This window comes from Ruditapes philippinarum, unplaced genomic scaffold (genome assembly GCF_026571515.1).
Source record: "Ruditapes philippinarum isolate M1 unplaced genomic scaffold, ASM2657151v2 ctg4893_1_1_1_1, whole genome shotgun sequence".
Classification (NCBI taxonomy): domain Eukaryota; kingdom Metazoa; phylum Mollusca; class Bivalvia; order Venerida; family Veneridae; genus Ruditapes; species Ruditapes philippinarum.
Window position 1 is genome coordinate 1 of NW_026857767.1, and position 110,158 is coordinate 110,158.

General features: G+C 32.3%; 6 protein-coding genes and 2 non-coding genes across 9 annotated transcripts; 3 read left to right on the forward strand and 5 right to left on the reverse strand.

Moving 5' to 3' along the window:
- Positions 1 to 1,694: 1,694 nt before the first annotated feature.
- On the reverse strand, positions 1,695 to 24,217 carry LOC132750872 (uncharacterized; the record flags this gene model as incomplete). Its single annotated transcript, XM_060740931.1, is given in 11 exon segments — positions 1,695 to 1,847; positions 2,602 to 2,659; positions 3,378 to 3,561; positions 4,355 to 4,417; positions 9,115 to 9,323; positions 12,368 to 12,501; positions 16,615 to 16,656; positions 19,727 to 19,811; positions 22,120 to 22,236; positions 22,540 to 22,704; positions 24,084 to 24,217. Coding segments are annotated over 10 exon segments (1,177 nt in total), but the record flags the coding sequence as incomplete, so codon positions are not given.
- On the reverse strand, positions 9,589 to 9,781 carry LOC132750873 (U2 spliceosomal RNA). Its single transcript, XR_009628609.1, has one exon. It is a non-coding gene; the product is annotated as a U2 spliceosomal RNA (small nuclear RNA).
- LOC132750874 (U2 spliceosomal RNA) lies at positions 11,202 to 11,394 on the reverse strand. Its single transcript, XR_009628610.1, has one exon. It is a non-coding gene; the product is annotated as a U2 spliceosomal RNA (small nuclear RNA).
- A 102-nt stretch (positions 24,218 to 24,319) lies between the features above and the next one.
- LOC132750866 (leucine dehydrogenase-like) lies at positions 24,320 to 42,925 on the forward strand. Of its 2 annotated transcripts, XM_060740925.1 has the most exons (11): positions 24,320 to 24,907; positions 26,059 to 26,165; positions 27,018 to 27,136; positions 28,112 to 28,237; positions 28,807 to 28,899; positions 29,882 to 29,988; positions 32,021 to 32,116; positions 35,711 to 35,749; positions 38,809 to 38,952; positions 41,262 to 41,351; positions 42,596 to 42,925. In XM_060740925.1, exons 1-11 carry the CDS (start codon positions 24,431 to 24,433, stop codon positions 42,815 to 42,817), a joined length of 1,620 nt encoding a protein of 539 aa, XP_060596908.1. In that variant the 5' UTR covers positions 24,320 to 24,430; the 3' UTR covers positions 42,818 to 42,925. The 2 variants fall into 2 exon arrangements, with proteins under 2 accessions (XP_060596908.1, XP_060596909.1); XM_060740926.1 differs by lacking the exon at positions 35,711 to 35,749 and having other exon boundaries at positions 24,321 to 24,907.
- A 9,435-nt stretch (positions 42,926 to 52,360) lies between these two features.
- Positions 52,361 to 72,786, reverse strand: LOC132750867 (ATP-binding cassette sub-family D member 2-like). The gene is made up of 10 exons (XM_060740927.1): positions 71,788 to 72,786; positions 71,246 to 71,426; positions 67,047 to 67,171; positions 65,485 to 65,647; positions 64,412 to 64,506; positions 63,420 to 63,565; positions 61,880 to 62,025; positions 60,842 to 60,926; positions 58,949 to 59,074; positions 52,361 to 58,601 (listed from the first exon to the last, which is right to left on the reverse strand). Exons 1-10 carry the CDS (start codon positions 72,685 to 72,687, stop codon positions 58,328 to 58,330), a joined length of 2,241 nt encoding a protein of 746 aa, XP_060596910.1. The 5' UTR covers positions 72,688 to 72,786; the 3' UTR covers positions 52,361 to 58,327.
- A 3,638-nt stretch (positions 72,787 to 76,424) lies between these two features.
- Positions 76,425 to 78,454, reverse strand: LOC132750868 (uncharacterized). Its single transcript, XM_060740928.1, has 3 exons — positions 78,300 to 78,454; positions 77,065 to 77,745; positions 76,425 to 76,718 (listed from the first exon to the last, which is right to left on the reverse strand). Exons 1-3 carry the CDS (start codon positions 78,388 to 78,390, stop codon positions 76,669 to 76,671), a joined length of 822 nt encoding a protein of 273 aa, XP_060596911.1. The 5' UTR covers positions 78,391 to 78,454; the 3' UTR covers positions 76,425 to 76,668.
- Positions 78,455 to 79,554: 1,100 nt separating this feature from the next.
- LOC132750870 (uncharacterized) lies at positions 79,555 to 90,126 on the forward strand. Its single transcript, XM_060740929.1, has 8 exons — positions 79,555 to 79,681; positions 82,535 to 82,670; positions 84,675 to 84,819; positions 85,499 to 85,616; positions 86,224 to 87,425; positions 88,010 to 88,076; positions 88,384 to 88,438; positions 90,028 to 90,126. Exons 1-8 carry the CDS (start codon positions 79,619 to 79,621, stop codon positions 90,063 to 90,065), a joined length of 1,824 nt encoding a protein of 607 aa, XP_060596912.1. The 5' UTR covers positions 79,555 to 79,618; the 3' UTR covers positions 90,066 to 90,126.
- Positions 90,127 to 90,943: 817 nt separating this feature from the next.
- Positions 90,944 to 97,581, forward strand: LOC132750871 (serine-aspartate repeat-containing protein C-like). The gene is made up of 4 exons (XM_060740930.1): positions 90,944 to 91,090; positions 93,750 to 93,828; positions 94,572 to 94,630; positions 94,910 to 97,581. Exons 1-4 carry the CDS (start codon positions 91,022 to 91,024, stop codon positions 95,963 to 95,965), a joined length of 1,263 nt encoding a protein of 420 aa, XP_060596913.1. The 5' UTR covers positions 90,944 to 91,021; the 3' UTR covers positions 95,966 to 97,581.
- The last annotated feature ends 12,577 nt before the right edge of the window (positions 97,582 to 110,158 follow it).

The following is a 110,158-nucleotide window of genomic DNA, read 5'->3' on the forward strand; positions in this document are numbered from 1 at the left end:
TAAATATTGGAAATTAAAACTATTTATGGATTTAATTTGTCACTGACCTGATTATAATATACATTCATACCACAAATATCGGCCGGAAAAGCGCCGAACGCATGTTGTGATATATGGAACAGAGACATGGTAAGAAGCGTTTGTTGGGATAAAATTTCGTCGGGTCTTAAATTCGTGGATTGACCTATCCACGAAAACCACGAAAATTCGTGCCCCACGAATAATGATGATTTCACAGTATGAATTTGATCCTTTAAGAATTAAGAAGTAACAGTAAAAAATAGTATTTTTTCAGGAAAATTCTAAGTTCAAGGGGAGATAAACCTGATGATATTGGTGTTAGAGTTATGAACCTTGTCACATAAGATGTGGTTGATGATAAGTAACATCTATTTGAAGTATGAAGTTTATCCCTTGAGAAGTGAAGAAGTTACCATAAAAAGTAGTATTTTTTAAGGAAGATTCTAAGTTCAAGGGGAGATAAATCTGAAAATATTGGCACTAGAGTTATGAACCTTGTCACATAAGATGTTGATGATGATAAGGAACATATATTTGAAGTTTGAAGTTGATACCTTAAGTTCAAGGGGAGATTAATCTGAAAATATTGGTGCTAGAGTTATGAACCTTGTCACATAAGATGTGGATGATGATAAGGTACATATATTTGAAGTATGAAGTTGATCCCTTAAGAAATAAGAAGTAACAGTAAAAAATAGTATTTTTTCAGGAAAATTCTAAGTTCAAGGGGAGATAAACCTGATAATATTGGTGTTAGAGTTATGAACCTTGTCACATAAGATGTGGTTGATGATAAGGAACATCTATTTGAAGTATGAAGTTTATCCCTTGAGAAATAAAGAAGTTACCGTAAAAAGTAGTATTTTTTAAGGAAGATTCTAAGTTCAAGGGGAGATAAATCTGAAAATATTGGCACTAGAGTTATGAACCTTGTCACATAAGATGTGGTTGATGATAAGGAACATATATTTGAAGTTTGAAGTTGATACCTTAAGTTCAAGGGGAGATTAATCTGAAAATATTGGTGCTAGAGTTATGAACCTTGTCACATAAGATGTGGATGATGATAAGGTACATATATTTGAAGTATGAAGTTGATCCCTTAAGAAATAAGAAGTAACAGTAAAAAATAGTATTTTTTCAGGAAAATTCTAAGTTCAAGGGGAGATAAACCTGATAATATTGGTGTTAGAGTTATGAACCTTGTCACATAAGATGTGGTTGATGATAAGGAACATCTATTTGAAGTATGAAGTTTATCCCTTGAGAAATAAAGAAGTTACCGTAAAAAGTAGTATTTTTTAAGGAAGATTCTAAGTTCAAGGGGAGATAAATCTGAAAATATTGGCACTAGAGTTATGAACCTTGTCACATAAGATGTGGTTGATGATAAGGAACACATATTTGAAGTTTGAAGTTGATACCTTAAGAAATGACAAAGTTATATTGAAAAATATTTTACTGCACCAAACTTTAATCTGAAATCTGGACGCGGACGCCACGGCCGACGCCGGGGCAAGTAGGACAGCTCTCCATATACTTCGTATAGTCCAGCTAAAAATTGGAATTTTATTTTAAAGAATGAAAATATGAAACTTAAATTATGTATAGATTTTTTGTGTGCAATTTTGGCATATACGTTCAGTTTTGTATCTGGTTACCGTTAATCTTACCTTGCATTCCTACTGTAAGCCCTCTACCTGCTGCCATTGGTGGATAATCTGCCTGATTTACATAAGCTCCACCTATTGGTGTTGCAACCCCTCCCATTCCTCTAGCTCCACCCCAAGCAGGAGCAGACGTCTGACTAGCTGTAAACTCTGGAACTGAATAGTATTCAAATTTAAATATAAAGGGATTATTCTACTGAAACCTCAGAGTGTCTTATCAAGCTAACAGAGCACAAAAACAATGATATTAACTTTAATGTACATATCAACAGATAATCATACTGATGTATCTTTTTTGTACATATTTTTTGTTTTTCTTGTTTTAAATCACACAGACAGGGTCAGAGCAATATCTCAGGAGTTTCAGGTACAAGGGGCCACTGTAGTAGAACCAATGAACTTCCAAAAACTAGAATTGATGGTTTTATCACAATTTAAACCCGTGACTGTGAAGGGTAAACATTTTACTGTCATAGACTTTTACCACTTGGCACAATACTGATGTCTACAATGCATAACCTTAGTGCAATAAGGAAATAAGTCTTTCTAAATTTAATAGGAGTTAATCACTAATTGCACTAAGGTGAAGAATGATACAGAAAAAACTACTAGTCACTAGTCAAGATATTTTATATTTACTTTAATGGTTTATCTACTTTAATCTACCCCAGTTTTGATTCCACTTTAAATGTTTCAATTATCATATTCTAACAACATGCCAAATTTAAACAAATACTATTGAAAAGTTTTAATTTCCCTATATATCTACATTTGTATGTAAAAACTCCCAAAAATATCCTTAACTAACACAAGCAATGATAATTCAAAGTAGCATATAACAATTTGTGACACAATTGTAAGAAACTGTGTTGAGACTTAAAAGAATATAAAGTATGAGTGACAAGTTTACCAGGAGGATTAGGTCTGCGTAGTTCTCTGTAATCTTCCTCGGGGGGAGCCGGTCTTGGCTGAAATAAATCATAACTTACATTGAGAATAATACCAACACTGCCAATGTGAAATAAACATTGTGCATTAATACATCATCACTTAATTTATCTTATTGAAGTGTTTCAGTCAAATCATTATAAATTGGTAGATAGACAGAATTTAGCAAGATATTTCTTTTATATTTACAATGTATACTTTTCAAGTTTAAAATATCGACATGAATAGATTTGTTACAATGAATTTTTTGCTTTCCTTTAGCTTATGTTAATTTCTTTAACATATTTATTACATTAATTTTATTTTGATGCATCTTTAGTCAGTAATAGTCAGTCACATTAGCTCTGTATAAGTCATATGGCGACTTCCCAGCTTTGATGTTGTAGGAAGACCTCAGGTGACTCTCTGTGCATTATTTCAGTTTAGAGGAGGCACCTGAGTAGAGTATGGATTTTTCATTAAACTCATACACACGTGTTTTTTTCTTCCTTTTGGAGTGTTTCTGATGTATATTTAAATAAATCTATTGATAAAAACATCTCTGTAATTCTGACATGACTAAACTTTAAATTTCCATTTGTAACATGTACTGCACACAAACCCGTCAGTGGGAAGCTAACTCACTACCGATAGTGGTTTATGCCCTTATATATGGGATACTTCCCTATATGTAAATTCACTACCTTTAGTTTTGGCATATTATGATGCTCATTATGAGTAGTATGTAATAACGTTTACCTTATGCTCCTTCACTTTAATTCTTGGGTCGGACGTGTTTGGCAGACGGGAGTCTTGCTTGTTACAGACGGGCATACTAGAAGGGGAGAGCACTTTGATGGCACCGGTATCATCTCTTGTTGGTAAATGGTTCTTTGTTGGCAGAACATCAAAGAATGGACACAAAGCATCAGATATGGCATAGCTGCAATGGAAATGAGCAATACACAAAATTCATATACATTCATCCCTGATATTCTTTTGATAAAATAAATGAAATAAGAATGATAACATGCTTTTACAATTCCAATATCAAAATAATAAAACTGAACAGTCTAGAGTACAGATCCTGGTCAGATAGGCAGTCTGTGACACACGTTATACACTGCCAATCTCCACACAGTGATCTCCCCTTAATTCTTCGGCGTAGATCTCTGCCACCAAGGTCCCAATATATCAGAATTTCTGATATACTATATTTTTTCAAAAATTGTTTTATTTACTGCTTTTATCTATCAGTTAAGTTTTTCCTCATTGATTAAACAATGTTTATGGATAAATAAATAAATAATATGAATATTTAGAAATAATTTTTAAAAATATGAGAATATTTTCTACCGAGACAATATTCTGATATTTTATATTTTTTAGCTTTTGAATTTATTTTTCGTTATTTTGTATACTTTTGATAATTTTTTGATAAACTAAATCGATCGTAGGCACTAAAAGTTAAAAATAAAACCTAAATCGATAGTAGGCACTAAAAGTTAAAAATAAAACAGAAAGAGAAAAATGACGTTATATTTTCTAACGGTCGATATTTACATTTGAATTTCGACGTTACGTCATGTGACTTTCATCATCATGTGACGTCTTTGAAGGCAGTGATTACAATTCTGCCAAGGGAGGTAATCACTGTGAGGAGTTTGATACACTGCAAGTGAGTATTCTACCTTCTAGCACATCAATGGTGTTAAATTCTATTGTAATTAACTTACGCATATCTATGTACAATCCCTAAGGCACAGTCTTTGACCTCAAGTTCTTCATGGTAATCACATCTGAAACAAATAAAATATGTATATATCTTATAATATGCTTGTTGTTTTGATGCGCATGCTTAGTATAACAGTATTTGAGTGATATCTTGCCAGTGTATGCATAGTATAACAGTATTTGAGTGATATCTTGCCAGTGTATGCATAGTATAACAATATTTGAGTGATATCTTGCCAGTGTATGCATAATATAACAGTATTTGAGTGATATCTTGCCAGTGTATGCATAATATAACAGTATTTGAGTGATATCTTGCCAGTGTATGCATAGTATAACAATATTTGAGTGATATCTTGCCAGTGTATGCATAGTATAACAGTATTTGAGTGATATCTTGCCAGTGTATGCATAATATAACAGTATTTGAGTGATATCTTGCCAGTGTATGCTTAGTATAACAGTATTTGAGTGATATCTTGCCAGTGTATGCATAGTATAACAATATTTGAGTGATATCTTGCCAGTGTATGCATAGTATAACAATATTTGAGTGATATCTTGCCAGTGTATGCATAGTATAACAATATTTGAGTGATATCTTGCCAGTGTATGCATAGTATAACAATATTTGAGTGATATCTTGCCAGTGTATGCATAGTATAACAATATTTGAGTGATATCTTGCCAGTGTATGCATAGTATAACAATATTTGAGTGATATCTTGCCAGTGTATGCATAGTATAACAATATTTGAGTGATATCTTGCCAGTGTATGCATAGCATAACAATATTTGAGTGATATTTTGCCAGTGTATGCATAATATAACAGTATTTGAGTGATATCTTGCCAGTGTATGCATAATATAACAGTATTTCAGTGATATCTTGCCAGTGAATTAGGGCTGGGGCGAGTATTCGAGTACTCTGATAATCACGAATCAAAATGAAAAATCGAGTACGAATATTCGTCAGTCCAGAGATCGTGGATTGCGATCTTATTTGTTTATTATACATTTGTTTTTTTCTTACACTTTAAATGTCAAAAAAAAAAATCAATTTGTGTATGAATTATGCGACGTTTACCTAAATACAATTTTCTCATTAAAGACAGGAACTAAACAAACATGTATACCATGATGCTGAGCTAGGAAGTCATTAGTTTCGAAAAAGGAATCACTTTATCTTTATTGAGCACTTGTTTTTAAATATTTTAGTCGCTATGTATAGATCTATAATGACGTGAAATCTATTGAAGACTGTTTTATTTTTAGGAATCCACAATTTGCTAAACGCAAGTTAATACGTCAGTGTGACATTACATGTATTGGCTGAAAAGGAGTCGCGCCAATATAAAAATCCCACCAGCAAAATTTACTTCCAATTTTTGGAAATACACAAATGTACAGTCAAACGTGTATTAAGCGAACGAGCAAGGGAATCACCCAAAACGGTCGCTTAATGAAACGGTCTCTTAAGACAGTCATATGATATAAAAGTCAAAATTTATAAATGACATCTTTCTTATGCCGTGGGAATGTTTTTCAACTTCGTTTTTATATACATGTTGAATAATAAGTACGCTCCGATAATCTAAATGGATGCAAATGTAAAAAATAACTTTCTGATATTTATTGACAAAACAGTTTTGATCCATTACGTACATGTTTGACATTTTTTCCAGAATTTTTTAACTTCTCCGTTGTTTTTCCTTGTCTCCAACACGAAAACCCTATTAGTGAAGATGTTTTCTGTTGTGCATTTTTTCATTTGAAATAAACAAACTACATCTATTTGTTACGATTAATTTAATGGCTGATCAAGTTCAAGGTCAATTCAATGCAGTCTAAATGTCAACAAGCGAAGCGTATACACCATCTCAGTATGGGCGGAGCGTTGCATTGTTTATCCGATATTATTGGATAATACACGTCACGCGTATACTTAACTTCATTTGCATACGCTAAAACGGTATGGGAAATAGAGTTTTTCACATGTTTATTGTTGTGTTTTGATTGTTGACACGTGTGACATAACGAGGTGGCGTTCTCTAAAAACACAATTACTTGACAGGTAAAAAAAGTGGTCGTTTAATGAAAAGATTGATGTAAATTAGGTGGCTAATTAGCGGTCGCTGGTCGCGTTGAGCAAAAGTCGCTTAATACATTAAAGATAAAGAGAGAAAATGATCGGGGGGAATTTAAAGTGGTCGTTTAAGACAAAAGTCGCTTAATACATGTGGTCGCATGGGCAAGTTAGACTGTACTGGTCTTTTCATGTGATTAGGCAAGTTTGTTGTACCCCCTCTATATAAGTCAATTTGCCATGGCATGTTTTACAAACTGCTTTTTCCTCATTTTCATTGAAAGTAAATTTTGCTGGTGGAATTTTATATTGGGGAGACTCGTTTTCAACCTAGTTTATATTTGCATTGCATATATGTTTAATGAATAATTAAATTAATGTTTAGTATTGTTTTAAGAAAAATTAACATGTTTTCAGAACTAATGTTCATGTTTTTTTTGGTGTCTTGATAACAAAAGATTTGTGGTTCGATTTGTGAATCGCATGTGCTGAATCGTGGATCAGATCAGATCGTCACTTACCGGACGATCCACACCCCTACAGTGAATGCATGGTATAACAGTATTTGAGTGATATCTTGCCAGTGAATGCATAGTGTAACAGTATTTGAGTGATATCTTGCCAGTGAATGCATAGTATAACAGTATTTGAGTGATATCTTGCCAGTGTATGCATAATATAACAGTATTTGAGTGATATCTTGCCAGTGAATGCATAGTATAAACAGTATTTGAGTGATATCTTGCCAGTGAATGCATGGTATAACAGTATTTGAGTGATATCTTGCCAGTGAATGCATAGTATAACAGTATTTGAGTGATATCTTGCCAGTGAATGCATAGTATAACAGTATTTGAGTGATATCTTGCCAGTGAATGCATGGTATAACAGTATTTGAGTGATATCTTGCCAGTGAATGCATAGTATAACAGTATTTGAGTGATATCTTGCCAGTGAATGCATAATATAACAGTATTTGAGTGATATCTTGCCAGTGAATGCATAGTATAACAGTATTTGAGTGATATCTTGCCAGTGTATGCATAGTATAACAGTATTTGAGTGATATCTTGCCAGTGTATGCATAGTATAACAGTATTTGAGTGATATCTTGCCAGTGTATGCATAGTAATAACAGTATTTGAGTGATATCTTGCCAGTGTATGCATAGTATAACAGTATTTGAGTGATATCTTGCCAGTGTATGCATAGTATAACAGTATTTGAGTGATATCTTGCCAGTGAATGCATAGTATAACAGTATTTGAGTGATATCTTGCCAGTGTATGCATAGTATAACAGTATTTGAGTGATATCTTGCCAGTGAATGCATAGTATAACAGTATTTGAGTGATATCTTGCCAGTGTATGCATAGTATAACAGTATTTGAGTGATATCTTGCCAGTGTATGCATAATATAACAGTATTTGAGTGATATCTTGCCAGTGTATGCATAATATAACAGTATTTGAGTGATATCTTGCCAGTGTATGCATAGTATAACAGTATTTGAGTGATATCTTGCCAGTGTATGCATAATATAACAGTATTTGAGATATATATAAGAGATTGTTTCAAGGAAAACTGACAGTTTTGACCAGTTCTGTTTACAAGTAAAATCTGAGCTTGTTATTTAAGTAACTGACTATGTCAGAACATTTCTAATGAGGTATTTTTCTACAAATTCACCTAGTACCACTTCTCTGCCATACTGACACATATATCATATACAATTTGCACAATACATTGATATAAAAGAGATAAATCTGTGATCTGCAAACTGGTGATTAAGGAATTTAAAATTTCCATCTTCCACCACCAATTATACAATGGAATATTATCAAAATTTCTTGATCTGGAACTTGTATTCTTCTATGTAAATGTTTCAAGAATATTATTTAAAGATTTCACAATATTCTGACAACATGCCTGAGTGTGAGTGGAACAACAAATGCCATCACAGCAAAACATATGTACCAGAAAATAAATCAATCTCTAAATAATCTTATTACTATAGTAAAATTAAATAGACTTACTCAAAAATTAAGAATATTTTGGTCTTTCTCAGCTAATCCGTAGGTACAAACAAACTTTTACAGCTACAGCTTCAAAATAAGCGCAACAGGTTGACTGATATATTGTGATAGACAGTGCAACTAAAGCTATAATGGAAAAAGTTTGTTTGTACCAACGGATAAGCTGGGAAAAACCCTAATTTCCTGAGTTCCCGATAACATCTATAATACGATAACATCTATAATACGATAACATCTATAATACGATAGCATCTATAATACCAGATTACACAGTATACATGTTCATGATATTTATTTTCATTATCTAATCAGAATGTTTATACTATAAATTTATTAAGAATTTTCTTCTTTATTTTTTATAAAGGCAATGTACTGAATTATAAATTGATTTTGAAGGCAGTATATTAACTGTTTTTACAAATAGCCTTCACCTAGGGACTTTGGTAATAAAAACTTACAACCAGTTTTGACTGGGTCATATAACCTGACAAAAAGTCTGTTTTATACATGTACTTATAAATAACATTTTCATTTCTGTCCAGATGTATTTGTTCATACCGCTGCAGAAAATATATAATAAAATGAAAGAAAGTGACTTCGAATGTCAACATATCATTGCTTTATAAGTAAAAGTCTTACTTTATATTAGGCTCATAGTCCCACTCGGAGGATGTTAGGCTGTCAATACAGGAACTTTTGGACACCTGATTACCGATGTGGGCCTGCATCTCGTGAAACAGACTCTCTATCTCATACACTTTCTTGATACGATTCGGTTCACCCAGACATGCTTTACCATGGATCCAATCCAGACAGTACTCTATAGCCTCATATCTGTGACCTGCACCCTGAAAGTCCAGAAACCATCCACATTACAAGCATTTGCTTACTCTTCAAAAAAAATAAATATAAATATAAATATAAAATAACAGTTGCATATAATATTGAATAAGAAAATCATGTATTTTGTAAAAATGTTTGGACTATGGCTAAAACTGTAGTGTTTTTTTTGTAATTCTTCATAATGGTTTGATTCCTAACAAAAATATATCACAAATTGTTCCTGGTTAAGGTAATTTTCTAAGATTGGTTTGTTATTTTCTTCCCCTGGTAGGGAAGTGGGCCGATCCTGGAGGTACTGCAATACCAGGCCAACCCGTGGCAAGAGCGGAGCAAGCCCCTGACATCTCACCTGTGTCCAAAAATCAGTTTAATATCGAAGTCCCCCAATGGGGGACGTATCAGATATTAAGCTGATAAGAACAGATACTACACTTTGATCTTAGCCAAAAGGCCGAGAAGCGATACCTACATAGTGTTTTCTGATGGTTTTATACGAAAGCAAATAGTAGATATAGCGACTGAAGAAATAGCATGTAAACCGGCCAGAAATAAACATAATTATTAATAAAAGAAAGAAAAATGTTTACATACCAGATATTTAATAATAATATAAACTATCATATATTCATTATTTCAAGTGAACAACAGTGCAAACCCCTATTTTAATCTATATATTCATATATTTAGAAGTATTTAGATCAAAAAATAATACAGAGATAGGTTTTTCTAAAAATAGACAACATTCAGGGGAGTTTACACTGATCATACTGGTAAGGGAGTTAACAGCATATAAATGTGACGCTTAAATGAACACAATGTGTTACTGATAATAGGCGTCCCAAATTACTATGTTAACATTCTCTACATTTAATCTTTGTAACATGAAGATGTATAGTCGAAGGCTTAACAAATGTTTTAGATTGTTTAACAGACCCAAGCTTAGTGGATATATACAGTAGTGAGAACATCAAACTTCTCTGTCAGTTTTTCTGACCTAAATGGTCAAGAATTAAATAATAAAATAAATGTACTAAATGACATAGAAAATACATATACATTGTCTCTGTGTTAATACATGCCAAATACATGTATATTGACAATCGGTTTGATCATATCACTAAGTTATGTAGCCTACATGAGAAAGTTGGAAAAAAAAAGTAAGAATTTTAAGAATTTCTTCCATATTTAAATTCATTTGAACTGACATTTAAAAGAATGACAGAAAGTATTAAATTATTTCACTCCTAAAAACAAATAAGTAAAAGGCACACATACTTTATTTTCAATACCATTTCAAAACGTGTTCAACAATCTTGAGCAGCTTTTATAGTTTTAACATCTATCAAATAATCAAGATGTTACCTGTGTTGAAAATCACACACCATATGGTTTATACAAATGATCACTATCAACAATCATTCATTTAATTATGGAAACAACATACTTTTACCTTTTTTTTCAATTTCATAAAAAATACTTAATTAGATTTTGCTAACCCTAAGAAAAAATAATGATTAAAATCTTCATGAAGTGAGACTGCATACTGTTCTATTGTGTAAGAAAATCACAGGTGACAATTACCTGTTGATACCTACTTTTAAACTATCACAACCATCATTAACAAATTACAGCTTATGATGGATGCAACATTTCTATATAGGAGACTCATAATTATAGTGAAAGTGTGGTCTTCTTACTTTAGATATCACAAATACATGATAATAATTATAATAATAAATATTGTTTACACCCTTTGTATTTATAAGGCAAAGGTCAAAACAACAGAGACACACATTGTGATAGCTTGCATGCTTTGATCTTTTCACAGACCCTTGGTGAAAGATTACTTTCTAAGATTGGTTTGTTATTTTCTTCCCCTGGTAGGGAAGTGGGCCGATCCTGGAGGTACTGCAATACCAGGCCAACCCGTGGCAAGAGCGGAGCAAGCCCCTGACATCTCACCTGTGTCCAAAAATCAGTTTAATATCGAAGTCCCCCAATGGGGGACGTATCAGATATTAAGCTGATAAGAACAGATACTACACTTTGATCTTAGCCAAAAGGCCGAGAAGCGATACCTATACAGTGTTTTCAAATGGTTTTATACGAAAGCAAATAGTAGGTATAACAGCTGTAGAAATAGCATGTAAACCGACGCAGAAATAAACATGAATAATAATAAAAGAAAGAAAATGATATAATTATTATTCTTCTCAAATTATCAATAACATAATTATCTTTAATAATCAAAAGTTGATTTATGTAAAAAAATCCTTATTACTCTTTAACTGTCAAAAGAAAGTAAATTTTAAGCAAACGTAAACGAAGAATCTACAACACTGAATAGTTAAACTTGGTTGTCTAAAAATAGACAAACCTTCAGGGGAGTTTATTATGACATAATTATTACACTGGCCAAGGGAGGTAAAAACAATTTTAGTGAAACATTGTCTTGTAAACCTAAAATGTTTTTTCTGTAACAGTATCAATGAAAATCAAAATAACTCATTTTTTAAATTGACAATAGCAAAATCAATTATGTATTTAACTTAAAATTGCAAAATATACATGTTGAAATCGCGCTTTTTGACCATGTTTTTTTCTAAACTAATGACTTAGTGTTTATTTTCACGTTAATTTTAAAAGAAATCTTTCTAGTGTTATATTTATAAAATTTGCTACATGTATGTGTTATAACAGATAAATTACTAATAAAATGTACCTAGTATATAAATCATGTTTAATTTCTATTGCCTTAAATCATTATTGGAGACATGTGTGAAGAAAAGTACACAAGATTTGACTTTGATAAGATGAAATTTGTCACTGTTGTGTTTATAATAATCATGTATCTCATATCTGCCGACAACATCTTCCCCATTCATTTTAATTTAACCATTAGGTTTTGATTACAGAAAGAAATTTAATCCTTTCCACACTGAATATCTTACATGGACTTTTCCATCTTTCAATCTGGACTAAACCAGGAAAAATTTCAAAGTATGTACTGAGTGATTATAATAGCCAACAATGCAGCGGTGTAACTTACCAAACAGTACAGGGGTGGGTTTTCATCTTTAGTTCTGTTATAATTAATGAAGTTTTCAAGTTGTATCCACAATCCCCTGTAATTATTGTCAGCTCTCTCAAAATTCTCTACTGGGATTTTGTGAGTATCTTCACCTGAAAAACAGATCGCAATCTTTACTGTTACCTGTTTTCCAGCAGAAATGATGTAACAAGACTTGTCCTTAGCAAAGAACAGTCAATTGTGAATGCAAGTGGCACTGGTATCAAAATAAAACAAGAGCCGGTTGAACCGGGTGATGCTCCCCGACTAGGATTTGGACACAGAAAAGTATATCTTTTGTAGTTTCAGGGTTATGTCCAAGACAAAGTTCAAAGTGTGATAATTCCAAAATAGTTCTAAAATCCGACTTCAAATAACGACTTTATGGGCCGGACACAATTTGCTTCAAGGTCATGCTGTGACCTTGACCTTCAAGGTAGCGACCCAAATGCTGCGCGCGACACATCGTCTCAATATGGTGATCATTTCTGTAAAATAGTTGTAAAATCCGACTTCAAATAACGAAGTTATGGGCCGGACACGATTTTGCTTCAAGGTCATGCTGTGACCTTGACCTTCAAGGTAGTGACCCAAATGTTGTGTGCGACACATCGTCTCAATATGGTGATCATTTCTGTAAAATAGTTGTAAAATCTGACGTCAAACTAGACCTATCACTGAAGGTGATTAATACCCCCACCAGCAACTCTGACTTTTTGAAAAAAAAGTAGTCTAAAGAAAAATTTGAACACAAACTATCAACTGTGTACAAAGAAATATTTCAATTAATTGTAATCGCAACTGGGGTTGCTATACACCAAGTTTGATTACAATATCTCATTCCTTACTCTATTGTCCGGAAACAATTTTTCTATTTTTAGTAACACTTTAACGGTGACCTTGACCCTAGGGGGTCCAAATGCAATACCAACCCAGGTCTTCATATAAGCTTCCTATACACCAAATTAGATTACAATATCTCATTCCTAACTCCAGTTATTGTCCAAAAACCATTTTTCTATTTTTTGTAACGGTGACCTTGACCTTGACCCCAGGGGGCCCAAATGCAATACCAACCAAGGTCTTCATATAAGCTTGTTATACGCCAAGTTTCATAACAATATCTTATTCCTAACTCTAGTTATTGTCCGGAAACCATATTTCTATTTTTAGTAACACTGTAACGGTGACCTTGACCCTAGGAGGTCCAAATGCAATACCAACCCAGGTCTTCATATAAGCTTCCTTTACACCAAATTAGATTACAGTATCTCATTACTAACTCTAGTTATAGTCAGAAAACCATTTTCCTATTTTTCCTTACGGTGACCTTGACCTTGACCCCAGTAGGCCCAAATGCAATACCAACCCAGGTCTTCATAAAAGCTTGCTATACGCCAAGTTTGATAACAATATCTCATTCCAAAGTAAAGTTATTGTTTGGAAACCATTTTTCTATTTTTCGTAACGGTGACCTTGACCTTCACCCCAGGGGGTCCAAATGCAATAACAACCCAGGTCTTCATATAAGCTTGCTATACACCAAGTTTGATAACAGTATCTCATTCCTAAGTCAAGTTATTGTCTGGAAACAATTTTTCTATTATTAGTAACGGTGACCTTAACCTTGACCCCAGGGGGTCCAAATTCAATACCAACCCAGGTCTTCATATAAGCTTGCTATTCACCAAGTTTGATTACAGTATCTCATTCCTAAGTCAAGTTATTGTCCGGAAACCATTTTTCTATTTTTAGTAACGGTGACCTTGACCTTGGCCCCAGGGGGCCCAAATGCAATACCAACCCAGGTCTTCATATAAGCTTGCTATAGGCCAAGTTTGATAACAATATCTCATTCCTAACTCTAGTTATTGTCCGGAAACCATTTTTCTATTTTTAGTAACGGTGACCTTGACCTTGACCCCAGGGGGTCCAAATGCAATACCAACCGGAGTTTCCACATAAGGTTGCTATATACCAAGTTTGATTACAATACCTCATTCCAAACTCTAGTTATCGTCCGGAAACCATGATGTGGACCGACCGACGGACGGACCGACCGACCGACCGACCAACCGACCGACCGACAAGCTGACTCCTATATACCCCCCCTAAACTTCGTTTGTGGGGGTATAATAATCAAGTTATGGGCCGGACACGATTTTTGTTCAAGGTCAGGCTGTGACCTTGACCTTCAAGGTAACGACCAAAATGATGTGCGTGACAGATCATCTCAATATGGTGATCATTTCTGTGAAATAGTTGTAATATCCAACTTTAAATAACCTAGTTATGGGCAGGACATGATTTTTGTTCAATGGAGTGACCTTGACCTTCAAGGTAGTGACCCAAATGTTGCGCGCGACAAGTCGCCTCAATATGGTGATCATTTCTGTGAAATAGTTTTAAAATCCAACTTCAAACAAGCATTTGATAGTATTGCGGGCAATACAGTAGTCCCCTACCGGTCCCTCAAAAAGTCCTGTGTATTGCCATTTATAATGAATTTGAGGATGAAGTCTGTATTTGAAAATATCGACCACAAAACATAATAAAATAAGTTTGTCTATATCACAGTAATGTGTTAAGTTTCCATGCTTAGTAAGGAAATTATGTTTATACAACCTTGTCATATTATTACGATGTGTGATTTTAAAGTAAATCCTATAAGGAATGAAGAAGTTGGAGTGAAAATACCAGTTTCTCGAAAAAAAATCTAAGTTCAAGGGGGACATAATTCTGGAAATAGTCTTGCTAGAGTATTTAACCTTCTCAAAAATGTCGAGTGATAATAAGAAACATATATATGAAGTTTGAAGTAGATACATTAGGAAATAAAGAAGTTATTTAAAAAAGACAACATTTTTTCCCCTAAAAAATCTAAGTTCAAGGGAGGTAATACTGATATTTTTTGTGCTAGAGTTATAAACCTTGTCACATATGATGTGGTTGATGACCAGAAACTTATATTTAAAGTTTAAAGTAAACACCTTAAGAAATAAAGAACATATAGTGAAAAATCTGAAAAATTTAAATCAGAAATCTTGAAATTCAGGCTATTTGTTGCCATAGCAACCAGAATTTTCAACATAAGAAGAAAAGAAAAAGATGTGCATAACCTCCAGACTGCCATCTACCCATATTTCAAGTTTCATAAAAATATTTTCAGTACTTTTTGAGTTATCACTGGATCCAGTTTATGTGTTAAATTTGCCATATTTTCAGACTATTTGTTGCCATAGCAACCAGAATTTTCAACATAGGAAGAAAAAAAAAAGACGTGCATAATCTCCATACTGCCATCTATCCATATATCAAGTTTCATAAAAATATTTTCAGTACTTTTTGCGTTATCGCGGGATCCAGTTTTGTGGACGGACGGACGGACGGACTGACGGACTGACAGACAGACAGACAGACGGACAGACAGACGGACGGAGGGTAAACCTAAAGTCCCCTCCGGTTAAACCGGTAGGGGACTAATAACAAAGTTATGGGCCGGACACAAATTCGGGATGTACGTACGTATGTACGGATGGACAGACGGACAACCCGACGACTATATGCTCCCCCGAAATTTTTCGGGGAGCATAAAAATTAAAAAGCCAACCGTATAAAACCTAACCTGACTGCAAAGATGTCCTTAAATAAGTCATTTCTATGTTAAATGTAGGAACTTTTTATGCCCTTTCTGGAAATGTTAATAATAAAGCTTAATGTACATGTATGTAGGGTTGTGAAGAATTTAAGTATTCCAGTACCATCAAGTATATTTTTATACTATAGCCCTACAATGTTTCACCTTACAATAGCCCTACAATGTTTCAACTCACGACCTAATTTTTCTTACTTAAATGACCTATTTCATAAGACATCTTGAGATTTTATGGATATGGTCATTTTGAGCAAGTATATAAAATGTGTCAACTTTGTCACCTCTTAACAAGGTCTTATTTTTGCTTGAACTTGATCAATGTGGTTTTTGAACCTACAATGTGTATGACCTTTATCAAATTGACCTTGACTTGTATTTCATATTATCAAGGGGAGTGTTCTGATGAAATATCAAACTGAATAAACAATGTTGCTTGTAATTTAGTGACCGGCATGTGAAGAGATCACAGAACACAAGTGTCAAATATGTTTCTTAATTTGTCCTTGAGCTGTATAATATTAAATATATCTGTCTATTTACATTCTCAAAGATAAGACACGAAAACACTTACTATTCTGTATACAGGTAAATCTGTAGCCAGTAGGTATCTTTCCTGAAAAATAAAAGACAAATTTCACCATCATGTAACCCACTCTTTAAACAAAACTTCCATACAAAACTTTGCATATTAATGGTCTGCACTTGATTGATTTGAATGCCTTACTGATAAGAAATGGTTATATTATAAAACTAAAATTCACAGTGTTTTTTTTAGACGACAAACATGTTTGCAAAATGACTTTTGGTGGATATTTTTTTGAAAAATAAAAAATTATCACTGCCAATATTTGACAGAACATTTTAGTTTAAAAACCCTTTTATTTTTTTTAAGTGAGATTTACCTTTTAAAAAAAAAATCCAATTTTTTAATGACATAACATTTTAAAACCAAATTATACTCGGTTCCCTGTTTTTTATTCAGTCTAAAATTTAAAAATGGCAACATTAAAAGTTCTTTTGAAGAGACAAACCCCATATATCTTTTACACAGCAAATAGGAAGAAAGAAAAGTAACAAAACCACCCCATAATAGTACCCCATATTTTACAGTCAGAAGAAAAAATGTGTGTCATACATGACACAACCTACTGTTGGAACAGGGGCAAAGAGAGGGAAGATAGAGTGGTGGTTTGTATTACATATTACATGTATATCAAGACATAATTAAGAAATTTAACAAATTATGGCCAAAATAACCTGATGAAGACTCGTGAGAATCGAAACGTCGGTTATCACCATTAAATAAAACCTTAAAACTTATCCTGTGTTGACTTTTTGTTCCATTTTAAAAATTTTTCTTATAAAATTTTAAAGAAAAAAAAAAAACAAAACAAAATAAACCACACATGCCCCTTTTCTGGAGGAGGGGTCAAAGACTAAAAAAGAAAGGGGGGATGTAAAAATTTTTTGAGGGGGAAAATACCTTTTCAATAATCTATGAAGGTCTCTCATAATTCTTTCTCTATATTTTAAACAGCGATCTCGAGTGTATTCCCTTTGGTTTTTAAAGGTTTTTGTATTTTGATAAAGTAAAATACCACTCTTCTGCGAAAAAAAAATTTAAAGGGGCAAATTACAAACATAATTTTATGAATAAAATCAATACTGGTCGGGGACCATCAACCGGACACTTTTTGAACATTTTTCCATACAGTTTTCATAATTTCAAGCCTAGAGACCTAAAAATTTGACACAGTACAGCTAGGTTCTTCTCCTAAATAACAAACTAGGTTGTTAATTTTTTATTGTATTGACTCCTTTATCTGAAGCTCATCAAGGCGGGTATCAAAATTACCTAAATTGTCTACACTACAGTACCATGTGTCCGGACAGATATGTACATGACATGATTTAATTCAGATAAAAGCTTGGGTGTTTTAATTTTTGATTTTTAACATGATATACAATATTTCAGCAACAAATGCTGAAGTTTTGGTTATTCTTTTGTTTACTCTGCAAATGATTATAGCTGGTATATGAGGTCAGGCATTGCTGTCTTGGCCCCCAAATTTCAACGTCAACATTCTTGAAATAGACATTAAAATATTACCATTTACGGTTGAAATAAATTTATTTAATTAATTATAGAAGAAACGTGAATTTATTGTTGATACAAAAGTGACTGACAACCACTTTACAAAGAAAATACTAAATTAAGCATTTTCCGGACCGTCCGGGTTTGGTGGTTGTCCGGTTTTGGTGGTCCCCAACCAGTATATATTTCTTTTGAATAACAATCACAAATCAAATTTACTGAATATAATCAATATATATTTCTTGCATATAAGATAAGTAACTACCCATCTACAGATGAAGATAAATATTCAGCATTAGTTTTTCCCCGTCTTGAAAGGGGAACCTATTTTTAATTTCTAAAAATTCATAATTTATACATGCATATTAAAAAATAAAAAATATTTAACATATAACAGTCAATTTTGTTCAGCAGCATCATCCATTATCTGAATTTCTTCCATTCAAACAGAAGGTTTAACTAGAACTATCGCTGTATGCGATTCATACCCCAACCAATGTCCTTGACAGAAGACGACTTGGAAAGGTGGTTAAGGGAATAACTTTAGTGGCACAAATACATATACATAAAAAGAAATTATCTCTGGTGAAAAAAAAACAAATTGTACAGGTAGTAGTATAAATATATATTGTCAAATCATGTTCGAAACAGTTACAAATAACCTTTCATTTTCCAAATGTACTAAAACAAACAAAAGCAGTGAAGTTAAGAAAATAGCATAATTATGTCCAAATGTAATTAAGAGTGGAAAAACTTTACATACTGAGCTTACTTGTGACCCTTCATATATTATATAGTTTCAAGTGAATATCTGTTCTAGTTTCAGAAACATTTAAGTATTAATGGTTATATCAGAACATTTTCTAAGCCTAAAAGGGGCATAACTTGTGTCATAATTCAATGGAATTGTAGAATTTTCGTCATCCTAGCTTGCTTGTAACCATTCATATAAGTTTTAAGTTTCAAGTAAATATCTGTTCTGGTTAAAGAAATATTATGGTAAATAAATTTAAAGACATAAAAATGAACTTAACTTTGTCAAAATACAATACAAAGTTATCCCCCCCCCCACTTTTTTTAGTTATGAAACTTGACCTGCATATCTTACTTGCGACACTTCGTATATATTTTAAGTTTCAAGCAAATACCTTTTCTAGTTTCAGAAATATTCAAATACATGTTAAAATTTAAGAACATTTTCTAATTCAATTTTTGACCTTCAAGTGTGACCTTGACCTTGAGCTGACACATGGGCAACATGGGTTCTGCACATCCCCTTGTTGAGGTGAACACTTGAGCCAAGATTGAAGAAAATCTTTCAATTAGTGTAGGACTTACAGAGCGGACGCGACATACTGTCTAATATTTGATTGTTTGATATTTGACCTTCAATTGTGACCTTGACCTTGAGCTGACACATGGGCAACATGGGTTCTGCACATCCTCTTGTTGAGGTGAACATTTGAGCCAAGTTTGAAGAAAATCCTTCGATTGGTATAGGATTTATAGAGCGGACACGATAATGGAGATGGACTACATTGAATGGTAAATATAACATAAGAAGCAGACAAAAACTATGGTAACCTACCTTTTCCAGCAGGCCAGTTTCTAATCATATTTTTCTTTTCTGCCATCCTTCTTTTCTCCAGCTCTGTGTATTTGTCAGTGCGATGCTGTAACCATAGTAACACAAAATAATAAATAAGTCCCAACTAGTATTTTTGGCTTATTCTGACACACTACTTGTAAATTTTGCCTGTAAATGCCTTTGATTTGTTTAAAAGAACAAAATAATATGTCTTATTAAAATTAACTTTCTACTCAGGTGCCTGAAATAATGCATTCAGGGGCAGCTGAGCTTTCCCTATACTATAAAAGCTGGGAAATTAATATACAACCTCTGCAGTATCAGTCAGGATTTTGGGAATACGACCCATACCCATGGAATTGGGAATTTCAGCATTGTTTTGTTAAAATTTGGGAAATGCACGACTGAAATTTTGCAGTGATTAAATAGATGCAAACAATTACCGTCTATGATGGCATCTTCAAAGATTTAAGCACTTTTACAGTGAAGAAGCCCTTATTTGCAAATATTTTACAATTTTTATTCAACATTTTTATTTTGTAACTTTCAGATGGGAATTTTTTCTTGTGGATTGGAAAAAAATATACTATTTTCAATTGGGAATATGACCCGATAATGGCTAAAAAAACTAGAACTATCACTAAATGTGATTAATACCCCCACAAGTCTGCTTGGAAATGAGGATGTTACTAGTAACAGAATACCTTGTAAAAGAATTGAAACATAGAGTTATGGTTGTGGGCAATTAAAGATAATTGTGGTTCATGTATGTTGCATTTCCTTTCAATGTGGTTGGCCATTGATGAAGTTTAATTGAATTACTCTGTAATAAGTCCAGAAAGACAAAGAAAAAGAACAAAGGGCAAACACTCTATAAATACTGAAGATAGAGTTATAGTTCTTGTGCACTGCACTTCCTCTTATTGTGCTTGACCATTGTATGAAGTTGTTTTGAATTCCAACCAGTAGTTTTCAAGTCATGCTCTGGTCAAGGAAAAGTAACAAAGGGCAGTAACTCTGTAATTAGTCAAGATGGAGTTATGGTTCTTATGCACTGCACTTCCTCTCAATGTGCTTGACCATTGTATGAAGTTATAATGAATTCCAACAATAAGTCTTCAAGTTATGGTCCGGACAAAAGAAAGCAATGGAAAAGTAACAAAGGGCAATAACTCTGTAATTAGTCAAGATGGAGTTATGGTTCTTGTGCACTGCACTTCCCCTTATTGTGCTTGACCATTGTATGAAGTTGTTTTGAATTCCAACCAGTAGTTTTAAAGTCATGCTCTGGACAAGGAAAAGAAACAAAGGGCAGTAACTCTGTAATAAGTCAAAATGGAGTTATGGTTCTTGTGCACTGCACTTCCTCTCAATGTGCTGGACCATTGTATGAAGTTATAATGAATTCCAACAATTAGTCTTCAAGTTATGGTCCAGACAAAAGAAAGCAATGGAAAAGTAATAAAGGGCAATAACTCTGTAATTACTTTAGATAGAGTTATGGTTCTTATGCACTGCACTTCCTCTCAATGTGCTTGTCAGACCATTGTATGTAGTTATATTGAATTCCAACCATTAGTCTTCAAGTTATGCTCCGGACAAAAAAAAGAAGGCAATTGAAAAGCAACAAAGGGCAATAACTCTGTAATTACTTTAGATAGAGTTATGGTTCTTGTGCACTGCACTTCCTCTTATTGTGTTTGACAATTGTATGAATTTGTTTTGAATTCCAACCAGTAGTTTTCAAGTTATGCCACGGACAAGGAAAAGTAACAAAGGGCAATAACTCTGTAATTAGTCAAGATAGAGTTATGTTTCTTACGCACTGCACTTCCTCTCAATGTGCTTGACCATTGTATGTAGTTATATTGAATTCCAACCATTAGTCTTCAAGTTATGCTCCGGACAAGGAAAATGCAACGGACAAAAAAAAAAGCAATGGAAAAGCAACAAAGGGCAATAACTCTGTAATTACTTTAGATAGAGTTATGGTTCTTGTGCACTGCACTTCCCCTTATTGTGTTTGACAATTGTATGAAGTTGTTTTGAATTCCAACCAGTAGTTTTCAAGTTATGCCCCGGTCAAGGAAAAGTAACAAAGGGCAGTAACTCTGTAATTAGTCAAGATAGAGTTATGGTTCTTGTGCACTGCACTTCCTCTCAATGTGCTTGACCATTGTATGCAGTTATATTGAATTCCAACCATTAGTTTTCAAGTTATGCTCCGGACAAGGAAAATGCAACGGACGTCTGGACCGACCGACCGACCGCCCGACCAACCACCGGGTGACTCCTATATACCCCCCCAAACTTTGTTTTTGGGGGTATAATAAGCTGAAAAAAAATCTCTGCAGTTTGACCTAAGAACAAATACTGGGAATATTTAAACATACCGCAAGTACATTGCCAACATTGTCCACTTTATATTGGTCACCAGCTCGCCCTCTTAACCTTGCTTTTTCTTGTTTCGCCATATTTTCAAATCTCTGCTTTTCTTTCTCAGGAAGTTGCTGAAATTATTACAAACAAAACTATCAATAGACAAATACTCTTTTTAATGATCATCGTAATTGTACAAAAATAAATCTTAAAAGTTTTCTTTTATGATTTAACATAGAACAGTCACAAAACAATGTAGGAAATATTCCATTAATTTTAGAAAAAGAATGAATTAAGGTATTAATTCCAGGCCAATGTTTCAAGAAAATATGCTACAATAAAATTATTTGTTTGTGTAAAACAATTGATTAACAAAACTGTTGTTTTGGTTGCTGGCAATAAACCTAGGAGGAATGAAGATGTTAGAATGTTACCTTCCATCGTGGATGAGCAATGGGCACTATATCAGCCATTCCATTAGGAAAGACACGTCCTTCCCTTTTAAGTGTTGGTTCTAAGTCCTTCATAAAGAAGTAAAAGGCATTTCTCTGTTGTTTCTTAGGCATTGCAACTTCTTCCCGGCAGTGACTACTGATTAACTGTAAAAATAAAACATGTGATTGTGACTTATTAAATGCAACATCACAGTGACTTAAGTAACAGAATAACACTTCTCCTTCTGAAGCTTTCTCTTGTTTGCTCAATTTCAGTATTTTGAAATATGTTCAACTTAAAATGGCCCTCTCTCCAAATTCTATGAAACACTGTGAAAGGAAAATTCAGTACAGTGTCACAGAGTGAGAAAAATGTGTAGCCTGACCGGGACTCGAACCCTGGACCCTCGTAATACCGTTCCGCGGCTCTACCGACTGAGCTATCCGGCCGCGTACACATCTTCTCCCCTAAATAGTGAACAGTTCTGAACCGTGACATACTCCCCTGCTATAATGAAATTCGTCCTCGAATTTCACAGAGTTACAGAGCAATGTAAATTAAACTCTGAGCTATATTAGCCACAGCCCCATTTTGGGCGCCAATTGTCGCAGCTCAAACGAAACAAAGGGCTCGTTGACTCTGCTGTGAGTTCTGGACCTGGGGTAGAGGGGTCTGTAAAAAGACAAGTATGCGCTACTCAAAATATTTATTCTTCCCTACAACAAAACCGTGGCCTGCGCCAACAATTTCTCAATTCAAGTGCAAAATATGAAAATTGCAAAATCGATGAATGGCAAAATATATATGAATAATAATAGCATCATCTGAAAAGTCTATTTACCTGTAAAAAGACAAGTATGCGCTACTCAAAATATTTATTCTTCCCTACAACAAAACCGTGGCCTGCGCCAACAATTTCTCAATTTAAGTGCACATGCGTTGTTGCAGATTAGCCGGAATTGAAAATATTAGCGAGAAAGTTAATCGACGATATTAAAAAGGTTTAAAAGTACTATCATGTATAGGTAACGGCTATTGGATATGAGATATGAGCTACGAGTATATGAATTAAAGAAATAACTACGGAAAACAATAAGGGACATGGACATTAACTTATAAATAAACAGAGACAGGCATGGTCACGAACAGACCAAAAATATACAGCACTTGGCAATACGGCCAATGTATACTTGACCCTGTGACACAGTATACAAATAACTACAATAATGAAAAATTTTCATATTGTGACACGTCCGTTAAACTGATCTGATATAATAATAGGAAGCAAGCGAGATAACAGTCTATTCTTCCTAAACTGATAACCAAACTTTGTTCATTTTAACATTGAAATTTTAGTCAAAGACAAACCAATATTATTTTTTGCTAAATCTAATAATAATATCCGGAAAATACACTGTCCGAAATCAAGACTCTCACAATATGCAATTTTTCATTTGAAACTGAATAATTTGAGTTATTAATAATAGTTAGAACAGCAGGGAGTTTTGAACTAAGTATCTAAATGTAAGAAAGTAAATGTCACCTAAGTCCTAAAGCAAAGCAATGCTGACTTTTTTGCGGGAACTGGGTTACTTTTAATTAACAATTTTTCCAAACGAAAAATTTGTTTCACTATTTCAAAATAAGTTTCAATTTCATTATGATGACAATATTAAACATGCATATAGAAAAGTTTAGGTCAAAATAAAATAAAATAGATTTTGATTCCACGGCTATTATTTTCTACGTGTTTTTGACATTTTTATTTTGATAAAATTTCGTTCAAAACGATGCGTGATTTCTAATCAATGTCAACAGAATTGAAGGGAATTCCAGATTTATTCATGAGTAATTTAACCCAAATCTATAGAACGATCTGCTGTTAAAAATATGAGATTTGTGTTGAAATCCATCAAACCACTTTGCAGGAATCATTCGCGACAACTGTCATTTATTTCTGTAGTAGAGAAACCATTGCAATTCACTTGTCAACATGAGCTTATTTCAAAACCATTTACCAAGTCTGAGAGCCTACAATTTAAATGTCTCAAAGATAACTTTAGATACAGGATGAATACAGATTTTAATCAAGTAAGATGTTGCAGTTCAGATACGTCATCCAATGATCTTCATAAAATGTTACCTGCTGAATTCCAGGAAAAGTTGAAAGACAAAAAGATATCCCGCTGTTACATAATAAGTGAGGAAGGCAATGTGAAATATTCACATGATGAGTTGAAAGAGCTGATTCCAGAGTCTGAATTAAAGTCTCTTGACTTTGAACATGAGGCAATATTCTTTTACTCTGGGACAAGGTCAGATTGTCTGATGTCTGTGTTTCTGTGGAGGACGGATAGGGGTCAAGGGGTAAGTATGGACCTTTCCGGTGTTTACAGTTTTATGTAAATTGGCTAACTTGTTATCCAATCGCTACTCTGAGATAATACATAGTCACTGGTTGACCTGGTTTGCACAAAAGAGCACGTGCTTATGTTTGTGATACTGTTTGTGAGCAGTTGACCTAGCAATGAATGGAAAAGGTGTGGCTAAAGGTTCCGCTACGAAAAACCGGAAAGGTCCATTGCTGACAGGTCAACCGGAGTTAATCATACATGCCATAATGTCTTGGACCTCCATTATTGCTCTTGAAATCAAGTAACTTTATGTACGTCATAATGCTTCCTATGTACATCATACCGCTTCAAAATCATTGCAGCAAGGTACTTTTATTGGAGGTGTCCCAGGGATAACTTATGTCTAGTCCAACTAATTGTACTATGCGGCAAGATATTGTGCTATAACACATCAATATATTTTGACTAAATTAATTTATGTCCTGATGAAAAAGGAAATCTGAAACAGTATCTCCTTTTCAAGATTTATTACAATTTTATGACATCTTTTTTTCAAGTTAATATGAAATTACCTTAATTGTAGATGTTGTGTTTTCAATTGTCCCAAGAGGTTATAGTAATAAACAGGAATTTATGACACTAATCCTTCTATTGGTAAATCTACATGTATGTTGCAAATCAGCAATAATTAAAATCAGTGAAGAGATTAATTATTTACATGAACCCCTGCGGCTTGAGATTAATTATTTACATGAACCCCTGTATCTTGCTGAGCAAAAAATATTAACAACAACTAGCCAGCAAAAATTGATCAGGCATCTATTGACGCCAATTATTGCCAGAACACTATGAAATTTACCACTGAACATGAGGTAATCAATAATCAGTAATTGGAAATGTTTTTAGCAAAAGAAAAGGCAGAATTGTCTATACTTAACATACATGTAGCCTTATCATATTCTGTGACTGATAGAATATATCAACATTAATTATTTCTAAAGTAGATATACAATGTAGATAAACTGTTGATATTTTTGAGATTTTGTGAAACCGTTTATGACCACTTATTCTATACCATCTGCTCATACATGTATGTTCAACACATAATGAAATATCTTCATTAATGATATTATATATTTGTTTATTTATTTCTGATTTCATTAGGTGGGTGGTGTTGATTACAGAGCAATTAGTTCCATGGCAGAATTAATCTTAGATGGAAATAAATTTTCTAAAGGACTTGGTATAAAGTCTGCCCTCGCAGGAATGTGGTAGGTATCAATGCTTCTCAAGCCCACTTTCAATTTTATGCTAGCTTGACATCATTACTTGGTATTTAAAGTGTTGTGTGTTAGCCAGCTAGTGTTAGTCCAAACAAACAGGGTTAGGGAGCCATCTTACTGTAAATAGAACAAAAGAGAACATAAGAGTTTATTCTGTTGAAAAAGAATAAGGGGCCATTGGCCCCCTATTAAACAAAAAAAAATAATAAAAGAAATGGCCCCTTATTGCATTTCGGCTGAACATCTGTGCATCTGTCCAATAATGTCTGAAGTGTAATTTTGCCATTTGCAAAAAATTTAATGTCAACTCCAAATAGAAGATTAGTCACATGAAAAAACCAGAATTTTAAAACATACGCCAATGTCACATTTAGAGACAGCATAGATATTTGTCTTCTAAAGACTGTGCTAGCTTTTATGATTTAGCTAGCTAAAGCCTGTCTTATTTACAGAATGGCCCTAATTTTAAATCGATTAATTAAAATCCAGTTTATTCACAGAATGTTCTTATTTTTAAGTTACTTAAAATTTGTCTTATTAATAAATGATAATTTTATGAGTGCATAAAATCAGTCTTATTGACAGAAAAGTCTGAATTTTATGCTACTTAGAATATAATTTACATTGTAGTCTTGATTTTAAGTTACTTAAACTCTGTCTTTTGACACAATAGTCATAATTTCGAGTTTAAATCTACATGTATCTAATTGAAAGAATGGTCTTAATTTTGAGTTGTTGAAAATTTTATCTTATTGACAGAAAAGTCTTAGTTCTAAGTGATTTAAAGTAACAATTCTACTGTATAGATACATGTATTTAACATAAACATTGTAATTTCAGGGCAGGTGGAGGTAAAGGATTTGTATTAGCTCCTGTAAGCAGACAGTTTGATCCAGAATTTAGGAGGAAAGTTTTCTTGGATTTTGGTGATTTTCTGACCTCACTCAATGGCTGCATGGGTAATCAAGTTCTAAAAGATAATTTTTATAACAATTTCCAGTAATTATTTTATGTTGTAGTGGGTTTTTTTGTAATGAAAGAAAACATACCTACCCTGCTTAATTTTATTTAGATGATATGGCATCCGATACTCTGCTGTGAATTTGGAGCAGTCTAAAAGACTTTCTCCGGAATGAAACTTATTTTGGGTTTACCCAGCTAATTTGGGTTTACCCAGCTAATTTGGGGGTTCAAACAAACTTTTACTAAATAAGCATTACACGTTGATAAATTCATTGTGAACAGTAGTGCACCTTTAAACTATAATGGTGAAAAGTTTGTTTGTACCGGGGGATTAGTTTGGAAAAACCCTGATTTGCTGAGTTCCAGAATTACAACTATTGAAAATTAAGCATTTTTCAACTGAGTCTGTTCAGGTAGCGACAAAGGCTCTTTAAGCTACTGCAGGTTTAGGTAACATTTCTTTGACTTAAAGAAGTTGTTGCAAAAGTTCTTTAAATGTACATAACTTCTAAATTGAACAAATAGAAAACAAATAGCAAAAATCTGGATGTTTTAATGACTATACATGTAAAGCTATATCTAGGGGCAGAATCAATGTTACATTTTAAGAAATGATATTTTCTGAAAACAATAGGAGTGCGTAGTTTTTTTTTGTTTTTTTTTTGTCCTTGTCCATCCATCATGCTGTCACACAGTTGCTCTGTTGACTGGCAAAAGAGTGGAATGTGGGGGCATCTATGTCATATGGACACATTTCCAATTGAAAGTTTTTACTGAATAATTTGCGAGTTATATATAGCTTAACACCACTGAAGGGGATACAAATATCATGGTCTTATGATTAACTGGAAAAGGAAAACAATCGGGATCCAGCTTTTTCCTAACTGATTTGTATAAATTTCAAACAGTCTGTTAAAAACATCAAACATGTGTACATTAAATATAAGGTGACAGTCTGCATTGTTTTTCAGTTGCTGGTGTTGGTATTGGAAGCTCAGTACCAGACATAGATACCATGTTCACACAGAGTAGATATGTTTCCAATGTTACACCATTTTATGGTGGCTCAGTCAACTCATCTGTTTACACTGGATTAGGTGAGTAAATTCCCCCTATCAATACACATACGTCCACACAAAATAGTGTTAGATATGCCTGCTTTATAAGGTCATCAATTTACACTATCTTAACTTCATATCCATTATGTCATTTTCCAAAGACTTAAAGAAAGGGCTGAACAGTTGTGATTACTGTGTTCATTTTGCTGTGTTTGTAAATTCAGTTGTTTTAATTGGATTTAGCATTTACAATTAATAAGTAACTTCCCCTTTTTAGCTTGTCTGTTTACACAAAAAATTGTTGAGTATCACCCTTTGTTCTCATCTTTTTAAAATGGATTTGGCCAGTTATTCCCCAGCATCTCCCCCCAACTCCTTATTTAAACTTGGCTTTTGGCATTGGATTAGGAGATATTTTTCCCGACACAGATAATGATTTACACTCATTTGTTTAAAATGGATTATGTGAGTTACCCAGTCTGTTATTTATTATTGAGACTAATCAGTTTGCTTTAAGTATTTTTGATGATTTACAGTATTCCCCTTGAGGAAAATCATTATTTATTGGTGAAACATTGTAGGTGAGAAATTGTGTATGTTATTTTCAGGTGTCGTGAAAGCAATGGAGGCAGCTATAGAGTTTTTGGAAATGGGATCTTTAGAGGGGAAAACTGTAGCAATACAGGGTGCAGGGAATGTTGGTAAATATTTACAATATTAATACTCTTGTTACTATATATAGTAACAAAATTGCCCATGACTTCAACTGATTATGAGTGTCATGTGACCGATTATGAGTTTTAACCAAACTTGACTGGATTGGAATATAGGTTCACCAATGCAGAGAAATAATCTCTGTACAAATACAGTATCAGTTCCACCCAAAGAAAGACTTCACAGCAGTAGATAACCTCTCTGTAGTAACACCCTCTCAACAACAATCAAACTTTGTTGTCTTCTAAAGGTAGTTACATTGTAGATGTAATTCTGTACATGTCAAAAGTACTTAACATACCCTTGCCTTAATTCAAGAGAAATTATCTTAACCATTTTGTGTATGGAATAATATTGGATATATGAAACAAATATTTAAAAATGTGTCATTTTTTGTATAGAATAATATTTAATAACATTTTAGATTCATGCATAGTATAAGGTATATCATTTTTACAGAACAGAAAATTTATCACTTGGTTTAAGCATAGCAAGCTCATCACTATATGAAATATACAAATACAACATATAATACATAAATGACATATGACATGAATGTATATAACTGAAAAATAATGGTTTATGCAATGTGAGAATGTTTAATGAGACAGGAAATAACTGAAAAAAACATTTGAATATACATATTTAACACTCAAGAATTTGTCTATCTTTACCTAACATTATCAAATTTAGCTACAATACATTTTGAGGCCTATCAGTAGAATCCACAAAAAGAAAACCACAGTTATAGTGTGACAAATGAAGGGGAATAACCTATGTAATTTTACATAACCAATATTTTAGCATTTACTTCCCTTCATTAATTCATGATTAAATATATTTCTGTATGATAAATGAAATATGGTAGAAAGGTTAGTTTATTGATTTCCTACATTTTAATTAACAAATTTGTCTTCTATATCATTCTTATAACATTAAGTGATCTTTCTTCCTTTATAATTTTTATAGGTCAAGTAATTATAGATGAGTTGTTAAGGAAGAATGTTAAACATATCTATGTGACAGAGTGTAACAGTATGACAATATCGGATGTCAAGGACATGTTTGCATCTAAGGTAAAATATATGTCAGTGTGGAATAATTAGTGAAATACTGAGTTTTATTAGTGAGATATAAATGATATCTGTCACTCAAATTAATCAATTTAGAAAAGTTTTTTGGTTTTTTTTGTCAGTGAATGTTACTGGTAGGAGAGATAACTTCGACACTAAATCACACATTTTTTGCAATATCTTAATTAATCATCCTGGTTATTTTATATATTGCACAACCTAAACAAAGTTCAGTTCAAAGACTTTACTGGGCAGGAACCAGTTTCCGGACAATACCAGTTTCCGGACAAGTATTATAACGGCTTAATTTTGGCTTTATCGATGACGATCGGTATTATATGTCATGAAGATGCTTGGTTTGATTGTTTGAGAAATAAACTTCCTTCCAAGTTGATACATCATTAAAATTTAGTGAGGATATCTTACCTGTGTTTTAAAAACAGCCTTATATCCCTTTGGGGCATGTAATTTGTTCTGCGCATGCGCAATATTTTGTTTATTTCGGGATATAATTTGGGGTAGCAATTAATGCACAATGTACTTCATTCGAAGTTTATTGGGTGTAATTCCCCAGAGCTAAATCTGTAACGTATCGGAAAATGGTGTTTAGCTAGGTTTACTCCTCTTTCGCACTTCGTTGCTGCCGTACACACAAAAATTTCCGTTTCACTTTTCAGTCATTCCGAGACCCATCACATGATCGTTATTTTTCCTATCATAAACATTTTTCAGTATATCAGCTTAATTATATAAGAAAGCTAATATGTGAGAAGAAATTTTTTGTTATATTAGAAAAATTATCAGTTAAAAACAGATATGAATAGCAGCTTAATATATGTCCGGAAACTGGTTCTGCAAGAGTGAACAATTTACACTTTTGATGACCTAATTAAACCCTTCAGTTTGTACATTGCTTACGTCACCACTCACCAGACAGTATTAATTGTGTTATTGGACGTAGTTAGAGCTCAGGTTTCTGGTATGTTAGTTTTATTAATGCATGTTTGTTATTAAAAAAAAGACAATTAAAAAAACTCGAATTCTGTCCGGAAACTGGTTCCTGCCCAGTACATTACACTACTAAAATTAAGTATGAAAATGGAATCAGGTACTTTAAGTTCCTGAATGAGGTATACAAAACATGGTCTATTTACACCACAACAGTAGATAAAGTCGACACATAAATTTTTAAGTAAAATATATTATACGTTTTATCTATTTTTTGTTAACATTTAAACAATTTTTCAAAAATCTTTCTTAAGTCAGTGGCCTGCGGTCCATACAATTCTAACTTCCTTATTGTAATTTAGTAAAAAGAACGTTTTGAAGCAGTTTTTGCCTACGAAAAGTTTAGGTTATTTGAAAAACATTAAAAAGTTTACCAAATTATAAAAAATCATCACAATGCTGTCCTATTCCTATACTACTAGGTGACCATGTGCTTGTTTGTTGAAAAACGAAGTTATAACAATTATATTTATTAAGTGTCAGGGTTATCTATGGGTCAGAGTTATCTCTCCGACCATTAAATTGAAAGACGTTTAATGATTTTGATCAATTCAGAAATCATTAAGAGTGATTAATCCATTAAAGTCGTTGGCTTCAACACACTTGCCCATAACCTCTGTAGGTTGGAATCCCACTAGCGACTTTTGATTCTGTCATGTGAGGATGCTATCTAATTACAATACGCTGATGTGGCTTAAAAAGCGCCATTTTTAAAAATACGTTATTTCGGAAATGACATCATGACGTTAAAATGTTACAAGTTGTAGGGCTGTTTTTACAAACTAATATAAAAACTTCATTGATTATCCTTTAAAATGGTGTATTGTTCACTTAAAATCTAAATAGTTGAAACAAAATTATTTAGATTTCAAGGTTGTTTTTTTTGGGGGGGGACACTCTGTAGCTTATGGAACGTCGGTGGGTCTACACATAACTATGTTCTTTTACAATTTGTAACATTCAAATGCAATATGTAGTTTTCAGACTCATTGTTTGAAGATAAACAGGTTTTTCTATGGAATTTCAGGCTGATGGAAGATTAACAATATCAAAAGTATCATTTGAAGATACAAGCATATTCCGTACAAAATGTGATATCTTCTCACCATGTGCTCGTGGAAAAGTAAGTTATAGTATTCTAGTGTTTTATTTTTATGACCTGAAAAACTTAAGAAAAAAACCAAACAAAAAAACAAATATTTTGCAAAAAGTCATAAATTTTTCATCTCAGTTATGGCGCAGCAATGGTTCTACTGTGTCACATAGTATGATAAACACACAGAAATAGTTGATGGGTCAAAGCTGCAGTAAGTGTTAAATGCAAAGGTTCATGAACAATAAAAACAGTGTATTTTTGCCCATGAGTCTATAACTTGAATGATGATTGCTTACTGACCTATGGGTGAAATGTGCTGTTTCACTTGCAGTTGTTCTCTGTATAGTTTGCAATGAAACATACTTTCAAACATACTAACATTTTTTCTTGGACATAAATTTTTAATCATGTGACTACTGGAAATGTTTTGTAATTATAATTGAAAACTTGTTAATATCTTATTGTACAATGTTTGTACACAAATGTAGACAAAATGTTGTTTGTTTTTGCATGAAAATTATACTTGGATAATTATGATTGTAATAATTTCTGTTTTCTATGGTGACTATGCCAAGTACACATTCGATGTAGCGGAATGAAAAGGTGACAAGTATAAAAGATTGTCAAGGTTACTGTAACCCAACGAATATTCGCGACCAATTAATATTCGCTTTATTCGCGGATGGCCGCGAAGCGCGAATATTTGTTTGCGCGAATAAGTCCGCACGATTTCGCGAATAAATTGGAGAGAAATTTTTATTTTAGACCTTGTTCATGCAAAGCTACTTGGCCGGATATATTCGAATTTTACGGGCACCTGTTAGGAAGTAATGAATTGTTATGAATATTGCCACGCATATTTGGCAATCTTTGCTCTCCGTTCACTATCATAATGTCCGTAACTTTCACGTTTACGCTTTACACCCCCCTTTGGTGATAAAATTTCAAATACAGCTTCGTTTGCCGCTTTAGTCATTTTTTTTCTTTTCTGGTGTGCTTTCCAGATCATGATCAGGCAAAAACGATGCCGAAACATCCCTGCAATCTGAGGGAACTACCCTTTTGACGACATGTTTAGAAATGAGGACGAACGATGCGTACATGTACATATATAGAGAAATTGTTTTGCTGAATTGTGATCACAATTCACTTACCAATACAATATAAGGCTAGCGTATTGTTAATCCCATTTAAGACACCAATAATGACCTCAATTATTGAAGATTAATAGTCGGCTAATTGATTTTACGGCCCCATCAGACTTTTCAATCCGCGAATATATTTTTTTCGGAAATCAAGAAAACGCGGAAATTAATATTCGCGAATATGTCCGACCTCGGCAAAACGCGAAAATTTGTATTCGCGAATATTAATTGGGTTACAGTATGCTTGGCTTGTTTAAGTAGTTTCGTAATTCTGCTCTTTTTGCATTACCATAAGAATTATCCAAAGTGACATGATAATTTTCACTTTGCCACATGAAAAATGTGTATAGGGCGCTAACAAGCCACCATAGAATCATAGTTTTCTATCTGTTAATGCAATAACTATTTAGTAGTTGAGCTTTCAATCTGTTGTTATTGTTCTTTGTTTTAAAATTTGCCTCATAGCTCTTTAGGAAAAGCTTAATATACCTCAGACTGTTATGAATGGTCCAGCATACCACATATAAAACAATATGCTGTGCACCATTTGTGTTGCATCTGTTGGTCAGTTAAAATATTTGGAGGAATTGGCTAATTCTTGCATTAAAAAAGATATACAGTCTTACAGAATCTAGATGCGTTCGAAAGTTAAATATTACTAACAAATCAGTGAATTGAGATACTAATAATATAGACTGACTAACAAACAAGTTGCGATATTATTTCTTGCATATCAGACAAGATCATATGAGCCGCCTCACGACAAAACCAACGTATTGGGTTTGCGACCAGCATGGATCCAGACCAGCCTGCGCAGTCTAATCAGGATCCATGCTGTTCGCTGTCAGTTTCTCCACTTGTAATAGAGTTGATAAGCAAACAGCATGGATCCTGATCAGACTGCGCGGATGCGCAGGCTGGTCTGGATCCATGCTTGTCGCAAACCCAATATGTTGGTTTTGTCGTGACACGGCTCATATTATTTTCACCGGTGCTAGAAAAACCTGTCTTACACCCCCAAGTTTTGTGCTTTAAATGACGTCATTCCCTCATGTTTTTATAAATGAATCGCATTCTTTAAATGACATCATTTTGCAGTAATGAAAGAAGTTCAAAAAATAATAAACAAGTAATATGCAAGAAAATGAATCAAACACCGGCTGTCATAACAGACTGGAATATCTATCTCTCTGGTAACTCTTTAAAACTTGGCAGATACCCTGAAGCTCCATATTCTGGTCTGTCCAAGCAGCCAGAGTTCGATCCTTATAAACTTGTTCTGCAAGTTCATTTATTAATGGGCATGTTTCATTGAACTGATAATATATCTGACAATGCTTATACACAGATTTAGTAAATACATGTAGATATTAAGGTAGACCATGGGTAATGGGAACCATAAGGAACTGTAAAATATACAACATAGGACAGCTATATGTCTTCAAGGTCACCTGTATGCAAAATTTAAATAAAATTTACCGTTCGGTTTATGAGTTATGGACATATTTCTGAACTAAGACTTTGCCATTAGAAGGGCTTATTTTCAGAAATAAGGAAACTCTAAATAACCTGTAATATCATCATTATATGTTTTTCTATTGCCCATTGTTAAGAAACAAATAATAACATTCAGGTAACAAGTTACACAAGCAAAATGTTTTTTCTAAACAAAATGTTCTTAATATGTATAAAAATGTTACACTACCCAACCCACTTTAAACACTTATTTTACCATTTCCCTATCTAAAATGCCTTATTCAAAATATTCCTAAAATTTACCATAATGAGGGGCTGCTTTCAAAGTTTGCCTAAATTTTCTTAAAGGTACATTGGTTGGTCATGAGAAATATAAAATACTTTTACCGTGTACTTTTTATTTTATTAAACTTTGAAAATATCTGGTATCATATTTGCTATAAATTTTGTCATTATTTAGCAAATAAATACCTACAATAATTATTTAATTTAAATCAAACCCTTTTTTCTTCCATAAGGGATCAGAGAGATATATAAATAATGTTAAAAAGAAAAAAAAGAAAGAAAAAAAAAGTTGCCCCTCCTTGGGTTTGAACCCACGCCCCACAATTTCAATGTAGTTTGCAAGCAATTGTAGCCTATTTGAATACTCTTCAAAGTGGAGGTAATGAATTACCCATGGTCTACCTTAAGTTATTAACATATATATATGATCCTTAAATAAGTTCAATTCTAATATGCTGATAGAAAAGATTTAATGAAATTGAAACCTACAGAGAATGAAGGTATAATTTTACGGGATATCATAAAATTTTAGATTGTTGATGTCATGGTAAAGAAACTTAATATATTTTTTTCTTTTAATTGATAAATTCCTTTTCAGCTAAAGATTTGTGTTGAAAATTTGTATTATAACCAATCATAAAAACAAAGTGAAATTATACTAGAAATAATTTATATGATTTACATGACTTTATAATTGACAAATTATCATTTTAAGGCATTTGCATGGGGCAAAGATGGTAGCAGTCTCAGAGAGGTTATTATTGTTATATGCTGTGTATGAGTGCTTGGAAACCTGCTTGTGTGTTTTTAAAGGCACATTATACCTCAGTAATGAATAAAAATGTCTTTGTATCTAAGGGGCAAGCTTGTTCTCTATAATGTTGTTATAATGGATTTAGAACATGTTGATCACCTGAAGAAAATGGTGTCAAATGTGAAATAATATGTGATAAAGGTGCTAGTAAAATTAAGCAAAATGATATTTTTTACTTCTATACAAATTACTTTCACTATCAATGTACTAAATGCCAAAACACAGAAGAGACAAGACTAAAGACAGCTGTATAGCCAATTTGTAACTTTTAGAAAGAAGACACCATTTAATAAGCTTATACAAAATAAAAATATTTGCATTTTTTGAGACTTAATAATGTGCCTTTAAAAAACTAGTTCACCAATCACTGCCTCATTACATAACACAGTCATATTACCATAATCTTAATTTGGCTTCCAAAGATAGCTCAGTTTGTAGAGCATTAGGTCTACATACCATAGACTCACGAGTTTGAGCCAAGTGCGCATATGTATATTTCTATGATGGTTTGGTTGATAATAGTTTGTCATATGATTGTCATTGTTATCTACCTTTACTATATGAAGAAGTTGCTTCCAGAAAACTGATTAATATTGGTGCAGAATCCAGGAATGCTCTATAGTGAATAGCTCTTGCTAAGTGTGACCTCCACAATGATCCAAATACTGTTAAACAAAATTTTTGTGCTATACCAAACAATAGATGTATTCGTCATAATAAGATGTTTTTTTACATTGGCAATATATAGCTAGCATGCTAGATTATAAATGTAGAAATACAAAAAATTCACAATGTATTATCACACAATGCTGGCACCAAAATGTCACAGGAGCCAATTGCACGGAAATATCTTACTAACTTTTTTCTTATCTTTGTGTACATGTATATGAAATATAAACAGAAAATTTTCAACCCTGTATTCTCTATTAACATTTCATCAAACATTTTAATGGGCTGACTGTCATTTACACACATTGTCTTCTTGATCCATTATTAACACTTTGGTGCCATTATATGGTGTCATTCTTTAAAACCTGGTGTCAAATTTGATGTCATAATTTGCAATGTTATGCTGTACATGTATTTGATGTCACACTTCACAATGTGGTGCCATTGTGGATGTTATACTCTTGACAGTGTGGTGCCATATTTAATATAATACAATTTGGTGCCATATTTGATATCAGGATTGATGTCATACTTCACAATTGTGTGCCATATTTTATATCATATTTTGAAAGTGTGCCTGACTTCAGAAAACACTGTTTACCACTTTAGGTTCAAAGAAATTACCTAGTTACTGTTTTCCGAAAAACTTCCATGGAAACAATTAATTTTCATTTTTTCATAACGATGGCGTTCTAATAGCGGAGATATATGTTTGCACAATCATAGAGACCACAAAATTCACAAATATAACATTGCTGGGGGTTAAGAGCATTATATATTACTTATGTCACGATTGGGTTTCTGTATTTGTTCACTCCATACTCTCAAGACAAGACAAAGCCATACGAGAAATATTTAAATTTTACCTATAAATAATCTATATATAAAATATAAAATACCATTGTAACATAATTATTTGATATCAGAAAAATGAAAATGCATTCATATGACTTATGCTTTGCAAATAATGATTTTTGCATTTAAAATCATAATGTCAAGTTAAATAATCACGTGATTTATGATTGACCTTACTCAAGGCTTACCGTCTGAGAACAAATTCATTTTTTAAATTATTTAAATTTTAACCGTTAAAAATAAGCAGAAAATGTTTATCCATATAGGTATTATTTGCTATTATACTTGTAACAAACAATAATGCCTTCCTTTTTAATTGGATTTTCATTAATGTTAATATGTCACTTGATATAGAATTTAAAGTTATCACACTAGCTTGGGTAAATGCATGCCCACTTGTGTCTTGAATTTTGCTTGGAGGGGCACCTGAGGTCTTCTTCCACAAGTAAAGCTGGAAAGTCTCTTTTGTAATATCTCTAACATAATAAGTGTCAGTGTGTCTTAAAAAAAACAACCAAACAAAACAGTTTCTTACAGCATGTACTAAATTTGATGTTATTTTTCTTTAGATATTAATAAAATTATAAATGTTTATTCTCTCTCACAGAAAACAGGTCTTGTACTCTTTTTACTTTTATATATCTTCTGTCATTATTGCTGTCCAGATACAAAACAACTACTAAATTGCTATGCTCAAATTTGATATTAGAAAATATTGATAATTGCTACACAGTCTCTTTGTAAATATAAAATAAACGTGTTTTGGCAGCACACAAAGTAGATTTGTTATGTTTATAGTTCTACACACTATACATGTAGGTGGTCACAATATGAATATATAGTGTCATTAAAAAAGCTGACAGTTTTTTTTTAAGTAAAGATCAACTTTAGTTCATATGTAATAGGGAACACAGCTTCCCATACATAGTTAATGATAATTTATTAAGTAACAGGTACAGAGTTGTATGTCAGAAATAAGCATGTCATTTTGTTAAGAATCATGCCCAAGTACCTAGATTTATATTAAGACAATGGTTTGTATATTTCCATAATATAAAAGAGTTGCAGGCCTGAAATCAGAGCTAAGTCCCGTTTGAAATAGCATTGGAATATATGCTTTTCTGTAAGGGATTATTTAAATAATATTCATATGCTTTATTTAACAGAAACACTTTATTACATTCCTTATTAATAAATAACTCAAAGGGTTTCAAGTACCCAGATAATACAATAGTTGAAATATTTTGTCAAATAGTTCACAAGTTGTAAGTTTTGCCTTTGGAAGCTACTTAATTCGAAAATTCTTTCTTGTTTATTTATTTGAATTTTATTTTTATTTATTTATGTTACATGTATTTATATTTTATATATTTATTTATTTATTTTATTGTTATTTATGTATTTACTTATTTATTCTTCATTTATTTATTGATTTCATTGATTAAGTGATTGATTGATTTGTTGTTCTTTTAAAGGTGTTGAATGATACAACAATACCAATGTTAGATACAAAGATAATTTGTGGAGCCAGTAATCTACCTGTTCATACAGATGAGGACCATATTGCAATAATGGAGAGAAAAATCACCTATGTTACTGATGTTGTGCCAAATAGAATGGTAATTTACTAATTTTGATTGTCAAGCTCAAATATGTAATTTACTGATTTTATGTTAAATGATAATGACCTTGACTGTCAAGGTCAAATATTAAATTTTAAATGTTAATGACCTTGACTGTCAAGGTCAAATATTAAATTTTAAATGTTAATGACCTTGACTGTCAAGGTCAAATATGAAATTTGAATTATAGTTTTGTACAGGAAAATGATGTTCTTTACTGCAATATTCGTCCAATGTGAAATAAGAAAAAGTCTAGAATGGTTATAAGAAAGTCTTGTGTGGTCCCAACTTGGCAGTGCTACTTGTATAAAATGATATGTAATGGATTGTATGCTTAATAGAACAGTACTTGATTGAAATTTATAAAACAGAATGATATGTTGCTGATTTTGTAGCAAAGAAATTTTCTTACGTCACCTCTATAGAGTTTGGATATTGTGTACATGACCGTAAATCTGTGCAGCCTCACCAAGTTTTGTTCTGTTGGCTATTCCATTTTGATTTTGAATCTTGAATCCTCTTTAAAAAGCAATTGACTCCTCTGAAGCTTGAAATGTAAGGCCCATGTCTGAAGCTGAAAGGTCAGGGTCATGGGAGCCCAGTTTTCACGTCCTTTTGCAACTTTGGCATTTTCTGACCAATTTTGAAATGATGTAGCACAAATTTTCGCCAGTATGACAGCATATATGTCAGGTATGACCCATTTGCATTGTACAAATGGTAAAGTTACACATAGAATTCATAAGTCATAAATGAAGTCTTCTCATTTTTATGCCCCCACAATGTGGGAGCATATAGCGTTGCACTTGTCCGTCCGTCCGTCCGTCCGTCAGTCCGTCCGTACGTCCAGAAATCTTGTGAACGCAACTCCTCTTAAACCGGATGGCAGATTTTTGCTTAAACTTACAGGGATGAACAACCTTAATGTGTAGATGGTAGTAAAGGAAGGAATTTTTTGCTGCGACCAAATTTAACAGAATTATGGCCCTTTGTTGATTTTTTCACTAGATACTATATAGAAATTTTTGTGAACGCAACTCCTCTTAAACCGGATGGCAGATTTTGCTTAAACTTACAGGGATGAACAACCTTAATGGTGTAGATGGTAGTAAAGGAAAGAATTTTCGCTGTGACTAAATTTTACAGAATTATGGCCCTTTGTTGATTTTTTTCACTATATACTATGGTAGAAATTTTGTGAATGCAACTCCTCTTAAACCGATGGCAGATTTTGCTTAAACTTCCAGGGATGAACAACCTTAATGTGTAGATGGCAGTAAAGGAAGGAATTTTTTGCTGTGACCAAAATTTAACAGAATTATGGCCCTTTGTTTGATTTTTTCACTCTATACTATGTAGAAATTTGTGAACGCAACTCCTCTTAAACCGGATGGCAGATTTTTTGCTTAAACTTACAGGGATGAACAACCTTAATGTGTAGATGCTAGTAAAAGGAAGGAATTTTTGCTGTGACCAAATTTAACAGAATTATGGCCCTTTGTTGATTTTTTCACTCTATACTATGTAGAAATTTTGTGAACGCAACTCCTCTTAAACCGAATGGCAGATTTTGCTTAAACTTACAGGGATGAAACCTTAAGGTGTAGATTGGCAGTAAAGGAAGGAATTTTGCTGCGACCAAAATTTTAACAGAATTATGGCCCTTTGTTGATTTTTTCACTTTATACAATGTAGAAATTTTGTGAACGCAACTCCTCTTAAACCGGATGGTAGATTTTGCTTAAACTTCCAGGGATTAACAACCTTAATGTGTAGATCGTAGTAAAGGAAGGATTTTTTGCTGCGACCAAATTTAACAGAATTATGGCCCTTTGTTGATTTTTTAGTTTTCAAACTTGTGGCACATGTAGTCCAAAAAATATTTGACCTAGAGTCATAAGATTGACAGAACAGTGGCGTGTGGGGGCATCAGTGTCCTATGGACACATTTCTAGTTCATGGTCTTTCTGTAACTTTGGTATTTGTTGATGGATTTAAAAATTATTTTGCACAAATATTCAACATCTAGAACGAACACAGATTCTAATGTCAAGCATTATCCTCACTACAAGGGCATGTGTCACGTTTTAGCTTTGTTGCATGATGAATACATGTATATCATTAAATGCTTTATGATTTGGACTATCAATGATTATAACACAATTTTAATTGGAAATTTTAGGGGCCTTTTTTAACTTTGTTTTAATCTTTGTATATATGTACATTTTGATAGGGAAGACTGGGCTTGTCTAATTATGTTGCCTCTTTAAATATAGTCTTTATTATTATTATTATTTATATTTAAGGGAATTGTGAGTAAGTTGTTGGAACCATATGGTAGAATGGGTGAAGATCCTGATCTAGACCGCCATCTTTCCACCGAGTGGCAGCATTCAGTAAGTATGAGAGTTAGGGCTCCTCTTTATGAGGGTAATAACTTTATTTATTAGAAACCTGTCAGTTTTATGATGAAAATTCACTCCTTTTGAACTGAAGAAATACAATGTAACTGGATCACCTCGCCTATATTCCACATTTATATTGCTTGAGCCTTGCTGTCATGCATAAGCAAATGGCATTATATTCATATTTTATATTCCTAGAAACTTGTGCAATAACAATGATTTGTATATTTCATAACGATGGTGATTTCTTGCTTATAAACACATTCGGAAATGTGCCCACCGCAAAAAAGCCCTAGTAAATTAAAAAGCGCAAATACATGTACTTTCTAGGATTACAAACCTAATTCTTCAAAAAAAAAAAAGTCCTGAAATTCTGTTAAGATTTTCTTTATGCATTTTACAGCAGGTATAATTGATCATTCTACTAAAATCTCCCAGGGTGCCTGTGGCCAAGTGGTTAAGGTCATTGACTTCAAACCACTTGCCCCTCACCATTGTGGGTTCGAATCCCAATATGGACTTTGGATTCTTTCATGTGAGGAAGCTATCCAGCTAGCTTACAGAACATTGATGGTTCTACTCAGGTGCCCGTTTGTGCCTGAAATAATGTACAGAAGGGCATCTGAGGTATTTCTCAACCAGTAAAGCTGGAATGTCGCCATATGACCTATACCAGGTTGATACAATGTAAAACCTAATCAAACAAACTAAAATCTCCCTGGAGGCTTGTGGGATTGTTTGTTACCAATTTTTGATAATTGTTTGGTCATATCTCCGAGGTCAGTTCACTTCTCCAGCTTTCCTGAATAACTTACCAGTAATTACCATCTCTCCACAAGTGACAGACAAGTAAGTAATCCTATATAATATCTGAATCAGAGTTAAGAGGCAAATGACTATTCGACTCCATATCAGAAATCAATTTTTTGGAAATTTTTCAAAACATCTGAGGATCAAATCAGGGACCCCTGTATTGCTCAGGAACATTAGGCTGGTTGGAATAAAATTTTGCACAGTCACAAGCCTTACAACCTATCAAAATAGAAAATTAATGTAAATATTTCCAATATCTGCAGCAGTAATACATGCATGCAAGGTACAAGAAATTTTCCATTAGTCTTAAAATCAGTTAACAAGGAGCAACAAACTATTTTGTTAAATCATTTCCAGTTTTAATTTCAGCAGATTTTCTTTATTATTTATCAGACATTTATTTATATTCCATTTTTTTCCAGATTTATCAAACAACATTAAGAATTCTAAATATGGCTGCAAAATTGAAAATTCATCCAGAAAAAGCTGCTTACATTCTTGGCGAGGAACTGAGTAGAGAGATTCACCCTCTATACCCGCACCGGACTCAAAGAATAATTCAAGGTCTGGTGAAATCCGGTTGGCACGAGGGGAAAGATTTTTGGAACACTCGTTGGGGGTTTAATGGGGACCAGTTGGTTTAGAATATTGCTCAATAAAGTGATCTGTGAGAGTTAATAGTTTACTGGTAGGAAGGAAGTAGTAAATATCTGTCAAGAATCTCAGTTGTATGGCGTCTATTTTTTTCCATTTTTCTTGCTCGAAAATAATTTTGTGTGACTTGGCGGATAGGTGAAAAAGATAAAACACAAATGTAGGCAAGAATTATGAAATATGGAAAGTAACAAAACACAACAGATGTTAATGGTTTCATCCCACCATACGGAATAAGCTCAAAATAAAGTAAACAAACAAGATATAACTTTTTTTTGTCTCGCCACAAGAAATCATGAAGGTTTGCTACACTGAACTGTTCATTGCAAAAATCAGCTGAAGTACAATAGATAGAGATATTTGTTAGAAAAGCTCATTATTTAAGGTAGAGAATACTCTTTTATGAAGCATGTTACAATCAAGTACATGTTGTTGTTGATTTTTTTGTCTTATTTGTAATGTATTTATACACATATCATCACATATGATAAATGCAATAACAGATAAAGTCCTAAATTTAATAGGAGTTAACCATTTATTGCACTAATGTGATAATATGAGAAGCTATAAATTCCTGTAAACATTAATGCCAGAAATATATGCCTTAACTTATGTTTCTTATCATTAATATTGTCTGACACATGTTAAAAATATCTTTATAATGTCCTTTAATTTATGGTGTGATAGCTTTTCTTGTTTGATAAACTTTTTCCTGCATAAAAAATAGCAAATTTAGGAAATTCTTTGTCCAAATACTGTGCTAAATAGCTATTAGTATTTGATCTGGTCAGCCTGACTTGTTGGATAGGGTTTTAATTATGAAAGTGTTTAACTGAAATAGATTAACATTTTTTTTCCAAATTAATTGAAAATAATGCTTTAAATTCATATGTATTTTCTTTGTATATTTACTATGCATTTAGTTACCTAAAACCTTTAGCTACTATATTGGTAAAAAAAAACAAATTTATGATATCAACATAATATGATTTTAACAGCAGGACTGTTTATTGTTTCAAAGCAAGGACAATAGGGTAATTATAGGAGTGTCCTGATCTGGAACTTGAATCGAGTGGACTTTATTAGGCTAAGAACCAGAAGTGCCGAGTTTGACCCATTTTAGCCACGAATGACAAAACCAACATAATGGGTTTGCGACCAGCATGGATCCAGACCAGCCTGCACATCCGTGCAGTCTGATCAGGATCCATGCTGTTCGCTATCAGTTTTTCTACTTGTTATAGAGTTGTAAGCGAACAGCATTGATCCTGATCAGACTGCACGGATGCGCAGACTGGTCTGGATCCATGCTGGTCGCGAACCCATTATGTTGGTGCGGCTCATTTTAGTATAATCTACACAAGACAAATACAAGTAACTGATCTTGGTTGCACTGGTCACATGGGTGATACAAGCTGCTGACAGTAGCTAAAGGTTAATGAATGATTATGAACAATAATTTTTTGATTTATGGACGTTTTATAGTTACATTAAATAAATATGCAAAAATATTTTGCCGTCAGCTTAAAAACCAAGCATTCTACAGTTTCATTAACCTTTTTAACAGCATTTTTGAAAATCGCATCAAATATTGTTCATAAATTAGGATTTTAAACGGAAAATCCCACGGTAACACTAAAGTTCGTATACGAATTTTAACATGCAAATCGAAAAAATTTTTTTTTCTTTTATTTTTTTTTTTTTTTTTTTTTTTTTTTTTTTTTTTTTTTTTTTTTTTTTTTTTTTTTTTTTTTTTTTTTTTTTTTTTTTTTTTTTTTTTTTTTTTTTTTTTTTTTTTTTTTTTTTTTTTTTTTTTTTTTTTTTTTTTTTTTTTTTTTTTTTTTTTTTTTTTTTTTTTTTTTTTTTTTTTTTTTTTTTTTTTTTTTTTTTTTTTTTTTTTTTTTTTTTTTTTTTTTTTTTTTTTTTTTTTTTTTTTTTTTTTTTTTTTTTTTTTTTTTTTTTTTTTTTTTTTTTTTTTTTTTTTTTTTTTTTTTTTTTTTTTTTTTTTTTTTTTTTTTTTTTTTTTTTTTTTTTTTTTTTTTTTTTTTTTTTTTTTTTTTTTTTTTTTTTTTTTTTTTTTTTTTTTTTTTTTTTTTTTTTTTTTTTTTTTTTTTTTTTTTTTTTTTTTTTTTTTTTTTTTTTTTTTTTTTTTTTTTTTTTTTTTTTTTTTTTTTCCCCCCCCCCCCCCCCCCCCCCCCCCCCCCCCCCCCCCCCCCCCCCCCCCCCCCCCCCCCCCCCCCCCCCCCCCCCCCCCCCCCCCCCCCCCCCCCCCCCCCCCCCCCCCCCCCCCCCCCCCCCCCCCCCCCCCCCCCCCCCCCCCCCCCCCCCCCCCCCCCCCCCCCCCCCCCCCCCCCCCCCCCCCCCCCCCCCCCCCCCCCCCCCCCCCCCCCCCCCCCCCCCCCCCCCCCCAAAAAATTATAATTTTGTCCGGTCAGGCCCCTTTAATAGGTTATGGGTCTTTGAAAAAGTTAAATTTTTTCCCAAATAAAAGAAAAAATCCTTTTCCAATTTTTTTCTTGCAAAATACTTGGATTTAACAAAACCTTTATGGGAATATAAACCCCAAATTAGTATCCATTATTTTCGGGCTTGTTCGGCAAAGGGCCCCTTTAATTATAGGATGGCCCTTTTTAATTAATTTAGGTTTCATATTGGAAGAAAAATCATTTGCCCTTACTTTCTCTGCAACCAACTTGGGTGCGAAATTCAACCGAAACTTTTATGGGGAACCTTTCCAATTTTTTTCCAAGAGGAATCGCGCATTATCCGTCAGCTTGCCGGGTCGGGCCACTTTAAACCAAGTTTGGGCCTTCATTAGTTATCAATCCAAAGAAAAAATAATTTTTGGGTTTTCCCGGTTTTATTTTCTCTTTCTCTACTATTTTTGGAATTTTAATGAAATTTTTAAAAAAGGGAATTTAGGAAAACATGTTTTCAATGTTGCCTTTTCCATCAATTTTAATTTAAATTTATTGGGCCCTTGATTGTTTTAATGTTAGTTTTGCTTTCTATTCATTGGCATTTCCAGATTTTTACCTTAATTTTTAAAAAAGTTTTATTGGTTTTAAATTGCCCAAAATTTTAATAAGCTTTTTTATTCTTTTAATGCCATATTTTTTAAATATATAAGTAAAAGCTTTTGTTTTTGTCTTAGTTTGGTTTTTGTTTTAAACACCATTTCGGGGGGTATTTAAATTCTTTAAACCCACTTGAATGTGGTAAAAAACTTGTCCTGTTTTTATTTTGGAATAGTCCATTACAAATTTAAGGGATATCAATGTGAAAGTGATCAAAATGAATGACTTTTTAATTTGGATTGACCTCTTTTCAGCAATTCACATGGATTGTAACTGTCATTTGCAATGTGTAGATTACTTTCCTTGTTCACTTCACAATATTTTTATTTTTAAAAACATTTTGAAAATTTTCATGAAGATTAGCATTAATCTGGAGGCATGTTGCTTTAAAGAATTGAACCTTTTGCATTGAACCTTTTGCATATATATTGTTATAAGCTAATTTCTTGTGATTATTTTCATTGTCAATTTAAAGATGATCTAAAGTTTAACCATATTCTATTTACTGTATAATTATGCAACTTATAAGGTTTAATTGTACTTGTGTTTTCACCTTTAATTCCATTGTTATTTGTACATGTATGATAAATTATAGATATATGTACTGTGAAAGTTTGTTTTGTTTAAACTCATAGGCAGCCTGTTATGCAAATACTTCAATTTATATTTTTTTGTTAAGTTTTATTGTGTACATTGTTTTGGTACATTTGTTTTATATTTTTGAATGCATTTTTTCGTGTAATCATGCTAATTACGTACATATTTTGTGTGTCATATGATTGTATATATATTACTCAGTTTTCATTTATCTATGTAGACTGTTTTATTCCACCAGACCTTGTCATACAAGAAGGTTCAGGATTTATGTTGCATGTCTGTATGACAAAAAAAACACTAAAAGTCTTCATTGAATATGATAATAGATAGAACAGATATTGACTAGTAATCACGAAGTATATATTGATCAGTTATCATGATGGATATATTGATCGGTTATCATGATGAATATATTGATCAGTTATCACAATGGATATATTAATCAGTTATCACTATGGAAATATTAATCGGTTATCATGATGGATATATTGATCGGTTATCACGATGGATATATTGATCGGTTATCATGATGAATATATTGATCAGTTATCACGATGGATATATTAATCAGTTATCACGATGAATATATTGATCAGTTATCACGATGGATATATTGATCGGTTATCACGATGGATATATTGATCAGTTATCATGATGGATATATTGATCAGTTATCACGATGGATATATTGATCAGTTATCATGATGGATATATTGATCAGTTATCACAATGGATATATTGATCGGTTATCACAATGGATATATTGATCAGTTATCATGATGGATATATTGATCTGTTAACATGATGGATATATTGATCAGTTATCACGATGGATATATTGATCAGTTATCACGATGGATATATTGATCAGTTATCATGATGGATATATTGATCAGTTATCACGATGGATATATTGATCAGTTATCACGATGGATATATTGATCAGTTATCACGATGGATATATTGATCAGTTATCACGATGGATATATTGATCAGTTATCACGATGGATATATTGATCAGTTATCACAATGGATATATTGATCAGTTATTACGATGGATATATTGATCAGTTATCACGGTGGATATATTGATCAGTTATTACGATGGAAATATGGATCAGTTATCACAATAGATATATTGATCAGTTATCACGATGAATAGAATGCACAGTTAATAAGACATTTTTTGTGTCAGATTAGGTCAAAACTTGTTGAAAATACCTAAGACTCCACGTAAATCACAAGTAATATGAAAGTAGACTGACTTTTCTTATTCAATATAACGATTAACATAAGGAGTTTAATTGATATAAGTATTTTAATATTTGTTTTCATATAAATTTCTAAAATGAACAAGAAACAAAAACGTGTTATTTGTGTATTTTGAAGATTTATATCCTCCTTACTGTTTCTAATGAGCATGCATATTATTTTGTGAAAAAAGTACTGTTTAAACTAAATCAGGACTTAAAATATATCTTTATCTTAAGTCCCAGAACTTAACAGATATATGCAAAAATATTTTGTAAATTGTATTAATTTTCATAATTGTACAAGCATAGTATATAGTAGGTAAACTGTATTTTTAAGGAGCAGAGATAGGGTAATTCTGAGTAACACCATGAGGAAAATAAAACACACGCTGATATGATAACTCTCCTAGTTCTACATCCATACATATTTTTTGATAAATCGTTTTGTGATAATGAATTCCATTCAACTGTTGTATTCCACCAGTTTATTGTAGATCCCAGTGTTTTTTTTTGTCAAATGTGTGTTTTACATAAATAATAGTTTAGTGGGTAGTTTATTTATTTACCAGAATTAGCATATTAGTTACTGTCCTCCAAATGTAGATGTACTTTTGTTTATTATGAATCAGGGATGGAACACAATAAGTGGTTAATATAGACTTATTGTACATGTATGATCTTTTATATGTTTGGGTACTGTTGATTAATTTGGCTGTTGTATGCAATCAGTATAGGATAAGGTCATGCTCAATCTGACTAAAGTTCAGATCTTGTAGTGTAGCGGTTATCTAGGAGCAGAATTTAATCAGATTGGGCCATACACCATATGAGCCGCGTCACAACAAAACCAACATAGTGCGTTTGCGACAAGCATGGATCCAGACCAGCCTGCGTATCTGCGCAGTCTGATCAGATTCCATGCTGTTCGCTGTCAGTTTCTCCACTTGTAATAGAGTTGGTAAGCGAACAGCATGGGTCCTGATCAGACTGCGCGGATGCGCAGGCTAATCTGGATCCATGCTGGTCGCAAACCAACTATGTTGCTTTTGTGTCATGACGCGGCTCATATCTGTACCGTTTGCCCTTGTAAAGTCACTCTGATGATTGATTTTAGTTTTCTGAATATGAACTCTTCTCATAAGAAAACATTTTGTACCCAGTGCATGAATCAATGATATTAGCCAGAAAAATTTATTAAAAAAGATTCAGAAAATATTTTAGGATCGTAAATGTTTATTTTTGTGGGAAAGTCATAAATTCTTGATTGAGAACAGCATTAGGCAAATATACTGAAATCTGTTACATTCTGCAGGTGAATTTGATTGCTTTCCAAAAAAAAAAAAAATAAAATACTAATTTACTGAAATTTTTTATAAATTTACCACCATAATTTCAGCATTTGTTTGTTGCTACAAGTAATATCAATAAAAGATGGTACATAAGTTGTGGTTTATGTTTTCTCCCACACACCTATTACCATTGTTTATATATAAAACCTGCCTTGTTCAGGGTGCAAGAATGTCAGACTTTACACTCCCACATTACACATATGCCACCTGCAATTAAGCAATTAACTAATTAAGCATGCTTCTAAAAGTTTCTATGTTGTATCAAAATTCATACAAAGTGAGTTTTGTAAACAACTTAAAGTTTTATTCAGGTATTCACTGTACTATTGTCTGAATGACCGATGGTCAGTTATCACCATAACACTAATTAAATAATCAGAAAAAAAATGTTTAAATGTGTGATTCAGTGATGTTGTTGTAAAAAGAATTATGAGCTAGGTTACTACTAGTATATTGTTATGTACAATGCTGAATTATATTGGACGCATTCACAGATGTAAAACTTATAATCACACTAATTTTTAAGGGAAAAAAGAAGAGAAAAAACAACAATAACAACCAAAACAAACAAAACTCAGCAATGTCTTTGTATTACTAATATATTAAAATGAGAATTACATTGAGTACATTATAAAGTGATCATGTTGGCCAAACTTCCACAACTGCAAATTTCCCAACTGCAAAGTCAACTTTTAAAATGTTGATCGTCTGCTACTGAATGATAAAGAATAGTCACTGCACCGGAATGAGGTTAGAGTCGTTACTGGCTCTTTTGACAATGTATCAGTGGACTTCCATCTGTTTTTGGCCTTGAAACATATTAGCATAGTTTTCAAGTCATTCCTAAAATCAGATCCAGTACAACAGTACAGGAAAAAGTTGACACTGTTGTTTATGTAAAAGCACGTGTAAGATAACATCCTGAAGGTGTAATAAGGAACGGTATTAAATTTGATGACGCTGATGATTTTGAACAGATTTAATGAATGAATTGTCAAAGGAAGTGTTGAAATACAATATAGAGTCCCAATACAAATACACAATTTGGTAAACGAGACAGCGATAATTTGACGCTTAATTGAAACGTGCCTCATTTTGCGCATCATGAAGATTTTGACTATCGTGATACTGTTGCAGACGGTGACTAAAACAAACGGTAGAATTCCTAGAAACCACATAAAAGACACCATATTAATTATCTTATAATTCTTCGTTATCGCAGTCACACAAAAAGTCTTAGTTTTTGTTTCCGTAACATTATTTACGTCAGTGTGATTGTACTTATATGTATACATTATGCGGTTTACCAATTCCATACAGTTCAAACCAATTGCAACAAGCACAATAATTACTGCACAAATATATGCCCGCCTTCTGGCCCCTTTTGTTCTAAATTTCAAAGGAAAGCATAGACTAAGCATTCTCTCAAATGTCAGACACACAACAAGCCACGCGGATATTTGTGATCCAAATAGTTCCGTAAATCCATAAAATTTACAAAATATGATGTGCACCTGTGAAAGTGGAATCTTACACAGATCCAGTAAAAACTTAAGTGCCGGAACGAGTAAAACAAACAAGTCCGCTATAGCGAGGAGTTTCAAATACGTGGAACAGGCGGATTTGCTACACTTCCGGCCGTTACTCCAGACAATCAATGACGTCACGTTTCCCGCCGTTCCAAAAATGATCTCTGCTGCTAGAATTATGATGCTTGTTAGAGATAGATAGTGTAGATCTTTAGTATCCATTATTATAAAGTCTTTACTGAATTACTTTGTTCTTACAGAAAATTTACGTGAGATCTGTAATTTCTTCCGTGTGGATGACTCAATATTCTTTTTGTTTTACTATAATATTCTTAAATCCAGAACAAACTTTGGTTATGCGCTCATACCTTATATAGTCATTTTTTCTTCTACATTTCTTCATTTCGTATTGAAATGTTCACAAAATATTACAATAACTGCACAACTAGTTTTAAGATAGTGCTACATATAATATTGAAGGTTTCACATAATACATATACTTTCCATAATATTCATCAAGTCACGTTACATCATTTTTTTAAAGCGTGCATCAAAATCAAAGATAGAATTAGTTGTCTTAATTTCTTCACATTATATAATTATAATTTTAACACAAATCACTTTATTTCTAAGTTTCGCCTACTTTAATACAAGAAGTCCCACTGTCTACATGCTTTCCTGGAGATTCACCACTGAATGAAGTGACAAGTTTTTATTAACATCATTCGTTATTTCTAAATGGAATTAAGCCAGGTGAAATTCAATCTGTCGCAATAGATAAACGACTTTACCCGTTGTTAAAAGCAGGAAAATATATTACTTAGGCCTAAAGGTAAATGAAAATGTTTCATAAATGATTGCCCTCATTTGATAAAATGTGGAAATAATAGAATTAAAGTCAGAAGAATAAGCCCCATGGCGTAGTAATAGCTGATCTGATGTTAACAGACTGATAAATGTGTGATTAAACTAAATATAGCCACTATTGAATAATAGTGAAATTGGGAAAAATTGAAAGAATGATAAATTGCCCAATTAGTAAATTACAAATATGGTAGATATTTTATGGTATGAGATTAATCTTGATAATTTATTTATTATCATTATATATTTCCATAATTTTATTCAGAAACAGAAAACATAGATTATTATCAAGAGACATATGACACTATGTACAATCTCTCAAAAACAGTTGCAGTTGTGTAAATTCCACAGTTTTGTAAGTTTAAGGATGGATGAGGTTGTCCAAAGTTGGGAAAATACACAGTAGTTTGGTTTGAACAATATTTATTTCTTCTTCAATATTTACAGACAAAATTACAATATAGATTTTGCAGTCAGGATTGAGAAGAAAGCTTAAAGCTTATATGAATTTCCCTCTACACAGTAGTTTGAAATGCATAGAGAAAAAAAACTTTGTAGATCTCAGTTTGCATAAACATTAGGTGTTTCAGTTCAGATGTGGAAGTGTAAATATTCTAGCAGAAATACTTTTGAACATACACGAAATACCATATTTTTCTTAATAAGGGGACATAACTCTGCAGGACTCTTCATTAAATTTGTGTCAAAAACACAGGTGGGTAATTTCACATGCTGAAAATTATCATGGCTCTAGCACTTAAAGAATTATACAGGACACAAGCCCGACAATGTGCGAACGGCATGATTGATGGACTGTCGAGAGCAAATCCATGTGATGGGGCATAAACAAAGAAAATAACATCGTTAGCAATTAATTTATTTGATCATCCTTATTAATTTTGTAGCACACAATTAAGACTAGAGTGAATAATTTAAAACACTGGCAAACTTATGTCAATATGAAGTAAAACTATAATCTAAACTTTCATCATTTCATTGCCGATTATTTCACCTACATCATTATATATGAAAAACAATTAAATAAAAAACATGAATATCTTGTTGTTATGTCATTAAAGTATCACACCTAAAGATTTATGCAATGTCAACTTTCTTTTTGATGGAACAAAATTGAGACATAAGCATATAACACAGCGATTACATTTCAGAAGTTGACATGTACAGAGAATTTACTCAGTAAAATGTGGGTAGAAATACAAGATAAAACGAGATAATCAGCCATATTTGCCATAATACATGCAAAACTTTCCTCTCTGTTCTGGATTTAATTCAAACCAACACTGTAATGGTCATATGGCGACTTTCAAGCTTGGTTGATGCCCCTCTGTGCATTAGTACCCTATGTAGAACCACAGACATTCTGTAAGGTAGCTGGATAACTAATACAAATGTAAGAACTGAATTTAAAGGGATTCAAACCAAGAGTGATGGGGGACCAATTATTATGTAGACTGCAAATATTTGTACATTTTTCAAACTCTAAATATATTTGTTAATGATTTGATCCTATGACAGTGTGTTTCTCATCTTTAAGCATGCCGCTTTAATGAACTCAATTTTATATTCATTACTGAGAAACATGATAGCTAGTCAAGCTCAGGGTAGTAATAGCAATGACAGAATTATATGAAACAAAAATCAAATTATTAATACTAGACAAATTTTTTTCACTGATAGCTCAAATAAGACTAAAATGGCTTCAAACCAAATGTTCACAAAGAAAAATCAGGACCACATGATCCTAACTGTGCTTTCATTGCTGTATGAAATATAACATAGATCAGGATTAATTAAGTATAGGTTAAAGTTTATTTGAACATATTTACAAAATCAAATTGGTCAGGGCAACCAATTTAATTTTGTAAATACCCCATGCGACCAATTTGATTTTGTAAATACGTACTAATAAACTTTAATCGGCTTAGTGTTTTAAATTTTTTTATAAACAGTTGATTTACTAGACTGATTAACTGTTTGCCGATTTACCAAGGTAAATGTGTTACGATTCATTTGAAAAACTGCAATCCTATTGGACAAAAAATAATTTCAAACACTAATACAGTTTGGTACATACATGTTATTTGGAACATAATCAAAGTGTGCAGTAAATGCTATACATGCAGACGTCAAATCGTTGTTTGCTTATACCCAAATCATAATAATTGTTAACAGATTTGTGTCATTTGCTTAATTTGTTTATACACATATATATTAGGGGTGTCACGGTTAGCAAAAATGCGTACTTTTCATACAGTGACTTAATAACCGTGTTAAACTTTTAAACGACCATATTAAAATAATTATTAGATTTAAAACATTAACTAAGATAACACATTTTGTTTGTATTTTGTTATACTCGACAACAATTACAAAACATATCTGATTATGGAGAATTGTTGTCTTTTAGGATCGGTACCATAAGATAGCATTCAGTCAGAAAAATACATTTGAAATACAGATAAAATGTCACATCTTGTCATAAAGAAACAAAGGTAATGTAAAAACCCAATCTAAAGTTTCTTCATCTGTTGGTCATGTACTAACCTTGGTTTCTGGTCATTTAATTCAGTAACAGATTTTTGTTTAAAAAAAAACGACCGAACCTGTTACACCCCTAATATATTGATATCAAACAGACAAAACCATTTAATATGTCAAGAACAAAATCAACATTAATGGCAACAATATGTAAAATAGAAAATACTTTCACAATACAAATAACAACACAATAGAAAAAAATGGATTTTGTACAGTACAAATTCTCCCCTTTAAAATATTTTCAAACAAGAGCTGTCGGTAGGACAGCACGCTCGACTATTCTAAGTGCTTGATAGTAAAAGAGCCTTGATAATGTTAAATTTTTTAAGATCACAAAAGGTATAATTTTTTTTTAATAAATTCATGTTATAGGCCTTAGAGAGAGTCTAATCATACAATATTGGCTTGACTATTCGGAAGGTAATGTCACAAGGTTGTTTTATTGAGTATAATAATACTAATTACCTATGAATACATAAATTTTGACAGAAAAGGTACATAGGCTTCTAATTAAGATGTTTTATCAAGTAAATCACTGCTTTATTATTATGAATGCATAAAATTGTCCAAAAAAAGGCACAAACCCTTCAGTAGTAATTGAGATAACAGCTTACAAGCAAAACTTTACCATGAATTTCTAAGTTGAAAAAGGGGAGAAAAATCAGCCTAAATGCAAGATAGAATTATGGATCTTTGTCAGTGACCTAAAATTATGACCCTTAATGCAAATGTGAAGATTTAAATAAATATCTTTAATAGTTATTGAGATATGTAAAACTTGCATGTAAACATTAACCAAGAGACTAAGTAGAAAAGGGGATATGAATCAACCTTAATGCAAGATAGAGTTATGGAACTTGGTCAGTGACATACAATTATGACCCTCCAATTATGACCCTAAGTGCATGTGTAAAGTCTCAAGTAAATATCTTTGAAGACCTTTAACCAAAATTTCTAAGTTTCAAAGGGGCAAATAATTCTTCAAATTTTGCAGGCAGAGTTATGCAATTTTGCAACTGATGTACATTGTTACTATAAAAAAGTATTTTAAAATTTCATTTGAATATCTCAAGCAATAATTGAGATATTTGACTTTACAAAAAAACTTTAACCAAAATTTCTAAGTTCCAAAGGGGCATAATTCTGTTAATATTGTAGGCAGAGTTATCCAACTTGTCAATCTGATGTACCTTGTTACTATAAATAAGTATTGTAAGTTTCAATTGAATATCTCAAGCAATAATTGACAAAAAACTTTAACCAAAATTTCTAAGTTAAAAGGGGCATAATTCTGTCAATATTGTAGGCAGAGTTATCTAACTTGTCAATATGATGTACCTTGTTACTATAAATAAGTATTGTAAGTTTCAATTGAATATCTCAAGTAATTATTGAGATATTTGACTTTACAAAAAACTTTAACCAAAATTTCTAAGTTAAAAAGGGGCATAATTCTGTCAATATTGTAGACAGAGTTATCCAACTTGTCAATATGATGTACCTTGTTACTATAAATAAGTATTGTAAGTTTCAATTGAATATCTCAAGTAATTATTGAGATATTTGACTTTACAAAAAACTTTAACCAAAATTTCTAAGTTAAAAAGGGGCATAATTCTGTCAATATTGTAGACAGAGTTATCCAACTTGTCAATATGATGTACCTTGTTACTATAAGTAAGTATTGTAAGTTTCAATTGAATATCTCAAGTAATTATTGAGATATTTGACTTTACAAAAAACTTTAACCAAAATTTCTAAGTTAAAAAGGGGCATAATTCTGTCAATATTGTAGACAGAGTTATCCAACTTGTCAATATGATGTACCTTGTTACTATAAATAAGTATTGTAAGTTTCAATTGAATATCTCAAGTAATGATTGAGATATTTGACTTTAAAAAAAACTTTAACCAACGCAGACGCCGACGCGGACGCAGACGCCGACGCGGACGCTGGGGCGACTACAATAGCTCTCATATTCTTCGAATAGTCGAGCTAAAAACTAACAAATACATTCTGATGTTTCCTGAATTAAAAAAAATGCCTGGATAATTTAACACTCAAATTTAATATCATTATAAAATTGGAGTATCTTGTGTACAAGTATACATATAAATTAAGATGTTATTGTTAAACACACAGACAGACTATACAAAAAATATTAAGCCACTACGAGTCACAAGTGGGCATAGCAATAATCAAAACAGAATAAATACATAATTTGCTAATCTTTTATTAAATTACAAATCAAGAAATAATCCCAATTATTATGTTAAATAATAATCCACTTGTAAATTAGCTTATTTACCCATAAAGTTGTCATATTATTCCAGCCCTGATAGGTTTGCCTGAAAATCATCTAATATTTGAAATATTTTAATCTAAATTTGAAATCATCTAATGTTCCTGATATCATATAGGCTATTTTACCCTACAAAAATATTTAAGTAACATGATCCTGACAGAAAATATGATTGTTACAGAAAAATCACAATCCTGATATAAAATAGGATCATTTTAGAAGTAACATGATCCTGATAATAAGATTATTACAGAAGTAACATGATACTGATATAAAATAGGTTTATTGAAGAAGTAACATGATCCTGATATAAAAAGGTTTATTACAGAAGTAACATAATCCTGATAACAGGATTATTACAGAAGTATCATGATCCTGATATAAAATAGGTTTATTACAGAAGTAACATGATCCTGATAATAGGATTATTACAGAAGTAACATGGTCCTGATATAAAAAAGGATTATTACAAGAGTATCAGTGTGGAGAGAAAAATCATTACAAAATGAGCATTATTTTTATAATGTAAAGGAAGGTAATAAACTGAAAGAAAATGTATGCACATAAAAACAGACTTTACCAATCAGTGTTATCTTCTGGAGTATTATAAAATGTGCTATAACTTAAACAAAACTGTAATTTCCTGGGTCCAACAGGAATGGTCAAACTTATACTCTATAACTCTAAAGTAATGTTGAATGAATCGCTAATGAATACTGCTAGTACCAATATTATTTCTTACATCATTCCTGTTCTAATATATCTTATTTTATGCAACCCTCCGTTACAGAATAAGTATTATATCTGCTAATTCTCTCTAGACTGAATTTTACAATAAAACGTAAATACAAACAAGAGGCCCTGAAATCACTCACCTGTATATAGGCCCCTGGAGAGGGCCAATTTTAACCCAAGGGCTTTTATTTGAACAAACTTCGTAGAAACCCGTTAAAAGATGTTTCATGTTTAATATCTAAGCTCTAGCTACTTGGGTTTTTTAAAAGATGATTTTTCAAGTTTTTACTATATACAAATAAGGAAAATCAATGACCCCAAGGGGAGGGGGCAATTTTGACCCCAGAGCTTTTATTTGAACAAACTTGGTAGACACTGACTAGCTGATGTTTCATGCCAAATATTTAATCTCTAGCTCTTTCTATTTTTAAAAGAAGTTTATTTTAAAGTTTTTTCTTCTTGTTGCCATGGCAACTAGAGTTCTGCTTGGAATAAAATTCTTTGAACAATTTTTAAAGTTGACTACCAAAGGAACATTCCTGTGAAGTTTGGATGAAATTGGCTTAGTGGTTTATGAGGATATGTTGTTTAAAGTAAAAGTTTACGAACGGACGCCTGACGAAAAGGGATCACAAAAGCTCACCATGTCACTTTGTGACAGGTGAGCTAAAAAGATATGTTAAAAAAGCATAGTTATACATAGCTATAACAATCATTCAATTGAAAAAAAGGACTAACAAAATTCAGAAACATCAATAAATTCTATGACATCACTGTTTCATAAACATTGCTTGCACTATAGGCTGAAATTATTTTTTTCCATTTCCATATAAAAATCATTTTAACATTGGAATGTACAAAATTCAAACCAGGGCAATACTTTTGTATAAATTTTCTAGGATGGAGGCAAACAGTAACAAGAAGGGGCAAACAATAGTATTTTTTGTCTATGCAAAAATAATTAAAAACCTTAAAAAGAGGCATTAAAATTTAAAAAGTTCTGGAGACAGAATCATGTCAAATTTAAAGCCCATTATAAATTTTGATTTTTAATTAATAAAGGGTTTTTGAGCACTTAAAATTACTTTATGTCTACAATTTGAAGAATATATAACTACACTACTATATAATCACATGGAAGGTTTGTGCAAAATACTATAAATAGGATAAGTAGTCTTCTAAATATAGCTAGACTTGTTACTATAAATAGCACAATCTAAATATAGAACCATCATCAACTTTTAGTCTCTTCCTCCAGCCTTTCTTGATCAAGTTCCTGTTGAAGTGTTTCAAGGTCATTGAAACTACCGTGTTTATTCAGGAGTACGGAATCTTCTCCAAGCATCGTGCAGAGCTCGGATAGACGCTGTTGCATCTTGGGAATGCCCGCTAACTGTGTCTCAAGTTTCTGTTTCTCCTCATTCAGGGAGAGGCGAGTTGTGTTGTCAAACTTTTCTAGCCTCCAACCACCTTCCCCATCAAACTGTAGCAGGTGGGAATGGAACTTCCTAGAAAATGAAATTGGAAATTGTTAATATATCAGAATTTTAAGATACAACTGAACAATGCTAATGTTAAGTCAGAATTTTTTTTCAACTCTTTCATTTCCTTTATAAAGATAATGGGAAAAAGTTAAAACTCAAAAGAACAGTATCACTATTTCAGTCATACAATAACTTTCACGAGATATATTCATTTTATTCAATTTTCAAATGATTCATTAGCTTGAATTTAATTCATAATACATCTCCATAAAGTTCCTAGAAGGATTCAGAACCAAAGTGATGATATGCAAGTGGTGAGAAATCTGTGACTAAAAAACTTTGTAACTGGTGATGTGAAGATAATAACTTACCAGAGTGATGGTCTGTGGGTAATTGTAAGTAAGGTAATTCCTCTGTCTTTAATGGTCTGATATATCTTACTCTCCACATCTATTGATACTGCACTCGTACACTCATCTAACAATGCAAACTGTGGCCTAGAAAACATATAACAAACATTACTCAAATAAAGTATTCATATTTATACAAAATTTGATGTAAAAATGTGTAACCAAGTATTATTTTAGAAATGACATATCAACATCATTTTATAAGTACTCTTAGATCTAAAGATACTGCACAAATGTAAAAAAAAACATTACTTTTGTGAAATACATTGACATCCCCCACCAATATAGTAATTATCTGTAAACAAACATTCCCAAAGCCAAAACATGTTCTTTTCCAAATAAAAAGCATAAATTTCTCAATCATTTGTCTGCATTTATATTGTGTTAATTTTCTTTAAAATAACAAAAGAAGCTATACGTTTATTCACATGTGTTCAGAGTTTCTTTAGTTACTCTCAAATTTTCAAGTTTGATTTCGGTAAACAAAACCAGAGTGATCAGCGATCACATGTGTCCCCTCATGACAGTCAACTGAACGTTGCAGCTACTGTGTAACAGGAGACACAACATGAGCTGTCACTCAAGTGACGAATTCCCCCGAAAAAGGTTTCTTAAAGAACCAGGTATTATGAAAAGAAAAGAGAATGAAAGTAACTAATTGCTGAATATTGTTCTTTGTATTATTGTACCTTCAAAATATAAGTGTGACCTTGACCTTTGAAGAAGGGACGTGGTTCCTGAATGAGACAAAATGTTGTTATGAGATAGACATTTGTGCCAAATTATTTCAAAATCCCTCAAAGCATGATAAAGTTACAGTCTGGACATGATTGTTGTGTAAGTGGGGACAAAAGGACAGACGGACATGAGCTTTAGCCGCGACACATTGTCTTTATGTGGTAGAAATTTGTGCCAAGTAATTTTAAAATCCTTCCATACATGACAAGGTTACAATCTGGACATGAATGTGTCTTCAAACTCTTTCAAGAAAATGAGTAGCTTCAAACTATAAGTAAGACCTTGACTTTGAAGGTAGGGACATAAGTCTTTGTCGCGACACATCTCCTTGATGTGGTTGACATTTATGCTTAGTTATTTTAAAATCCTTCGATGCATGACAAAGTTACAGCCCGGACACGAATGTGTGTATCTATAAACTCTAATTGTGATAAAGTCAACTTCAAAATGGTAGTGTGACCTTGACCTTTGAGGTAGGGACCAGATTATTGGATGTGACACATTGTCTTGATGTTGTAGACATTTATTTATGCCTAGTTATTTTAAAATCCTTCCATGCATGACAAAATTACAGCCCAGACACAGTTGTGTGTACCTATTAATTCTTATTGTGATAATGTGAAAATTCAAAATGTTAGTGTAACCTTGACCTTTGAGGTAGAGACATAATTCTTGATTGCGACACATCGTCTTGATGTGGTCGACATTTATGCTTGTTATTTCAAAATCCCTCAATGTATGACAGAGTTAGTCAAGACACGAATGTGTGTACCTATCTACTCTAATTGCAAAAATGTGAAACTTCAAAATGATAGTGTGACCTTGACCTTTGAGGTAGGAACGTGGTTCTTGGATGCGACACATCGTCTTGATGTGGTAGACATTTGTGCCAAGTTATTTTAAAATCCCTCAATGTATGACAAAGTTACAGTCCAGACAAGAATTAAGTGGGGACGGAGGGACAGATGGTGGGATTATATTATGCCACCCTTCAGGGGGCAAAAAATAATTAACAGGGCAAAATGCGCTTGTTATTCAAGGGTCACTACTCTATAGAGGTGACACAAAAATCTGGCAATTAAAAAATCTTCAATCATCTATGGATGTAATAGTTACCTATGGTAGAAAATCCTGGCCATGCCCATTCTTTGTTTCTCCCCACCGGACAATACATCCTTCCAGTCACTTTCAGCATCCCAACCTGATATTATACATGTAAATAATTCAACCTTAACCCTACCATACTTCTTTCCTTGAATTGTCTTATTCTAAACATGAAACTGTCCATTATCATGTGTAGACTACAATATCTATGAATGAGAGTTCCTTTTTTTACTTTGAATTTAGAAATTCTACAAATGCAAGTTCCTTAGTTTTCTTTGAATTTAGAGGGTTTTTTTTACAAGATTTTAATTTCAATATCAAAATACAAACAACATGTACTATCGGTAACTATCATGTATACAACAGTAAAAGAGTCTTGTCTGACAGTATGGCTCCCCTAGTTCTATAATAATTTTAGAATTTTAATATGGTGTAGAATTTGAATAAACTGCTATCGATGAAAATGCAAAATATTTGCACCTTCCCAAATTCATATTCAATATGTAATTTATATGTCTTTTTATGAATTGGGAATAATCCCTTGTAAATGTTAATATCAGAATACTAAATTTTTTATGTTTAATAGATCATAATGTGGTCACACTGCAAAGATCTGCAGAATATGATTGGCAAGTATCAACATGATCAAGAAGATTTAAATCACATTTAAATTTCAAATTAAGTACATTTCATTGATTCCATAAAAATGCATGAGCAGACAGACTTACTTCAAAATTAAGAATATTTGGGTTTTTCCCAGCTAATCCAGGGTAAGAAACAAACTTTTACAGTCACAGCTTCAAAATTAAGCACAACAGTTTGACTAATCTATTGTTCACCCTGAAGCTATAATGGTAAAAGTTTGTTTGTACTGGGGGATTAGCATGGAAATACCTACATTTGCCGAGTTACGGACAACATCTATTTAGTGCATCTCCTATTTCATACACAGCTGACAAATTTCATTAATTATAATTGAACACAATTATTTTCAGATTAACTGAAAAACATGACACAAATAGTTTATTATTTATTATTATATGAACTGACCTCCTTCCCTCTCTACAACATAATGTAGATTGACAACATTTAGAATGCCCTGTAGATCTTCCTCAGAGAATCCCTTACACTTCATATCCTCTACTGTGTCCGGGTATATCACTTGATCTCTTAATGTTCCTATTGACATGTATGGTCTGTAAATACAGGATATTGAAGGAGTGTAAGTTCAATACTGAATTTATTGAACGAGCTGTAAAGTCATATTATGTGAGCCTCCAGCGAGCATAATATTATTTAATTCATAGAGTTCAATAAATTCAGTATTGAACTTACACCAATATTATATTCTATTTATCACCTAACCCTAAATAACGATTGTTTAAAGTGAAAAGTTACATTTTTCAATGACACACCTATACATTTAGCGCGTCTTTACACTATTTTTTATAATGCAAATGATGTCATGTCAAAATATATGCACAAACGTATAATACCATTTTTACAGAGTCGCAAAATCGGCATGGGTATGTGATAAATAATAATATTAAACAATGATAACTGAATTGCTAAACAGACTGTGTTACGCTTAATATAAACAAAGTCTGCAATTTTCAAGTAACTTTGTAGTGATTAATGCTTCTGAGGGATCACTTTTCTTCCAGATTTTCTTATCTATATCATATCCAAAACATTTCTTACTGGTAAAATTTCATTGATGTATTAAAAGCAAGTATGAACAAGCCGAGGGCATTTTATTATTCATATACATGTAAAACAAACTTCATAATTATATTATACATGGCAGTGTATTCCACCAAATGTATGAGCAGAAGTCTACAAAGGAAAAAAAAATCTTCTTAACAGCTTGTTAATATGGAAATATTAAGATGTTACATAAAACCATCACAAATCTAGTACAAAAACACCTTTTAGGACTCTAACTACATTATAGGGGATGGGACTAGGGCACTTAGGTTGCAGAATATTGCAATGAATTTTGCTTGTCAATACTTACTATGTTTTTTATTACAAATATAATTTTGCAAATAGCATATCTGAATATGAAATTGCATTCCTTTATTTGCAGTCATGGAAATTGTTAAGGGTCTTTTATTTTGGCAGGTAAAATGAAAAAAAAAAATTTTTGTCAAAGGTAAATTTTTAAAAAATAAGGAGAAATAAATATAAACTTGGAAAGGGAAAAGGGCCAAATATCGAACCCTACATTCATGTATTAAGGGCCCTGCCATTTGAAACATATGTTCATGAATAGCCTTGGTTAGCTCAATATGTAGTGTTGGACTGGAATCGGGTGACCTGACTTTGTTTCCCGGATGATACAGGTCAGTTTCGTTTGTGATTGATCATGAAATCTTTTCTACAGCATGTGCACTATACGCTGCGGCATGTACAGAAGTTTCAGTTCCTTGCAGAAGTGAAGGCAATTAGTACTGGTAAACTGCTTGACAGCCTGCCCACGAACGATACGGTGTTGAACTGTGCTCTGGTAAATTCAATGTGGTTTACTGTCATGACCCGGAGTGAAAACTACCAACACCACCATCAAATATATAAATGACTCACATACCTTTGTGGGATATAGAACATAGAGGAAGTTGGTGGTCTATGAAGCTTGCCATCATATACTGGCCATAAGCCACTGAGTATTCTAAACAAGGAAGATTTTCCACAACCATTTGGTCCTGTGATCAACAAATGCATGCCGGGCTCCATCTGTATATAAATATAATGATATAATAAGCAAATCATAGAATTCTATTACCTGATGTGGCAATAGAACTTACCCTAAAACAATATGAGTGAGATTAAAAAAGGATTGGAGCACCAAACTAAATATGGTATTCCTGTATATACTGGACATGGCACTTGAATGATTAAATGCTTAAATCTCGCCTTTTTATCCAACAAATAAACTTTAAAATATCTAATTCATCTCTTCACACCAATTTATATAAGATAAGGAATGAAAAATGTAAGAATCTGCAGAAAAAAATATGCCTATTTTGTGATAATCATTATTGCAAGCGTCTGCTCCAATCCTGTATTGAGTTAAATCCAAAAATGTATATAGTCTGCAAATGTCTAAGTTTGCAAAGGGGGATAACACAGTAAAATAGTGCAACAGTGAATGGTTTAAGTTATGAACCTGTCCACATGTGTGAAATTTCAAGTTAATCCTTCTATGGAGAAAGAACTTGTATGCAAAAACTTGAAAATGATTCACTAATGGGCATAATACAGTAAACATCCATTCTTGATTCATGAATTTTATAATTATGATCCTGAAGACATAAATAAACTTTCAAGTAAATACCTGTAATAGGTGTTGAGAAATAATGTTTTTTTTTTCATGAGAAAGTTGCAAAACCAGAAAATGCCACATTATCTTTGTTAAAAGCATGGGTTTTATACCAAATTTTCAAGAAATCACTTTAAATACTTAATTTAAGAAACAATGTTTATTTCAGAAACATTTTATATAGGGCAAGTAAGCATATATTAAAGTATACACCTGGTTCAAAGTAAGTCAACAATGTAAAATTTGAGAATTTACTTTACCTGAATGGAAAGACTTTTAACAATGATGTCTCCATTAGGTGTAATAATTGGCATATTTTCCACCAGTATATTTCCCTCTGTTATAGTAACTTCTCCTAATTTAGAAATAAAGAGTAAAAAATAAATACATTATAATTCTTGTATCACACCAAACATCATAAATGAATATAAAAATACAATGTATTTCTATAGAAAAAAATATTTTTCATTTTCTAAGAAATACAACAAGAGGGTCACGTTGGAACTTATATTGCTCACCTTAGTGAGTGTTGCATCCAAAGACTAAGTATTACTCAATTTACCAAATGAAAAGATCAACAACTTTCCTGTAATCTTATACAGTTGCAGTTTATTTCTAGTAATATAGGTCTCTGGCCCAAAATACAAAGTATACAACAATACAAACAATAGTGTGATAAATTGCAAATACATTTGTAGCTAAATGTAATGTAATGGATTGAATTATTATATGATTATATAGTATTAAGCTCTTCCTTTCTTATACTCATTGCATGATATAAATATCTAGTGATTGATATTACTTTATCTGTTATTGTTGATGACATGAGGGAAAAGAAAATAATGATTGGAATAGTGATGTAACTATGAATCAATAAATCAATAAACAAAAGAATATAAATCAATAAAATTAAAGAATATAAATCAATAAACAAAAGAATATAAATCAATAAACTTAAGAGTATAAATGAATTAACGACAGAGTATAAATGAATTAACTAAAGAGTATAAATGAATTAACTAAAGAGTATAAATGAATTAACTACAGAGTATAAATGAATTAACTAAAGAGTATAAATGAATTAACTAAAGAGTATAAATGAATTAACTACAGAGTATAAATGAATTAACTACAGAGTATAAATGAATTAACTAAAGAGTATAAATGAATTAACTAAAGAGTATAAATGAATTAACTAAAGAGTATAAATGAATTAACTACAGAGTATAAATGAATTAACTAAAGAGTATAAATGAATTAACTAAAGAGTATAAATGAATTAACTAAAGAGTATAAATGAATTAACTAAAGAGTATAAATCAAACAAGATTACCATGAGCTTCAACAGGTCCTTCAATTTTCTCCAAGTTAGATTTTTCCAATTTAGGCTGATTATCTTTAACAACCACTGTGCGCCTATATTTGCCTTGCAATACATCATCAAATACTGTAAACATGTTATAAACCCTGGATGTGTAACCAGCCAGTTCTGTTATCTGTAAACATAAACCAGTTAACAACTATAATTTCATAAACCCTGGAGTTAACAACTATAATTTCATAAACCCTGGATGTACACAAAAATGTATAGCCAGCAAGTTCTGTTATATGTAAACATAAACCAGTTAACAACTATAATTTCATAAACCTGGAGTTAACAACTATAATTTCATAAACCCTGGATGTATAGCCAGCCAGTTCTGTTATATGTAAACATAAACCAGTTAACAACTATAATTTCATAAACCCTGGAGTTAACAACTATAATTTCATAAACTCTGGATGTATAGCCAGCCAGTTCTGTTATATGTAAACATAAACCAGTTTAACAACTATAATTTCATAAACCTGGAGTTAACAACTATAATTTCATAAAACCCTGGATGTGTAACCAGCCAGTTCTGTTATCTGTAAACATAAACCAGTTAACAACTATAATTTCATAAACCCTGGAGTTAACAACTATAATTTCATAAACTCTGGATGTATAGCCAGCAAGTTCTGTTATATGTAAACATAAACCAGTTAACAACTATAATTTCATAAACCCTGGAGTTAACAACTATAATTTCATAAACCCTGGATGTGTAACCAGCCAGTTCTGTTATATGTAAACATAAACCAGTTAACAACTATAATTTCATAAACCCTGGAGTTAACAACTATAATTTCATAAACCCTGGATGTGTAACCAGCCAGTTCTGTTATATGTAAACATAAACCAGTTAACAACTATAATTTCATAAACCCTGGAGTTAACAACTATAATTTCATAAACCCTGGATGTGTAGCTAGCAAGTTCTGTTATATGTAAACATAAACCAGTTAACAACTATAATTTAATAAACTCTGGAGTTAACAACTATAATTTCATAAACCCTGGATGTGTGGCTAGCAAGTTCTGTTATCTGTAAACATAACCAGTTAACAATTATAATTTCATAAACCCTGGATGTGTAGCTAGCAAGTTCTGTTATATGTAAACATAAACCAGTTAACAACTATAATTTCATAAACCCTGGACATGTAGACTGCAAGTTCTATTATTTGTAAACATAAACAAGTGAACAACAATAATTTCATAAACCCTGGTTATGTAGACAACAAGTTCTATTATGTGCAAACATAAACCAGTTAACAATTGTAAACTAAAAATTGCAAATACTCCATAAACTCTGGATACATGACCAACAAGTTTTGGTATCTGTAAACACAAACAAGTTTACAGCTGCAAAATTTTTTAAACCTGTATTTTTTATTTGCTGTTTAACCTTTCATAAAGAAAAACATGCAATATCTCAGCTTGCAAGAACAGAGTTTAATGTATCACAATATGCCATGAACTAGAAGTATATGTACATGTTAAAATTTCACAAAAAACGAACATAACATCACCTCTTTGTATGATGATATAAGTCTTTCTGTAGCATCAGCTGAATTGATCAACAGGTTTCTAGCTGTTGTAAAAGCTCGCGTTCTCTCACTCACACCGCCATCAGGATCATCATCCACCTTGCTACCTATAAAATGTACAGAGCAAAACTACTTGTCAAAACTACAAATAGACTGATCTCAATTCCTTTTTATTTGGATAAAATTTCATAAAAAAAAACCCCAACAGAATGTCATAAACAATATCTGTTTTTCTTTATCATATCATCACCTGAGTACAGTAATCAGTAACTGGTTAACTTCAAGTAAATCATTTAAGGAGTTAACCTGTTACTGCACTAAGGTGACGACGACATGAGGAATCTTATATTATGTTGGCAAAGATAATTCAAGGAAAACCTTCAGTACTGTTGCAATGCATCTATAACTGACAATCTTTATTGGCAACATTTTCAAATATGAAACTGAAAAACATTATATATGGGGTTTATGCCTGCTTGAAATTCCAAGACATATGCTACACCTTAAGACAATATGGTTCAATCACTTACTTGTGAATCTTCAAATGAAACATAGTGAGGTTATTTCCCAGTGTCCAACTTAACACAAATTTGTTCAAACCAAAATAAGTAAAACAAGAGGGCCATGATTGCCCTGAAATTGCTCACCTGTATATAGGGCCAAGGCCAATTTTAAACCAGGGGCTTTTATTTGAACAAACTTGGTAGACACCCATTAGAAGATGTTTCATGATAAATATCTAAGCTCTAGCTATTTGGGGTTTTTGTAAGAAGATTTTTAAGTTTCTACTATAAACATACATGTAAACGGACAGTGTTCCCACTTCTATTTTTCATTGGGGGTATTTTTACCCCTTACCTTTGAAAACTGGGGGTAAAATAAAAATTCAGGGGGTACATATATTTGTACAATAATTATATGAAATTAAAAGATGATTCCAAAACCATACATCAGACAATTATGCTGTTTTCTTCAAGATTCACTCCACCCCCCCCATAGGTAAAATTCATTGTGACCAACACATACTGGCATATATCTCCATCTCAATTAATATAACCATAATTTAAGTTCATAAACAGCATATAAATTGTTACTACACACCTTTGAACAAAACAAAGCTTCCTTTTTGTTGATGTTTTAATTAACAAAATCGGCATCGCGAAAATATGTGACAAATGAAAATGTGTCTGTTTTCTGCAGAAACATTCATAATTCCAGTTGTTGCCGATTACAATTATATTAGAATTAATATTTTTATAATATTTTAAGATTGTTTTTCATCAATGTCAATGCACTTTAAGTGATTTTTGTTTGAGAAATTGCTCTAAAGAATAATTTTTGAATTATACATGATTAAGTTTCCGACTTTCTGTGCGTATTTTTACCCTCTTGCCTAAATTTCTGTACGTGAATTTTGGCATTTATACGTAAAATACGCACATGTGTGCGTAAATGGGAACACTGAACGGAAAAACAATGACCCCCGGGGGTGGGCCAATTTTTTACCCCAGGGCTTTTATTTAAACAAACTTGGTAGACACCCACTAGAAGATGTTTCATGCTTTATATCTAAGCTGAAGCTATTTAGGTTTTTTAGAAGAAGATTTTTAAGTTTTTACTATACAAATAAGGAAAATCAATGACCCCCTGGGGCAGGGCCAATTTTTACCCCAGGGCTTTTATTTAAACAAACTTGGTAGACACCAACTAGAAGATGTGATATGCTTAATATCTAAGCTCTAGCTATTTGGGTTTTTTTAAAAGGAGATTTTTTAAGTTTTTGCTATATACAAATTAGAAAAATCAATGACTCCCTGGGGCGCGGCCAATTTTAACCCCAGGGCATTTATTTGAACAAACTTGGTAGACACTGACAGATGATGTTTCATGCCAAATATTTAAGCTCTAGCTCTTTTGGTTTTCTAAAAGAAGATGTTTTAAGTTTTTTCTTTCGGTTGCCATGGCAACCAGAGTTCTGCTTGGAATTAAATTCTTTGAACAATTTTTAAATAAAGTTGACTACCAAAGGAACATTCCTGTGAAGTTTGGATGAAATTGGCTTAGAGGTTTATGAGGAGATGCCGTTTAAAGTAAAAGTTAACGGACAGACGGATCCCGGACGGATAGACGCCGGACCAAAAGCGATCACAAAAGCTCACCATGTCACTTTGTAACAGGCGAGCTAAAAAGGGACTTTAAATGCGGACCAACACAGTAAAACAAAAAAATGTTGCAGTTTGAATGAGTCTGTTTATAGACAGAGGTGGTTTTCTACCAAAAAAATGGAAGAAGATATAATAAAAACACACTAATTACAATAATCTGTAATAGGTCTAGCTTTGCAAGGCCTACAACATGATTTTGTTGCAATGCAGATTTCAATGTACAAATTTATAAGAACTTTCAAGAAAGATTTTTTAATAATTCTGGTTAAACGAAAGAGATGTTTTGTGTTCATATTTTGCAGCATGATACAGGCTGTTTCCCTAGCCAAAAATTGCTATCATTGATGTATCCTTGATATTTTAAGTTAGTTTAGCTTTTCTCCTTTTTTTTTTTTGCTTGATTTACTGTGCTATATTTTCTACTTCAGAAAGCCATTTAAAAAAAAAAAGTCACTTAACGACTACAATTTAAAACATCAAACTCTTTAATGCAAATTCATAATCACGTTCAAATGTACCTTAAAACTATACATGTTCTTTTATGTAATAAATCTTTCTTCACACTGATATTGCCTATTAAAAATGTTTATCAATTTTTGCTAACAATTTGACTTTATCTTGTAATATCAATGTCAACTTATCTACATGATGTCACAATGAATATGATATATTAGTTAAACTGAATGACCCCAGTTCATACAAAAATATTGCTCAGTAAAAAATGGAAACATTAAATCAACCCTAATATATACATTTTATATTAACAGAGACCCTGATCTTTCTTGTAAATGTGACACAGTGTACTTATACTTTACACTTGAATGAAGTTATGAACTAATTTTACACAAATTTGTTTTAGTTTGATTGTGTTGGAAGCTATAAGCTTACTGAAACACACTCATAAGCTTAATGTACATGCCTGGAACCAACCTGTTCTAAGCAATGAGTGTAAAGTTTCTGTCTTATGGAAACAATGGCTTGTGCTTGACAAGGTTTGAAACCATGTGGCCAGTAATCCTTAGATTACTAGTTGTTTTAAACATATTTATTTAAGCTTGATTTCGAAACAAGTTCTTGCAACTTTCGAGTCGGCTTCCTGGAAGCACCCAGTACTAGTGTCATATGAAGAAACATGATCGTGACCCGATTAGGGCTCAAACCCATGATCCCTGGGTTGAGAGGCTGACACCTTAACCATTAGGCCACTGCTCCCCTTTTACTTAGATTACCTCTTACTTAGATTACTAGTTGAATGTGTTAACCACTGGGCTAGCGGCCAATCATTGTATTTACATCTACTTGTAAAATATTTTGTCCTTTCAAAACCCAACACATAGAATCTTTAATTTTATGCTACATGTACATGTAGCTCAGGGGCACTTATACACTAAAGGATGTACACCAATTAAAAAGTTTTGCATTAATAGAACAGCCTTCTACATTACTGTATACAATGTTTGTTTGCTTGGTTTTATGACGTACCAACACAGAACTGATCATATGATGCCGAAACAGTAAAAATTAATTTGGCTAACCTCGGGTGTTACAAACTTCAAAGCAACACCTGGCAGGGGTCAAAACAACCTCAATCTATATAATAAATTATTATTAAGAGTCATTTTAATGGTCAAACGGACACCCTGGCCTGTACATGTAGCAGTTCATTATATAAGTATCTGCATCATAAAGTATGGTATGTAGCATGATCATTACATACTATAAATATATGCCAAAATATATGTTATTATTATACAAAACATCTTGACAATAAATACAGTGGCTAGTTAATATAATCTGCCTCTCAATAATTAATTTCATTAAAGATTGAAGTTTATAAATCTTTTGACACCAGTAGATCTGGTACAGTAAAAGACTTCTAAGTTCCAATATGATAAGCATATGTTGAAAAATCAAACTTCTTGAATTGGAGCATTATTAAATATTGTTAAACTATATGAAGTTTATGTATGATGTTCAAAAACAACACAAAACAAAAACAATCAGTATAAAGCTTACCATCTGACCGTGTACCTCCAGTGCTTATGATGGGTATAGCTACCATGATGAGGCCACTTGCACTCCAAACATACTTCATCAAAAACTGTTCCAACATAACATACCAAAGACGTTGACAGAAAATAACTTCCATTTGACGCTTCAGTCTTAAATAACTTTTTTGAAGAAGGTTGAGCTCAACCTGAAATAAAATAAGAGACACACCTGGACTATACACACAATAAATGATATTACATTACATGTATAGTATGAGTTTTTATGAAAAGCAACTTTGCACGCCTAACTTAAGTCCATCAAAGGAAGAGCAAGGTAAATTATGTATATTATATAGATATGTTGTTTACAATTGCACAACATGCTGTCATGTACAATTCAGGTTTGCTTAATGAAATATTCACCTATTTAAATTTGAGTTTGAACAATAACATGAGGTAGATTTTGTATTTCATCTGGTAGTGCTTTTATCATTACATTTTCTTAAAGTGCATGCAACATCTTATCCTTAAAATCTTATTAATTCTGGTAATAAAATTTAAGCGTACCTTGTGTCCACCATAGAATGCAATTTCTTCTGCATTTGTAATGATTCTTGACTGCATGTATCTTAAGTAACCCCTTCTATTTGCCTCCTCGGCAACCAGTTTGCCAAATCTGGGTGAAACTGCTCGTAAAATCTCCGCTGTTACAAAGAGCACTGTTGAAGCAACAATAGTTGGGACTGATGAACTAGCACCTCTACTTGATGCTAGTGAGTATAAAGTGAAAGACATCAGGGCAACATCCAGCAACGGTTTTGTTATGTGCGAATATAAATGAGCCAATGATGATGTAAATAGGGTTATATCTTCAGTCAAACACTGGTCAACATTTTGCAATCTATTGTCTAGGTTACTAACCCGATAGTAAGTCTGATCTTCAAAATAAGCTTTATATGCATGGTCAACTAATCGAGTCCTGAACACAAGAGCTAACTGACTTTCCAAGAAACGTATTAAACTATTGACAAAAGTTGCTGGAATTGCAATTCCAATCCATTGCATTAAAAGAAGAAGGAATGCTTTAACATCACGCCTCACAATCGTCTTAACAATACGCCCATCTAACTTAGCAACATAGATCGAAAGAAAAGTACGAACAACTAAAGTGCACGTATGCAATGACAGAACGGCTAATTCTTTGCTCCAAATTTTTGGTATAATTATTTTCAACAAGTATTTTAATTGCTTGTAGAATCGTTTATCTACACCTGGAGAGTCTTTCTTTGGAGACGATTTGGCATTAGTTCTTTTGGCATAGCTCTTTAAAAGTCTTGGGTACAACCTCCTCGACGCATAAGTCGTAAAAATACACACTGCGGCTCCAAATATAAGCTTCTCTCTAGTGTATTTGTTAGAGATTGCTGCCCTAAGTAATTTCACAAGAGTCTTCCAAACTTTAGTCATGTTTATGGACTAACGTGCTTCAAAATACATATCTGTCAAAATAAATTCCTCCCTTGTCCTCCATGATGATTTCACGTGGGAACTTTGACCCTTGCACCGGTTTGATAAAAGACTCTACTAATCGACAGACACCGGTCTTCGGTCTCCGTCGAAATATATTGGTATATATAAATAAAACTCTTAAACCTGTGGTATACATTTATTATTTGAATAGAAGAGAGTAAACAACTTAAGATATTATAATTTTTCAAAATTACTGTCCAAAATCAGTTTCAAATAAAAATGAATAAATGAAAAAAGAAAGAAAAAGACTATTTTTATAGATACATATTAAGGTGTCATTAAATTTTATCAAAAATTCATCATGTTAACTTTAGAAATATATCTATATTTAAACGTTATCTGCACCTGTTTTACCACAACGTACATGTATGCAAGTACAAAATGAACAAGCTGAACAAAGTTGATGTCTGGAAGTTGCATGTAGAAAGCAGCTTGTACGTAACACAGTGACTGTATTCACTTGAGTGGGGACATTTCAACTTCATAAGTTCGTTATAATCCTTGAGGTAGAAAGAAGAATCTTATAAAGATGAAATGGAAAACTCATGAAGTTGTTCCCATCATTCTTTTGTATGTTTAGCCTACATGCCACAAAAAAGTCCCCCAAAAATCAAAATAACCAAAAACAACAACAAGAAAAAGCCCCCGGAAGCTTCTTGATTTTCACCATTTAGAGATGTTTAAATTATGTATTTCCAAGGCCATTTAAGGTCCATAAAATTATCATAAATAACTTTTTTCTTAATTCAAATATCGTTACTATAACTAAATACTAAAAATGTTATCAGTTACAACGCATTAATCGATGACTAAATATCTTAAATTTCTTTTGTTTGCCCAATAGTCGCGTAGCAGTAGAATGTCTGACATTATCTTCCGCACGTAATTCTGTTTCTCGTGCTTTAGTTTAAACAATATTTTTATTGATAATCCACACATTTACATAATAAATTACATAAAATAAAATTTACGGATTGAGTAGGAAGCTTGTAAAGCTTTTTTTTGAAAACTCTCTCTCGTGCTTTGATGAAAATGGCCGTACGTGGCTGTCATTTACTTATACGGCGCACAACAAGAAAACTTATTTGTTTTGGACTAATTTGCTATATATCACACTGAAAAGTGTGCTTCGTTTTTGTGAAAATATTGCATTTTTTCATTTCTCAGTGTGATATTCAGCATATTCAATCAAACATTTATTATATTTACAATTTGGTAAAGCAGTATTTTTTCGTTATTTTGATTTTTTAATTTATTAAAGAGATGACTATACATAAATCCATTACAATAAAATGCACAGAAAATTATTGTTTTATTACATGTATTATGATAATTATTATATACATGTATACTGGTGTTCCATGTTTAGCATCTTTTTCCCGCCAAAGAAGCCTTGTCCCTAGATCCATCTAGTTTGAATTATTATTTGGATTGGTTAGTCTTACGGTTGCGTAATCTGTAAGTTTCTTTTGTCTAGTTGATATTTATATGTTTTAAAGAAAGAGCCAATCCCTTTGAATAAAAACTTTAAATCTTTAACTCATACATGCATAATATAAATAAGCAAGCTCAATAAACTCATTTTCCCAAAGTTCAGTTTCCGCTGTAAATAATACCACGGATTTATATTGTATTACATCCGTCATAATACATTGATTATTATGAAGTAATTAAACTGACCCTTGTACAACGTCAAATAACAATTGTATGTAAATCAAAATCAGGAAATCCTTATGACTGAATTATAAGTTTTTGATAAATTTATTAATGTTATTTTATCATATTGATACCATATTTACCGGAATAGATCGTTTAGATAGATATATTCGTGTTAAGTTTTGGAAATTACAGTTAAAAATCGGTTATTAGATTGATACATCTACTTTAAAATGTAACGAGATCGGTCCTTACGTTCGGCCATTTTTTTTTGAAACTGGGGTTTTTATAATTTTGTTTTAAACATTACGTATAAGTATATCACTTTCAATTATTTTAATAGACCACGTTGACAGCATATCAAATGGGGACATAACTATTAGATGGACACATTTCTAGTTTTAATCACTCTTAATGAAAGAGTTGTTTTAAACAATAGGTTTTATTGTGTTTTCTTTCATTAATTTATTATACAATATAACGTAAGTGCCTAAAAGGTGGTGCCAGTTATAATCACAGGTCACAGGAGCATGGTTATCTTATGTGTCTATTGCAGTGACAACATTGACAAAACAACATACGAAATATCTAATCTTACATCCTTTCAAAGAAGATTTCTATCATTTTCCTATCAAACTTATGTAAAATGTGATCCGCCAAATGCAGGTCCATTGCAGACTCCCCGCTGCTGTTTCTTTACCTCATTAGTACATGTTAACGTAACCGATGCGAGAAGTTTAGTCAAATTAATGTTGTAAAAAGAGGCACGGTTAATAAACCTTTTGTGGAGGATCTCTGATTACTTCATGAATAAATGTTTTAAGTGTTTTGCCGTGAAAATATATAATATTTATATTTTCTCAATACATCAATATTTTCACGGCACAGCACAGTGATCTGCCTTTAAAATACAGATATTATTATGAAAATATAAATATTAAGAGGATATTTTTTCGTTTGCGTGAAATATGGTATATATTTTCACGAAACATGATAAAATGCCACATATTTTCACGAGCAGGTACGGCGAGTGAAAATATGTGGCATTTTATCATGTTGAGTGAAAATATATACCATATTTCACGAAAAACGAAAAAATAACCTTTTTATTTAATTTCATTATCAAAGAAAATGGTAACGAATCCCCTTGCTTGCTACCAACTGCAATTGTACAGCGCGCAGTAATTCATACGTAAGCACGCGCTGTTTGGCGCTTCATTGTGACGTCATGTAAACAACTCTTTAAACGTCTGTACAGCGTTAATTACTGAATTAAAGATATTGGTGTTCGGATTAATTTTCTTAGTTAGACCATTTTCTATCATGCTAGATAGTTTTCAAAACAAAATTCAAGAAAAAGTTTTTTTGTATTTATCAAATTTTTCAAACAAAACGGCGAAAGAAGTCCCTTAAAATAAATATGAGTTTTGACTCCGCCCACTTTCATATTTATATTTCATATTTATTTTTAAAAAATATGAATTATATTTGACTGATATAGCACCATATTTCATGGGTAAAATTAAATAATATAATTTATTTTTTCATAAAAATATTCATGTTTTCACGGCAGGACTTTGCACAAGATAAATACCATTTATGTAACATTTAAAAAGAATCATCTAAAGATTTAAATATGAATTATATTTGACTGATATAGCACCATATTTCATGGGTAAAATTAAATAATATAATTTATTTTTTCATAAAAATATTCATGTTTTCACGGCAGGACTTTGCACAAGATAAATACCATTTATGTAACATTTAAAAAGAATCATCTAAAGATTATTCCTGTGAAATTTAGTCAAAATCAGCACAATGTTTTTCGAAGGAATTGTTTTTATTAAAGAAGTATAAATAATAATAGACGTCTATGACGAACGACTTACGGCGATAATCAGAAGAAAAAAAATCCTTTACATTTAGGAACTGATTTTTCAGGCGTGCTAAATACACGGGATATCATCAAACACCTGTTACTTGTATCACCAAGCAATAAAAGAAATAAAAAGTAATGACGAAGTGAAAGTTTATTATTTCATGTCACAGTCAAGTTTCTGTACGAACATCAAAGCAACTGCACTCAGTTATGTTACCCACATGAAAGAAGGGAAAGGCATTGCAAGAGTATGTCTATATGTCAGTAAAGGAATTGATATTTTGATATATATGCAATTGATAAAAGTTTGCTATGATTTTAAAAGTCAATTAAAGGAACACTGAAAAATCGTATTTGCACGTGTCTATATGGTATCATTTTCATTCTGCCTGAAAACTCCTTTTTTCATTTTGCTCCTTTGTTCTTGTTTCTGAAAAAAAGACAGAACAGACCATAAGTTAAAAGATATTTGATACAGCAAAATTAAAATTGATGCAAGCTCAACTTAGCCAATTATTTTTATGTATGGCGGCAATGTTAAAATTCACTTCAATTATCATCGGGTTTAGCAGAATTGAAAGTTAAGAATAAACTATGGTGTTATTGAAAATTTAAAAAACACCATGAAAGCACGAAGGTTTTAAAATTATTGGCAATTATGCAAAGTAATGTCCTACTGTATTAGAAACGTAAGTATCTTGTGTTGTACTTTAATGCACACATAGTTTCTTTTGTAAATAAGATAATTTACTGATAGCAAATTAACCTATACTTACCGAATTGGAAACCTAAGGCTGCACCGATTACGTCGGTCAAGGTGTTAAAGCCATTGACAGCATACCCACCACATCCTCCCATGTGCATCTCAAACTGGAAAAAGTATTTGCATGGAAGGAATTCCGAAGTTCTTTTGCCCACGTTTATCCAGTCCCTCATCAGTTTAGTGTAGCAGCAGCGTTTGTAATAACCGTTCGGGTCGTTGTGTTTGGGGTTGACAAAGAGAGCTAAATAGCTGTTTGGATTTGCATCACAATTCCGAAACGTAAAATCCTGACCATTGGCTCTATACCCCTGTATACTATGGCTTCGTGCGATGTATTTCGGTAAGAAACCAAGATATAAATAAGGACCCATTGTCGCATGGTTTATCGGAGTGGCATAACCAGTGTTTTTGTTGTACTGGACACTCAACGGTATAGAGGAACGGGAAGATATTTGATCCATCATAGTATCATATTGCTTGCCGTTTGAGCGCAAATGTCGTACTAATACCTTTGAATGACATCGTCGAAGGCGTCTCATGTCGGCTTTTCGAATTTCATCTTTGGAAACAAATGTATAGCCATAGCCGCGGTGAAATTCACAGTAGACTTTGTATCTCTGACCTCTTCTATTGTAGACGAAATATTCCCCGCTTTTTATGTTTCTATGTTTGTATTGCAAATCCTCACATGAACCTAAAAAATAGACAAAAAACTCATCAAAATTTAAATTTTCGCTTGTGTAAAATATGTGTTATTATTGTCCATATGTAATTTTTCCAAAATTCCAATCTTTTTTTTAAAATTGATATTAATCATTGTTTCGAGTGAATAAAAAAAGTTACATGTATTGTGCCAGAGACATAGATAATAGTTATCTATGTCTCTGATTGTACGTGAGATAATGATTATGAAAACAACACCCTCTCTCCCAAATTAAAAAGCAACAAAAACAAATAACGCAGAGGGTTTTCAATAAAGCTTTTCAAGCTTCCTACTCAATCCCTAAATTTTATTTCATGTACCTTATTATGTAAATGTATTGATTATAAATAAATATTGTTTTTATTAAACAAATAAACAAAAACAACAAAAAAACAACAAAATCAAACAACAAAAATTAATGAATTATAAATGTAAAAAATACTTTTTATATTTATCTAGTCTATCACGCGCGCACACAGAGGTTAGAAATTCAAAAGCATTGACTTAAGATAACATGTAATTTAAAAAGATGTTAGCGGACTTACGTGAGCGGCGGCAGCCGTAGCTAGTTTCGGCAATCCAGCACAAAAACAGCGCTCCAAAGATACATTTTAAGAGCATCATTTTCCCATCCATTTGTTATCAAAACAGTGGCGATACTAATTTCACACGAGTTGTATCTTAAGTGGTATGTAATATCTCTTTTGTTTGTTTTGATTGGTTTATTTAGCCAATACTTATTATTAATCTCAAGTATATAAAATGAAATCTTTCTTTTTAATTGGTTAAATATTTCTTTGTGAACATATTTCATACACTTTTATTTTATTTTTCAATAGAATGGTAATGTTCAATGAATGTTTATTATCAAGGTTTTTTTAAAAAAATATAAAATCAACACTTTTAACCCACGTGGATGACTTTAAAAAATAATGGTCACTACAGTTGTGTTTGAAATTATTTTTTGTCCAATAGGATTGCAGTAAATCAAATGAACTTTGGTAAATCGGCAAACTATAAATCATTGTAGTGAATCGTCTGCTTATAAAAATAAATTTTGAACACTAGAATGGTTAGTGTTCAAATTAAATTGGTCGAACGACTGTGCACAGCGCCTTGACCAATTTGATTTTGTAAATGCTTAAAACACTAACCTATGCTAATTTACATTGACGTCTGTAACTCATCGGAACAGGACAGAACATGATGCTATATTAGAACTCAGAGTTTATATTATTGTAAATAAAAATATATTTCTAAAATGTGTATACATTCATGAAAAAAGACATGGGTACAATAGATCTTTATTGACAAAATATGCTTCAAAACGTTCTTTTAATCAAACTACCAGTCCTGGACAAAACCAGTAACTTGGGTTATAATTTGAAGGGAAACAATATTGGTGTTTGGCAGCTCCTTTAGAACCACATATGAAAGTACATGTTTAGATGCATACGTTTCATTTTTGATAAATGATTTTTGCTATGTCGCATGCTTTATTTGGTTTGATTAGGCGGGTCTGAATTCTAAATTCGTACATGTAGACCTACAAGACAAGCATTATTTTGGGGGAGTGGTAAAGTAGTGGTTAAGGTGTCTGCCTCTCAACCCAGGGGTCATGGGTTTTTAAAACTATTTCAGTCATTACCATGTTTCTTCACGTGACACCAGTACTGGATGGTTTGAGGAAGCGGACTCAGTTTCAAAAGTGATTTTAAATTAAGTTGCGCAATCGAGCTTGAATAATTAACTGACATTATCCGCTCTTGATCCGTCATCTTCCCGAAATAACCGAAACGGAAAATATACAAGTTTGTAAAGGGAAGTCATCCATACTGCGTCGTCTGCAAAATTAAAAAAAAAAATGAATTGGATGGGAGGCGCTAGAAATCGTATAAGATATCAAGGTGAAAGGCGCATTCAGCAGGTATTTTGAATAAAACATGTTAAGTTAATGTTTAAAGAAATAAGACAACAAAAGACATTGTAAAACCAATTTCGCGACACCTTTAATTTCGACATGATGATGTTCGAAGCCACCATTACAGAATGCCATAGCTTTAATGACCATTTTCCCGAACGAAAAAGTAATTTTAATTTGTTTATCAATCATCAAAACCATAAAACAACGTTTTTTGTGTTATTTAGTTAGTAGTTTTCAGCAAGGAACAAGGAAAGAAAAAGTGCATAACCAGGAGACTTCAAACACCCTTTCATTTTCACTTTCATATCCTGGTGTACGTAGTTCCGACGCACCTAAGAAACAATCACTATTTACCGTAACAAAATAAGATGACAACTAACAAATTACCTAAGCAGTGAAAAATTTATTCATTTCTTCATCTTTTACAACTTTTTTCATTAGCTAAAAACTATCGTTGAAACAAAAATAATCAAAATATGACAAGCGGTGATTTCCAATATGGCGGATATGAGAGTAATTGATACCATACAACTAAGTTTGTTTGTTTGTTTGTTTCATTTTACGCCTTTTCCCAACAGTATTTCAGTCACGTAGGCAGGTAGTTTCCTAACCATTGTTCCTGGATAGTTATAGTGGAACCCCATTGTATCTTGCTATTCATTGTATCGATCTATTTACAAATCTGTCGATTTTTTTGCAAAATGCACTAGCTACTGATTGCTAACATTTACAACAGTGTCACGAAATTTTTTCCGCATTTGTTTCGAGCCGAAAAAATGACCAAAAACATGTTTCCAGTACCGTCAGACTTTGTAGATAATAAATAGACTTATAAATAGTGTGTTCTTATTAAAAGCACATTTCTGTCTGTTGAAAGTTCCTAAATTTATGCTGACATTTTAAAACAGACAACTTTGATTCTAATTGACTGAAAAATCTAGCACAAAGATGGGTCAGGCTTTCCAAACTTTGACTAACTGAGCGATTCTCACAATGCATCGATATAATGGCGTGACCTAATTCTTCAAACTGTTTGACATGTCTGTAAATATCCGTATATTCCAAAGCTATAAACTATATATCAGTGATGTTTGTCATGTAAATATTATGGCAAAAGGATCAAAATAAATGATACAAAATAAATATTCAGGGAGATTTGAATTTTTTAAATGCAGTTGTGATTTATGGGTTAATAGATCGATACAAAGTAAATTTACTGTGATGTTTAAAAATATCCAACTGTTTTCTCTCTTAACAACAATTTTTGAGACTTTCTGACCAATCTCATTAAAATCAGATAATCATATTGATAATTCGCTAAGTTACTCTCCGCTACGTGGGAAGTGAACAACTGGTAGTGAAGTGACAGTTAGGATATTATTTTAATGAGATTGCTTTCTGACATACACAGTATAGGTGTCGACTTTAGGACAGGGACAAATTTAGGACAACCGACGATAATTGACAGGGTTTACCTACAATATTAAAGGTTATTTATCGGATATTATTCTTCTAAATTTTGTTGTCTTTTAAAACATTTATGCTTTATTCTCATTGATTTGTGAAATTGTGACTTCCCATTAATTCGAGACCTAAAAAAAATTCAAGTAAATGAATAAATACTCTGGCGCCTGCAAGGACATACACAATATGAAAAGTACACAAGTTTTAGCCATCACTTGATAAACAATTTTATCCAATAAAAATGAATAATTAAATAGGTGTAAATGTGCTTACCCTGAGCTAATTACTTTATCAGGGCCAAAACACCATTTTTGGGGAAGGGGCCTCAGCCTTTTTCTTGGGGAAAATATGTGTAATTTTGGCATACTTTGGGAAAAGGGGTCTCAAATTTAATACAAACTTTTAACAAGTTTTTCAAAATAGAAAAGCAAATTGCACTGGGAAATACTAATAAGGCAGTAAAAGACCTTAATTCAACACCATCATATAATTTTTTTCTTAATTATTTAGCACAATAAATTTAATCCTCGCCTTCGGGCATATCTTTTAACCATTGAAATTTACTGCCCAAAATTTACTGCAATTAACACAGTCATTTATGTGACATGATATGCAGTTGCCGATGTTCATCTACAGCATCGTAATTATTTGATCATAATTTATATGACACCTTCCACTTAACAACATTATAAATTTATATATCTACTGTCACTACTATAGTTAAATTAGTGATCTGCAATACTAAGTTCTCATTAATATTTTGACCTGTTGACTAGTACTAATATTGACTGCCATAAAGTTGTCTTATACAAACATTGACTGTCACAAAGTAGTATCAGGTATTTGAGTTGTTTGTTTTGTATTCAAAGAGTAAATCTTACTTTAATCTTGGAGACAAGAGCTTATTTATTCTCAAAATGTAGTCACTACTATATAAAAAATACATACAAGGACTGGTACCTTAAAAGAAAAAGGACAGTAAAAAAATGCAAAACTCGATTATACTATCGGCAGACAATCGATTGTGGTGGTCCAATTATCGATAGTGATATTTGAGTCCGATACCCAACACTACTACCAAGATTGTTACAACTGTAAAGGACGGTTTGATTGCATGGCTAAAAAAAGCTTTCTTGGGTAATTAAAATCGCAATGAAGGCAAAACAAATACTGTGGCTTAAATACTTAACTTTATTTTAAATGACCAAAAGATAAAATTATTCAATATATGAATGACTGTGTGACTGCCAGTACTACATTACACTAATAGTTATTTAAAGTTAAATAGGCAAAAATAAATGAAATAATTAATTAATAGAATTAATGTTGGAATGTGATTTGGTTTATTATTAAAATGCCAGGATTTAACATAGATTTTGAAATATTTTATAGGAATTCTTTGAAAGACAAAAGTTGGCAGCTGCTCAATCTTTCTCAAGTAAAACATCATCAAAGAAAAGGAAAGGTCTTAGTCAAGATTTAGTTGCACTCCATACTGTGAGCAGAGTTCATTCAGGAATTCCTAAGAGTAAAGTTTAATAGGCTGTCATGCCTTTTAAATAAGCAATTTATATATGAATTAATGTTTTTTCTGTAATCTTACTTACTGGTAGATATTGCCATATTTTCATCCAGTGAATGGATTTGTTAAATAAAAGCATCTACATGTACATGTATTTCATGTAAAATGTGTTCATGAAATGATAAAACTAATTCTGCATATAATTTAAAATGTGTTTATTGTTGTACTTTTTAGAAAATGTAAATAATTCATTACATTTCGCAAATGAGGTTGAATACCAAATAAATTTTTTAGGTTTCCATTTCTCTTATATTCTTAACCATTAATCAGACTTCATCAAAGCCTTCTTTCACACAGTTTTAAAAAAACTTAAAAGTCTGATACATATTCAATGTTTCATGACTATCATATTAAATCTACAGTTAAGTTAAATCATATGTGACTGGGAATAAATTTTTACTGTTACACATTGCATTCTGTTTTTTATTATGCCACCGCAGCATCTGCGATGCGGTGGCATATAGCGATTCACCTGTGTGTGTGTTTGTGTGTGTGTTATATAGATAATATAGTGAACTTAAAAAATCTTCTTGTGAAAAACCACTAGTCCAATTTCAACCAAACTTGGCAGGATTGTTCCTTGGGTGAAGGGCTTCCAAAGTTGTTCAAAGAATTTCATTCCATGCAGAAATCTGGTTGCCATGGCAACCAAAAAGAATTATAAGAATAAATTTAAAAAATCTTCTTGTAAAGACCCAAAAGGCCTAGAGCTTAGATATTTTGCATAAGGCATTGTTCAAATTATAGCCCTGGGGTCAAAATATGCCCTGCCCTGGGGGTCATTGATTTTCACTATGTACATATAGTAAAAACTTAAAATACCTTCTTGTAAAAACCCAAAAGGCCTAGAGCTTAGATATTTTGCATAAGGCATTGTCTGGTAGACCTCTACCCAGATTGTTCAAATTATAGCCCTGGGCACAAAATTGGCCCCGCCCTGGGGGTCATTGATTTCAATATATACATATAGTTAAAAATAAAAAAAAATCTTATTGTCTGAAGGGACAAGGCTTAGAGCTTTAATATTTTTTAAATAATATCATCTAAAGGTACTCTTCAAAAGTTATTCAAATTTTGTCCTAGTGTCCAAATTAGCCCCGCCCCCTGGGGCCATAGGTATTCCTTATATGTATATAGTAAAAACTTAAAAAATCATCTTCTCTAAATTTACAAAGGCTAGAGTTAAGATGTTTTGCATGAAACATTGTGTAGTGAACCTCTTGCAAGATTGTTCAAATTATAGCCCTGGGGTCAAAATTGGTCCCGCCCCGGGGGTCATTGATTTTCATTATGTACATATAGTGAAAAAGTAAAAAAATATTTTTGTCTGAAGGTACAAGGCATAGAGCTTTGATGTTTGATATATAATATCATTTATAGGTCCTCTACCAAAGTTGTTCAAATTTTTCGGCTGGTGTCAAAATTGGCCCTGCCCGGGGGCAGTGATTCTCATTATACACATAGTAAAAACAGAAAATAAAACAAATGTTTTCTGAATGGGAGAAAGCTACAGCTTAGATATTTGACTTGAAATGTTGTTTGGTGGACCTGTATCAAGATTGTTTTGAATAAAATCCTTGGGTCAAAATAATGCCTTGCGCAAGGGGACAGTGACCTACTTCCTTGTCCTTTGATGAACAGCAATGACATTTTGACCATGAGCACAGTTTTAGTTGTAAAATTGAACTTTGATATCAGGTGACCTAGATTTGATGATGTGACCTACTTTCTTGTCCTTTGATGTACAGCTATGAAATTTGAACCATGCGGTGGCATAGCATTTTTCTCAAATGCAATCTTGTTGAATTTGTAACACTGTGAAGAACAAGGTTGGGGAAACAAGGCCTTAGGCCTTATAAAAAAGGAAAACAACTTTAACAACATTTAACATGATTACTTTTATTAAGATTTAAGTTTTTAAATGATAAAATGTTGATTATTAACTAACAGTTGCAAATAAGAGACGGCTTATACAGAAGCTTGATCTTGAGAAGTTCCGTTCCTGTACACGCAAAATAGATGAGGTTGATTTGGGACCTTGTTCACCATCGGAAACACCATCAAAACTTTTACTCAATGATGGGAAACTTGATAAGTATGATAACACTTATTTTTATTTTAACAGTCTTCATATGTTGTATATTTTGTTTCTAGGTTTCAATGTGCACACAGTAAGATTTTACTGTTTTCCACAATTTGTTTTGTTGTCCGTTTTTTTTGTTTTGTTTATCAGACAGGTCACTCCCTTTTATCAAAATCTCCAAAATTTCAAGTATTATTTAAGCCACATGTATAAGTTATAACTAAGCAAATGGCAAATTACCTGGTGTGAATAGAAATGAAAGGCTGATTGATTACCTTTTATCAAAATATTTTCCTTGTGAATTTTGATTAATCTGCAAGAACAAAAATTACCTTCTTTGTTCACTTCACCATATATTACTTTCAAATAAATTTTCATGAAAATAAGCATGAATCTAGAGGCATGTTGCTTTAAGGAATATATTCTCCAAGCCAAGACAGACAAGAACATGAGTTATGGTTCTTGTTGAGTGATTAGTTATCATGAAATAACATCCTAAATTACAGTGAAGACACAACTTATCATCTTAGTAATGCTCAAAAGTCTCCAATATATAACAGACTGTCCTGTTAAATTCAATTAATTTTAATCAAATTTATAAGATGTATTTTAGCTAATGAAACTTTGAGCTTGACCAATATTGTGGAGTGCTGAAGTGATATTATTTATCAGTTGAGTTATTGTGTTGTAGGGACTCTGGCAGTGTTAAGTTGACAGCAAAAGATGTAAAGCCTTCCAGAGAACTTTTCCCCAGACCTTCACACTATCAGAGATGTTACAACAACAATAATAATACCAGTACTGGGCAGGTAAATATGATTGAAGCCAGGGTTTAATTTTCTACCTATTTTTTTATAAGGCCCCATGGCTTAAATTAGGAAAAATAATCTGGCATTTTGGGAAATTTTTTTTTTTAGCTGTTGGGAATTAATAAACTTTAGGTATTGGTAAGGATATTTTTCCCTTTCAATAATCGTCATAGATATTCATATCAAACATTAAACATTTGTTCACAAACAAGGGCAGGGAAGTCTGCCAAGCACTTTTGAGGAATTATGAATTGTTTAAAATGTTATTTAGTATAAATAGTACCAAACTAAGAAATGAACTGATTTTAAAAGCTAAAATAAGGCAAATATTACTTAAAATATGTGAAAATATGCACAATTTTTTCATAATTCAGTATTCTGCTAATTACAGAGTAACTTATTTGAAAATGTTAAAAAGTAGTCAACCTAAATTTACATAAAACCTGTAAAGCTGTTAAATTAATTATATGGATTGAGATTACCTGAGTGTTTATTAATTTCTTAACCTCTTAATACATTTTTTTATTCATATTTTTTTAGTCATATTTGCTCATCTGGAATCATGCATTTTAAAGATATGGATAACTATTTGCTAGTTTGATTTTAGGAAGAGCAAAGTTTGATGAAAAGTACAGTCACACCTATGTTCCATGTTGAAAGTAAAGGAATGCCAAATGAAGTTTCCAACAAACTACCAAATACATTTGCTAAAAATAAACCATCAAATGAGTTCATGTTCTCTAAACCTAAACAAGATTTAGATGGATTTACCACAAGAAGAACAATGAAGGGTATGTTAGATCCATATGTGTCTGAAGATTTTCAAGTCACACCTCTGATAAAATACACAAAGAAAAGGTCACCTTGTAATACTCTATTTGAAAATTCAAAGAAAAGAAAATGTTCGGATCAACCGTTTCCAAAAACTGACAAACTTTATGATGAGCTTGAGAATTATAGAAGCAGCAGTTTTAAAAAGCCTTATTTCTCTTCAACACCAATTACATCCCTTCATCCAGCAGAGAGGGATAAAAACAACTATAATGAACAATTTGGTGGAATATCTCCAATTAATACTGGTGAAGTCTTTAATAAAGATGTAGATAATGGCTTTAGATTTAAACCACGACCTATGTATTTGACTCCAGTGAAAAATCAAAATCATAGAATTGAAAACCTAGGAGTGTCACAAGGTGAAACTGTAAAGGAACCACAGCTTGATTCTTCTTCTTGTGTATACAAGCAATCCCTGGAAAAGTCACACAGTTTACACAGTCAATCAAACTATCAATGTGATAGATATCAATTAAAGTCTAAAGAAGTTGGTAAATATTGTAAAGACTTCAATAACTCAGAGGTGATTTGTGAGGACATAACACAGAATAAATGCACACCATTTGAATCCGAATGCATACCAAGAAGTCATTTACAAGGAACACAAAAAGTACCTGGGTCTTTAGGAAAGTACAGGAATATTTTCAGACACAAGAATGAACTGGAAAGTCCTTTTCTGTTTGGGAAAACTGTCTTTCTTAAGGAACAAGGCCTAACTAAAGATGCAGTTGAAGAGGGTAATATAAAATATGAAACTGGAATGTCAAAACCAAAGTTTACTGACTTTGACGAAGAATTTCATTACAAGCCTTTGAAGTGTATGAAAAGTGACTCAGTGAAAACAGCACCGGAGACGATGGGTATGTACAAGAAATTTAAAGATATTAAAAGGCTAGAAGATCATGGGAATGTACAGGATGACAGTGTACAGATTACCAAGACAACAGTTAATAGGGACATTGCAGGTGGCGCATTGTAAGTCTCATACCTCAATGTAATTAATATGGTATATTAATAGTATGAAAATATGTGTTAACAGTTTGTCACCAGGGTGAGGAAAATGTGCAGCCTGACTTGGACTCGAAATAGAACCTTGGAATACCGTACTGTGGCTCTACTGTTTGAGTTAACCAGCTGCTTATATGCAATTCTTTGTATATAAATATAAATCAGATAAATAATGCTGGGCATATGGTTTATGAACATTGCTTTTAAAAACCATCTTAATACTATTTCGTTTGAGGTGATGATTACAAATATTGCTGGAAAACCAACTCATGATTTAAAAATGAATAAGCTTGAGTGTATTTGTGTTTTCATTTATCATTCTCATGAATACATGTACCTTGTTCAATTTAAGTATAGTCATAGTCCAAAATAAGTATACCATATTCCAATGTAAATGTATCATGTTATTTCAGACAGAATATTAAACACAAGGGAAAAAATTCGGAATCATGAAAAATGTCTGGTTTAGTAAGGATTCTGATTTAGTGAATATCCAGATTTTGCACATTTTTTTGTTACTGTATATCATGTTGTGTTGTTTTTTTTTTCAGACAGAATATAAAAAGTCCTCTGCCAGGAGATGAGTTTCCTAAGTATTTGCTTTCTCCCTCTGAACAGGTATATACAAATTTTATGAAATGTATCAAATAAAAAATTACCTTGTGTTTGAACCCTAAGGCAGTAAATAATGCCTGTACATGTTTGAAAAAATTCTTATTAGACAAACTCCTGGCTTTGAATGTCTCTCATAATTTTAGGTCTTGAAATTCTCTTAAATTGATTTTATCATTTATGTATATAAATGGAAACAATTAGCTTCACTAATTTACTCTCAAAGTGAAAATTAATATTTTATTCATATATTTAAAGCAGCATCAATCAATGTCCTAACCAGAGTAAATATTATATGTTTGTATTTTTTTAGATTCAAGATGAAATTGACAGACAGTTGACAAAGATAATAGTCGAGGAGAACAAGAGTATGTAGAACAAATTTGACATTGATAACTTCCCTTGATTTTCATTTTGTAAGCTTGCATGCTTTTATATACTATTAATTATTGCTTATTATCCCCCGCCGAAAAAGGCGGCGGAGGATATAGAAATAGTCTCCGTCCGTCCGACCTTCCGTCCGTCCTTCCGTCCGTCCGCACTCACAGGAGAGTAATTATGTGGCTAGAGGGACAATAGGTTCTCTTTGATGTCATTCATTCCGTAATGCTTTTATGTGGCTATTTTCTTTTGCGTGGCTAAAAAGAACAATAGAGAGAACAATAGAGTAGCCACATAATTACTGTCCTGTGAGAACGTCCGTCCGTCCGTCCTTCCGTCCGACATTTTTGTCCGGAGCATATCTCTAAAAGTATTTGAGTTATCAACTTGAAACTTCATAGGTAGATAGACCTCATTGAGGAGGAGTGCAGTGCACAAGAATGATAACTCTACCTTGCATGATTTTTGAGTTATTGCCCTTTGTTATTTTTGAAAATTGATTTTTGTCCAGAGCATAACTCCAAAAGCCTATGAGATATTAACATGAAATTTCATAGGTGCATAGATCTCACTCAGGAGGTGTGCAGTGCACAAGAATGATAACTCTACCTTTCATAATTTTTGAGTTATTGCCCTTTGTTATTTTTTATACCTAATTTTTCACCTGAATGGAGCATAACTCAAAAAGTGTTTGAGATATCAACATGAAATGTCATACGTGGATAGATCTTATTGGGGAGGAATGTTGTGTGCAAGAATGATAACTCTTCCCTATACAATTTTTGAGTTATTGCCCTTTGTTTTTTTTTTCATGCTATTTTGTCCAGAGCTTATCTCAAAAAGTATTTGAGGTATTAACTTGAAACTTCAAAGGTGGATGGATCTCATTGAGGAGGAGTGCACTGCACAAGAATGATAACTCTACCTTGCATAATTTTTGAGTTATTGCCTTTTGTTCTTTTTCATACTTAATTTTTCAATTCAATTTTTTTCTCAAAAAAGTATTTGAGGTATCAACTTGAAACTTCATAGGTGGATAGATTTTACTGAGGAGGGATGCAGCACACAAGAATGATAACCTACCCTGCATTATTTTTCAGTAATTGCCCTTTGTTATTTTCAGCCATCAGTATTCACATAGGTTTCAAATCTGTAATCACTATAGCCATCAGTTTTCATTACCAAAAGACCTCTTAAAATGGAATTATTCCGCTCTACTACATATACATTCTTCCAATGAGCAAACACATTCGGCGGGGGATGGCCATGTTGACATGGCTCTTGTTGTATTTGGAAGAATTCATAATGAATTAGAATATCTCATGTCATTGTACAGTGTCTTATTAGAGCAAAATTGTGATAATGCTGATTTTTGAGTTAACACAATGTTTAATAGTGATATGTTTTAATGGTTAAAGAAGTGGCCTGTCTGTGCACTGAATAGATTTGTTAACATTTATGATTGAAATGAATATTGTTAACAAAAAGTCAGTCCTTATATACATAATGAAAGTGTCTGTCAATCATACACAATAGTTAACCAAATTGATGAAATTGTTTCGTATTGATATTTCAGAAGCTTTAAATCAAAACAGTTCACAAAACACAAGGTAAGTAATGTAATATTGAACCTGAAAAATGAAGTTTCAGAAAGAAAATAGAAGTCTTCAAATTTGAATTAATGATGAACTTGGATATATACGAGTAATATATCTCAACCAGGCGTTAACATGTTGTTCCTTCTTTTGTTTATTCTTTATAATTCATACAATAAATTTTATTATTTATGAATAAATATATATAGATGATCCAGAGCTATCACATTGTTTGACCTATAATATTCAGAATAGTGAGAATACTCATACCGAACTGTGCATAATAAATATGGTGATTTAAAGGAATATTTTTTTCATTTTGTGATATTTGGTTTAAACATATTTATTTAAGCTCGATTGCGAAACAAGTTCTTGCAACTTATATTAATCACTTTCGAGTCCGCTTCCTGGAACCAACCAGTACTGGTGTCATATTTTGTGATATTTAACAGTTTCATTTAGAGTAAACTAGTTTATAAAGATGACCACACTTACACAGTGTAGTTAAGGTGTGTTGACCATTAACAGTGGTTCATATTGCCAACAGCGTTGTTTTTTTTAAACATGCAGAAAGTGTTGTGATACTTTGAAAGCATCTGTACTGAAATTCTTTCAGAAAACAATCTTGCCTTGTGAAAAACTTAAAAATTTCTGTTAATATCAACAATCTTAAACTCAACCACTAAGTCTTATGGTTTAACAATTTCAATGACATTAAAATTGTTTTTCTTGTGAAATTCTTTCCATATCTATATCTTTCATGATGAATTGATGTATATTATGAAAATAATCTGTTCACTGCTAGTTTGATAGGTTTAAAGAGGTTTATCTTCTTTATGCTTACTACTTGTAACACATGTTATCTGTGCAACATACATTTTTTTTAAAGAACTAGACATTATTTATTTGATTTTTTAAATAGTTTTTCCAATAGATTTAAACAGATTTTAACATAGGACCTTGTTTTATAGTTCTATGTGTACTTATTTCAGATTGGGTGTGTACAAACCATTAAAAACTAAAATAGATGATGTTCTTTGTGAGGTAAGCTATATTAAATGATATTTACCGGAATTAGCCTTTGCCACCAGTATAGAGCCAGGTCAGCTTGCACATCTGTGTCCTCTAACCAGGCTCTATGCTGTAGGTTATTCAACTTAATGATTGATCTTAGAAATATTTTACAGTCTGTTTATAAGAAATTGCCTGTTTTTAAGAAGATTATTTGTGGCAATTTTTTTTTTTTTTTACTTTTGAAAGTATGTAAGCAAGTGCTGTTAATTCTTACTTATGTTTACATGTTGTATATATATTTAAAGAACTGAATTTATCTCTTGTAATTTGTGAAGAGTCATTAGTGTGAATAATTGTATTTTAAGAAAATTTTTTAAATTGATAGCTTATTATTATATTTGATAATCATAAACATTCACTATGATTTAAATTACTGGATGCAGATCAGTTAATTAATATTGCTTTCTAGATCATTAAGAATGACTCTGTCTTCTAAAGATAAGATGGCTATATTTGCTTGGGCACTTCATACCAACAAGTCAAGTTATTTTACTGTTAAATACATTGGAAAAAAGAACAAGAACAATAAAACACCAAATTTTATTTTCATAATGTCACGGATTTATATTACAGGGATCGAACACTTCCAGTTAACCCTATATAAATGCTTAAATATCTTGTCGTGCACCCGATAAAGGTACATCGATCGATATATTACCGGCGCGAAGCGTAAATGCCCGTTCGCAACAGATACCTACTTTACAAAATACCATACAGCTTTTCCATTTATTATCCGATTTTGGAAATTTTAAGTATATTTGGAGAAAAATACTTTTTTAATTCAAATATCTAACTTATTTTTTAAAGGTACAGTTTATCTGTCCGCAATGACGGTTAAAAAATTAACTTGACGAAATCCGCGGTAAATTTACATTTTTTTATATAAAAAGCAGGTATTTGAAATTTATTATTATGGTACCATAATAATTTCAGTTTCAAAATAAAAAAGAAGCCGATGTAAGTTATTCACAGATGATCAAAGATGCAATATTTAAGATTTATTGGGTTATGTAGTCAAATTTATTAACGCACAATTGTTTTACGGGTAATGTATTGCGGCCTTTACAATTCGCTCAACACGTGAAGAAAATTTACTCATTTTTTAGTACAAAATATTGCCGAGATTGTCAATATTGCCATATTCATAGAATATTTAAATTTCATTCATCATTTATACCATTATTATTTTTTGTAAATCTGTTTTCAAATGTCGGTGCAGTGAAGTAAACAATCATTGTAACAGTAAAGTTCTCTCTTGTGGCTGTCTCGATTCCGGCCTTTTTAATGTCACTCGTATATTTAAATTCGTATATTTTAATTATTCTTTTTATTTGAAAGCCTGTAGAAAGTTATTTATGATACTTTTTAATGTAACGCTAGAAAAACAATAAAAATCTTTACAGTTTGAGTCAGTATTTTGCGAAATAAAAGTAACTGTTGATTATTTTTTACACATCGCTTAAATTTCTTTCAAGTTTAATTACTTTTGAAGGGGGGTAAGTGATAATTAAAAAACTTTATTTTCAAACTTTCATTACCAGGTTACATGTGATAATTGCAACACTCAATCTTCAAAAACAAATAGAATTTGAATGTATATTTTGTATGTGCGCGGTCTTTACTACAGTCCATGGCATATGTGGTAAGAAAATGATTCTGAAGAGGATATATATAAATACAATGTAAATCTATTTTCTTTATTAACATTTATAAATGAAATTGAAGATATACAACTAAAAAGTTGTATAGTCCTTTCTTTGAAAAATAATGAAAATAAACATGTGATAAATAAATCATTTGACGTGAATTGTTGAGGATAACTATGAAAAAAATCTGTTTCAAAATAAAAAATAATATTATTAAACAGCTGTTCTATATGCCAATAAAAGTTTCTTCCTTGCCAATCTAATGAATTCATCTATATAGGAATGCTTGTCAAGAATGATCTGAAAATATATTTAATACACTTATTGGTAGAATATTTACTATATTTATACTAATATACAGGTAATCAAATAAAAAATTAAAAATCATTTGGAAATAATTCACAGAAATAAAGACACATTTCAAACCTGAATTTCTTTAAAAGTTTTTTAGCAATCAAGAAACATTTTTTTGCAATGCCATCATTAAACCATGTTAAAAATCATTATCTTATTCTGAATTGCGGTAATAATTCGTGCTTGAAGTAAAAGGGCGGCAAAGTGTAGAGAGTATGCCTAAACAATAGGCGAATATTTTTTAAATTAGGTACTTTTTAACTAAGCGTTGCAGCGTTCTATCGGCATATTTTCATATATTAATACTTTAGCGACACAAAATAATACTGTATCAATACATTCATATGTGTATAATTTTTCACAAAGCTGCAATAACACCACATACTCCTGTGAAAATCTGTCATTTTTCGTACTCCGCGCGTTCCGCCATCTCATTCTGTCCATTCCGCGCATGCGCGCGACGGGACTTTAAGCTAAACGGAAGTGTCCGATCCTTGTAATATAAATCCGTGATAATGTGCTCAATTTTATTTGACATACATTGTATTTATTACAAAAATCATGAATGAAACAATTTACTTAGTATTATAATTCATTATTAATTTAAAGGCTATGATTTTATTTTACAGATGAAAGAATTAGAAGAGCAGAACATTGTATCACCAGAATCTGTACTTGATAAAGATAACAAGTCTGATGAGTATACTGGTATATGTCCAGTTTTTTTTGCTTATTTTATAGCCATGTTTGGTCATTTTATAGCCATATTTGGTCATTTTATAGCTGATATTCAGTCATTTTATAGCTGATATTCGGTCATATTTCCAATAGAAAATAGTGTATTATTTTCCCAATCCACTGGAAAAAGTTCCCAATTGAAAGTTACAAATGAAAAACATTAAGTAACAAATTCTAAAATCTTTGAAAATAAGGGCTTCTTCCTGTTATAGTGCTTAAATGTTTGAAGATGCCAGGATAGGCATTCATTTAATCAAAATTTCAGTCGAGCATTTTCCCCCCAATTTTTAACAAAAGTGAAACATCACTGAAATTCCCAATTTCATGGCTATGGGTCATGTTCCCAAAATCCTTAAAAAACAAGAATGGGGCTTTAATAATCATGTGCAATTTATTGGAAGCTCTTATGATAGAAGATTTAACAATTTCCATTCATCTTTATGTTTCTGAAAACAAAAAAATATTTGGTTAATTGTTTTTCTAGTATATTGTTGTAATTGTACAAGGTTTTTTCACCTTTATCATTTATGTTTTCTTTTATTTCAAGATAGTTTTCATAACTTTAATTTAAGATGGAATATAATTTTTGTACTGCAGAGAAATAATTGTTACTTACATTTGTACCTTACTTGTTTTAAAAAGTTGTTGAATTACTTCATAAAATTTAAACTTTAATTTTAATTTTATCAATGAATACATATTTTTTTTGTCAGATGTTTGCACAGCAAGTTTTGAAGCTGATGCTTTCCTAGAGAGTGAAGAAATAGTCATGGTATATGTTGTTAAAATATATCATAATTATATTGACATATGTTATATCATTTCATTAGTGAACGATTTAATGTAATGTAATGAATTGATTTTAAGTTGCATACTGTACTTTATAATTTGTTGATGACACATTACATACTTACATGCATTAAATGAAAGTAATATTTTTATCTTCCTATTCTAATGTTTATAAATGCACATTGTATAAATATTATATTTAAATGTTTTTCAAAACTTTTACAAATAATCAATTCATTTATATGGATTTGTTTCTGTACAGGAAACTATTAGGCAGCACCAGACAGAAACAGAAACTGGGCAAAACAAAGAATCCACATCTGAAGACAAGACAGATTTAGATATGACTGACATGATAATGATAAATAATGAAATAACTAATGATGTAGAAATACTTGCTGATAAGGACACTCATTATGTAGAAATACTTGCTGATAAGGACACTGATGATGTAGAAATACTTGCTGATAAGGACACTGATGATGTAGAAATACTTGCTGATAAGGACACTGATGATGTAGAAATTCTAGCTGATAAGGACACTGATGATGTAGAAAAACTTGCTGATAAGGACACTGATGATGTAGAAATTCTAGCTGATAAGGACACTGATGATGTAGAAAAACTAGCTGATAAGGACACTGATGATGTAGAAATTCTAGCTGATAAGGACACTGATGATGTAGAAATACTTGCTGATAAAGACACTCATTTAGATAAGCAATCAGTCACTGTAGAAATAGTTACTGATGATACTGAAAAGGAAACTGAGGTTTTGTTAAACAAGGGTAAAACAGATTCTGAGGGTGACAGTTTATCTCAGAATTCATCTACAAGTCAAATAGTTAAGCAATGTCAATCTCAGGACGTTGAAACTAAAGAATTAAATACATCTGGGTGTAAAGAAATGAAAGATGAAGGTAAACACGTTGAAACTGATATGGAACCTTGTTTAGACACTAGTGAAAAGAAAGATGCCTGCAGAAGCAAAGATATTGAAATGTCTGAAACAAGTGGTAAGCTACAAGTATTCAGAAACACTGTAAAAGATGGCAAGAATTTGAATGTTTTTGACAAAGCAGTAAAGGAAGAGCCTGTTTTTAGGCAAGTGCAAGTTCAAGAAATCTCCAGTGGTAAGGACCAGTCCACTCAGACAGATCTGGAATTAGAAACAGTAAAAGCAGTGAATGATATTGGAGTGCAATGTGATATTCCAGTGTTTCCATCTCTGGCAAGTTTAGCAGGAAAGTGTTACAAGGTCAAACCTCTCAAAAGTTCTGTATCACTTAAACTTATTGATGGTAAAGATAAGGAATAGAAAGGAAACCAAGACTGAACACTATATTTAGATAAATGAACAGAGAAATTTTGTATCATGTATTGACGAAAGTTTCATGAAAAATTCATATCCAACTTCAAAAAATCCAACATTGAGATGCAAATATTTATGTATATATCATTTTTGATTTTTTAAAATCATTGTTAGGAAAAGACTTTGTTTCTTGATCTTGTTTTCAAAAAAGTAAAATGAGTCTTATTTTTGAAAATACTAATATTATATGTCCAAATTGTCAGTCATGCATCTATATGAAATATTCAGATGTTTTATCTAACTTGTTGTAAATAAATGTAACTGAATTTGTCACAAATTGTTATACTATCAATGAATAGCTTATGAGTGTAAGAATGATAATTATATAATTTAGACCAATTTTAAAATCAGAAGAATATCAGAAGAAAATTTTAATGAGATTTAAGAATTCATTTAATACAGTGTATGTACATGAATTTGATACACTATTTAAGCATCTTTTTTCAACAACTGTACATATTTAACAAATATCAATTTTTTTTAGAGAGAAAACCAATTTATTGTTGTTTTTTTTGTTATTTAGATATGGCATAACTCAGAAGAATAAAGCCTGTGACATCGGCATTTATATTTACTGAAATAATCAGCTGTGAAGTCATGTGAAATACTTTCATCATTCTGTTACTATTGTATTGATGTTTCTCTATTGAAGATAACAAATTCTTAAGTAAACATAATAATAATTATTACATTTAAGATATTGAAGATTTATGGTGTTTCTAAATCTAATGATGAGCCACGCTATGACAAAACCAACATAATGGGTTTGCGACCAGCATGGATCCTGATCAGACTCTGCATCCGCGTGGTCTGATCAGGATCCATGCTGTTCGCTGTCAGTTTCTCTACTTGTTATAGGGTTTGTAATCGAACAGCATGGATCCTGATCAGACTGCGCAGATGCGCATGCTGGTCTGGATCCATGCTGATCGCAAATGTCATGGCAGGGCTCAATTATTTTAATTAAATCTCTCGCAATCTTCAAACAATCTTAGAATGTTATATAAGATGTTGTGACAATTATAATATGATCCTTGAAATAATGATATTTATGTAACAACCACTAATTTTGTCAGTCATACTTGCATTGTGTATCTTTGATATTCATGCAAAATCAAATATATTTATTAAGTGATATTATGCCCATCCAAGGGTATATAGTGAGTGAACGGGTGAAGATCAAAATAAGTTTTCATTTTGCCATAATTCCTTTTAATTTAATAATTAAGTTCGCATAAACAATAAATAATGCACAGATCCAAACGAAATTTCTGTAAATATCCATTAGAATTTACCTATAACGCTTAGTTTATAAAAAGAGTGGGGCAGTCTTTTTAAATTTTAGGCAGATTTATAATTTTATCCTAAACATTTTCCAATATCAACTGTTGGTCAAACACCATTTTGACAGTCAATCTTTTGAAATATAAAGTCAATTCAGCTCAACTTGACTATGAAAATATGAGCATAATGTCACTTCATATATTAAATGATTTTCTAAAATAAATGTTTTAATTCGAAATATTTATTTATTCTATATGTTGATAAAAGCTAGTCCTTTTTAGCTCACCTGTCACAAAGTGACAGGGTGAGCTTTTGTGATCGCTTTTCGTCCGGCGTCCGTCCGTCCGTCCGTCCGTCGTCCGTCCGTCGTCCGTCCGTCCGTAAACTTTTACTTTAAATGACATCTCCTCATAAACCACTAAGCCAATTTCATCCAAACTTCACAGGAATGTTCCTTTGGTGGTCACCTTTAAAAATTGTTCAAAGAATTTAATTCCATGCAAAACTCTGGTTGCCATGGCAACCAAAAGAAAAAACTTTAAATATCTTCTTTTAAAAAACCATAAGAGCTAGAGCTTAGATATTTGGCATGAAACATCTTCTAGTGAGTGTCTACCAAGTTTGTTCAAATAAAAGCCCTGGGGTCAAAATTGGCCCCGCCCCGGGGGGTCATTGATTTTCCCTATATGCATATAGTAAAAACTTAAAATATCTTCTTTTAAAGAACCCAAAGAGCTAGAGCTAAGATATTTAGCATGAAACATGTTCTAATGGGTGTCTACCAAGTTTGTTCAAATAAAAGCCCTGGGGTGAAAATTGGCCCCGCCCCGGGGGTCATTGATTTTCCCTATATGCATATAGTAAAAACTTAAAAAATCTTCTTTTAAAGAACTCAAAGAGCTAGAGCTTAGATATTTGGCATGAAACATCTTCTAGTGAGTGTCTACCAAGTTTGTTCAAATAAAAGCCCTGGGGTCAAAATTGGCCCCGCCCCGGGGGGTCATTGATTTTCCCTATATGCATATAGTAAAAACTTAAAAAATCTTCTTTTAAAGAACTCAAAGAGCTAGAGCTTAGATATTTGGCATGAAACATCTTCTAGTGAGTGTCTACCAAGTTTGTTCAAATAAAAGCCCTGGGGTCAAAATTGGCCCCGCCCCGGGGGGTCATTGATTTTCCCTATATGCATATAGTAAAAACTTAAAAAATCTTCTTTTAAAGAACCCAAAGAGCTAGAGCTAAGATATTTAGCATGAAACATGTTCTAATGGGTGTCTACCAAGTTTGTTCAAATAAAAGCCCTGGGGTGAAAATTGGCCCTGCCCCGGGGGTCATTGATTTTCCCTATATGCATATAGTAAAATCTTAAAAATCTCCTTTTAAATAACTGAAAGAGCTAGAGCTTAGATATTTGGCATGAAACATCTTCTAGTGTGTGTCTACCAAGTTTGTTCAAATAAAAGCCCTGGGGTCAAAATTGGCCCCGCCCCGGGGGGTCATTGATTTTCCCTATATGCATATAGTAAAAACTTAAAAAATCTTCTTTTAAAGAACCCAAAGAGCTAGAGCTAAGATATTTAGCATGAAACATGTTCTAATGGGTGTCTACCAAGTTTGTTCAAATAAAAGCCCTGGGGTGAAAATTGGCCCGGCCCCGGGGGGTCATTGATTTTCCCTATATGCATATAGTAAAAACTTAAAAAAATCTTCTTTTAAAGAACTCAAAGAGCTATGGCTAAGATATTGAGCATCAAACATGTTCTAATAGGTGTCTACCAAGTTTGTTCAAATAAAAGCCCTGGGGTCAAAATTGGCCCCGCCCCAGGGGTCATTGATTTTCTTTATATGTGTTTTAAGCAAAAACTTTAAATCTTCTTTGAAAAAACCCAAATAGCTAGAGTTTAGATATTAAGCATGAAACATCTTCTAGTAAGTGTCTACAAAGTTTGTTCAAATAAAAGCCCTGGGGTCAAAACTGGCCCGGCCCCAGGGGTGTCATTGTTTTTAACTATATGTGTATAGTAAAAACTTAAAAAAATCTTCTTTTAAAAAGCCCAATGAGCTAGAGCTTAAATGTTTAGCATGAAACATCTTCTTATGGGTGTCTACCAAGTTTGTGCAAATAAAAGCCCTTGGGTTAAATTGGCTCTGCAACGTTTGGGGGGGTGGGGGTTGGGGGGCCTATATACAGGTGAGCGACCTCAGGGCCATCATGGCCCTCTTGTTTAAAATATTTACTGCAATAAGACCATGGTAAATGATATATGTCAAAATAACAAATATTGCTGGAGTTGTTTTCCTTTAACTGTTATTGTCACTTAATTGTGGTTGTATAATTGCATCACGTTTTGAATTCTGGAGCAATTAATGATTATTTCTGTCTACAAAAACTGGCTATTACTTTTTATAACATGAAATAAACAGCATACTGTTATTTGAAATCAAACTATTTCGGTTTTGTTTTCTATATGCCCAATCTTGTAGGTCCTTTTTATAACAGTTTAGACTTTTGGAAGGACAAAATCTTTTCTCTTTTTTTGTTCCAAAACACTTTGTCTAATAGTGTCTTTTTTGTTTATCTTTTTAGCTCACCTGTCACAAAGTGACAGGGCGTCCGGCCGTCCGTCCGTAAACTTTTACTTTAAATGACATCTCCTTATAAACCACTAGGCGAATTTCATCCAAACTTCACAGGAATGTTCCTTTGGTGGTCACCTTTAAAAATTGTTCAAAGAAATTAATTCCATGCAGAACTCTGGTTGCCATGGCAACCGAAAGAAAAAACTTTAAATATCTTCTTTTAAAAAACCCAAAGAGCTAGAGCTTAGATATTTGGCATGAAACATCTTCTAGTGAGTGTCTACCAAGTTTGTTCAAATAAAAGCCCTGGGGTCAAAATTGGCCTGCCCCAGGGGGTCATTGATTTTCCCTTTATGCATATACATGTAGTAAACTTAAAAAAAATTCTTTTAAACAACCCAAAGAGCTAGAGCTAAGATATTTAGCATGAAACATGTTCTAATGGGTGTCTACCAAGTTTGTTTAAATAAAAGCCCTAGGGTCAAAATTGGCCCCGCCCCAGGGGGTCATTGATTTTCCGTATATGCATATAGCAAAAACTTAAAAAACTTCTTTGAAAAAAAACCAAATAGCTAGAGTTTAGATATTAAGCATGAAACATCTTCTAGTAAGTGTCTACAAAGTTTGTTCAGTTAAAAGCCCTGGGGTCAAAATTGGCCCTGCCCCGGGGGTCATTGATTTTCCATATATGTGTATAGCAAAAACTTAAAAATCTTCCTTGAAAAAACCCAAATAGCTAGAGTTTAGATATTAAGCATGAAACATCTTCTAGCAAGTGTCTACAAAGTTTGTTCAAATTAAAGCCCTGGGGTCAAAACTGGCCCCGCCCTGGGGTGTCATTGTTTTTAAACTATATGTGTATAGTAAACTTAAAAAATCTTCTTTTAAAAAACCCAATGAGCTAGAGCTTAGATGTTTGCCATGAAATATCTTCTTATGGGTGTCTACCAAGTTTGTTCAAATAAAAGCCCTTGTGTTAAAATTTGCCCTGTGGGGGGGGGGGAATAATTATTTTTCATTATATGTGTGTAGGTAAAACTTAACATCATGAAACATCTTCTAATGGGTGTCTTCCAAGTTTGTTAAAATAAAAGCCCTGGGGTTTAAACTGGCCCTGCTCCAGGGGGGCTATATACAGGTGAGCGACCTCAGGGCCCTCTTGTTTTTTAATGATACATATCGGAAAAAGTATGACTTAAAGTCAATAGTTAAAGTGATTACAAACATTTATTTAAGCTTGATTGCGATACAAGTTCTTGCAACATATATTATTCCCTTTCAAGTCCGCTTCATGGAACCAACCAATACTGGTGTCATGTAAAGAAACGTGGTCATAACCCGATTAGGGCTCGCACCCATGAACCCTGGTTTGATAGGCAGACACCTTAACCACTAGGCCACCGCTCCCCCTAAGATTTGTGATTATGTTTACCTTCTACGTCAAGATCGCTCACCCGCTGTTGATTTTAATTCTGCAAGTGATCACTTAGAACTTGCAAGTTCGGTGGTTATACTCGAGGACCTGTTCGTGCCTGAAATACTTGCAGAAAGGGGAATCTTTTTTTCACCAGTGAAGGTAGAATCTAAGAATGTCGCCTTTTGACTTAATAGTATCGGTGACTTAAACTCTTTAAGCAACAAAACAAAAGCAAATAAACCGGGAAACAACTTCATTAAGTCAATGTTACCACTAATGGAAAAAATAACATTATAGGATGCGCAGGCTGGTCTGGATCCATGCTGGTCGCAAACGCACTATGTTGGTTTTGTCATGACGCGGCTCAAATGTCAATTTTATTCTTTTTATTAATCCTATTTTATTATCACACACCATCCATGTAACATATTTTAAGTTTTTTTAACACACGCCGTCAATGTTATATACTCCAAATTTGTTATAGCATCATGGTTGGATTTGAACTCGAAATGGGTTTGTTATAAAACCTTGCAAAACATTTTGCATTTGTCCATCGGGCAGTTTTAATACGGAGATTAACGGAATTGCTTGTAGACATGCTCTTGATACAGATGCAGCTCTGATGCTACGGTATGTGGTCCAAAATGATTGGCGTCACCTTATTATTTACTGTATGAACATGCTCGTATAGTATCATCACGTCTGCACTCACATGGGTATGGAATGCAATGGAAATGTGTCTGCACTCACATGGGTATGGAATGCAATGGAAATGCATAGTACAGTAGTATTTTTGGTGATATTAATGTACATTACAAATTTGTTTAAAGTACATAATAGCATAAATTTTAGACATAATGATAACTATTTAAGGATTGGATTTATTTATACTAAGGATGATCTTAGAAAATGACAAAAGCTTAACAAATTTGGGTTTTACACAGCTCGTTTACGAGTTATCTGCCTTTAAATTTCTTAAAAGGTTAATAATTCACAGCCACTTGATTTTTCTGCTTTACACGCATGATGAGTCTGTAGGGACTCGTATCTATGTGCAATGTTTTCTTCAGACTGTAGCAGGTCTAGGTCTGGGAATAATAGATATTTACAATTATCTTCGTTTAATTTGTTGCAAGTTTATACTTGAAGTATTAAGGAATTTATACGAGATACTTAGATCTTCTCTTGCTTGTGAAATTCACCTTGTTATTTTTTTTATTTTAAATATGTAGAATATGTTAGAAAAAGTATCTGATATACGTTTGCGGTACCGCCCATCGGGCGTGTCCCCGAGGGACGGATATTCCGATCTGAACCACAACATATGACAGTTACTATTTCCGGGTATTCTTTCAGCAGCAGCAAAAGAAAATCGGTCGAAAAGTCATTGTATTTTTGTATTCATGATCGAATAATAAATTCGTTGGACTTTGACTAGTTGCTTTCGGTTGCAGTTGCTGGTAATTAAATCTAACATCCGGTTAAATATGACGAAAACAACACAATTCCTTTAGTATAAATTTACTTACAACATGTGTTAACTTAAAAGTGTTTTTTTTTCTTCCACATATTCACATATTGTTGAAGGTAAACAAAACCACTCTAGATCCCCCAAGGAAAGCTGCTTGGAAGTGTAGTTGAAGCATTTGATTTTCTCTCAACTAAGTATGCCATATTGTATATGGATAGCTTCCCAATACAATACCTATTAATTTGTAAAATAAAACCATTTTACTATTGCAAATTCCAGACAAAATATGACAGAATACGACTTTTATTACAAAGCATTTTTATTTTCATTAGGAGAAGATTCATAAAGGTTTCAGTAAAGTACATAATTATGTTCGCTATGACAAGGCCTAGAGAGAAATATATAATTTCAGCTACATTTTTTTAACCTTAAACCTCTGGTTTTACTATTATTGATCGTTGACAAAATTTTGTATTAAAACTTAGTGGAAATTAATAACTGTTTCATTTTACTAACACTTGTTTATATTAGTCATATCATTAAATGTTATTTTTTCTGCCTAACACCATATGACTGAAGTAATGATATCTTTAGATATATGTACTCTGTTGACTGTTTACTCAGCGGGTTCGATTCCCGGACGGCACAGGTCACTTTCGTTGTGATTGATCATGCATATTTATTTACGGTTATTGGCTTTGAACCTCTGCTCTGGCATGTACAGACGTTACCAGTTCCTTGCGAAATTGAAGGAAAGTAGTACCTGTAAATTGCTTGGCCATGAACAATGCGGTGGCTGAACTATGCTCAGGTAAATTCATTGTGCCTTTCTGCCATGATCCGTAGTGAAAGCTGCCACCACCATCACCAAATCAAATAATTATTATGTTTATTATATACTACAATGTATGTTTATTTGCAAGATGTGATATCAAAACATGTTACAAGTATAACTCTTTTCATTCGACAAACAAAACACAAATAATTTTTGCTGCTATTTTAGAAAGTAGATGACTACTCTATATTCAAATGCATTTAATATCGTTCTGATAATGAATGAGTTAAATAAATGATCGTCTTCACCACATTATGTCCGTACAAATGTGTGTTTGTCTGCTCTCTTGTCCGTCTGCAGACTTGTTCCTGCATGCATTTGCTTTACATACCTTTCCACTTGTATATATATCCGTACATGTGTCTGTCTGTAAGCTCAGTTTTTTGCATTGATGATGTTTTTGTCAGCATATACAAGTAATATGAGAACATCTTCCTGTACATATGTGCAAACAGTTAAGGTATCAAGAAAGATAACTTATTTAGAAACAGTTCAGACTTGTCATTTGCGTTAATTCCCTTTAATAAACTTATTTTCTAAATTGCTATGCAAGTGCATGTTATGGTATCAAGAAAGATAACTTATTTGGAAACAGTTCAGACTTAATTTGGTTACTTCCCTTTATTTGTTTTTTTTTATCTAAATTGCTTTATGTGCAGTCCCACTCGAGCTCTGGTCTAAACAACATTTGTTTAAGTGTTCACAAATTAAACAGATATTAAAGCTAGAAAACATGTTTGTCTTGTCAGCGCAATCGTCCGTTTTCACATCTGTTTGTTGTCGCGTTTCTATACATGTCTATATATCTGTCTGTACAGATGATTTGTTTTAGTTGTAAAAATTGAAATATAACCAGAAATCACTAAAATAGTTCAGCAATTTCTGTGATATTTTAGGCTGGGATCCAGGTTAAAAAGATGAAAGATGACCGCTTGAGTGTGGTCACATTTGAGTAATGAGGACACAACAAAAACTAATCAGTTAAAAAAGGCAAACTCGCTTTTATTCGGTCTGTTGAAATTCATAAAAGATTTCTCTCAAATAAACAAGGATATAAGTTATTTCTGCAAATGGAAACATGATATACATAATATTTCTAATAATCTATATGAAATCGAGTTGAATCTAAAGAAAAAATAAAGCATTAAGATGAGTTTAATCTTGTTTGTACATATATTCATCTGGCAGATATTATTCTACATAGATAGTGACTCCACTGAAGTTATATTGACAAAGTGGGACTGGAAATAATTTTTCGAAATTAAAGTTTCATTTGATGCAGATCTAGACCAATAATTCACTGGTGTGCAACATTTTTTTTTCAGAATAAATACAAATGTATATTCTAACAGGGTCTTCCTATTTGAAAGACCCTGATTCTAAGGAATAGTTATAGAATAGTAAAAAAGTCGAGCGTTGTCCCAATCGGTGGTGGCTTATGTTGTATACGGTCACAGATATACATGAACCTAGTGAACTAACAAAACTGCGCTTTATTTGAATTTTCTAAAACTGCGGGGAACATGTAAGAAAAAATGCGGCATCAAGCGATAATTGTGACATAATAAGAGTACATAATAATCATACAACTTAATTTCAATATGGCCTTTTACATTATACATAAACAACAATATATATTTATGTTATATATAAACAACAATAAACAGCAATATAATTACGACAAACACTCTTTCAAAAATACATAGCATTTTCATGGAAAGCAATAACTTATAATAAAAATAAGAACCCACATTCAATTATCCATCAATGTTAACAAAGAAACAAATCTAAAAACATCAGTTTAAAGTGATAGTGCTTTAAGCTGTTTTTTTTATAATTTTTTATCCTTTAGTTGACAATTTTTTTATGTAGTTTAATGTCAGCTGGAAATGAATTCCATAAATGTGTCGCTTTGTCTGTAAATGATTTGTCCGTTGCCTGATGTAAGAAAGATATTTATGCGCTGAATTTACCAATATGAGAATCAAAGCACTGAATGTACTGATGGGGAGGCTATGAGAGAATGTTTCAGACTTATAGTGTCTTTTCTTTTTGCTTAAAATATGCTACCAAAATAAAAAGATATGCACATTGCGCTATTTATCCTTACTGTTGTGTTCAACCATTCATATATATGGTTAATGTGGTTGACTATTCATTTTGTTAATATTCCAGAACATTTCATTGAGGTCTACATTCGGACTGTTAATCATACAAATTTTGAAAAACCTAAACTGTCAATAATAAATGACATACCAGCAAGTATGACGACTGTTCATTATCAGATAACAATAACATTTTACAACTGACGGTTCCTTATCAAAATCACAGGAACTTGAAATTCTATCAAATAACCAATATTAATTATAATATCCAAATATACCCCCTATATACTATAAAAAAAATTATAGTATATAGGGGGTATATTTGGATATTATAATTAATATTGATTATTTGATAGAATTTCAAGTTCCTGTGTCAAAATATTCTAGGACTGTTCATCATAAATACTTTATGTCATTTTAATATTATTGAATGATAATAACAACTGCAAGTGATGCAACATTTTTATTGAACATAAAAATTATACACGTTTAGATGTACCATAATTGAGATCAATAAGATACTGTCTTGTGATGAATATTAATATTCATGCTCTACGGACAGAAGGTTGTCTTCTCCAGAAGCAAATCTCGAATAAAATCACGTTTCAGAAAATTATTCCCATTTCATTACTGACGGCGTCGGATAATATTAAAGCTAAATATTTCTTGAAAAAATACATATCTGCAAAGCTTATTCAAAACTGAATCAACCTAAGTGAAAATTGATCAGGAAGTTATATCTTCTTTTTTTACCGCCAACACTCAACCAACTAATGGTAGTTAATCGATAGCTTGTGTATTTTTAAACCTCACTAGCTTGAAATATATACTGCGGAAAATCTGTTGTTAACAGGGTGTGCGGTTATTACGTAGGGTTTTCCCTGTCGACCATTTCCTGCAAATAGATGAGAACACCGAAGCCGTCAGTGCTATGAATGATGTTATAATGGCGTGTTTTGGAAGTTTTTGTTGAAACTTCTCCAATTTCCTCCAGAGGCGTGCACGTCGCGGAGAAGGCACACGGAAGGACATAGTCAAGTCATCATAAGTACCAGAGGTGATTGGTTGACCTGTCGTGACTTACTCTGGAGGTTTGGCGCTAATAGATGCCGTTTTTGTTGTCGTCAGTCAGAAAGTTGATGCCTTGACGGTATTGTCGTCTCCTTTACCACCAAAGAACGAAGAATGGGCTTCCAGGAAGAATCTGCTTGAAAAAGGCGTCCCAGATGCTATAATCTCGGACATATGGTTATTCCGGCGCCGAGTATAAATAAACTTAAAACACACTCACTTTTGTTGAAAACAAAACAAAAAAAACAACAACACATTTTCTGTAGTAATTTTTCAAGTGTTGTAAAATGAATAAGAAATTCCTCTTATGCCGCCGATTATTTTTAGAACACAAACATAAAAGTTTTTTTTTTTTTATTTTTCAAATAAACATTAATCACTTCAGCGCGCGCAAATATCGTTTTCAAATTAAAGTTTCGTAAGATATGTTAATGACTTCCCGATGCTCGACTGTAAGTAATTTGTATATGTATGCGTTTTTTTTTGTTTTTGTTTTTTTAATTAAAGCTTCTTATTCTTTAATATTTTTTATGTATCTCATAATCTGTATTGAAAATTTGAATTTTATTACACATGGACTATCAAATTATGATGTATGCCCTAGAATTGAATAAACTTTCTAATTACACAATACGGGGTCATACTGATCTTTGCGTCTTTCTCTGAAATAATTATTTCTTTGTTAAAACATATTTGACCACATATTTCTGTCAATTAACTGTTCACTTTACTTCCGATTTTTGTTGTACGGAAACACATGTTTCTATTTGTGTTTTCTAATCAATTCGAATCTATAATCAGTTTAATGGGATCACCACCGGGTAAACGACTACTAGGTACTTTGGTCATGTTTTATACCCCAAATATTTGAATGTTTCTATTGGGATTAAAATGAGCATAGTTAAGTAAACAACTGGTTGTATAAATCCCTGACCTGTCTAATTCTAATTATGAGATCAGTGAATATATAAGACTTTCACTACAAAATATTCCTAAACAAAAGAGCACATGTTTAAATTTATTCCTATACAAATAAAAGATCAGAGTAGGGATCTGTCAATTGCCAAATATACTTTTATGTTAAAAGTTTGATTAATGAATTATGTAAGATGAAAATATAAGTATTGCTTTTTTATTTTGCTAATGTAAAATGTAATATTGTGCTGGAATTTTGTCGGAAGGTCCTTATAGGGGTTTTGTAGTTAAATAGTTTCTTTTCGGCGATAATGGTTCAAGAATATAATGTTTCAAACTATATGCTCATCACCATCAGTGAATTTTTAGTTAAATGTATGCAAAAATATTTACTAACAGCTATGATATAGCGGTTTATGACCGTTTTCCGCGTACAGCCTCCTGGGGTGTACTAATAAGTTAGTTTTCCTTAGTTATCACGCAAGCATGATCCATGTCTCTGATGTAAGCGACAGTTTACAATTATTTGTCTTTAAAAAATATTAAGGACTTTTAATGGTTTATAAACAACAAAAGAACATGCATGATATTGAGAATACGGCATTGTATATACACCGGTCTCAAATATCGTCAGTAAGACCGGTGTACACAATGGAGAATACGGTGTTGGAACGTTCTAGTTAATGACCCGTCATAAACAGTTGGTCGCTGCGTAGTAATTGGAAAATTGTTATCAAGAATAATAAAGAATATTTGCCACTAAATTAAAGCATTTACTTACAAATTTTCATGTATGCTTTTTGTTAAAAAAATATTGATAAAGTTATTATTTTGAAGGGTTTTCATACCAGAACTATTTATTACAGACATACGTATGCCTAAACCTGATTACCGCGGCAGTATGACGTCACGGAGTAGTGATTTAAACAAAAATCAAGAATTTTTCAGAGAATTATCATCTTTACAAATTGCAGATATGAAATTAAAGAATGAAAATATTTTCATATTGTAAATGTCTGTGATGAGTGATGAGTCAGCTTAGAAAAGATCAAGGTACTATTTTTTGACCTGATTACCGCGGCAGTGACCTGATTACCGCGGCAGTAAGATTTGACGAACAGTTATTAACATTGGGTCGGCATAGCCTCCCCAAAAACTAGTAGGTCAGATATAATTATATTTTGGTGCCAGATTATGTTCACTTTTAAATACCAATAAGCCCATGTGGTAAATGCATCTGTTTTCAATGCATTATAGTATTACACTTTCATATCATCTGTCAAAAAATATGAAATTCGTTTTAAAAGTGCAATTTTTGAATTGAGTTTACTTATAACAAATTATGAACTCGAGTATAAATCCGTGGGACGGTTTAGCGTAAAAAAACAAAGAACATTTTTAGGGTGGGGAAAGATAGGGATATGGCTGTCATAAAAAAATTGTCTGGGGCTTGCACGTACTTATTCTAAAACCCTTTAATCATTTTTGGTGCAAGGAAGCACTGCCTGTATAAACATTTCATGAGTAGCAATTCTCGCAATATTTTTAATTTCAAGTCCCCGAGAAAATAACAAATCCATTTACTGTTACATAGCGTCTGCGGGTCATCCAACCGATCAGGAACACCTACCATACTTCTGATTGGCCCTTACGTTAAAAAGTAACCGAGGTTCCGCGTGGGGAATTAAGTGTAATAAGAGCCGGAAGTAAAATAAATCAATTTAAATTTTATGTCTAATCAAAATTCTTCCTTATGTTTATCATGCGATAAAACAGTTATATAATATATCGAAGTCGACTGTTATGTTTCGGAAATATCATGGCCTGGGCGGCATCTCCGGTTTTCCCGAGAAAAAAAACCCTCGATGTTGCCCCTATGCAGTAAGTTAGCATTGAGCTGAGCAATTCTACATTAGTTGTCTGTACAAAAGAATAAACAGTTAGACTGGTCCGAAATAGAAACTCATGTTTCACACTTTCACAAGATAGCAGGCCACTTATAAGTGGACATGTACCGGTAAGTGAACTCCTTAGTACTAAGATAACCCTGAACCATTGCAGGTGTTTTATATGTAAGTATTATAAATATCTTGATTTATTTAAGAAGAAATATTCTATAATTGATCAGAATTGCTTTTTTGTCAAGTTACCTGCATACAATACTTCAAAGAGCCGACTCTGCAGTTTAAACAGAGAAGTACACATCTTCAAATGTTATTTCTTAATTATACCATATTAATTTCAATTTTGAATTGTGCTTTATATACATGTATGTTTCTTTGGTGCATTGACCTATTGACAGTCTATGGACAAGATGCTGTGATTTGATACCACCCCCATCCAGAGTGTAGCCCCAACCCCCCAAGTCATAACCCCAGAAAGTTATGACTGATAATATCAGTTGGTGATTATAGATTTACAGTCTTAATTGTTATACCCCTGACAAATGAAGTTTGTGGGG

Coding starts and splice junctions, on each gene's coding strand:
- LOC132750866 (XM_060740925.1), top strand. CDS start 24,431: ATGAGATTTGTGTTGAAATCCATCAAACCACTTTGCAGGAATCATTCG. Junction 24,908..26,058: donor GGACGGATAGGGGTCAAGGG/GTAAGTATGGAC, acceptor TGATTTCATTAG/GTGGGTGGTGTTGATTACAG. Junction 28,238..28,806: donor ATCTGTTTACACTGGATTAG/GTGAGTAAATTC, acceptor TGTTATTTTCAG/GTGTCGTGAAAGCAATGGAG.
- LOC132750867 (XM_060740927.1), bottom strand. CDS start 72,687: ATGACTAAAGTTTGGAAGACTCTTGTGAAATTACTTAGGGCAGCAATC. Junction 63,566..64,411: donor TTAAAAGTCTTTCCATTCAG/GTAAAGTAAATT, acceptor ATTTATATACAG/ATGGAGCCCGGCATGCATTT. Junction 58,602..58,948: donor ACCCACAGACCATCACTCTG/GTAAGTTATTAT, acceptor TTCATTTTCTAG/GAAGTTCCATTCCCACCTGC.
- LOC132750868 (XM_060740928.1), bottom strand. CDS start 78,390: ATGGATGGGAAAATGATGCTCTTAAAATGTATCTTTGGAGCGCTGTTT. Junction 77,746..78,299: donor CTACGGCTGCCGCCGCTCAC/GTAAGTCCGCTA, acceptor TCTATTTTTTAG/GTTCATGTGAGGATTTGCAA. Junction 76,719..77,064: donor AGCCTTAGGTTTCCAATTCG/GTAAGTATAGGT, acceptor TCTTTTTTTCAG/AAACAAGAACAAAGGAGCAA.
- LOC132750870 (XM_060740929.1), top strand. CDS start 79,619: ATGAATTGGATGGGAGGCGCTAGAAATCGTATAAGATATCAAGGTGAA. Junction 79,682..82,534: donor GTGAAAGGCGCATTCAGCAG/GTATTTTGAATA, acceptor AATATTTTATAG/GAATTCTTTGAAAGACAAAA. Junction 88,439..90,027: donor AATAGTCGAGGAGAACAAGA/GTATGTAGAACA, acceptor TTGATATTTCAG/AAGCTTTAAATCAAAACAGT.
- LOC132750871 (XM_060740930.1), top strand. CDS start 91,022: ATGTGTACTTATTTCAGATTGGGTGTGTACAAACCATTAAAAACTAAA. Junction 91,091..93,749: donor TAGATGATGTTCTTTGTGAG/GTAAGCTATATT, acceptor TTTATTTTACAG/ATGAAAGAATTAGAAGAGCA. Junction 93,829..94,571: donor CAAGTCTGATGAGTATACTG/GTATATGTCCAG, acceptor TTTTTTTGTCAG/ATGTTTGCACAGCAAGTTTT.